This window comes from Erinaceus europaeus, chromosome 11, assembly GCF_950295315.1.
Source record: "Erinaceus europaeus chromosome 11, mEriEur2.1, whole genome shotgun sequence".
Taxonomy (NCBI): domain Eukaryota; kingdom Metazoa; phylum Chordata; class Mammalia; order Eulipotyphla; family Erinaceidae; genus Erinaceus; species Erinaceus europaeus.
Genome location: NC_080172.1, coordinates 85,235,501 through 85,379,679, shown reverse-complemented (window position 1 = coordinate 85,379,679; position 144,179 = coordinate 85,235,501). Strand labels below are relative to the sequence as shown.

Below are 144,179 nucleotides of genomic sequence, written 5' to 3'. Positions count from 1 at the left end.
AGTGCAAATAAAATTTCTTGGTATGCTCATTTCATGGAAAATATGGCTAAGGCAATATGAATTAGAAATATAAAATAATTCACAAAAGTGCAATCTCGGGCTCAGTGGTGGCCTACCTGGTTGAGGGCACATGTTACAATGTCCAAGGACTCGGGTTTGAGCACCTAGTCTCCACCTGCAGGGAGAACTTTGCAACCAGTGAAGCATTGCTGCAGTTGTTTCTCTGTCTCTTTTCCTCTCTGTCTCCCCCTTCCCTCTCAATTTTGGCTGTCTCTACCCAAAAATTAAATAAAGATAAGAAAAATTTTTAAAAAGCAAATATGCAATCCTAATTACCGTATGTTTTTATGGTTTAACGTGGCATTTCAATTAGATGATTTAATTAAATGCTATTAAAATATTTTTTTTATGTGACTATGTCTTTTGGTATACAATATTAATACCTGAAACAAAAAAAATCCAGAAACAGATATAAAGTAAGACTACTATATATGGGAAACAAAATATTGTTTTATGAATTATTTCAGTTTTATTTTAGTGAGAGAACACTGCTTAATTCTGGTTATGATGGTCCAGAAGTTAGAGGTTGGACTTTGAAACCTTAGGCATGAACGTTATTTTGCTTGACCATTATGCTACTATACACACACACACACACACACACACACACACACACACGCTTTATGAATTCTTTAGCTATTTCCTTTTGAATCACTTAGTATGTCCTGGCATTTTCCAGGAACTATATTGATGTCAGTATTATCAAATTTAAAATCTCAAATTACCAGACCTGCCTTGCAAGAATTTTGAAAGGATTGCCACAGAGAAATCAGCAAGGAACATTTAACTCTTTTTTTTTATTGGATAGAGACAGCTAGAAATCTAGAGGGGAGGGGGAGACAAAAAGGGAGAGACAGAGAGACACCTGAGGTCCTGCTTCACTACTTGCAAAGCTCCCCCCCTGCAGGAGGGGACTGATGGCTCGAACACAGGTCCTTGAGCACTGCAATATGTGTGCTAACCAGGTGCACCACCACCTGGCCCCGGAACAGTTAACTTTTAACAAGATGATACACACGAAAATAGACTCTGAAACAAGCCATAGAAATAAAAGACAACTTTAAAGTATGAAAAGGTAGGAATAAATGCAGAGATTCTGTTCAAGGAATGAACAATGAGAATAACAGTTTTAAAATACTATTGTAGAAGTATTTATATATATATTTATAAGTTATCTACATAATACTTTTATGTATACACTGCCGTATATGGTCCTTTATGTTTTTTTTTTAATGATTTAATTTTCTCTAGTACTTTTTAGTCTTTCCTAACATTGTTTGTTTTTCTCACCCTTCTTATCATAATGTAATATCTGAAGCTCTTCAATTTGGTGCATACATTGAAGGTCTCATATTGCTATAGTTTATATCTATTATCAAATAGCCTGCATTTCTCTTAAAGGTAACTATCAGATGGTTGCACTCAAATGCACAATATAAAGAACTGAAACACATTGGGAGTCTGGTGATAGATAGCACAGCGGGTTAAGCACACGTGATGCAAAGCAGGAGGACTTGCGTAAGGATCCCGGTTCCAGCCTGCAGGCTTTCCACTTGCAGGGGAGTTGCTTCACAGTTGGTGAGGCAGTTTTGCAGGTGTCTATCTTTCTCTCACTCTTTCTGTCTTTCCTTCCTCTCTCCATTTCTCTCTGTCCTATCCAACAATGACGACATCAATAACAACAACAACAATACTAATAAAGGGCAACAACAGGGAAAAAAGAAATGAAACACATAATCTTATTAGAAAAGAAAAAAAATACAGACTGTCATTAAGTCTTTGTGGAGACTATGGTGGTTATCTTTAAGGAGAAAAGGAGAGACTCTCAGGGGGAGGGCTGTCGGCTTTCTGGTGGGGTGATCTCCAGCAGGAAGGCAACCAACCGGCTCTCTCTCACTTGCACAAGGAGCAAAATAAAACAAAGACACTGGGGAGACTGAAGTGTGCTCAGATCTCAAATCTTGTTTATTGGCAGGTGGACATGAGTTTAAATAGAAAACCAAACAAAGAACATATTTCAAACATGTCGGAAATTACAGATTTCTTAAAGGTCAGCTTGCCCCTATGGTAGGGGGCTGGTATGACAGGAATTGATGAGATACAAGACAGTTATTCTCCGTGATGCAAGCAACTTAATTATCCAAAGGTATTTGAGAGAAGCATAGGGGTTAAATCAGTAGGATGAGACAGACAGAAGATGGATATCAAAAGGCCATATAGTTTGGAATTCTCTTGTCTGGGGTCTGAGGTGTATGATGGAGTGTGTGATAAGGAGTGTTCTCCTCTGTGATCAGAAGGTGAGGTGAACTTTGAGTATATGAATCTTAAGGTAGGCAGCCATGTGGCCTGCGGTTAATGGAGAGTAGTAGTGAGGTTTCTGTGGGCTTGAGAGTCAAGAAGGAAAGAGCTAAGTATGAGAGACGTGGTTTCTCTCCTTTGCTCACCTCGGTTGAGAGAGACTAACAAGAGGGTATCTTCTCAGACCTCCATCCAAGGATGGGGGGAGTTCTCCCTAAGCTCTATCAAGCTTACCCATAGCCTCACAGAGGGCAAAAAGCTGATGTGGTATTGCAGTGTGAAACTATACCCTTATAATCTAATGGTCTTATAAACCATTATTAAATCACTTAGAAAATATTTTTTAAAAGAATACAAATTATTCCATCAAGGAAATATTATTACAAGAAAAAGCTCAACAAGTAGAAAAATAGTAGGCTTCCTTTAATAGACACAATAATTAGTTATGTTTGTTGTTCCTTGGCATCATTAATTTTGTAGAAGAGGAAAGAATATCCGCAATTTCACATCTGAAGATTGACTTCTATTTGTCAGTATATAAAAATGCATCTTCAGTGATAGTATCAAAGCTAAATACATTTTCTTTTCCAGATACATAAACCCTATATAGTACCTTGCTTGATTTTCTATTAATCTACTAAAAATTATACTATGAAAAATAAAGTCCTAGTCTGGGAAGATAGCATAGTGGTTATGCAAAAAGATTTTCATGAAATGAAATGTAGCCAGTACCACCTCAACATGTTTCACTTCATATTATGTCCAGAGATAGCAGGAGTGGAATGTCAACCCTTCAGCTCCAGTACTCTGCCACCCAGTCACAGATGCTATCATGATGCCAACCTGACTTTCCTGGACAGATGAACTAACTAGTGTACTTTGGAACCACACCTTTCCAGAGCTCTGCCCCACTAGAGAAAGATAGAGACAGGCTGGGAATATGGATCAACCTGCCAACATCCATGTCCAGGGGAGAAGCAATTACAGAAGCCAGACTTTACACCTACTGTACCCCATAATGATCCTAGATCCATGCTTCCAGAGGAATAAATAAGCTTCCAATGGAGGGTGTGGGATACGGAACTCTGGTGGTGGGAACAGTATGGAATTATACCATTCTTATCCTACAGTCTTGTTGATCATTATTAAATCAAAAAAAAAATTTCATGAATGAGGTTCTGAGGTCCCTGGTGCAATGACCAGCAACACCATAAACACTCTGGTATTTCTGTATGTATCTTTCTCTCTGTATCTCTGTAATTAAAATAATGAATAAAAATATTATAACTCGGGAGTTGGCAATAGCACAGTGGGTTAAGTGCACTTGTCATGAAGTGGAAGGACTGGCCTAAGGATCCTGGTCAGAGCACCCCGGTCATTCCCCATTTCTAGGGGGAGTCGCTGTAAGGATCCCAGTTGGAGCCCCCTGGGTCCCCACCTGTAGGGGAGTTGCTTCACAGGTGGTGAAGCAGGTCTGCAGGTGTTTGTCTTTCTCTCCCCCTCTGTCTTCCCCTCCTCTCTCCATTTCTCTCTGTACTATCCAAAGACGACATCAACAACAACAACAATAATAACTACAACAATAAAACAACAAAGGCAGCCAAAGTGAATAAATAAATAAATTAAAATAAAAAAAGAAATAGCTTAAAAATATTAAAATTCAGAAAAGAAATAGAATCATCATTATTTTATACATATCTTTTAACTTTGAAATTAGATAGTAATAATATTATCTATAAAATAATATTTCACACTTTTTTACATTATGTTTTATGTAATATCTTGTTATAGAGCCACTAATAAATATTATTTCAAAAAAAGCATATGGAATGCTCTATTTCCTACAAGTGTTGTTATTTAAATATAAAGATTTGAGTCCCTAATTTTATTTGTTATCAATACAAAGGGGTAAATTATGAAAATGAAAAGAGAAATTGATATATTTACTGTATAAATGTTTATTCTTTATTTTTCATTCAAGATTAGTATCTACAGTAGAACATAGCAGTTGTATACATGAGACTTCAAGTTCCGTCCCTGGTATTGCATATGCCCATGCTGAAGAGTATTTTGGTCTTACTCTCTCTAATCAGAACAGCTAAGTATGCATTTTAAAATTTACTATGCAAATAAGAATGATAACTCTTAGGATAGATAATGAAAAAACATTATTATGTTTTTGTCAATGCTCAGAAAATCACTAAATACTGATAGGTATTGTTTATAAATGCTTTAGGTGATTATGATGAAAAATACTTCATTTGATTGTCATAATGATGGCAATGAAGACAATAACAAATATAAAATCTCTCTCAATGTGCCCTTTTCTTTGGTGAAAAAAAGCATCAATATTCAGTGAAGGCTCATTTTGAAACTATGACATACTTTCTATACAAAATCATTGACCTATAAGGAGTTTAAAAATATCATCTTGCTAGGTATTGAAAATCATGAGCTCAGACAAGATAGATGTTTGTTTCTTTATCTTTAAGTAGCTTTCCTAGAGCCAAGAACTTTATATAAGTGTGTGTGTAAATATATATAAATATATATAGCAAAGTATAAAGCCATTAGATTTGACATTACACTATCCTAAACTCAGATCTCAGCAGCTACTTACGTACTGTTTTTTTTAAAATTTAAAATAGAAATTTTTTAAAAATCTGTGTATTTTTTTATTTCCCCTTAAAACAGTTTCATAAAAATCAAAAGCATTTTACAAGACCTAAACTGTCCCCAACACCCAGTAGATTAACTGAGTTCAGGTCCTGGGACATAATTCAGCTATTACATAAGTCAATTACCAAACCTAAATAACATATAAATGGACTTATTTTCTTGTATTCAATTCAGATACATAAAGAGACTTTCACATTATAAAATGTTTTTGATTTTTTAAATTTTTTTATTGGGAGATTAATGTTTTACAGTCAACAGTACAGTAGTTTGTACATTTATTATGTTATTTAGGTTTGGTAATTGACTTATGTAATAGATGAATTATCATTCCATTGAAAATTGTATTTCAACTTCTTAAGATCTGTAAGGCGATTTATTACTGTTGTTTTTCTCATTTTCCTATAGGAACAAATATTTTATTGTGAATCAAGGTGATTTTCTATGGTCAAACTATTTATTTCTTATATTATTTCATAAGTATACTTAGTAAGGTTCAACTGACATGTAATATATTGGTTCCAGGCACATACATATATATATTCAATATGTGCAAATTTTATGGCATGATTACCACAATAAGACTAAATAGTTCTAGTTAAATCTAGTTCATTAGTAATTTAAAATTTTAATTCTAGGGCAGAATGCATTTCCTTAATCCCCCTTATAGAGACAATGAGTTTTTCAAGGAGAGCCTCTGATTATTTTAATTAAAACACCCTTTCTATAAAAGTTAGAACAACTTTAGCTGACCATAATCATTTCTTCAAACAAATTAACTCATTAGAGTAAAAATGGAATTGTAGCCCTGAGCTTATATTACAAATTACATACTTAATGAGCCTTTAATCATTCACAGTGGATTTCCTGATTAACTAATATTGCTAAATACTTGGCATGGCATACGCATATCATTAACAACATGAAAAAAATCAACTTTAATTCTGTTTTATAGGAACATCAGCTATTGCCAAGTGATTTCTGCCGATCAACCTTGATCTAAAGTTAGAACTCTTATTAGTAGTCATGGGAAAATAAGGAATTCAAGTTTCAGGGAAGCTAATGCAGATCAAGTCTAAATTAAAAAAGCTCTGATGGTTGTACCCTGTTCTCCAAAAGTTAGTCTTTATGCTAAATGAACATTTACAGTTTTCCTTGAATTTGAACACCTGGGTAATCAATACATTAGGATGAAAATTGCATTCTCTACCATGTGATAAAGGTTTTAATTGGTTTTTATTTGTGATAACCAGATGGCATAACCAAATGTCTCTATTCTTGTGGTCAGTGTAATGAGACAAATACTAAGTATAATGTAATTTCTTTTTCTTCTCTGTTTTTGACTTTATTTCTTGGGAATAAAGTTGAAGGCAGTAGCTCCCAAGTATGGGAAATGTGTATAAATATTGTTGACTGTAAACCCCATCGATTTGATGTGATCTGGGACATAGTTTAGGAGCCTATGTGACCTCTGCATCCCTGTAGATCCAACCTCACATTCTGTGGTCATTAGTAGGAAAATTCTAAGCTGCCCCAATATCAGGACCTATCTTCCTCAGGTGTAGCATAGAGTATGTTGTCCTGCCTCCCTTCAGAGGATGGAACATTTTCTACAGTTGTTGATCCAAGTTGAGGGCAAGGTCCTATGGGGGTCCACAAAGGGGTCTTTTTTTGTTGTTCCTGATATTGGTGATCAGTAACAATGGAGAGTGGGATTTATTTGAGGTCTAGGCCCATCATGTCTGTTTGGGAATCTCAGGACTCCCTGACTAGGGCCCCAGCTGATGGGGTGGCCTGATGGTGACTAAAGAGTCATCATTAAGTATGCCAGTCTCTTGCCCTTATTCAGCTTTTTTTTTTTTGCCTTTATTCAACTTTTGCTTTTTTAAAAAAAAATATTTATTTATAAAATAAAAAATAGAAAATGTTAACAAAACCATAGGATAAGGGCTCAAATTTCATACATTCCCACACCAAAGTTCTGCATCCCATCCCTACACTGGCAGCTTTCTTATTCTTTATCTCTCTGGAAGCATAGACCCAGGATCATTATGGAGTATAGAAGGTGGAAGGTCTGGCTTCTTTTATTGCTTCTCCACTGGACATGGGCATTGGCAGGTCATTCCGTACTCCGAGTCTGTTTCTATCTTTTCCTAGTGGGATAGAGCTCTAGAGAGGTGGAGTTATAGGACATTGGTGGTGAGGTCCTCTGCCCGGGGGAGTCAGGTTGGTGTCATGGTAACATCTGCAACTTGGTGTCTGAACAAGCATTAAGATGTAAAAAAGAATAAGTTGTTTAATAATCAGGAACATAAAAGCAAAAATATAGCAGATAAGACTTGGGGTCTTCATTTTGGAAAAAGCTAGTAGGTCTATTTTCGGTATATTCCAAGGGGCCCATGATTTTACTAATTTTTGTCTGAGCCCAATAGCTAATATGAAGGTGGGCCAAAAGGTATTATCTGGGGAGATGGTGTCAGAGTTGGAAATAGGACTAAAAAGCTGGATCAGGGAAGAGAGTAGCTCCCAAATCTGGGACAGTTATATAAATACCACTAACTGTAAACCTCATCAATTTGATCGGGAGTTCATATTCAGTACAGGAGCCTGTGTAACCTCTGTATCCCTGTAGGTCTGAGCTTGAATTCTTTGGTCATAGCTAGGAATATTCTACCTTACACCCATTGCCGGACCCATCTTCCTTGAGTGGTAGAGGATTTTGGCCCAACATCCTGTCTCAGAATGTCCCTACCATTGTTGATCCACTTTGACAATGTTAGCCTTGTTACAAGGAGTGATAGAGGAAACTAAAATAAGCAGTCGGTAAGGACAGTATCTAGGTCTAAGTAGAAACTATTTGATTAAGTACTTTATGTTGTCTTTTTTAGGTCTTTCTAACTTGCTTGCTGCACTTATTGAGTCACTGAAAACTATAATTTTATGTATGTATACACAATTATTGTATTTACTATCAACTGTAAAACATTAATCCCCCAATAAAAAATAAATTTAAAAAATCAGTTTAGAAAAAATATGGAGGGAGTCGGGCAGTAGCATGGCAGGTTAAGTACACATTGTGTGAAGTGCAAGATCCTGCATAAGGATCCCAGTTCAAGCCCCTAGCTCCCCACCATCAGTGGAGTCACTTCACAAGCGGTGAAGTAGATTTACACGTGTCTATCTTTCTCTCTCCCTCTCTGTCTTCCTCTCCTTTCTCCATTTCTCTTTGTCCTAACAACGATGACATTAGTAACAACAACAATAATAACTACAACAACAATAAAAACAAGGACAACAAAAGGAAAGATAAATAAAAAACAAAGAAAAATATGGAAGAGACAACAAAACACATTTAAATTTTTTTTTTTTAAAGAAGCCTACCATGTTCACACCTAATGTATGATGGTGAAGAACACAGTTTGTAGTGGGAGTGGTGTACAGAAACCTATTACGGGTAGACAAGAAAGTATACTTATGTGAGAACAGCTGTCCCATAAATTACAATTTTCCTAATAAAATAATTTGAATGTCCTGGCTCCCCACAATAATGTAGAAGTTTTGGTGTTGTGATGTCTCTCTCCCTCCCGCTTTCTGACAAATCTGAACTGATAAAATCCCAGAGATGACCAATAGGGGAAAAAAAATTGTTAAAAAATGCTCATCATCTCTCTGGAATTTTATACCTAGTAAATAATTGTCATTTAACATAATTTAGGTCAAGACTGTCACTATGTTAAAAAAAAAAAAAGAAAGAAAGAAAAAAAGAAAGAAAAACTGTTGTGCACTTTGTTGTGTTTGTTTTGTTGTGTTTTGCTTAAAAGTATGTATTTTCCCCTAACTTATGGATACACATGTACATGTGCTCTGTCTCTTGAGCCCTGCTTCCTATCTAGGTGTTGGGGCTTTGTGAGGAAGAGCACTACCTGAAATGGAACTAAAGAGTCCTGTGAGCTAGAACGGTCTCACCAGAGTACTGGAACTGAAGGGTTGGCATTGCAGGCCTGTTGCCTGTGGACACAGTCCGTAGTGAAACATGCCAAGGTGGTAGTGGTTGCATTGATTAGGCTGAAATTAGCAGATGCAATATCAGTTGATTAGGTTTGAGAGAAGCCAACTGAAAAATGAACCATGCCCCATAGTTTCCAAGACTAAAGGAGATAATGGGTTTTATAGAGAATGGGGAGGGTTCCTGCTGCCTTAGGGTTTAAAAAGGCAATAGATAGCTATTATTATAACCAAGTTATCTGGAAATTTGTATACTTTTAAAATCCCACTTAGAATTTTCTGTATCATACATGCCCTCAAAATTATGTATGTCTTTTAATACTATTTACATATAGTTCTATCTAATATAGAGACTCAACTGTTTGCTTCTGGGCTCTCTGGCCTAAGATTATAGGTGATTTAATATTTCAAAAAGAAAAGTCATTATTAGAAATGTATTAACAATTTAAGCCCACAATTAAAATTCAATATGGTTACCAATCTGAAGCCTTAAATGCTTAGATTAAAGGAATATATACTCAGAACTGAAGTCTATGCATCAAAAAGATTGAGACATCCTATCTATTTTCCCCTTTTCATATTGATTAGATAGTGATTTATGAGATTATAAGTTAATAGGAATGTATACACCATTCCTGCCACCAAAGGTCTTTGTCCCTACCCCCAACCCCCTCAAGTGAAGCTGAAATCCACTCCACCCCCATCCCCAGAGTTTTTTACTTTGGTGCAATATCCCAAACTCAATCAAATTCTTCTTTGCATTTCCCTTTCAGTTATTCTTCTCAATTTCTGTTCATGAGTGGGATCATCCCATACTCTTCTTTGTTTTTCTGACTTAGTTCACTTAACATAATTCCTTCTAGCTCCATCGAAGATGGATGGGAGAAGGAGGGTTCTTAATAACTAAGTAGTATTCCATGGTGTATATACACCAAAACTTTCTCAGACATTCATCTGTTGTTGGGCACCAGGGTTGCTTCCAAGTTCTAGCTATCAAGAATGGTGCCACTATGAACATAGGTGTACACATATCTTTTTTTGTTGGGTGTGACTGAGTCTTTAGGATATATCTCTAGAAGAGGTATTGCTGGATCATATGGAAGGTCCATTTCTAGCCTTGTGAGGGTTCTCCAAACTGCTCTCCACAGGGGTTGGGACAATTTACATTCTCACTAGCAGTTAGGAGGGTTCCTTTGTCCCCAGAACCTCCCCAGCCTTTGTAGCTGCTGTCCTTATTTGTGTTTCTGTGAGAATCAGTAACCTAGAGCCTTTACGTAATGAATTTTGTGTCAGAGAAAGAGAAAAAAATAAATAAAAATAAGAAAATAAAAAGGGGGCAAGGGGCAAAACCACTACAACACAGATGCCTCTCATAGACAAAATCACACATACACAAAACAAAAACAAACAAACCAACAAACAAAGCCTTCAGCCACTATCCAACAATGACCTAACAAGCTAACAAGCTAGCATAACAACAGAGACAGCCTGTGAGTCAAGTCAGACTGGGCTGGGAGGAAAATACCCTCTCAGCCAAACTGTCCCTTAATTAGCAGCAATGCAGTGGGCCTTCTTCAGATGACTCCCCACTGATTTCTGACAAAAGGCTCCCCTTTTGGTGATTTTTACTCCAGAAGTGGGTAAGCCTCTTATTCTCTGCCCTGTTCTCCCAAACCAGCCACCTCTGCCCAAGGCTGAGTGGTGGGGATTGGGTGATTCATGGTTTTGCTTCCTTTGTCCTTCAAGCTCCTTTTTGTTAGTTTATAGATAGTTTATAGTTTTCCACTATGACTCCTTTTTGATCCCTCCATTATAGTTTATCTCCTATAGGCCTGAAAATACCATTTCCACTTAGAATTCCCAGTGTTTGGATCAGTTTTTTGGTTCAGTCTGTCTTCTTTCAGGTCTCCATCTTGACTCTGCCCTCTCCCTGCTCATTTCTTTGCAGTTTATTAACAGTTGATAGTTGGATCTGACCTCATGGCTCACTTATCTAGCATTTATTAATTCCAAACATTTTTATAGAACTCTCAACATGTTTCCAGAATTGGAGTAAACTCTGGAGACACAAAAGTAAAATTACATTGTTTGTTCCCTGTAGCTCAAATCCCATGGAGAATCCACCCTTTAAATGTGCAAATTACACAGTCTAACATCCAACTTCAATTACATATGACTGAAGCAGACAGAGAGCTTCAACACTGATCAGCCTGAAAATTAAGAAATAACTGTCTCCCATCATAGCAAATCTTAGAAATGCGAGTTTAATACTTTGGCAGAATAAGGTTACTCCAGATTATAAAGGTAGAAAGATTCTATTAGCCTTTAGATTCTTAGACTCCATACATGATGACAAATGACATGGAACTTATTAATACTCATGTGCTATTTCTGAACCAAAAATATCAATTAAGAAATACATTAGGGAGTCGGGCTGTAGTGCAGTGGGCTAAGCGCAGGTGGCGCAAAGCACAAGGACCAGCAAAAGGATCCTGGTTCGAAACCCGGCTCCCCACCTGCAGGGGAGTCGCTTCACAGGCGGTGAAGCAGGTCTGCAGGTGTCTATCTTTCTCTCCTCCTCTCTGTCTTCCCCTCCCTCTCTCCATTTCTCTCTGTCCTATGCAACAACGACAACAACAATAATAACTACAACAATAAAAAAAAACAAGGGCAACAAAAGGGAATAAATAAATAAAATAACTATAAAAAAAAGAAAAAAGAAATACATTAATAGTAGTCAATACTGAGGAAGTCAACAACACTAGAAAGAGTAACTATTAATAATTATTTATAGCAACACAGTGGCTTAAATATTTAAAATAGCTACTTAAGAGAGTCCGCATATCAAAAGCCTAGACCAAGCAGATTAGAAGCATCCAATAGCACAGCTATATACAAGATACTGGATACTGTACAGAAAACCCTAACAAAAGGACTTTTCAAAGTTAACCCAATTACCAAATAATATGATGATAACATTAACTATCGATTGTCTTTTTGAACCCTAAGACAGCAGGAACCTCACATCTCCACTATAGAGCCCCTACTTCCCCCAGTCCTGGAACCCTTAGATAGGGCCCACTTTCCCGTATGCATCTCCCAATCCAAACCAAATAATATTGCATCCGCCGATCACAACCTAACCAACGCAACGATTGCCACCTCAACATGCTTCACCTCAGACTGTGTCCAGAGACTTCACATGTGGAATGACAACCCTTCAGCTTCATTACTCGGGTAAGACCTTTCCTTTTATAGTACACTCTAATTTCATCTCAGGTAGTTCACTTTCTAACAAAGTCCCATAACCTAGATATACACCAGTTTCTGTGAGAGAGAGTTTATGTTCACACGTACCCATAAACTACTGCAAAATATATACCTGAAAGCAGAAGTACACTAGAGTTTGCAGTGAGTACCTCCCTAACACTTCCTCTCCACTATTCCAAGCTTTGGGTCCATGATTGCTCAACAAATTGTATGGCTTCATATGTTAACTCTCTTTTCAATCACCAGGTTCCAGATGCCACCAGGATGCTGGCCAGGCTTCCCTGGATTGAAGACCCAACCAATGTGTCCTGCAGCTCTGCTTCCCCAGAGACACACCTTACTAGGAAAAGATAGAGGCAGACTGGGAGTATGGACCGACCAGTCAATGCCCATGTTCAGCGGGGAAGCAATTACAGAAGCCAGACCTTCTACCTTCTGCAACCCACAATGACCCTGGGTCCATGCTCCCAGAGGGCTAGAGAATGGGAAAGCTATCATGGGAGGGGGTGGGTTATGGAGATTGGGTGGTGGGAATTGTGTGGAGTTGTACCCCTCCTACCTTATGTTTTTGTTCATTAATCCTTTCTTAAATAAAATTTTTTTTAAAAAAAGTAAAATAAAAAAAATAGCTACTTAAACAATAAACAATAAAAGAAACTGTTACTTTATTACTATTTTCTTTCTATTCTATCTAGTTTTGAGAGCTATACAAGGGAGTAAAAATTGGGGGATGTAGGGAATGAGGGAGGAGATGGACTCTAGTTATTACTGTATGCATCAAATAGGAGGCTATTGACCTAAGCAAGTCAGTACATGTTTGGACCAGGAGAGAGATACCTGTTTATAAAGATTTCCTCCCCCTGAGAGGGGGAACAGGGAGATTGGACCAGATCCTCAGTAATGGTACTATGTGTGTTCTACTATGTGGGCCACCAGTTAGTCCAGTCTAAATTTTTAAGGTTTTAGTCTGTAATCTTCCTATAGGCAATGTGAAGACTGAAGTCTACTCCTAAGGAAGTATATAATTTAAACTAATTGAAAATACAAATTCTATTATAATAAGTAACAACTCCGAATCTGATAAATCATTTAAAGGATGGTTAAATTACCCTTATACGGAAGCCAGTCTGTTAGAATACTTTTATTAAAAAAAAAAAAGATTTATTTACTTATGAGAAAGGAAGAGAATGAGAAAAGAGGAAAAGAAAAACGGAGTTTTGCTCAAGTCTTCTATAAGGCAGTGATGGATATTGAATATTAAGACTTTGGGGTCTCAGGTACCAACATTGTTGCTCTAATAGGCTGAATTATCTTCCTGGCAAGAAAGTTGACTCTGAATTAATATAATCTTAATACTAATGTCTTGTACATATTCACATTGTCTGAGATTCACTTGAGAATGTCTTGGTATCAATTTGTCCAAACATTTATTGATTTACTTAGCCCACTATCTGCCTATCTGATGACTATTAGCATAAGTAATCCATTATATAGTTATTCTTTGATATCCATATAATTATTTTTAACTGCTTACTCACTCCACCTCATATACTTATGTTTATTCATCTTCCTCTTTCTGGCCTCTAATAGCTGATGCTACCTGAGGCCACAATACCAACAATCTTAGAATGATTTCACACTCACCACCACTTTCAAATTACACAATTTTTAGGATGCATTGTATAATAAGGTGAGGGCTTACATTTTCCTCTTAAAAATATTGGCCTGCCTAGGGGTATGGAACAACTTGCCAATGCCCATGTCCACTGGAAAAACAATTATAGAAACCAGACCTCCCACCTTCTATACTCCATAATGATTCTGGATCCATACTCCCAGAGGGATAATGAATGGAAGGGATGGCATATATAACTCTGGTAGTAAGAACTGTATAAAATTGTACTCCTCTTATCCTACAATCTTGTCAATTACTATTAAATCAATAAAAAATATATAAATACTAGGCTGAATGATGACATATATGGCAAATATTACTGGGAAAAATTAAACATATCTGAAACATGAGAAAGTAGAAATATTTATAGCCTCTATATATAGGTGCTTAAGCAATATGCAAAATATGGATATATATCACTTGTGCCATATGTATTTTTAAATTAATTTGCATATTCAAATGTATCTTGAGAGTCTTTGATAAATATTCATCAATGTCATGCTGATTTCTCTGAAGTATTTTTTGGAAGTTCATAAAGATGTGAGTAAAATGAAAAAGAGAAACAATATTCTATGTAGTCCATAATATTTGCTCCATGCTATTATCAAGAGCACTATGAAATGCAAATAATGTCTGCAGTGAAGTTATAATGTAGCATCTGTTGTTTTACTCAACAATTAGGATCTAAAGGATAAAATATTACTTAAGGGAGGGGACTTCTTTTTCTTAGAGATCTACATGAAGTGATATATTATCATCCTCTTTGAATATGCTACATGACTTTCAATAGCAATGTTATTTTTTTATAGTCATTGTGAAAAGTGTACTTAATTTCACAAAATATTTACTGTGAAGAGCAGAATTGCTAATCAATTAGTAAATTGAAAAGTCAACCCAAACGCAAGAACACCAAGGAGGCCAGACTCTGAAAGAGTAATAATATTTCTTATTTAACAAATAAACAACGGACAAATATTGAGGATGAAATATACTAACTTTAGTGATATTTGTGCCTATGATATTTCTTATTAATTACATAATATATATTTAGTAAGAAGGAATTTAAACTAAGAATTCTTAATAAATTCTTAATTTTCATACTTTTAACAACCAATATACAATGCATATTTCGACTGTAACACACCATCTCAAATATGGGTAACATAAAATAACCTTTTATTTACTTCAAGATTCTAAGGGCCAGAAATTTCAGTTGAACTTAAATGTATCCTTAGTTAAAGGTGGCATTCACTGATGTGTCATAGTCAGACTTGTTGAGGTTGGCTGTTCTGCAGGCCCTACATTGGGATAAATTCATTTGTGCTTCCTGTGTTCTCACAAATCTAAAACCTTGCTTGAACATTTTCATATATAGCCAAGAGGGTCTCAAGAACAGTGAAATGCTATTGACTAAGACATGTAGTCACTAGAAGAAGAAGAGAGTCATTTTTTTGTGCTTTACTACATTCCATATGATGGTTGCTGGTTTCAAAAGTAAATAAAAATAACAAATAAGCTATAGTTTTCCAGTTTTTTTTCCTTTTTTCTGAGCAATCATTAATGAAAATCTGACAGATGTTGGCTCAGAAGACTATTCATGAGTATATAATCACTTAATGCTATATGTTCTGTAAAACAATTTCCAGCTTATAACACAATGGATTGGCTTAGATGACTTCTATGAGCCCTTTAAGTTTTGATATATTTTGCATGAAATATTACTGAAAAACTTCCTATTTTAATACTTGTGGGTCATCCTGGGAGACCACCGGGGTGGCCCCTGGGAGTTCTAGGGGGGCCTTGGTGATGAGGGTGATGTGCATGGAGAAGAAGGAAACATACACAACCAGCTCCAGGAGAAGCTTCTTAGATGACTCGTTTATTAAGGGATGCAAGAAAGTAGATATACCCAAGGTTTAGAAAGAAGGTTGAAGTAATCACTAATCTACACACAATGCATAGTTACATCTTGATCTACCAAGTATTTGATCACAACTGGAAAGTTACCATATAAGGTCTGGTCATGAGCTCACAATGCCTGGGTAGGCTTTTTTCTCTAAGGGTAAATTACAAGCATTTCAGGGCAGGGGGGAAGGGAGCAGCTTGAGCAAAGCCAGAATATTTGCAGTGGGTTTTCAGGTTGGCCATACACAGTAATTTATGACCTTTGTTCAAAAGGGATGGGGGAGCATGTACAGGAAGGTGCCCCATCTGGAAAAGTCCATCCATCATAAGTTCATAAGGTCAGGAGGGACCTGCCTAACATCTCTCCCCCTTAGGGTGGAGAGAACTCAGGGTCAACCTGCATAGACTCTCATGGAAATAGTGGTTTGGACTTCCCAGACAGTGGGCCCTTCTCCCAAAAATACTAAGTACACAAATTACAGACACTATAAAAATCACAAACACTTAATATGAAAGATTATGTAGTTTGATATAAATCATAATAGTTATCAGCATAGATAGCTGTTTCAATGACACACACTGTCTCAATTCATCATCATTAAAATCTTGCTTATCAATAGTTATTAACATGTTGTAGATGAGAAAAGGGAAACATAAAAGAATATTCTTCTTCAGATAATATAGCTGTTGAGAGTTCTTGGCTAGGATATGATCCTAAGATAGACTTGGACTTTGCATAAAACTGAGAGTAGATTAACTATACAAATTGTAGATATTTATTCTGCTTCTAGATTTTATTGAATGTCATGGGAACCTAAGGATGACAATTTGGATTCGCATATATCTAATGTATTTACCATGATAATAATTAAGTCAGTAGCAAACATAAAAGTAATAAAATATTTTTTAAATTCTTAATATTCAGACCCCAGATAAAATCGATGGAGTTTACAGTCAACAATATTTATACACTTTTCCCATATTTGGGAGCTACTCTCTTCCCTGATCCAGCTTTCTAGCCCTTTCTCCAGCCATGATATCATCTCCCCAGACAATAACCTGAGTCCACCTGCATATCAGATGTCAGGCTCAGGAATAGTGTATGAATGTGTTACTAGTTCAGTTCAACACAGTTCAAACTATGCCCTTGGCACTTCCCACTATCATGATTATAAAAATGTCAAATCTTGCACATTCCTTATTACCTCACCTTTTTATTTATAATACCACCCAAAACTGCTAACCTAGCATACTTTATTTCTCACCTACCAAAATTTAAACATTTATCTCTTCTACTAAGACTTATTAAGTTGTAGTGCAAAAGTGACATATTGAGCAATCACCTTGGAAAAAATTGATATCTAAGATATTTTTAATAATCATACATATTATGCTTTCTTTGTAGATGGGCAACAAGATAGTGGGGAAATTGCATTTTTTCATGAAGAGCATTTTACTGAGTTGATCTATTGAATAAAAAGACAAGATTCCTACCTACCTACCTACTGTTTGATACTAAAACCAAAAAATACTCATTTTATACTTTTTCTCATCCATTTGAGAATCCCTTAGACTCTCAGGCCTGGGTAATAAGGTGAGATAATGGTATTGGAAACTTTGCAAGACAGTTCCAACTTAAAAATCATGTAAAAATAAATAATATATATATGCAACTTTACAGCTGTCACATCAATCTCTCACTCTGTCCCTACCAATACTCTTTATGCTTATAAAATAGCAAATTATTTAAAAGGGGGATTTTTTTTTTTTAACCAGAGTACTGCTCAACTCTGGTTTATGGTGGTGCGAGGATTGAACCTGGGACTTGACTGAGCCTCAGGCATGAGAGTCTGTTTGCATAATCATTATGCTATCTACCCCTTCCCTAAAAGGAGGAATTCTTAAACTCTGAATTTAAGCTAAATGATTATAATCAGAGAATAAGTGATTATATTGTCCTATGACTGGGGATATGGTAATTTTCTCTTCTTTCTTTTTTTTAAAGATTTTATTTATTTATTCATGAAGACAGGAGAGAGAGAGGGGGAGAGAGAGAGAGAGAGAGAGAGAGAGAAAACCAGACATCACTCTGGTATGTGCTGCCAGGGAGTGAGCTCAGGACCTCATGCTTGAGAATCCAATGCTTCAACCACTGTGCCACCCCCCCCCCAGACCACTGATAAGGTAAATTTCTAAACTTGGATCCACCTGCATATCAGATGTCAGGCTCAGAAAAAAAAAAAAAAAGCTAGTATAGTCATGGGCCCTTTGGAATATAACTAAAATAGACATATTAGGTATCTATAAAATGAGACCCCCAAATCTTGATCTGCAATATTCCAGACTTTAGGTTTATGATTAGTCAACAATTTGACTTTATATGTTAACTCTTTTTTCAGCCACCAGGTTCCAAATGCTAACATGATGCCAACCAGACTTCCCTGAACAGAAGACCCTACCAATGTGTCCTGGAGCCCTCTTACCCAGAGCCCTGCCCCACTAGGCAAAGAGAGACAGGCTAGGAGTATGGATCGACTAGTCAACTTCCATGTTTAGCAGGAAGCAATTACAGAAGCCAGACCTTCCACCTTCTGCACCCCATAATGACCCTGGGTCCATACTCCCAAAGGGATAAAGAATAGGGAAGCTATCAGAGGAGGGGATGGGATATGGAGTTCTGGTGGTGGGAATTGTGTGTTGTACCCCTCTTATCCTACACTTTTTGTCAGTGTTTCCTCTTTATAAATAAAAATTAAAAACAAAACACACAAACAAAATACAGAACTGTCTTGACCTGGGAAAGTAATATCTAGAAACTTGTCATGAGTAAATTTAGCAAGAACATCATAGCTTTAGGGCAATAATTCAGTGGATTAGTTTGTATTTATCCAAAAGAGAACATCCTAGGAATTCATGTCTTGAGAGGAGAAATATAACTCAGGTGTTTGTGATAAATTAATCTTATATATTCTCAAACTATAATCTGCTCAGTTTTTACCCCTCTAATTATTGCTTAAAATTATATTTAAAACAAGTTCATGCAATTTGTTATGGTTCTAGCAACATAAAAGCATTGATATCTCCAAGAATGATTCCTCTCCTTTTGCATTAATGACAACAGACAAGTTGTCATAAAAGATTGTCTAGTTGTCTTTTGGTGCATCAAATGTAGGGACATATGCACTAATCATTGTCATAATTTGAACTCCTTTTGGCCTCAGATTGATGTCTGAGGCCTGCGGTAAACCATATAACTCAAAAACAAACCTTTTCTCAATCTAAAGGTTACAATCTATTTTTTGCTATATTTTAAAAACTGTTTTTAGATTGCTGCTTTCAGAAATGATAAATCATTATTCAGAATAAATGTGAGATGTTTAATGAAGAACACAATAAGGTAAAGGATGACAGAGGACCTAGTGAGGGTTGTATTATTAGTTGAAAACTGAGAAATGTTATACATGTACATACTATTGTATTTACTGGAGACTGTAAAACATTAATTCCCCCACTAAAATATTACTATAATGTTATAATATTACTAAAATAATCCCCAAAATAAAGGAAAAAGAAAAAAAAATTATCAGATTAAAAATAGTTTTCTGCAAAAATACTATTAAAAGAACACAAAAAGATAAACCACAGATACATTGAAAATATTTACAGCAAATAAAAAAAAAATAAAGGCAAAATACCTTAATAGTCTAGTATAATGGAAAAAGTCATAGAATCTTATATTTGTGCAGTTGACTTTCAGTATTTCTACACTTAGTGAGGAAGAATCAAAGTTATCAGTGATGAATTCCTAACTCAAAGATGTATCTAAACACATGTATAAAATACTAAGCAGAACCTGGACTGGAGTTGATGTATTGCACCAAAGTAAAAGACTCTGGTGGGGGGGGGGGGAAGGAGAGTACAGGTCCAGGAAAAGGATGACAGAGGATCTAGTGGGGGTTGTATTGTTACGTGGAAAACAGAAATATTATGCATGTACAAAGTATTGTATTTACTGTTGACTGTAAAGCATTAATCCCCCAATAAAGAAATTAAAAAGCATGTAATATAGAATGATTATTTTCAAAAACTAAACCTTAAAAATGTCCAATGTTCTGCACTATATGGAAAGGATGTTGGGAATACACTATGCTGTACTGACTGTAAACAAGATGTTGGGAATACACTATGCTGTACTGACTGTAAACAAGAGGAAGGCTGAACAATGTGTATGTGATTAGCATATGACTGACATCATCAACATATGACACATAGCATAGGATGTAAGTTATCCAGGACTTCCATACATATTTAAGATCTGGCAAGAATGTATTTTTGCAACCTCTCTCTCTCTCTCTTCCTCTCTCTCTCCCCTGCTTGCCCTTGCCTGTGGTTCCTGGTCTGTTGCTGCTGTTTTTTTCTGGCTCATCCCTGCTTTTTCAGGGACCTTCAAATCATATAAATTGAATAGCTGAATGCTGGTGAGGGGATGGTTAAGGACTCATGACTTATGCCACATCGTCATGTAAGCCTTTCCCTTTGCTCATTTCCATACTACGTTTTTAAAGAACCTAATAAGCCTGCCAACTTGATAAATCCCAGAAAAAAGAACTCTTTTTAAAAAATTTTTACAATAAGAGGATACATTGCTTAATGAGTAAGATGAGATAGCACAAGTTTTAGGGAAATATGAAATTTTATATCCAAGACAGATTTATTTATTTATTTATTTATTTATTTATTTATTTTAAGGAAGCAAAGATGTTTATTGACGAATTGCAATCCGGGCCGAGATGGTGACTGGTGTTAGTCTACCAAGCTCGGCCCCGAACAGGGCTCAAACAATACAATTTATAGGAATTCAGACTACACTCAGGGAGGGGGAGCACATCACCTTATCAACCTACATCCAATAACAGGCTATAGCAAACACAAGATCCAATCATTTCAAACTTAGCCAAAAGCGTGATCCATTCAAAGCAAAGCGCGGGCTAGTTTCAAATATAGTAAGATCACACAACCAATAGAATTCCCAAGACAGATTTATAAAATAGTATTGCCTCAATAAAATAAAATTTAAGTTATCAAAACACCAATAAAATCATTAACTAATTTTCCATCAACTTCAGTATAAAATGAGAAATATCTTACTCCTATAAACCTTACTCAACTTTATCTCACTCAGTCCATGCCACATGAAAAATTTAATTAGTTGTATGTAGAACTCACTAATTATCAAGAGAAAATGCTTAGTTATGAATTGGCTAACTATTTAGTTGAGATTCTTTTCATACTATCAAAGACAATATATTTGTACTGTAGAGTCAAAATTTATACCTTGAATTTCATTTGATCTAGAAATTTAGGTCACACCTGTGCCCTAAACCCAAAGTTCCATTATTTCCTTCTGTGCAGTATTATTGTTTTACACTTCCCCCCATGTCTCAAATCAAATATGAAAACAATTGAAACCCTTAGGTAATTCATTGAACGGTTCCTCTTCAGTGTTCTTATAAAGATGAGCATGCACTTCTATTTGAGCACTCATGACACTGTTTTATTATATTTTTGTTGATATATTTGTTGAAAGCCAATGGCTAATGAAGCACCTCTTTGAATTGGTTATACAGAAGACAAATGACCTTGCCACTTAACTATCTACAGTGACTTCAAATTAATTTTTGTTTATTTAAATTAACTATTAAATATCAAGGCCTACTATTTTTATAGTGGTAGCATTGCTAGACATGTAAAATGTGGGTTCCACTCAATAAATGAACATGTATGTGATTGGTTAAAAATTGAAAAGGAAACTAGCTAAAATTACTTTAATATTATGATGGTAGATAGATTTAGATCTGAAAGTATTTGGAACAAAGATACAAGGAACATCAGCAGAGGTCTAATGATCTTAAACATTTAGCACAGGCTCTTCATTTTTAATACATAAAAAAATAAAAAATAAAAATTTCAAGGATAGGCCCAGGCGGTAGTGCAGTGGATTAAGTGCACACGGCACAAAATGTAAGGATTGGCATAAGGATCCCGATTCAAGCCCCCAGCCCTCACCTTCAGGGAGGAGGGGGTTGATTCACAAGCAGTGAAGCAGGACTGCAGGTGTCTCTCTTTCTTTCCCCCTCTGTCTTCCCTTCCTCTGTCGATTTCTCTCTATCCTATCCAACAACAGTTGCAACAATGACAACAATAACAATAATAATAACAACAACAAGGTCAACAAAAATGAAAAAAACGGACTCTAGAAGTAGTGGATTTGTAGTGCAGGCACTGAGCCTCAGCAATAACCCTGGAGGATATATATAGTTAAGGGTAGCCCTAGCTTCACTCAGGAACTTTATGTAATCTTTTGCAACAAAACAATATCCACAAGCCAACCATATGAAATTCTTAAAAATATTTAGTGAAATTGAGATTCTTGAGTGAAGAGCAATTTGACTTGCTAATAAATCCCAAATTAGTAGACTGTGATAGTAAGGAAAGTAGATGGTCAGAATTCATTTACAAATTATCTAAGAGTGGTAAAGTTTCTATGGTAACAAAAAAGTGCTATTTGAATTTTATTTTAATAAGTTTAAGTTACAGTCAGTTTATAGATGAGAGTTAAAGGATACTATTTTATTTTGTTTTGAAATGTGATTAAAAGTACCAATGACTATCCAGTATTAAAGCAATTGATGTAAATGTATTTATTTGCTTCATGCATTTCCATCATGCCTTTAAATCAAAATAAATCATTTATATATACTAAAATTATGTTATATGCCATCTTACCTATTTTGACATTTTAAAATTCAAGCTGAAAAGCTGTGTCAATACCTAGTGTCAATATCTAATAAGCCAAGTCTATTTTTATACATGTAACTTTAGTTAGAAGAGATAAGGAAGGGACTAATGAAAAAGAAATCTGATATCCTGAAAGAAGAGTAGCGTGAAGATAGTTCACTTCATTACCGTTGTCCAGTGAGAGTCCATGTAGGAAATTTTTTTGTTTTTGTCTCCAGGGTTAATGCTGGGGCTTGGTGCCTGCACCACAAATTCACTGCTCCTAGAGGCTACTTTTCCCATTTTTGTTGCTGTTATTGTTGTCATACCAAATAGGACTGAAAGAAGTCAAAAGAGGAGGGAAAGCCAGAGGAGGGAAAGACACCTGTAGACATGCTTCACTGCTCCTGAAGCAGACCTCTGCGGGTGTGGAGCCTGGGTTTTGAACAGGATCCTTAAGCTGGTCCTTGTGCTTTGTGCCATGTGTGCTTAAAAAGCTGTGCTGCTCTATCACCCGGTCCCCTCATGAAATAAATTTTAATACAGGTTGTGTTTAACATCTAAACTGCTGGGCTAGCATTGTGGGTGTTTCTTCCTGGGAATGTGGTCTCTGGGTTGGAAAGAACTCAACTGGAGCCAACCTGGGCTGCTGCTTACTCAGCGACATGGGAGAGAGACCAGGAACTCATGGCGGAGCGGAAACGCAATGTGTCTTTATTGATCAGAGACAACAACTTTATATCTTTTGAAACGGAAGTGGCAAGTCAGAAAAGGAAATGGGTAGGAAAGGGGGTAGAGAAAAGGAAAGAGTGCTAAGGTAGAAAGCTTCCATAGCAACTGTTGCGAAGGTTTTAACCTGTGGGATTAATACTCTGCAGGCAGGCAGGTCTCAGGCAAAACAATTATTATATAAATAGACCATAGTATCAGCAATGGAGCAGGGTGGCTGCCCGACACTAAACAAAGTTAAGAGTATATCCATGTTTTGAGATGAAAATAGACTTAGTAAAATTATTTTTTGTATGTGAAATTTATCACTCAAGAATTTCCCACCCAAATTAAGTGATAATTAAATATAATAATTTGTCACATTAAACATCTTTTATTATAAGGAAAATTTAAATAAATCACTCTATCATTTTTTATCAGTGAAATAAAAAGGTACTCTTTTCATGTTGAAAAGATTTCAAAAGTATAATATGCAACATTGAATCTGAACCATATTTTATGACTATATAATAAAAAAAATCTAGTTTCCATTTAACCCACTTATTACAAGGTAGAAGAGAAATTCACTTTTACTTTGTGATGAAATTAAAGCAAAGAAATATATTAAGGGGGGCTGAGTGGTAGCACAGAGGGTTAAGCACATATGGCAGGAAAGGCAAAGATCCACATAACAATACCGGTTTGAGCCCCCGGCTCCTCACCTACAGGGGGTTCGTTTCACTAGTGGTGAATGAGGTCTGCATATGTCTATATTTCTCTCCCCCTCTCTGTCTTCCCCTCCTGTCTCCATTTCTCTCTATCCTATAAAAATTATATAAAAGAAATACATTAAAATTAATTAAATTAGATAGTTTTGGCATATTCATTCTGAATATTGATGCTTTAACTAGCAAACATGACATACAATAAACATAATAGTTTGAAAGATTTCTTTAGTATGTATGTATGTATGTATGTATGCATGTATGAATGTATGAAGCAAAGAGAAGAGAAATAAAGAGAACCACAGAAGAAAATCACTCTGGCACAAGCAATAACAAAAATTGAATTTGGGATTCCATGCTACGGAGTTAATACTTTATCTGCTGTATCACCTCTCAAGTTAGAAGCTTTAAAGATGTCAATTTATGGAAAAGTAAAGCATTTGATATATGAGTAAAAATGTTTGATATTTGATAATTACATATTACCAATAGTTATAATTACTGGTATGTTAAGTTTAAATTAAAATTATTTAATAGTTGTTCTCACCAAGTATTTTATCACACAGGCACAAGCACTTTAACTTTCTCTTCCCCTCTCTGTCTTCCCTTCCTCTCTCCATTTCTCTCTGTCCTATCTAGCAATTACAAAATCAGTAACAACAACAATAAAAAACTACAAGGGCAACAAAAGGGAAATAAATAATTTTTTTTTAATTTCTAGAGATAAGAACTATTATTTCTTTGTATTTTTCAACAATAGCAATTCATGCAAAGGCTGTTCTCTAACACACTGAACTGTCTTGTTAATCCTGGGGGAAATTTTACTAGTTAAAACTACTACTTGTAACTAGAATTAGATATATCGTAGCCTGATGGTTTTCCATGTAGCACACACATGTTACCATGAGTAAGGACCCTCCTTCAAGCCCTTGGGGGAAAAGCTTCATGAGATGTGAAGCAATAAAAAACCGCACTGTTCACAATAGCCAAGGACTGGAAACAACCTAAATGTGCAAAAACAGATGATTGGATAAAGAAGTTATTGGAGACATATTCAATAGAAAACTAGTATTCAGGGTGGGTGTTGGCACACCTGGTTGAGCACACATGTTACAGTGTTCAAGGATCCGGGTTTCAGTTCCTGGCCCCACCTACAGGGGGAAAGCTTCACAAGTGGTGAAGCACTGCTGCAGGCATCTCTCTGGCTCTCCCCCTCTTCCCCCACCCCTCTTGATTTCTGGCTGTCTCTATCTAATAAAGATAATAAGAATATTTTTTAAAAAGAATACTAGTGTGCAAGTAGAAAATAGTATGTTTAGTCTGTTGGGGTAAAAAGGACAACACTTAAGGTTAGCAAAATAAGTAAGAAGATAAAAGACAACTACAGATGGTTTTGCTCATATATGGAATATAGAAAACTGAAACAAATGAACTAAAAAAAAAAGTAACCAGACTGTCTAAAACTTTGAGAAAACTATGATGATTATCACTGGGAGGGAGGAAACTAGGGAATTTTGGTGGTGGGTTCAGTGCAGCATTATACTCCCCATGATCCCATAAGTCAATATTAAATCTCTAATAAAACAATTATAAAAATCTGTATGTGAAGATGAGACTAATATACAAAATATATCACAAAAATAATTTTATATATATCACAAAATAATTTTTCTTGCTCCTTTCATTCTTGAGTAACTATAAAAATGCCAATTGCTAAATGCCAAGTTTCTTAAAATACTCTTGGCAATGTCTCATGCAATACTATTGTTCCTGGTGGACCCTTTAAACTTTTTTTTTTCTTTTTAAAATTTTCTTTATTGGTGAATTAATGTTTTTTAAATCATTTTTTTATTTTTATTTAAGAAAGGATTAATTAACAAAACCATAGGGTAGGAGGGGTACAACTCCACAAAATTCCCACCACCCAATCTCCATATTCCATCCCCTCCCCTGATAGCTTTCCCATTCTCTATCCCTCTGGGAGCATGGACCCAGGGTCATTGAGGGTTGCAGAAGGTAGAAGGTCTGGCTTCTGTAATTGCTTCCCCGCTGAACATGGGCGTTGACTGGTTAGTCCATACTCCCAGTCTGCCTCTCTCTTTCCCTAGTAGGGTGGGTCTCTGGGGAAGCTGAGCTCCAGGCCACATTGGTGGGGTCTTCAGTCTAGGGAAGCCTGGCTGGCATCCTGATGACATCTGGAACCCGGTAACTGAAAAGAGAGTTAACACATGAAGCCAAACAAATTGTTGAGCAATCATGGCCCCAAAGCTTTGAATAGTGGAGAGGAAGTGTTAGGGGATTACTCACTGCAAACTCTAGTGTACTTCTGTTTTCAGGTATATATTTTGCAGTAGTTTATGGATACGTGTGAACATATGCTCTCTCTCACAGAAACTGGTGTATATCTAGGTTTTGGGACTTTGATAGAAAGTGAACCACCTGAGATGAAATTAGAGTATACTATGAAAGAAAAGGTCTCACCCGAGTAATGAAGCCGAAGGGTTGTCATTCCACACGTGAAGTCTCTGGACACAGTCTGAAGTGAAACATGTTGAGGTGGCCATCGTTGTGTTGGTTAGGTTGTGATCAGCAGATGCAATATTTTTTGATATGGATTGGGAGAGGCATATGGGAAAGTGGCCCCTATCCAAGTTTTCCAGGACTTGGGGAAGTAGGGGCTCTATAGTGGAGATGTGAGGTTCCTGCTGTCTTAGGGTTCAAAAAGACAATCGATAGTTAATGTTATCATCACATTATTTGGTAATTGGGTTAACTTTGAAAAGTCATTTAGTTAGGGTTTGCTGTACAGTACCCAGTATCTTGTATATAGTTGTGCTATTGGATGCTTCTGATCTACTTGGTCTAGGCTTTTGAGAGAGTCCGCATATCAAGTACACAGCCTATATATTAAAAAGATTCAGTTTGTGTTTTGAAAAACTTTGAGACACACAATTGATTTTCCGGACCCTTTAAACTTAATTAAAATATTCAGCTTTCCTACAGTTAGAAAACAAATCTGATACATTATAATTCAAATGTAAGTACTCTCCTGGTGGACATGAATAATTATTGAAATTGAAAGTCTTTTTAAAAAATTTTTATCAAATAGCACTAAAACTTCATGGTTTTTTTTTTTTACTATATTCATCTGTCTAATACTGTTATCCTCAACAAATAATGAAAACTTACATTGTAGTGTTGGAATATAAGATAATATATCAAGTATTGCCTTAGAATGCATATGGTTTAAATCCAATTTCATCAGAACTCTATATAAGTAATCATATCACTGATTAATCATTAAGTTATTTCAAAACCACTCATTACCCCTTATCCTGGACCTCATTTTCTGTAGTTTCTGTTACCATATTGCCAGCTCTATACGAAAATACTATATGTAGTAGCTATTTTGATAAAGAGAATAGGAAGGAGAATGTTAAGGGAAAGTGAGAAAGAATATATTGCATTACAAAAGAGGTGCATGTTTGTTCTATTTTAGTATCAGTTATTTTTATTGCTCTTTAGTGGGATGCATTGGATCGACCTTCTTGTGGTGCATCCCGTGAGTACCCATTCATTGGGGAAACTGACGATCCTTCCTAGCCGACTGAATCCACATGGATCCCAGTCACTTTCAAAGCCAGCAACAAGCAGCTCCTGACAGCTTTCAACCTGACGCTGTTGACTGGCTACGGAAGAAGGGCAAACGGAAGAAGAAGAAGAAGAAGAAGAAGAAGAAGAAGAAGAAGAAGAAGAAGAAGAAGAAGGAGAAGTGTATCTAAGATATATTAATCACATATATGTGGATATATATGTGCATATATATATATTAGACATGTTTCTATCAATAAGATAAACCATACTATATGTTAAGTACTCTGCAATTTCAGACACCCACAGGGCAAGTATTAGAAGGGACAACAGTAACATCACTGACACAATAGCTGGATAAACAAATTAGTTAATGTTGGGCATTAAGCTAGCCCCCCCCGTCTTTGATCTATCTTCTTTCTACCTTGAGACCTGCCCTGCCTGCAGGGTAAAATTAATCCCACCAGTTAAAACCATCGCAACAGTTGCTAAGGAATTTCTACCTTCCTGGGGTGCCTTTTTCCTTTCTCCACCCCCTTTCCTAGCCATTTCCATTTCTGACTTGCCACTTCTGGTTTTATCCTATAAAAGTCACTTTTGTTTCTGTTTTCACCCTTTTTCCGTGTCCCAACCTGGAGGAGGGGAGGTGTGCAGACAGGGAGTCAGACTCTGGCCATTGCAGTTTGGCACCATGTGGCTCAACCCGCTGCACTAACACTTAACTCTGGTGCTCCCACAAGAATAAAGAATTGTATTACCATGCCACCACGAGTTCCTGGTCTCTCTCCCACCAAGCAAGCCTGGCATCTAGTGCACCAATGTGGGGGCTACACCCCCCCCCCCCAGTTCCCAGATAAGTATACAACCACTTGTCTCTCTGCAGCCTTGTGTTTTACAAAGGCACTGTGGTTCTTTTTTCTCCCTCTTCTTATTTTCCTGAGACCCCTCTGTCATGGGCAACCTTCTTCCTTATCAAGAGGATTCCCAAACCCTCTACTCCTTTTTCCCTAGACAGTTTCTCTCTCTCTGGGACATTTTGCTCTGGTGCACACCTTGGTTCCCCTTGACAATGATCCTAGAGCTTGGGAGATGCGCAGGGCTCCCTCCTGTATCTCCCGTGGAGAAGGGGGACTTTAATTTGAGAAACGGCCCCAATCTAAGGGACCTTGAGGCTGTGATCCAAGATTTAAAGGAAGAGGTCATTCTGCTTGCCCAGCACCTTACATGCTTTCTAGAGAAAGTAAAACCTCCTGAGCCTGTCCCCCCACCACACACACACTTCTGCTGTAAGTAGGATGTCCTCTGGGACTCATAATGTGACATATCAAGATCTGAAAAATCTGGTTCACAGAACCCAAAAACAAAAACTACTTACCGTTTCTCTTTTCCCCCTTGCTCTCTCTGAATATCTTAAGCTTGCTGTCTGCCCCCTCTGCTCTAAGTTGTGTTTTGTAGGAGAGTGATTTGAATGACTAAATTTTTTTTTTAATTTTATTTCTTTTTTTCTTTTTTAATATTTATTTTATTTATTTATTCCCTTTTGTTGCCCTTGTTGTTTTATTGTTGTAGTTATTATTGTTATTGTTATTGTTAGATAGGACAGAGAGAAATGGAGAGAGGAGGGGAAGACAGAGAGGAGGAGAGAAAGATAGACACCTGCAGACCTGCTTCACTGCCTGTGAAGCGACTCCCCTGCAGGTGGGGAGCCAGTGTTCGAACCGGGATCCTTATGCCAGTCCTTGTGCTTTGCGCCACCTGCGCTTAACCTGCTGTGCTACAGCCCGACTCCCGACTAAATGTTTTGTATGACCCATTTTGCTCAGAGTACTCTGAAACTTAGTTGACTTTATATAAACATGCTGGATGCAGCCATGATTTCTGGAGACATCCTGAAACAATCCTAAAAAAAAGTATTTTTTTTCTCTTTTGATTTTTTTAAGTCTTGGTATAAATGTGAAACCTTTAGTCTTAAACTGTGTGAGTAAAATAAGACAGTACAGATCTAAATTTTTGTTTGACATGATATGTCTTTGTTAAAATTTTTTTTCTGCTCTTGTGTGTTAAAGACTACATGTTTATGTGTGTATTTCAAGTTTGGTAAACATTAACTTTAATTTTAAAAGTGTAACTTTGAAGCTACATTCTTACCAGGCAAAGTTAAATGAAGGAGTTTTTCAACACAATTCTTATAAAGCTAACTGAGTATTTAAGGTAGAAGTCTAAATATTTAATGTGACAATTCATCATCTCCAAAATTAAAATACGAATTCTCTATATAGGACATTTTGGGAGGGCCCCCCAAAATGCCCTGTAAACTAATCTTGTGGAAATTAATCCATAATAAATCTGGCATCTGGCATTGTAAATGTTCTAAACAACATTGCCACTAACATGTGTTAACTCTCTAAGTAACCTGAGTTTGTTTAAAGTCTAAGGTACAAATTAGTTAATAATCAATATATTTTAACTAAATTTGGTCTGAAGATCCTGCTGTACAGAGACTGCTGCATGAGGTCACATAGGATGACCTTTAAACAAAATTATAAAGGTATTTATACCAATTATAATCATTGAGTTATCAATTATAGTAAACTTCTAATTTGTTACAAGTTTTTTTTTTCACAAATAAATATTTGCAGCTATGTCAAGCCTTCACATGAAGAAGCATATGCTCATATGGTAAGGTATTAAACTATATAGAAGTCCCGCCATATACAACTTACATAAATTAACAACAGCATTCACATATTTTTCTACACTTAACTGGTGTATCTCGTTTAGCCACTATAGGCCTGCCTTTGTCAGCCAACAATTTAAAGACTTTTCCCCTTTATAACATCACCCATACTACAGACATCTCTTACAACTCCCAAAGACAAACAGTTGCTGAGAATGCCCACCAAACACCTAGGCCCAATTTAGTAAAGAAAAAAAAGGGTAATACATCCCCCAATATTCAGTTGGCTAAGGCACTAACTACATTAAATCTCTTTTAGTATCTATAAAAATTCGAACCAGATGCCCTGCTAACCTTGGGAAGCAGATTTGTATGTATTTCTTTCACAGGAATCCCCAGTAATTTGGACCCCTGTCCTCTGACATCACCCACAAGATGGCATGACTACAACGCCCCCCCCCCCCCAAACCCATGATGTCATCTGGCACTATCTGGAGAACCTGATTCTCAGACTCCAAGGACAGAACTTTCTTACTGACTTTCACACATCACTGTCTGCCCTTCCTGCTTCTGCTTCACATGACACCTTTTGGCAGTTTCAACTCACTCTCTATGGAAAAGCAAGATTCCAGTGGCTGTCCTGACCCATCGAGGTGGACATGTGGCATTTCTTCCCTTGGTCGTTGGCATTGGACTGACACTTCTATCGAATTTGCTGGTACACCTCTTGGACACTCCCTTTACGCTGCTGGACTTCTCAAGGACTGACTGTAGCAGTCCATGGACTTTGCAGCCAATTGTCTTGGGACTCACCAGTGCTGAATAGCCCCTTTGTCTGGCAGGCCACAAGCCCCTTCACCTGTAGTCCCTGCCCATCAGAGGCAGGAAACACTCCCTTGCCTGTAGGCCCTGCCCCTCGGAAGCAGGAAACGCCCCTTCGCCTACATGCCCTACCCTCAGAGATAGGAAATGCCCCCTTGCTGCCAGGCCCTGCCCCTCAGAGGCAGGAAGTGCCCCCTCACCGTTAGCCCTGCCCTTTGTTGGAAGGAGATGCCTATTTGCCATTAGGCCCCTATTTGCCATTAGGCCCCACCCTCTCTGCCCATCAGGCAGCCCCTCTCCACCTACCAGGCCTCTCTTCAGTCTAATTCAAGTCTAATCAACTTCTAATTACAAGCAAGTTTTTTTTCTACACTGGTCTATGGATTTTTCATTTCATATTCAGTAATATTTTACTGATTTTCAAGGAATAAGTTCAAGTTATATTCCAGATCTGACATTAATCTGTGAGTAGTCAAACATTCTCCAAAACTGAGTCATTGTTTATTCTTTCTACCTTCCTGTTAATTTCTGCTACTTCTCCTCAAGATGATTAAAACTTGAACACAATGACTTTCTTCTTGGGCCCCTAATTTTCAATAAATCTCTCATGTACTTCTAGATAATAAGTCCTAAGAGGTCAGGACCCTCCCTGATCTAATAATAAATGGATTTTCCACTCTAGCTTCGCAGACAAGACAGATGATCCAGGAACCAAGCTAGTGGCAATAGCAATACAAATCTTTATTCATGCAGGAGCCCCAGAGTCAGGCGTGAGTGCAGCAGGTTAAGCCACATGGAGCCAATACTGCAATGGCTGGTGTCCGCATCCTGGTCTGCACACCTGACCTCCTCTAGGTCAGGACGTAGAAGAGAGAGAAACCAGAAACAGAAGTGGCTTTCGTAGGATAAAACCTGAAGTGGAAGTCAGAAACGGAAATGGCTAGGAAAGGGGGTGGAAAAAGGAAAAATTTATGCTAGGAAGGTAGAACTTCCTTAGCAACTGTTGCCATGGTTTTAACCAGTGAGATTAATGTCACCCTGTAGGCAGGGCGGGTCTCAAGAGAAAAAAAAGAAAGAAGATAGATCAATGGGACGAGTGGGGATCTTTCAGGCAAAACAATGATTATGTAAATAGGCCATACTATCAGCAATGCAGGATGGAGGGGGGGGCTGGAATAATGCCTGACATGGATCTAGAAAAATAAATGTAGGTCCATTCATCAAATTTTTGCCTGTCTTAATTATAGTTTTCAAATATTATTAATCAAAGTCTGAGAGTCAAGTTCTGTAACTGTTCATTAGTGGAAAAATACAGTAAAAATGAAAAAAAAACTTGCTTGTAATTAGAAGTTGATATTATTTTATCATTATCTACTTAATACAAGATAAACAAGTGGCTTAAAATTAATATTTAGCATGATAATTTATATTAATACATCATTTAACTCAGCAATCTGTGAGAAAGAGTTTGCAATAATTAAGAGATTTTATGTTACTACCCCTTTTTAAAAATTACTAAAGTGAGGTAATGTGAAGTTAAGTAATTTGTTTATCCAGCTATTGTATCAGTGATGCTACTGTTGTCCCTTCTTATACTTGTAATACATTCCAAGATGCCCTGTGGGTGTCTGAAACTGCAGAGTACTTAACATACTTAACATATAGTATGCTTTATCTTATTGATAGAAACATGTCTATAATATATATACACATACATATTCACACATATGTGATTAATATATCTTAGATACACTAAAGAGCAACAAAAATAACTGATACTAAAAAAGAATAAATATGCACCACTTTTGTAATGCAATATATTCTTTCTCACTTTCCCTTAAAGCTGCTCCTAGCAGGCTCCCCAGTGAGCTATCTTCTTTACTAAGATTCCTGGCTCACTATGGATGTCATTCCATGCCTCTTCCTTTAACTTCTCTCTCTCTCTTTTCAAGTGGCTGGAGCTCTATTTGAGTGACAAAATACCTGACCAATCAGAGCCTCATCCCTGCACTGGAAAGAAAACTGTTTGTCTATATGTTGTGTAGCATGATGATTACCACTTAAATAATATATCTTTTGAGAATATGTATATTTGAGATATATATACATACATGTATATTCATGGTTCATAAATGTATATATATTTGTAGTAACAATTCCATAATATAGCTCAAAAGTAACCAAAGAATGAAACCTGAGGCCGCTTGCAGGGCAGGGAGTTACATTTATTTTATGTCAATGGGTTTCAGGCTGATTTCTACCAGACTTGCACAAACTTGTACCACAGCACCCAACTTTTATCAGTTTCAAACTGGGCACAGCACAAGCTGATTGGTTCTAAAGAGAGTCCATCAAGGTGTTGACAATAACGGTGAGAACAGATTGGTTCCAATCAGAGCCCGCCACTACCGATACTAAAATGCTGAAGTAGGGGTCCACCAGGCAAGTGGTGAAGCAGTGCTGCAGAAGTCTCTCTGCCTCTCTTTCCCTCTATCCCCCCCTTCCCTCTTGATTTCTTGCTGTCTCTTTGCAATAAATAGATAAAGGTGATAAAAAATTAAAAAAAAAGTTTTTTAATATCTCAAAATGCTAATGTATTCAGATAGATTAATTGGCTATTTAACACTACCACAGATAGTAAGGCAATCAAATATTCAAATATTTACGATTTTATATCAAGAAAAGAATGATAGGAATATTATTGATATTTATCCATAATGTCACAATCAGATAATAATGTCTCTAAGGATAAAGTTAAGCAAGCAAAGATAATGATTTGGTCATATGGAGATGACATTAACTTGCATCATGCTTTAATATATTTAATGTTCCAGGTGAAGACAAGGTGAAAGGGAGGACCTGCGTTTGCCAACTCTCACAGTAACAGAAAACTTATACCAATACATAGAATAATCTGCACTGAAATAGACCAAATTTCCATAGCAAGTGACAAAAATGTGTGCATACAGGTAGTGAAGACACACCATGACATTCTCCCCCAAGAAAGAAACCCAAATGTGTATAACCAGATACTATCTGGGAGCAACGAGGAAGGAACAGAATGTTAATGAAGGAAGGGAGGCTGAGGAGGTGGTGTGTGTGGGTTGTACTAAATTCTTGGCAAGCCAGTTCTATACTTAAAACGCTGCAATAGGAGGCAAGAAGCTATATGCTACAAACTGAGTAAGAGTCGCCGCAACAGTGTTCTTGATGGTCTCTGCAATTTTGTTGAAAGCAGGTTGGTCAGTGCAACAGTGTTCTTGATGGTCTCTGCAATTTTGTTGAAAGCAGGTTGGTCAGTGCTACATTGTAATTAAATTCTCACAGTAACAGTCCCCACAGCAGATTGCAAGAGGGAAACTCTACCCACTAGACTGTAACTACCGAAGACTCAGTCTTTTTGCTTCTTGTCCCCTCTATTCATGAGCTTGCTGTTTTGAATTTTGGCTTGTCTTTTTGCTATTTATTTGTTCTCTGTATTTTTAAGTTTAAATATTATATTTTGTAGCCATTTTGATTTTGAGTGGGGTTTCTCTTGTACTTCCTTTGACTTTGCTGAATATTCTTCCCACTGAACTACCCCTTTCAGTGAATATCCTTAGGACTACTGTTTTGAGGTGTTTAGGGAGTTTATATAGCTCTGTTGAATTGAGGGTTTTCTTCTAGTTGCTGTCTTGATCCATCAGTATAGGTAATTTTCTCTGAGAAGACAAAAGTCTGATACTCCATTAGGATGTGGGCCAGACATTAGTGCTTGAGCAGATTTGGGTAGCGTCCCACTGAAAAAAATTCTTTTACTGTATTTGTGCATTAATGTCAATAATATTTCAAAACCCACTTTAAAATTAAAAAGGCATACTTATCATAAAATATGATGCATATGATTAATAAATAATAAGTTAAAAACTTATCTTTGCCTACCTACTAATACTAAATGTGATAAAATCTTGACTGATTTTCTTGTAGCAAAGGGGTTATTAAGGGAAAATGTCCCATAAGAGAATATTCTTTTCCTTCTAACTGTAGAAAGGTCAATATGTATGTAGCTTCTTGGAATAAAACCAGTTATTTACTTCTGAGTTTCAGTTTGCAATCACCTCTAATGCACTTAGGGGAGGAAAATCTGAATTCTACCTCTCTAAATCTTGTTGCTGACCATAAATATTAAACTGACATAAGCCAGATTAGTAGTAGAAATTCGTACACATTGAATGTGATATTTTTATTTTCATATGGAAGTCCCTGAAACAAATAAAATTAAAGGTTCAGAGAACCATTAGTTTCCAAAGTTTATCTACCTTCTAGGCAAAGAATGGTAAATTGAGTGTCATTGATGAAACGAAGGTTTCTGCACTAAGGGAAATTAAGTAAATTGTGAGAGAATGACTAGAGAGTGTATAAGGGCAACTAATTTCTTTTTTAAAGTATATTTTCTTTCCAATACTTTGTTTTATTTTATTTATTATATTTTTGGATAGACACAGAGAAATTGAGAGGGAAGAGGTACATGGAAAGAGAGAGAGTGGTCCACAAAGTGGGGCAGTGGTTAAAGCTTTGGACTCTGAGGCATGCGGTCCAGAGTTCAATCCCCAGCAGCACATGTACCAGACTGATGTCTGGTTCTTTCTCTCTCTCCAATCATTTCTCATGAATGAATAAATAAAATCTTTAAAAAAAAAGAAAGAGAGAGAGAGAAAGAGACTTGCAACTAACCTTTTAGGGAGGTTAAACTTTATTTTATATAAACTGAATATCATCCAATAGTTTTAATAAAAACAACAGAATGAGAATGAGAAATGATAAAACTAATCCTAATCCAATTGGATTATCTATATGGATAACAAATATTGATCTGGAGAGGGTAGAAGTAAAAAGACAGAAATAAAATTATATATTCATTTCCTTGAGAGATAAAGATAATTTGATATGAGAGTGTACTGTGAGCAAAAGGAAGGAAAATTTTCTCAGATGCTATAGAGAATATGCTGGATGATTAAAAATATGGCTTGAAGCAGAGTATGGAATTTAGTAGAGCATAAAATTTGAGGTTTGGTTTTGCTGGGTACTGCAATGTTAATTTTGGAGTGCCAGTAAAAAATCTAATATAGATACTCTATGAAGAGCTGCATAAGAAGCAGAATTAAGTTCAGAGCAGAAATCCAGATCTAGGGTAACAGAAGATCAATTATTAACATATTATTCTTGCTGTAAATAAAGTCAAGGAATTGCTAATTCTCAATAGTGCAAGTATGAGCAACACAAATTCTAAATATATTTACAAGTAATAATATGTCTTAGGTGTCTTAATTATTTAAACTAGATTAAAAAAACAAAGGACAGCTGTTGGGCAGTAAGCCAGCTCCCCCTGCTCCACCCAGCATTCCTGGTAATATGGCCTATTTACATAACCATTGTTTTGCCTGAAAGTTCCCCACTCATTCCATTCCTTTGATCTATCCTCTTTCTACCTTGAGACCCTCCTCACCTGCAAGGTAACATTAATCCCACCAGTTAAAACCCTCACAACATTTTCTGAGGAACTTTCTACCTTCCCAGCACGCTTTTGCCTTTCTCCACCCTTCTTTCCTAGCCATTTCCATTTCCGACTTGCCACTTCCAGTTCTATCCTATAAAAGCATTGTCTCTCTGATCAGTAAAGACATTGCATTACCACTCCACCACGAGTTCTTAGGTTCCTAGAAGCCATGATAGGGGTTTGAGGTTCTGATCTTAGAGCAAATAAATAAAGCTAAGTTACACTGAGACTAGATGAAAGAGCTTGAGCCTAACAGTAAACTATGTGGCATGAGTTAGTTTCTCTCATAAGACTGTTCACTAGTCATTAGCTTCCAAGGTGAGCAGATCCCAAATAAAAAAGAAAGTATGTATTTCATCAAAATGACAGTTCAAATAACCTTCAGTTCTCCTGTTACTAAAGTGCACATATTAAGTCCTATGCTAGTACTAAAATGACATATACTAATCACATTCACATGTCCTGGCCTGGCCTTAAATTTTTTCATTAACTCTGACAATTAATAGTCATAATAGATATTACCAACATAACTACTCAATCTCACAACTGTAAGCCAAAATTTCAAAAACAATGAAAGTTGTCAATAATTATAAATCAAGTTTGATTTGGTAAGTTATATATTTAACTCACTTTTTTATAACAAAGTATATTTGAATGATGCTTCTGTAATATGGGAGATACTTCAAGATCCTCTATTTTTTTTAATCAGCATATTTATTTGCGTCATTTAATTGCTCCTGGAGTCATGACTTTTTTGAAGGCAGTTGAACATATGAGCAATATTCCATATAGTTTATATAGAATTTTAAAATCTGTAACTCAGAAGAGTCAAACTCAATTTTTTTTAATTTTATGTTTTTTATTAATAGTATGTTACAAGATTGTAAGATTAAAATGTTTAGTTCCACAGCACACACACCACCAGTGTTCCATATCCCCTCTTTCCAGCTTCCCAAAGATAACCACCATAGTTGTAACAAGTCTTACAATTTTCTTGCTTATGTTTTTGTTTCTTTGTTTTTGCAAGTTTATGTAAATCACATCTTTAGATTCCACATATGAGTGAAACCATTTGCTACTTGTCTTTCCTCTCTTTACTTATTTCACTAAGCTTAACCACCTCCAATTCAATCCATTTTGACCTAAAGGACACAATATCATCTTTTATTATTATTATCATTATTTCAGGGTAGTATTCCATAGACTATATAACCCATCACTTCTTTAGCCATACATCTGTTGATGGGCATTTAGAAAACTATCTGTTTAGTTCTTTTTTTCTGGGTTATTTTTGCTTCTTTTGTAAACTGAAGTTGGAGAACATGATACCTACATATTTTTCCTTTTTTCTCAGAAGTGTTTTGGCAAGTCATAATCTTTTGTGGTTCCACACAAATTTTTGGACAACTTGTTCAATTTTCTTAAAAAATGCCATTGGAATTTTCATAAGGATTGCATTAAAATTATAGAACTTAGCTGAATATCTTTTTTTCTTTTTGCCAATGCACTTCTTCTTCTAGCGTTTGCCCTTCTTCCGTAGCCAGTCAACAGCATCAGGTTGAGCCTGATGTCTGCTTGTTGCTGGCTTTGAAAGTGACTGGGATCCATGTGGATTCAGTCAGCTAGGAAGGATCGTCAGTTTCCCCAATAAATGGGTACTCAAGGGATGCACCACGAGAAGGTCGATCCAATGCATCCCAATGCACAGATCAGCTCTGATTTATGGTGGTATAGGGGATTGAACTTTGAAGTCTCTTTGCATAGCCATTATACTATTTACCCTTGCCTCAACTGAATGTATTGATTTTTTTCCAGTAATTTTTCAGTTAAGTCTTTGAGGTTATTTAGGTATAATATCATGTCATCAGCAGATAGTGATAGTTTGATTTCTTCCTTTCCAATCTCTATACCTTTCATATCTCTTTCTTGTCTGATTGCAGTGGTGAAGACCTCAAACACCATATTGAATAACAGTGAAGACAGTGGGCATCCACTTATTCCAGATTTTTTTGGGAAAGCTTTAAGCTTTTCCCCAGTGAGAATGATGTTAGTTGTGGGGCGGAGAAAGGAGCAAGGGGGCTGGGAAAGGTAGGGACTTCCTTAGCAATTGTTGCTAGGGGTTTAACTGCAAGGATTAATAATACCCTGCGGGGAATTAGGGAGGAGACCTTTAGTCATATGTAAATCAAAGCAGAAGATTGCTATGTAGATAATAAAAGGGCGGGACATAGTATCAAGGAATGCAGGGTGAAGCAGGGGGAGCTGGCTTAATGTTTTAAGGAATGTCAAGCTCCTGGAGGCAGAAAAATACAGGGTGCTTTGTGAGGCAGGGAGTCTGATAAAAGGAGGCAAACCTTGGGGGGTCTCGTGTCCCTCCTCGTTCGACCTCTCAATAGAGAGACAGAGACTGACAGGATGGATGCCTACCCCTCAGGTCAAGCCCTGCCAAACTCTACCACATCCTCACAATTTCCCTACACATCCCTGTATCTATTTTTCACTGTTATTGTTGTACTATTGGTTCTATTCTAATACTGATCATCTAATTAAAATTGGAATTCTTTTGCTTCTTTTCATGTGGAATTCCTCTTAGTAATTTTTGCAAAGCAGGTTTGATAGTGGCAAGTTCCTTCAGTCTCTCTCTCTCTTTTTTTTTCCTCTAGGGTTATTGCTGGGTCTTGGTGCCTGCACTATGAATCCACTGCCCCCTGGGGGGCACCCTTTCCCTTCTTGTTGCCCTTGTTGCTTATCAGTGTTGTTGTTGTTGTGGTTGTTATTGTTATTATTGTTGTTGTTATTGCTGTAATTTTTGTTAGATAGGGCAGAGAGAAATCAAGAAGTGGGGAAGACAGAGAGGGGGGCAGACATACAGACACCTCTAGATCTGCTTTACCACTTGTGAAGCGACCCCCTTGCAGATGGGGAACCAGGGCTCGAACCAGGATCCTTATGCCAATCCTTGTGCTTTGCACCATGTGCACTTAACCTGTTGCACTACTGCCTCGTCCCTTCCTTCAATTTCTTAATGTTTGAAAAGATCTTTACTTCTTGAAGGATAATTTAGCAGGATACAGTATTTATGACTGGAAATTCTTATCTTTTAATATTTTGAATATGCCATTCCACTCTCTTTTTGCCTCTAGGATTTCCAATGGGAAATCTGGTATAAGCTTGATGTTTCTTTCTCTATAGGGAACCTTCCTTTCCCTGGCAGCTTGCAATATGTTTTCCTTATTCTGATTTTGGACAGTTTTACAATCATGTGTCTTGGTGTGTGTATATTGAGAATTCAGTTATACGTTCACCTTCTTGGATTTATATATTTTAAACATTGCTTAGGTATGGACATTTTTCTGCTATAATTTCTTTGAATATGTTCCCTACTCTTTCTTTCTTCAGGGATCCCAAAAGCTCTGGTGTTCTTTTTAATGGAGTCTGCTATTTCACTTAGAAGTGCTTTTTTCCCTAAACCTTTTCTCTCAAAGATTTTTAAATTCAGAGTGTGGTGGTTGTATCTTCTAGTGTTGCTATTCTCTCCTTCAGTTGATTATGTCTACTTACGAGGCCTCTTACCTCAACCTGAACTATAAAGTGTTCTTTGGGTCCTATAGCTCTATTTAGTTATTTTCTTTGCTTTCTCCTCTTTTTCTTTTTTGTTCATTGTAATTCTTTGGTAAAATGGTCACTGAGTTTCTGAATCTAAAGTGTAGTTTCTTGAATTGCTTTCATAGTAAGTTTTCTGAACTCTATCTTTGTCTTTTTTTTTTTTTCCTTCAGATTTCTGTCTGGTCTGAGTTTTCTATCATTGTTGTCCCTGTATTTTAAGTGTTCACATTTAATATAGCTTTTGTTGTTGTGCCAGCAGGAGGCTCAGTACCTAGGGTGTTTGATTTTCCTGTTTATATATCTTGGTGTGGCAAGGGAGATTTCTTCCTGTGTCACCAGGCTGGTTTAGTGTCCTTGAAGTCAATGTATGGTCTCCTTGTTACTCAGTCAGTTCTATTCAGTCAGTGAGAGAGAGAGAGAGAGAGAGAGAGAGAGAGAGAGGAAGAGATAGAGAGAGTAGGAGAGAAAAGAAAAGAAGAGGAGAGGAGAGGGGAGGGGAGAGGAGAGGAGAGGAGAGGAGAGGAGAGGAGAGGAGAGGAGAGGAGAGGAGAGGAGAGGAGAGGAGAGGAGAGGAGAAGAGAGGAGAGGAGAGGAGAGGAAGATGCTGAGGCCTCCTGCAGCACAATTTTACCACTCTTGGATGCTTGTTCACTCATATAGAGGAAGTGGGGAGTTGGGGGAGATAAACACCTTAGCATCAGAATTTCTTCCTATGGTGCTGTAACTTGAATAGGGGCTTCATATGTAGCAAGGCATGTATCCTAGCTGATGAGATATCTCTCCAGTACTCCTTAAAGATTCTCAATAACTTTGCAAATGGAGATGCAGTTATTTCTTTATTAATGATCTATTCTCTCCTTCCAGGGAATAAAATTGTTGCTTAGCAACAGTTCCCACTATGTGACTGCATTTCCCATCTGTGTACTTCTAGGTGGAGACTGTGTATGTAGACAGAAGTTACAATTACCTCTTCAGACTTAACAAATGCTTGATTCTGTCATTCACTCACTTTATCTTTCCCATCTACCGACAACATATTGATCCCACGGGAGAACTTGGAAACCAAAGATTAATATGGTGGCGCTTCCATTAACCTGAGTCATGAGTGACTGCATGGCCAGAGCTCTTTATTATCCAAGTTGACATTACCTAGGTGGGAAATACATTTCCATTTTCTTTGACTACTGAAATTTCATTATTGATTTGCTGTAGCAGTTATCTAGTACGACTTTAAGTTAAATAATACAACAGGGAATTCTGAGCCACAGGCTGCATATGGCTTAAGATCTTAAATTGAATCTTTTGTTAAAAGCAATTTCAGAGTCAGTCATGAAGCAATCTTCAGTCCAATTTTTTTTTTTGCAAATAAGCTTTTTTTTTTTTTTTAAATCAGAGTTCACAGATTCCTTTAAAGAAATATGGATTGAAAAGGAATTGATTAGAAGACATTAAGTAGTTCTTAAAAGGCCATCTTATGGAGTGGGAGGTGGTACACACATTTGAGCACACATGTTACTATGTGCAGTGACCTGGGTTTAAGCCCCCTGATCTCTACCTGCAGGGGAATGTTTCATGATCAGTGAAGAAGGTCTATAGGTATCTGTTTCTCTCTCTCTCACTCTACATCCCCTCCTTTCCTTTCAATTTATCTCTGTCCTATGAAAATAGAAAGGGGGGAGAAAAAAAATTGCCACTAGAAGTGGTAGATTTGTAGTATTGGTACCAAGCCTGAGTAATAACCCTGGTGGGGGAAACAACAAACAAACACTTTGTAATGTTCCCATAGGAATAAAACAGAGTAAGAGCCATTTCAAGAATAAAGAAATTGAAGATCAAAGGCACAGAATGATTTGCTATCACAGTACTGGAATTTATATATAGCAAAACTATACAACTTATTTATGCTCCTTCACAACCTCACACTGTTCTTTGACAGATACAACTGAATATCTGGACAACTTTGCTACTTCTTAAAGACACAAATAAAACAAATTTCACAAATTCATTTCTCAACAAATGCAAACTATGACAAACATTTCAGTGTAGAAATGATGACTACTCAGAAAGACTATAACCCATAGCAATGGTATATAGCATGTCATTTATTTGAAAGATGTGTGTTTCAGTAAGATGCAGTCATGCCTGCAATTTTGTTATTATGTATATTCATTGGCTACAACTTCCAAAGGATTAGGAAAGAACAATCCATTTGTAACACTGCACACGCACACATCAATAAAAAGACTCCCTGAAGATAATATTAAAGCAAGTGGAGATTGAAAAACTCTCAGAAATACAGATAGAGTCATACAGGGTCACCTGCATTGTCAGAGAGAATATAAATTTATCTCAATGCACTGAATATGAAAACACTTATGAAATAAATGGTTAGAATAGAAATTCAGGATCTAAGAGCTGCTGTATATTGTAATAGACAGTGTGGGCCTACTTTCTATTGTCTCATTCCCATGATTTTTGTATTTTTGTATTGGTTGAGGATATTTGAATGTGACTTACTTGGTATCATAAAGAGTTGATGAATTACAATTATTCTACATCCCAAAAGATTATACAAAGCCTCAGAAGCTCACACATCTACAACTCAGCTATTCAGTAACCATATTGGTGAGAATCAGAAGATAGAAGAACAGAAAGAAGATGATAATAATAATTTAAAAAGACAAGAAACCTATTTTTTAAAAGAAATCATTTTCCTTTGTCACTGAGGCTTCTCTCTTCTAGGCTGACTATCTCAGAGAGATAGTCGGGGTGGGGGGTGTGCCGAGAGAGAGAGAATGCATAGCACCAAAACTTCTTCCAATGTGGTGGGGACTAGGCTCAAACCTGGGTTATGCACATGACAAAGCAGTTCATTTACAGGGGCAGGGCAGTGGCACACCTGGTTGAACACACATGTTACACATGTACAAAGGCCTAGGTCCAAGCCCCTGCTCCCTTCCTGCAGAGGGGGGACACTTCACAAATGGTGAAGCAGTTTTGCAGGTATTTCCCCTTCGCTGTTGCTCTCTATCTCCCTCTCCCCTCTAAAATTCTCTCTGTTCTATCAAATAAAGTAGAAAAAAAAAAAGAATCTGTCTTTGTCTCACAGTGAAAACAACAACAAAAAAATCAGTGCACTCTCTAGGTGAGCTATTTCACTGGTCCTATCATCAAATTTCAAATACTTCATTTACTCAAATCCTAATTCCATGATAAGATTACTCATAGTTTCATTTTGTATTGGGGTAATTTGAGCCTAGTTCATTCCCCCACATGTTTAAAGGTTTGCACACAAAAAATCAATAAAAAAATTGAGGAGAAAGCCTGAGTTTCAGGAATTTTTAAACTTTATTCAGGAAAACTGAGAACACCCTCACATAGGAGTATACTTGGGTTGAGAGAGAGAAGGAGAGAAAGAAAGAGAAAGAATCTGAGAGCCCTTACTCACATAATGGCAGAACCAGCTAGGCAGAGAGAGAGAGCTATGCCCATAGGACTAGCTTGTATGAACTTCTAAGCCCTGCCTTCACCTCCTTTCTGAGCCATATGCACACCTGTTAGGACTCCTATTTCCTGTGCTACAATTTCCTGGTATAGTTCAGCAGTGTCTGTCTTCCCTCAGACACTTCCTGCCATTATCTCAACAACTTGATGGTTCCAAACTCTAAAACACATGAGATTAGAAGTAAATTAGAGAAATGACTGAAGCTTTATTAGGTAAATTTTATTATACTCATATACATGAGACATGCCAGGTGACAACAAAGGAGGAGGAAAAAAAAAGTCATAGATACACTTACCTGTTCAAAAATGTAGCTATCTGATACCATTAAAGAAAGACATAAGCAAAATTTATATTCCTAAGAGTATGATTTTATGATGAAATAAAATTATTTTTTTCTATGGATGAAATTTGACTTTCAAGATAATCTAAATTGCTTAACTGTTATTTGGGGAAAAAGTAAGCCTCTCTCTGTTGAAAGAAAAAGTGACTTTTTTTTAACCTAACTAATACACATCTAGCATCTCCTATGTCAGACATTGTCCTAAAGATTCTGATATGAATAAGACACATAATCCTTAGTCTCAAACTTATCAGATTTGGATAGTAGGCAGCAGAAAATAATAATTTTGCTTTGTAAGTACTAATACTATACATATACAGTAGAGAAATTAGTATCCTATTGCAACTTAATGCAAATTAGAGAAAACCATTTCCTTTCTCAAGTGCAGTAGAATTACAGATTGCTTTTCAGTTTCTCTGTACCTGGTGACTTTATGATAATATATATGTATTATATTATATATTTTAATGTATGTTGACAAGATACAGAGTATGATGATGATGAGATCAATAATTCCAGTATAGGACATAGAGGATGACTTGAACATTAACAGCAGTTAAAGGAAAGAAGAACAAAAATGATTACAATGTAGAGAGTAAAATATTATTTTCAGAGTGTACACAAGACATATTCTTTAGGAAATGTCTGTCGCACATTAGGTGGGTTCATTTTGCAATCCCCATGAAATATGGAAGGACAATTAACAAATTCAAGTAGTGAAGGAGTAAGCCACATTTTGGACAGATTTTTTTTTATTCTCTTCAAGGTCTTATGCTTTAAAGAACAACATAAGTGGCATTTAAAATATCATATTTTTCCCGTGATCCTTGTAGTTCCTAAGACATTAAAAGTATATCAAAGTATATGAAAACTTGTTCCAATTGCCAGTTGTAATTAATACAGTAATATTTAACTCTGAATGTAGTTGGAAATATAGAAATTTTGTTGTGGGCTTGAGTGACTAATTTGTCTGTTACAGCCTGAAGAAGAATGGCTGAATATGTATGGTATCTTCTTAAATTACTTTTTATTTTAAAATATTCAAGAAACTCTTGTCAAAGTAAAAATTGTACTTGACAAAATTAAACAGGCATGAAAGACTGTATTCAAGATGACTGCAGTTGCAGGAGAGACTAGAAGGCAGGCTGAACTCAAATCCATTAAAATAAAAATGTATGGGGCTGAGGCTGGAGAGATAGTATAATAGTTACGCAAAAAGGTTTTCATGCCTGAGGCTCTGAGGCCCTAGTTATAATCCCCAGCACCACCATAATCCAAAACTGAGCAATGCTCTACTTTCTCTCTGTGTATCATTTTCTTTGCATCTCTCTCATTAAAATAAATACATAACATTAAAAATTGACAGAGGGAGTCGGGCTGTAGCGCAGCGGGTTAAGTGCAGGTGGCGCAAAGCACAAGGACCGGCATAAGGATCCCGGTTCGAACCCCGGCTCCCCACCTGCAGGGGCGTTGCTTCACAGGCGGTGAAGCAGTTCTGCAGGTGTTTATCTTTCTCTCCTCCTCTCTGTCTTCCCCTCCTCTCTCCATTTCTCTCTGTCCTATCCAACAACGACGACAACAACAATAATAACTACAACAAAAACAACAAGGGCAACAAAAGGGAATAAATAAAAAAAATAAAATAAAATATTTAAAAAAAAGATTTAAAAAAAAATTGACAGAAAGTCAAATAAAAACATATGGGTCTGGGTGTGGCTCACCCAATAGAACTCACATGTAACATGTGTTAAGACATGTGTTCAAGCCCTGGGTCCCTCTCCTGCAGTGGGTATGTTCATAAATGGTGAACTGGGTTGGGAGGACAACATAAAGTTTGCAAAAAAACATGTGTCTGAAGCTCCGAGGTCCCAGGTTCAATTCTGGCACCACCATCAGCCAAAGTTGAGCAGCACTCTGGTGCCTCTCCCCTCAACACAAACTTTTTTTTTCTCTGAGTTCAAATTTTTATTTACTCATAAAAACCAAGGCTTAGTCAAATGTATGGACCCCCTGATTTATTTTTTAAAAGTATTATTATTATTATTATTTAGAAAATCTATGAATAAAATAAACTGTTTACCCCCATCAATCTGATCCAAGGCTCATGTATATTCATGTTAACTCAGGAGCCTGTGTAATCTCTGAGCCTCTGTCAGTCTGAGCTCACAGTTCCAGGTCACAGCTGGAAATATTGTAGGATACTCTCATTTCAGGACCAGTCTTCCTCCAGTGGGAGGGTAGTATGACCCAGCCTCCCTTGGGAGAGTGGGGCAGTCTGTTACCATTTTTCTTTAAGGACACTTTTCCTGAAGAGGTGTATAGGCCAGTGGCTAAGGTTCTTGTGGAGTTTGTTTGTTTTAAGACTGAGAGAATAGAGAGGTAGAAAGAGAGAGTGAAAGAGACCACAGCACCAAAGCTACACTTCCTTCAATGTGTTTGGTAGCCAGGCTCAAGCCTGGATCATGCACATGGCAAAGTAACACACTATCCTAGTGAGCTGTTGTGCAGTACTCATCCCCTCATCTTGCAGCCTTTTTTTTTCTTTTTCTTTTTTAATTTATTTAAGAAAGGAAACATTAACAAAACCGTAGGATAGGAGGGGTACAACTCCACACAATTCCCACCACCCGGTCTTCATATCCCATCCCCTCCCCTGATAGCTTTCCCATTCTCTATCCCTCTGGGAGTATGGACCCAGGGTCATTGTGGGTTGCAGAAGGTGGAAGGTCTGGCTTCTGTGCTATGTACCCAGATGTTCTGGGAACCTTGTCAGGAAGGACACAAATAAAAACAATGAAAGCCTTTTGATTTCAAATTTTTGTTCTGAGATAAAACTGTAACAGATCTTAACATGAATTACAGTCCCTAGTGGTGCCAGAGTTCAAATCCATGCTTTATGTGTGGCAAGTCACTTGTCATACAATTTTGGAATCTACACATTTTAAAAGTACACAAACTAGTCATTATTGTGCTCTACCCCCTGACTCTACAATTCTTGGAGGATTTGGACTAATGAGAAATAAAACTCTTCCAATGACCTTGACTTGTATGGGGCACCGAAAAATATTTCAGTCATCCTTGCAGCTCCAAATAGCTGGTGTGGCAATTGACTTATTCAATTTTCAGTAATGCCCTTGAGGCAAACTAACTCAACAAATAGGGAACATAGGAGAGGGACATGTAGCAAACCACTGATTTTTAAAAATATATATATATATGCTGAGTTGTCTTAAAAGCATACAAATAACTCAAAACTTCCAGCCTCTTTCCCCAAGACTGGAATATTAAGATGTGCCAAGTTAATAGCCACAGGGAAGAAACAACAACTTGGCGATTACACAAGAAGTAGCCACCTGAAATTTCAGTGACAAGTGACTGCCAATATGAAACTTTCTCAACTCCAAAGACAACACAGACAGTGAGCAGAACTGTCAGATTCTTAGTTGTCTAATTGGTGTTCATTGGGTTTGTTAACCAGTCACGAGTTTTGTCAGGAAGTTTCTGTAAATTCCTCAGATAAGGTTCTGTTAAACCAGGGAGACTGAGAGGGAGTTGTGATTTAAGACAGAGGAACTTTTGCTGTGCTCTGATTACAGGTTCTTTCTGTCCCACAGTAAATTTATCAGCTTCCTCAGGACCATCTCCCAAATGTCTGAAACAAGTAACATTTTAATTCTCAATTCAAATATTGCTTAAGCAATCATAAGCTATAGCCATTAAGCACTAATAAACAAGCTGAAAAACTTTACACAAAAGGAACTATTTCATTAAACATTTTTAAGTAATAGAGTTCATAATTTCTTAATATTAAAAAAATTAGTGACCTCCTAGTAGCTAAGAAGTATTGACCTAGACACTATCTAAGAGCACTCACACTCTCAGATGATTTATCTAAAGTGCCATTTGTTTCTATGTAGACTCAGACAAGTGAATTGAGAAGTCAAGAAACCTATTTGAGTGATTCAAATTTAAATGTTCATATAACTTAGGTGTAAAAGGTCTTGAAAAATTGCCTCAATTCTTAAATTTTCTATTATAATCTACCTTAATGAATTATTGATGCATAATAAATGTTTCTACCCTAGTGAAATGACTGATTATCTGCAAGATATAGCTCTTTGGGTCATGGATTACCCATTGCCATCTCAGTAATAGGAGATAGTAGACAAATGCTTCTGACTTACTACAAGTGGGGAATAATTTGGCAATTTATGAAAGCAAAGAGATTTGCATTTCCTTCTAGAGGAAGACAGAGACACAATCAAATATTTGCATGTAACATTTACCTTTTATATGTGCATTTTCACTATATAAACTTACCAAAACTGAATATTTAACTATGTATTAGAAGTTAGTACAGATATACACAGTTTATATTAAAGTTTTAATTTCTTGAAATAAATAGGAAAACAAAGTCTACAGATATAACATGACAAATTTAAATTTAAAATGATGATTTAACATTATTTTATTTATATCCAGTGGCCTTTCTTGTCAACACAAAGTCATCTGAAGACAAAATAAAATAATAAACAATAAAAACACCTGATTTGCCTACTAGTTATAATATATATTGGATAATTTAGATCAATGACCCTTTATGTGATTCAGAATCTATGTGTAGGGGTGTGTGTGTGTGTGTGTGTGTGTGTGTGTGTGTGTGTGTGTGTGTGTACTTATTCCCTTAATAAGATTTTGTAGTATTCTTTGGTAATTTCTTTTTTGATTGGGTCAATAATCATTAAGTTGATCTTCATAAAACATTTAAATTATCTGAGACTTAGTTCCACTTTCTATAAATGTTGGATTAGATTACAGAAATCTAATTTGGAATGCATCAAAAAAAATTTGGGGGGTGTCAATACTAGACTTTGCTGTGATCTTTAGTCTTTAAAAAGAATAAATTCTAATGAGTTCTTGGAACAGATTTAAAAGAAGAAAAGTAGGGAGTCGGGCTGTAGCGCAGCAGGTTAAGCGCAGGTGGCACAAAGCACAAGGACCAGCATAGGGATTCCAGTTCGAACCCTGGCTCCCCACCTGCAGGGGAGTCTCTTCACAGGCAGTGAAGCAGGTCTGCAGGTGTCTATCTTTCTCTCCTCCTCTCTGTCTTCCCCTCCTTCTCTCCATTTCTCTCTGTCCTATCCAACAACAACAACAACAATAATAACTACAACAATAAAACAACAAGGGCAACAAAAGGGAATAAATAAATAAAATTAAATTAAAAAAAGAAGAAGAAAAGTTTCAATTCTACCCTTTGATTTGGTGACAAAATGATGATTTTTTCAGCTGTGTTTCATGACATATAAAGTTGAAAATATAAAGCCTTTGATTATATTTCTTACAGTTTAATGATAGAATGCGTGCTGTGTTAACTAAGTTGCTGGATAAACTGGAATTAAATGAGATATAAGTATACTCAATGTGAGATAAATTTTAAAAATATATAACTGATCAAGTATGTAAATAATAACATAGGTGATTAGACATAAGCTATTGTAAGGCATTTAGAATGTATTATAGAGAGAAAAGGCAGGTCAGTGAATGTCATAACATCAAGTACATAATATTTATAATGAATTGATATGAAGTTGATACTTAAAAATTTGTAATAGTTCACTGAGTGCTCTCTCTCTCTCTCTTATTCCTCTTAGGGCTCTTTTTACTCTTTCTTTTATCTTCCTTCTTGTCATTACTGGGCTTCACTACTCTAGGAAAACTAGTTTTTTTTCCCCCCCAGATAGGTGAGGTAGAGTCAAAAAGACAGAGAGACAGAAAGAGAAGAAACAGCACCAAAGTTTCCTCCATTGGGGCCTAGTGTAGATTTTAACCTATGTCACATGCATGCCAAACCAATGTATTATTATGTAAGCTGTTTATATAAACATGGAAACCCTAGGTCAGAGGCTAGTCAAGAAGAGGATCCCAAGGATCCTGACTAAAATTTGGTCTAGTAAAGAGTCTTTTTTCATCAAGTGCTAGGAGAGGTGTAAGTGACTGACTACAAAGGGATATTAACTAGTCTTTTGGTAATGTTTACTAAACTCAGGAGTTTACTAATACCCAAAGAACTATGCATTTTAAATGGGCATATTTTGTTTAATGCCATTTATATGGCTTAAAATCTATCATATGTATAAGACATATGATAATACATAACACACACACACACACACACACACACACACACACTGATGACTTTTGTGACTGAACTGGCAAATGGTTTGTTAGTGACTGCTGCTTCAGTAGCAATTTATTAAATGACCAGAAGAGAAACAAAGAGATTTGAAATCAATTAAAAATTAATGATACAGGGCATCTGGTTGAGAGCACATGTTGCAACCAGGGACCCAGATACGAGGCCCTGGACCCCACCTACCGGGGGAAAGCTTTGCAAGTGGTGAAGCAATACTGCGAGTATCTCTCTGTTTCCCTCTCTGTCTCCCCCTTCCTCTCGACTTCTGGCCATCTCTATCCAATAAATAAGTAAAGAAAATAAAAAATTAATGATACAACTAATGGTTCATAAATGACAACTTGCCAGAATAATGTAGGAAGGAATGGTAAAATGATATTGAGAAATTATTACACTAAGTAGGCTGGCGAAATAGCTTACTTGGGTAGTGTTCTACTTTAGCATGCATGAACTTAGTTTGTGCCCAGTCTCCACAACATTGAAGGAAATTTTGGGGCTGTGGTCTCTTTTACTCTCTCTCTGCTTCTTTGCCTCTATGTGTCTAATGAAAGATGTGGTAGGGGTGAGGGAGAAGGAAGAGAGGGAGTGAGAGAGGGGGAGAGAGAGAAAAATAAAGTACCGAAATAATCTGCTTAATTATCCTTCACATCCAAGTTTCTATGATTTTATTATTTTAAATCTTTCAGTCAAGGCGAGGAAAGAGGTAGTTACTATTGCTTTATCAAGCTCTTTTTGGTAGAATATAGAGAGAAAATCAGAACATAGAGAACACAGAAATAAAATAAGGTGGGAACACTCTAAAATCCTTTCCAATTCTACTGGCTGAAAAGCATCACATAAACTTGGAAGCAAGAAGGGGAATCATGAGTCAAGAGTCTCAGATTACAGTCTTCCATAATAGGGACAAGGAGCATCCAGCCTGGCAGTCATACAAGGCAAATAAAAACATGTGGTCTAGGCCTGCCATTGCAAATGAAGGTAGGACTTGGACTTAAAATTTGATAAATTTACTTAATAACCTTAAATACTATTTTTTTAATTTTTTAATTAAAAAATTAAACACCAACAAGACCATAGGATAAGAGGGGTACAATTCAACACAGTTTCCACCACCAGAACTCCATATCCCATCCCCTTCCCTGATAGCTTTCCTATTTTTTATCCTTCTAGGAGTATGGACCCAGACCATGATGGGGTGCAGAAGGTGGAAGGTCTGGCTTCTGTAATTACTTCCCTGCTAAACATGGGCGTTGGCAGGTCGATTCATACTCCCGTCCTGTCTCTCTCTTTCTCTAGTGGGGCAGGGCTCTGGGGAAGCAGGGCTCCAGGACACATTGGTGGGGTCATCAGCCCTGGGAAGTATGGTTGAAAAATAGTTAAGATATAAAGCAGAACAAACTGTTGCCTAATCATGAACCTAAAGGCTGGAATAGTGCAAATGAAGATTTGGGGTGTCTGTTTTGGAAAAAGCTAGTAGGTCTAATTTAGGTATATTCTAAGGGGCCCAGTGCTAATTTTCAAGTTGACAATTATGTATGGCCTGTGAATGATGTTATAAATATCTGATGATCCTTGGCAGAAGGAGGTCTATTCTAGGAGGCAGGTATAAAAACCAACTGAAGAGAAAAGTACAATAATAACACATTTCTTTTAACCTGGATATTTTGGTTTTAATTTACTGTATTATTTTATTGATTTTATTTTACTTCATTGTTTAGTTTTATGTTTAATGGACAGAAAAATTATGGCTACATGGTAACCTTATTAAAGAGATTTAAATCAGATAAGCTATTGATGAGCAAATGTACTAACAACTTTTATCTCTTTCTAAGAATTTTTTATATTTTACTCATGGAACAGAGGTCAGAATGTTTCTGACTTCTACAGGCTTCTCTTCTGAGATATTAACTATTAAACTTAGGACTATGGGGACTCAAGTGATTAAAAGGACGTGATCTGTTTCTTTTTATCTAAAGGAAACATCATTCCTCATGTTTGTCTTTTAATCTAGAGGGAAGTAGTTTTTATTACCTAAAAAAAAATTAAATTGCTATTTTTGACCCCTTCTTTGCTCTTCAAATCCCTGAAAGCATCGAAATGTTAACGCTTTTTATGGCGTCCAGGCAATAAGAGTGATGGAATACTGTGCCAAGATATCCAGATCTTCTCCGGGAAATATACACCTGCATCCTGTCGCCAGTAACGCAGCAGACTACTTTGATCAGAAAATCCTCCCAGCCCTGCTCCTGAATTCTCAGGTTTACCCACTCTTCTTTCTTCTTTCAAACATCATCTATGTCTATATCTTCCAGCTGAGGAAAAGGAAATTTCCCAATATTTAACAAATCATTCTTACAGAGAAATGCCTCCAGATAAATTAAAAGAGTTTCTTCTGCAAAAACAGTCTCCTTGCTAATTTTTTTTTTTGTGTGTGTGTGTGTGTGATAGACTTGGTTTTTTGGAAATTATATACTTGAAATGACTATTATAACCAAGATAGACCTGTTATTTTTGTGCTCAACAATATAACCTATTAGCAGAGTAAAAAATACTCAATAGTGAATCTGATTTATAAATTATGAGTTTAAAATATTTACCTCAATAGCAAACAGTTTATAATTCAGTAGGCTACTTCAGGCACTTTTCTGTTATGATGCTACCACACAATAATGAATTACTGCTTATTGTCCAAACTTGTGTGTCGTATGCTTTACATTGGTTTGTTCTAGCCCTTCCCCACCAAGAGAATTGGATGAGTCCTGTTAATTTCGTGGGCCTGCTTGGCCCCGCCCCAAAAAACCCCGGGAGAGGGTTCCTGAGTTCGAGAGTGACAGAGTTCCTGAGTTCCTGAGTTCGAGAGTTTCAGGGTTACAGAGTAAGAGAGAGTGCCAGAGAGACAGAGTTCCTGGGTTCCTGAGTTCCAGAGTAAGAGACGGTTCCTGAGTTCGAGAGTAAGGGAGAGTGCTTGTGCCGCCGCAAAGAGACAGCGGAGGTCTGTTTGGTGATTAGTTTGTCTTAGTTTATGAATCGTTGTTCCTGAATAAAGAAATACAGCTTCTCTGCCCAGCCGTTGTCTCCGCGTCTCTGTTACCCGCCGTGAAGCTAAACCGCCCGGCAAGAGCCTACAAATTTTAACAACACTTGTGAACTTATTTTTTGTATATTACCATCCTTCAAAGCAAACAGAGATCAAGAATATCACCCTTTTTAATAACCTCTCATAAGTTTAAGTATGTTACAGTTCCTGACAACTTATCATTCTTATCTGATTTTTAATAATTTGTGTCATAACTGAAAATTTTTCCTGAATATTTGTATTGATTCTGCATCATCCTTTCACTACAATTACTGAATTTATTTATTTTTATTTTTATATGCATATATATGATTTCATCATTCTTGGGATGCTTTTTTACTCACAAAGACAGAGTAGAGGGAAAGGAGAAAGTGAGGGAAAGGTAGAGGGGTGAGAGAGAGAGGGAGAGAGAAAAAGGTAAGAGAATAGCATCAAAACTTCCTCTGATGGGGCAACAAAAGGAAAAAAAATAGCCTCTAGGAGCAGTGGATTCATGTGGTGCAGGCACCGAGTCCCAGCAATAACCCTGGAGGCAAATAAATAAATAAAATAAATAATAAACTTCCTTTGATACCATAACACTTCCTACATAGTGCTGGATCTTTAGCATGGGTCATGTGCGTCACAAATTGTGCACCCAGCTTTTAAGCTATCTTTCCTGTCCACAGTCATTGAACTTTATTCTCTGTATTCCTCCTTTCTTTATCTTCAATAACATATACACACTCTTTAGGAAAAGAACACAATTACAGTCTATGTTCAATCAGAATGTATATACTGAGTATAGGATAAACTATCAAATTAATAGTGATTTTTTTTTTATTTTGAGCAAAAACACATGTATTCTAAAAAAATTGCTCCTGGAAAACTACTATCCTCTATTTTTAATTTTTATTGTATTTATTTATTGAATAAAGATAGACAGAAATCAAGAGGGTAGGGGGAATAGAGAGGGAGAGAGCAAGAGAGAAACCTGCAGGTATGCTGAGTCATTTGTAAAGCTTTCTCTCCACAGGTGGGGACTAGAGGCTTGAACCTAGGTCCTTGAGCACTGTAACATGTGTGCTCAACCAGGTGTACCACGACCCAATCCCTTTCCACCCACTTTTTTTTTTTAAATACTGTTCTCCAGGAGAGCCACAAGGCATATCATTCTCATAAGTTTAGAATTCTTAATTCAATCTATGCTTCTTCTGAATCATGTCATATCTCCCAATAATAGAATTGTTTAAAATGAATGATAATTCTAAAGTGTAAAATGCCTTTCCTTTGGGTATTGAAAACTATTGGAACTGTAGTAAAAGTTTATTTTAAAAATAACTTATTAAAAAAAAAAAACTAGTACAGTCATAGGCCCTTTGGAATATAACTAAAATAGGCCTACTAGCTATCTACAAAATGAGACACCCCCCAACTCTTCATCTGCACTATTGCAGCCTTTAGGTTTATGATTAGTCAATAACCTGTTTGGCTTTATATGTTAACTTTCTTTTCAGCAACCAGGTTCCAGATGCTACCATGATTCCAACCAGACTTTCCTGGACAGATAACCCCAACAATATGTCCTAGAGCCCCGCTTCCCCAGAGACCCACCCCACTAGGGAAAGAAACAGGCTGTTAATGCCCATGTTCAGCGGGGAAGCAATTACAGAAGCCAGACCTTCCACCTTCTACATCCCACAATGACCTTGGGTCCATACTCCCAGAAGGAAAAAGAATAAGAAAGCTATCAGAGGAGGGGATGGGATATGGAGTTCTCGCGGTGGGAACTGTGTGGAGTTGTACCCCTCTTAGCCTATGGTTTTGTCAATGTTTCCTTTTTACAAATAAAAAAAAATAACATTTAGTATAAACTTATACTTAGAGTATTATATTTGTTACTTAATGTGTCCACAGTCTGTTCAGATAATTAGTTGAAAATTGATTTATTGGGTTAAAAACCTATGTCACAATTCTCTTTTAGATTAATGCATCTATATTTTTATTGAAGAAACATAATGTTATATAATTTGCAGGTGTTCATGATTGAAACCAACATATGTATATACTACAAATAGTATACTATATACTACATCAAGATCATGAGGGAAAGTCCTTACTTTAAAAATAGTATGACATAGTTATCAAAACTTCTTAGGAAAAGGCTGTAGAGATAACTCTGCAGGTTACAGCCCCTAAAATTGTAAGTTCAATTTCTGACACCACATTTTTACCAGAACCAAGCAGTGTTCTGGTCCTCTCTCTTTCTTTCCCTTCTTTACCTTTTTTCTTGATATATTTTATCAATTTCATAAATATTTTAAGGTGATTTTATTTATTGATTTATTGTATAAGACAAAGAGAAATTGAGAGGGTAAAGGGAGACAGAGAGCGAGGGCAAAAGAGACCTGAAACACTGCTTCACCAAGTATGAAATTTCCCCCACTGCCAATGAGGACCTGGGCCTTAAACTCAAGTCCATGTGCTCTTTAACCTGTGACCTCAACTGGGTTGATTCCTCAATAAATAAGTCTTTACAAAAAGTCTCCTCAGCTAAAAATCTAAGATAGTTAAAAAATATTTAATACAATTTTAGCTTTGATTGAGAATATTATCAACTAAAAATAATGAAATGCTCAGTCTAGTTCGTTGAAGAGCTAATACTTGATGCAAAATTGTGATTCTTAGTCTCATTTTATTCTAACATTACTTTTAAGTGCCTTCATACATGTATTTTGAGAATATCTAACTACAACAGGAATACTATATTGAGCTGACTTTATAAGTGAAAATATGACACTTAGAACAATTTCATGATCTTATCAGGGCCACACAGAAGGCAATTTTGAGATAATTATTTCTTATAAAACCTACTGAGACATTGCTTTATTCTTAGAATTCATATACTCATTATTTTGTGAGATTTCTTGTATGCTTTCCTCATCTTCATCTCTGTATCAGATTGAATTAGGTCAAGCTTTATATTGTTGAAGAAGAAAAACTTTTCTTCTGTCATATTATATTCAGAAACTTGGTGTGTGTATGTGAGTGTGTGTGTGTGCTAAACTAAGGAAAGAATAAAAGCAGAAAAGGCACATTTTTAAATTAATATTGATGTGATAGGAAGTTCAAAGAAGAAAAGTAATACTTAATGATTAGATTTGGGGAGGTTATATACCATTTTTTTCAAAGACGTAGGAGAAGTTTTGGTGGATTTCTCCCTTCATCTCTTTTGACTGCTTTTGCTGGACCAAAATAATTCAACATGAAGTAGATTAGTAAGAGAAAAGAAAATTTTGATTTTCTACATATAGAGATCCATAAGGCATTAAACCCACAGTGAATACCAAAACGGCTACTCTACATGCAGTTTTAAAGACAAAGAAGCAATAGAGTTTTGAAAAATAGAACAAATAAGTTCTTGAAAGTTTTGGTATACAAAAAATAAAGTTAGAGGGCCAGGTGGTAGCAAACATGGTTGAAAGCACATGTTTCCATGCACAGGCTCTATCCCTTACTTCTCAACAAGAGGGAGAATGCTTCAGGTGAAGCAAATTTGCATCTCTCTCTCTCTCTCTCCCTCTCTCTCTCCCTTCTTTCTCCCACTCTCTTTTCATCTCTCCCTTTTAGCTCAACTTCTCTCTGTCCTATCAAATAGAAAGGAAAAAATGGCCACCTGGTGTGACAGATTGTAGAGGCCTTGTGATAGCCCTGGTGGATGGAGAAATAAAACAGTTTTGGTTTGAGTAGTTGATCTAGTGAGTTAAGCAGAACTTGTTAACACAACTTGTGGTTCCTATCTTTGACCATAAGAGTGTTTCCCATACTCTGTGCAGAGTATACTTTTCACATAGACTTCTTTCTTGTTTTCAGGGAAAACGAGATGTAGAGAAAATGTGTGGTTTTAGAAAGAGCAAGAAACATTTAGCATATCATCACTCACCCCCTCTTTCTTTCTTTCTATCTTTTTTCTTTCTTCTTTCTTTCTTTCTCTCTTTCTTTTTTTTTTTGCTTTCAGTGTTATTGCTGGAGTTCAGTGCTTGCACCATCAATCCATTGATCCTGAAGACCATTTTCCCCATGTTGTTTCCCTTGTTGTTGTTGTTGTCATTGCTGCTATTGCTGTTGTTATTGTTGGATAGGACAGAGAGAAATCTAGAGAGGAGAGGAAGACAGAGAGGGGGAGAGAAAGACAGACACCTGCAGACCTGCTTGACTGCCTGTGACGCCACCCCCCTGCAGGTGGGGAGCTGGGGGCTCAAACCAGGATGCTTATGCTGGTCCCTGAGATTAGCACCACATGCGTTTAACCCATGGTGCTACTGCCTGCCCCTTTTCTTTAATTAAAAATAAAGAATATACTTCTTTCGCAGAGTTTACGGTGACTAGATTTGGAGGCAAAGGAAAAAGGATTCAGACTTCAAAGGAAGCTAGACTGTGGGGATGCTGAAATATATGAAATATATGGGGAAAATACTGGAAGACAAGGACTAATTTCATAACATCTGTATATATATATATATATATATATACATATATATATATATATGTATATATATATATATATCTGTATCAACTCTTTAGGTGGTAAGAGCTGCTATTCTGTGTCTGGCATGGGATATCTTCAAGGGGAATTTGTACCTATCTTGTAGGCAGCTGAAGGAACCCAGGTATACACACAGAAACATTATTACAGCTTTTGATTATCAGTTACCTGCAGATCAAAATAATGCTTGTGCCAAACTAGTGTATCTGGGCTCTTATTTTCTGTGTCCCTTTAATGTAATATACAACACAAATTAACAGTGACCTAAATGCAATTTACTTTAGGGGCTTTGTGGGCTGTGCAGTTGTCAGAAACCAACTTCCCTTCCATGTATCTGTTTTTAGCATAGACCTTGAAAAGCAAGGTCATCTCCTTGTCCAAGGTGACTGTCAGAATCAGTCAGCTGCATTACAGACCTCAGCAAAAGGGAAAAAGATGGGGAAAATGGCTCTTCCCAGCAAGCTGTATTTTTTTAAGGAGCATACATTTAAATTCTATCCAATAATTTTCATTTTTATTTGAAGAAAAGATATGACTGATGTGGTCATTCATCAAGAGATATAAAAAATAGAATAGGTTAAATTCATTTAGCTGGGTGCATAGCTACTCTGAATAAAAAAAATAGGTGTAGTTTCTAAAAAGGGAAAGATGAAAGATAAGTGACACTCTGTATAATTTCTGTTTGCTTGTCGAGTGTACTCTGCATCAGTTTCTACCACTTTCCCCCCAGGAGACTGACTTATACAAGCTACAGCATCAGGACATGCTTGCCCTTTGGCTGTCCGTTTGACTTAGTCAATAGGAGGAACAAGAACATTAAAGGATAAAATAGTGAGTCATCTAGGTATTTGTTTCTCATGCACTTTACCTCATAACCAGCAGTTCTTTGGCATCAGAATTCACCTTATTGACATTATCATAGTTTCTATAAAGATAGTTTCTGCTATAGTTTCAGTTGCTTTTGGTCTTAGAAATATGAATAGCTTTTAGCTTTGTTAGTCACTACACCCTGCCTTCTTTACATCTTCAGGAATAGACTTACAGCAGTTTGCCTGGGGGGCTGCCATTTAAAAGTACAGCAGGTGGGGTCAGAGGAAGCTTCAGGTCCTGGTACATGATGGTGGAAGAGGATCTAAATTGGGGGTGAGAGTGTTAGCAAGTACTTTTAAGATACCTATCACCAGTCACAGGGAGAAATGGTACCTATGTGTCAACAACTATACTTGTAATCCCTTAGCCCTTCAATAAAGAAAGAAAGGAAGATCCACTAACTGATTTTTTAAAAATATTTTATTTATTCCCTTGTGTTGCCCTTGTTGTTTTATTGTTGTAGTTATTATTGTTGTTATTGATGTCGTCATTGTTGGATAGGACAGAGAGAAATGGAGAGAGGAGGGGATGTCAGAGAGGAGGAGAGAAAGATAGACACCTGCAGAACTGCTTCACTGCTTATGAAGTGACACTCCTGCAGGTGGGGAGCCAGTGGCTGGAACTGGGATCCTTACACTGGTCCTTGAACTTTGTGCCAGCCATGTGCTCTTGAACCACTGCGCTACCGACCGACTCCCACTGATTTTTATTTCTTTTTTTTTTTTTTTAAAGTACCACAGACTGAATAGTTTTAACAGCAGAAATTACTTTTCTCATCATTCTGAATTTTCAAAGTCTGAAATCAGGGTGTTAAGTGGTTGGCTTATTCTCTGGTCTGTCTATTCAGTTGATAGAAGGTCACTTTTTCCCTGGTCTTGAATCTTCCTCTTTATTTAAAAATTTTTTATCTTTATTTATTTACAGGATAGAGACAGCCAGAAATGGAGGGAAGGGGGAGATAGAGAGGGAGAGAGAGACAGAGAGTCATCTGCAGCCCTGCTTCACCACTTACACAGCTTTCCCCCTGCATGTGGGAACCCAGGTCTTGAACCCAGCTTGCTGTGCATGGTAATGTGTGCTCAACCAGGTGCATCACCACCTGGCCCCTGTTCTTCTCTCTCTACCCACCATATTTCCTTTCGAATATGTATCACAGTCATATTAGTTTAAGATCCATTCTAATGATCAAATGTTAACTTTTTTTCCAAAGGAACCTATCTCCAAATATAGAGTTATGGAATGCTGGGATTAAGGCTTCAACATAAGAACTTGAGGAGAAGGAACAAAATAACAAGTTATAATAAATCTTGAATAGGATTTATTCAGTCACTCTATGTGAGAGTTCCACCTGTAATTGCTGGACTGCTAACAGTCTCTGTCTTTTTTTTTTTTTTTTCCTCCTCCAGGGTTATTGCTGGGCTTGGTGCCTGCACCATGAATCCACCGCTCCTGGAGGCCATTTTTTCCCCCTTTTGTTGCCCTTGTTGGAGCTTCGTTGTGGCTATTATTATTGCCCTTGTTGACGCAATTCGTTGTTGGATAGGACAGAGAGAAATGGAGAAAGGAGGGGAAGACAGAGAAGGGGAGAGAAAGATAGACACCTGCAGACCTGCTTCACCGCCTGTGAAGCGACTCCCCTGCAGGTGGGGAGCTGGGGGCTCTAACCGGGATCCTTACGCCGGTCCCTGCGCTTTGCGCCACTTGCGCTTAACCCTCTGCGCCACCGCCCGGCCCCCAGTCTCTGTCTTAATAACATATAAATTGCTAGAGGTTCTTGATAAAAATGCATTCTGATTCAGTAGAGAGGAATGTTTATATTCTGCATGCTCCAGTAATGGCTTTATGTACTATATCTAGAGTTTCAAAACTCTATTTTATTATGATTATTATTTTAATTTCCCAGCTACTTCCATGAATAGTACTTCTTACTCAGTTGATGCTGTCTTTTTTAAAAATATTTTATTTATTTTTATTTTTTTAATTTTTTAATATTAATTTATTTATTCCCTTTTGTTGCCCTTGTTTTTTTTTATTGTTGTAATTATTATTGTTATCAATGTTGTTATTGTTGGATAAGATAGAGAGAAATAGAGAGAGGAGGGAAGACAGAGATGAAAAGAGAAATACAGACGCTGTGCAGATGTCCCTTCAGGCTAGTGCCAGTTCCCATGAGAGTTGGGACATTCTCGGAGCGCCTGTTCCACCATGTTGTCCCCTCAGGCTAGTGCCAGTTCCCGCGAGAGTTAATATGATATTATCAAAGTGCCCTTCCCAACCAATCTTGTCCTGGCTCATCACTCCCTGTTTTTGCCCTATAAAGCCCTTCTTCTTCCACCCCTCACTCTCTTGCCCGGTTTTCACCTCAGTGGTTAGACGCAGAAAAGGGTGCTGTGAGAGGTGGCCATTTTGGCTAGCTCCATGTGGCCTGAACCACTGTGCTCTCACCCAACTCTGAGGTGTCCATGCGAATAAAGAATTGTGTTTCCTCTCTGCTCCAGATCTTCTCTCTCTCTCTCTCTCCTCCGTGGCACAGAACGACATACAGACACCTGCAGACCTGCTTCACCGCCTGTGAAACAAATCCCCTTCAGGTGGGGAGCCAAGGGCTCTAACTGGGATCCATATGCCAGTCCTTGTGCTTTGTGCCATGTGCGCTTAACCTGCTGTGCTACTGCCCCAATCCTGATTTTATTTATTTATGAGAAAGATAGGAGAGAGAAATAACCAGACATCACTCTGGCACATGTGCTGCTGGGGATCGAACTCAGGACCTCATGCTTGAGAATCAAAAGCTTTACCATTGTGCCACCTCCCGACCACAGTTGATACTGTCTTATCTTGCACAGACTGAAGTTAGTTGATGTAGTTCCCTTTTTTTTTAGTTATTCTTTTTTTTCAAACTCTCTTGAGTTCCAAATAAAAATCTCAACATGAGGATTCACATATCTTCAGATAATAAATAGAACAGTGGTGCCTAACTTATTGAAATTGTGGGTTTTGCTTATCATTATAACTCAGCATAACATAGATAACATGCAGTTCTTAATGTCTCTGTAGAGTAACTTTTTAATGAGCTTTCACTTCATTCTCCAAAGCTATGTGGACTAAAATACATCGTAAGTGGCAACATTGTAAAATCATTTTTTTAAATACATTGGTACTTTCTAGGTTTTTTTTTTTTATAGATCATTAGATAAAAATGAAATAAGTTTAATTTGTGCTGGGAATGCTGTGGGAACCAGGTTGAGCATGGTGAGGCTTTTCCCACTCAAAAATGGGGAACTGAGGAAACAAATCTCCTGGTCAGACTCTCTCTCTTGCAGAGGTTGAGCTAGGGAAAGGTACGGGCCTCAGTTTATTGCTTCCCTGTCAGCTATTCCCTGTCTCCAGAAACCCTGCATTTTTCTGCCTTGGGGGCTTGGCATTCCTTAAAACATTAAGCAAGTTCTGCATTCCTTGATACAGTAGCCCTGTCTCTTATTATCTACATATCAATGTTCTGCTTTGTCTAACAAATTAAGGTCTCCTCCCTATTTCCCCACCCATTCTGTTGATTTGATATATTCTTTTCCTACCCTCAAGACCCTCCCTGCTTGCAGGGTATTATTAATCCTACCAGTTAGACCCCTCACAACAGTTGCTAAGGAAGTTCTTACCTTTCCCAGTCCCCTTTTACCTTTCTCCACCCCTTTTCTAACCACATATGGTATTGTCAAACCACTTCTGTTTCTGACTTACAACTTCCATTTTCCGGCCTCGAAGAGTATGTGCACTCGAACCAGGATCCTGACTCCAGCCCTTGCACTTTGTGCCATGTGTGCTTAACTCACTGTGCTACCATCTGACTCTGGGGCGTTCAAATGAATAAAGATTTGAACTGCCTCACCACCACTGGCTCGGTTCCTGAGTCATCTCTCTTGCATCACTAGCCTGACAAATTTGGATATGAAAGTGACTATTATTCAGACCTCTGAGAATTTGGTTTTATTGTATACCCCCCCACACACACTCACATAGGAAGTTAACCTTTTTTTTTTATCCTAAGTAATAATGCACAAGACAGATCCTTCCATCAATGTTAGAAACTACTTGATAGTTTCTTTGTACCATGTCAAGATTCTCAGAATCATTCTCTATGAGTTGCTCAATTCTGGCATATAGATTATTTTGAGCTATTTTACCTATGCCTTAGTTCTTTTACCCTGCCTTATAGAAAAAAAATGGGAGTTGGAGCACAGACTCAGAGAGGCAAAGAAAGGGGTATCTCTGAGAGCCAAGGCAGGCTTATTGAAAGAAACCTGGGAAGGTCCAGTGCACAAGGATGTCTATCTAGATTAGGACTGATTAACAGTGGAGCCTAGGCCAGTACCATTTCACACAAATCAGCAGGTTTTATACCCCAGAAGCACAGGTGGCCAGTTTGTGCAATTCTGGGAGGAGCACGACTATGTTGTAACTCAGTTATATCTTGTTTTGATAGAAACTAGAAGGCTATCATGGTCAATTACTCATTGTGAGGCCTGTGACAGAAGTTCCAGGAAAGGGCAAGAGTCATAAAGGTCACTTACCTCATTTTGAGATCTCTCACTTCCTCTAATCAAAGAAGAGAAAATAATTTCACAAGTATTTTCCCTTTTCTCATTGAAGAAGCAATTAATGTCCTCCTTTTTATGACCTGAAAATACACTCAGATATTAACTTACCTGTCCACATATACTCTTTCTGTGGGAATCTCATCTTCTAAATTTAATTATTTTGGTGTTTTTTTTTTTTAAATTTTGGATAAAGATAGAGAAATTGAGAGGGTAGGGGGAGATAGAAAGACAGAGAGACACCTGAAGCTCTACATCACCACTCATGAAGCTTTCTCCCTGCAGGTGGGAACCCAGGCCTTTGCTCACTGTAATGTGTGTGTGCTTAACTAGGTGTGCCACCACTTGACCCCCAAGAATCTCATTTTCATTTAGGAGAAAAGAGAAGGTTATCCACTCCTTTGTCATGTGAAATCCTCAACTCCTGCTCAGAACTTCTGGGCCTTCAACTAGGGATGATTACTCTTCATTTCCCTTGCAGAAATAGTACGTGTAGCTCCTTCTATTGTTGAAAAAAAAAAAATGTTATGGTGAAACATTTCCATTCAGCAGAGATTCAAAAGACTTTGCAGAAATGTCAAGAGAATGCAGTTTATTTAATGCTAATGGGCCACAGAAAGAGTTCATACTCTTAAAGAATTAAAGACCCTGACAAAGGGAAGGTACAGCTTATAGAGGGGGTATGGGTCTGAAAGCAGAAAGCAGATACAGTGAGGTTTGAAGGGTGGCTGTTTTAGTTACTGCTATCTTTTCCTGCATAGATGTTTCTGGGGGAAGCTTTGTCTCAAGATTTACTAGGACATTACTTTAAGGGGGCTGGGGTCCTGCAGCATTCATTGACTGCTTTGGAGATAGGCAGGATAAGATATGCCACACAGGTCAGGGAGACCTTCCTCAAGGCCTTGTTCTGTCTGGCCAGACTGGTCTGGGGCTTATTTTCCTACAGGAATTTAGTCAACCCTTACCATTGTATTTATTTATTTATTTACCAAAGCACTGATCAGCTCTGGTTTATGTTGGTGCAGGAGATTGAACCTGAGACTTAGGAGCCTAAGGCCTGAAAATACCTTTGAATAATCATTATGGAATTTACCTCCACTAGTCAATGCTTTTCATTATAATTATCCTTTTAGATTTACTCTCTGTTGTTATTTACTCTACTGAAGTCATTTTTCCATTGCTAACTCATCTGACGTTGTCCAATAACTTGTGCAATTTAAGAAGAGCCCAGAGGGCTAAGGAGTTTTCCCCTGTGCTCTCATATACTCATTATCGTAGGAGAGTGATCTATTTACATAATGGCAATAAACAAGCCTAACAAGAATTGGTAAAAACACACACACAAACACAAAATCTAATAGGCAGGTTGATCCATATATACCCCCAACCTTTTCCTAACTTCCCCTAGTAGGGTAGGGCTCCGGAGAGGCGAGGTTCTGGGATATACGGGGGTGGTCATCTATCCAAGGAAGTCAGGATGAAATCATAGAAACATCTTCAACTTGGTGGCTGAAAGGTGTTAAGATATAAAGCAGGAAAAATGTTTAATAAATAGGAACAAAAAAGTAGAAATAGAGCAGATGAGAATAGGAATTTTAGGGAGGAAAGAAGCTAGGCAGTCTATTTTAGGTATGTTCCGATGGCCCCATAACTTTAGTAATTTTTGCCTGATCTTATTTGCTAATGTGTAGGTGGACTAACAATATTGTCTTGGAAGATGGTATCAGAATTGAGAATAGGGTTAGGAAGCTGTATTAGGGCAGAAAGTAGCTCCCAGACTTGAAGAAATTATATAAATACAATTAACTATTTACTCCATCTATCTGACTTAGGACCCATATATATTCATATTTATCACAGGACTTAGAAAGAGAAGGCACACCCATAAAAAAAGGATATAGGAAGTCAGGTCATTAGATTTCTATGTTTTAAGTATCTACTTTCTAAATAAAGTAGTGTTATCATCTGTGCTTATTAGTTGAAATGAAATTGATGTTTAGCATCATTACGGAAGTATAGATCACATGGGTTGCCAGTACTTTCCATTATTTGTGCAGTTTAAACCTCATAGCAACTTCTGCAACCCATCACAGCTTGATGCATTCCATATTAACATCATCTCAATTTTTCCCCTGTCATCTTAAATTTTCATTTTGAATTGAAAGAATAGCACTATAATTGGACACCTTAGAGCTGCCGTAGGCTCTGAGTGAATACATAAAATTATGAATGTATGAAAAACAACCATAACTGCAGCAGCAACAATAAAAGAGAAACCTAGGAACAAGATCACTATGCAGATATATATACTTTCACATTCTTCATACTAGCCAGAGGGAGGTCACAAATTATGTCATCAGATATAATGAAACACAATAGGCTGTGTTAATCAAATCATATTCATTCATGAAACTCAATATTTATTCTGTATAATAATATTTTAGATCCAAAAACCCACTGAGAATAGTCTACCCGTATCTGGTCATGTACCAGAATGTAACTAAATGAAAAATTATTCAAGAAAATTATTGTCCTTCCTTCTAGAAGCTACTCAGTGACTATGTATTGATTTACATAATTGATTTGATAGAACATAATTGATTTGATAAATTGATTTGATAGAACTATGTATTGATTTACATAATTGATTTGATAGAACATAATTGATTTGATAAAACATATTTGTAAATATAACAATATATTTTTCTGTAGTTCCTAGTATAAGTTAACTAGATATTAGAAGAGCTTTATTTGTTATTTATTTTTATTTTTTTAACCAGAGCACTGGTCAGCTCTGGTTTATGGTGGTCCAAGGCATTGAACCTGAGTCATGGGAGTCTCAGACAGTAGAGTCTATTTGCATAATCATTAAGCCTATCCCTGGCAAAGCTTTGTAAGACTAGTTTAATAAAGGAATAAAATACCTAGATTTTAAATATTTACACAGGGGACTTAACTGAAGCTTAAGACTTAGATCACAGGAATAAATGCTTTGAAATGGTTTACCATTTCATTACTGTGATTAAGGATTGGTTTCACAGTTGCTTTTATCTTCTCTAGTAAGAGAAACAGTTATTTTGAGTCCCAGATCTTAGATGATATGAATAGGAAAAAAATAATAATCAGGAGAGTTCTTTTGTTGGAGCAGGACAATTAATCCTCCCACTTTTTATTCAGGGTTCATTTGCTGTAAAAGTGAAGCTGAACAGAAACGCACTGTCAAAATAGCATAGCAAAAAAAGGGGCAGATGCTAGTTTATTGCCCTTTGAACTCACAATGAAGACAGGAACTATATGCTAATAATTTTTCCTTCTTTTCAGCTACAGGGAGTATTTATAATGATAGAATTTGTGAGGGGGGGGGCGGTTAGAGAAGGGACTGAAAAATTAGAAGCTCCATTTAAAGGCCAGGAAGGAGGGATTGTATCCTTCAGGTATTCCTGTTCCTTAAGTCATGCCTTTCTAAAACTTTCTCCCAAAGTGGTGGGTGTTTTGTGCATTTCCTTCTAAAACTTAGCTGGTAATAAGTCTTAACAATTCACTTCTTTATTATTTTATAGGCCAAAGTAAGCAGGAGCTGGGTGGGGTGTTTGAGACTAAAGGTGTTCCTTTGTTTTCCAAATTCTGTTTTAGCATATTATCTGATCCTGAGTTTATTTCAATCATATCTATTTCAGGTCATTTCCTTCCCTAGGGTGATGTCAGTCCTGTCCCCCTGGGCCAAGCTTACAAAAGTGGATGTCTTCACTGTTTATGAGGCTATATGTAGGACAGCAAAAATATGCCACTTCCATTTTTTAAATCTTTACTGAATATATATATAGATAGATAGATAGATAGAGAGAGAACTTTTCCCCATTGTTGTTCTTAATTTTTGTTTATAAAAAGGAAACATTGACAAAAAACATAGGATAAGAGGGGTATAACTTCACACAGTTCCTACCACCAGAACTCCATATCGTATCCCCTTCCCTGATAACTTTTCTTTTCTTTTTTTTAAAATCTTTATTTATTTATTGGATAGAGACAGCCAGAAATCAAGAGGGAAGGGGTGATAGAGAAGAAGAGAGACAGAGAGTTACCTGCAGCCCTGTTTCACCACTAGTGAAGCTTTCCCCCCTGCAGGTGGGGACCTGGACTTGATCCGGGGTCCTTGCACATTGTAGTGTGTGTGCTCAACCAGGTGTGCCACCACCTGGCCCCTCCTGATAACTTTTCTATTCTTTATCCCTCTGGGAGCATGGACCCAGGGTCATTATGGGTGCAGAAGGTGGAAGGTCTGGCTTCTGTAATTGCTTCCCTGCTGAATATGGGCTTTGGTAGGTCGATCCACACACCCAGCTTGTCTCTCTCTTTCCCTAGTGGGGTGGGGTTCTGGGGAAGCAGGGCTCCAGGACACATTGGTGGAATCCTCTACCCAGGAAAGTCCAGTTGGCATGATGTTAGCATCTGGAACCTGGTTGCTGAAAGAAGAGTTAACATATAAATAAATAAATAAATAAATAAATAAATAAATAAATAAATAAAACACTGTTGACTAATCATGAACCTAAAGGCTGGAAAAGTTCATATGAAAACTTGGGGGCTCTCTATTTTTTAGTTAGTAGTCCTATTTTAATTATATTCCAAAGAGTCCATGACTACATTAGTTTTTTTTCTCCCTGAGCCTGACATCTAATTTTTTTAATATTTATTTTATTTATTTTTTCCCTTTTGTTGCCCTTTTTTTTTAAATTGCTGTTGTTGTTGTTGGATAGGACAGAGAGAAATGGAGAGAGGAGGGGAAGACAGAGAGGGGGAGAGAAAGACACCTACAGACCTGCTTCACCGCCTGTGAAGCCACTCCCCTGCAGGTGGGGAGCTGGGGCTCGAACTGGGATCCTTGCCCCTTGCCCCGGTTCTTGTGTTTTGCGTCTCGTGCGCTTAACCTGCTGCACTACCGCCTGACTCCCTGAGCCTGACATCTGATATGCAGGTGGATCTAAGTTATTGTCTGGGAAGATGATGTCATGGCTGGAAAAAGGACCAGATAGCTGGATATATAGTGTCACTCTAAATTGGTGTCAAGTTGTTTATTTCTTAGAACTCTGAAGTCTGGATGGAGGTTTGCCCCTGCAAAATACTTTCATATATATAAACTGTGACTGAGCAAGAAAAAATAAGTAAATACTTTAAAAGAATTTTAAGAAATTCTGGTTAGAATCTACTATTGTTAAGATAGAAAATTTGTTTGCATCTATTATTATTAAGAAAGAGAATTTATATGGAACGGAGCTATGCCTATGTTTTCCTCTAAGTATTTGATGGTTTCTAGTCTCTAAATTCTAAATATTTAATCTATTTGGAGTTAACTTTTGTATATGAAATTTGGTAGTTCAGTTTCATTCTTGTTTCAAGCTAATCTTCTCAACATCATGTGCTTTCATTTCATGCTTTGGGTTCCCTTGTCAAAAATTACTTGGTCATACATGTGGGAACCGATTTCTGAGCATTCAGTTCTATTCCACTGATCTATATGTTTGTTTTGTTTCCAGTACGAGGTCATGTAGTATGTTTTGAGGTCAAGAAGCATAATGCTTCCATTCTTGCTCCCCCCCCCCCCTTAGGATTCCCTTGGCTCTCCTGGGTATTTTTGTCTGCATATACTTCTTTTCTTTTGTAGGACAGCAAAAATATGTCACTTCCATTTTTTCCCTCTATCAAATACTATGTATATAGAATCCCCCACTTTTTATCGGAGCACTGCTCTGCTTTGGCTTATCATGGTTTGGAGGGAACTGAATCTGAGACTTTAGAGCCTTAAGCAAAAAGCTGTCTTCTGTATCGTTTGCTCTGCTCTCTTGCTGAAACTTGCTGGGACCTTGATAGCCATATACGTTAAATTTATATATGGCTCTGGATAGAATAGTTGTTCTAACTGTTAATTCTTCCAATTCATGAACGTGGAATGTCTATCCATTTCTTTGTATCTTTTTCTATTTTCTTGAGAAGTGATTCATACTTTTCAGTATAAAAGTCTTTCACTTCCTTTAATAGGTTTATACCTACATTTACTGATATGGTGAATGGAATCAATTTCTAGATTTCTTCTTCTGGTTTGATGTTTTTTTTTTAATACTTGCTTATTTATTTATTATTAGGTAGACAAAGAGAAATTTAGAAGGAGGGGATAAATAAGGAGGGAAAGAGACAAAGAGATGCCTGTAGTCTTACTTCATCACTCATGAAACATTTCCCCTGCAGGTGGGGACGAGGGGCTTAAACCTGGGCCATTGTACACTGTAATGTGTAACCTTAACCAGGTCCACCACTACCTGGCTGCTGGTTTGGTGTCTGTGTAAAGGAACACCACTGATTTTTGTGTGTTGATTTTATAGCTTGCAACCTTTCTACATTATTTGATATTTTCTAGGAGTTTCCTACTGGATTTTCTATGTATACTATCTTATCATTTGCGAATAGTGATAGCTTGATTTCTTTTATTCCGATTTGCATCTCTTTAATCTCTTTCTCTTGTCTGATTGCTATAGCTAGGACAGAATTCTAAGACTATGTTGAGTAGTAATGGAGACAATACGCAGCTCTGATGGTAAAAGAAAAGCTGAAAGCTTTTCTCCATTGAGTATAATGTTGGCTGCTGGATTGTTTTACATATAGATTCTACTAGTTTGAGGAATTTTCTGTCTACCCCCTTTCTTTTTAATAATTTGATCATGAATGGGATGTCAGAATTTGTTGAAGGCTTTCTACGTTTCTTTTTTTTTTAAATATTTATTTATTCCCTTTTGTTGTCCTTGTTTTATTGTTGTAGTTATTATTGTTATTATTAATGTTGTCATTGTTGGATAGGACAGAGAAAAATGGAGAAAGAAGGGGAAGACAGAGAGGGGGAAAGTAAGATAGACACCTGCAGACCTGCTTAACCCCTATGAAGCGACTCTCCTGCAGATGGGGAGCTGGGTGCTCGAGCCCGGATACTTAAGTGGTCCTTGCACTTTGTGCCACCTGCGCTTAACCCGCTGAGCTACTGCCCAACTCCTGGATTTCTGTGTTTCTGTTGAGATTATGTGACTAGAAAAAGCTTTCTATGGGGTCGAATTGTGATACATGTGATTAAGTGTACATAGTACTGTGTAGAAGGATCCATGCAAAGACACAGGTTCAAGTCCCACTTCCTACCTGTAATGGGGACACTTCTTGAGTGGTAAAGCAGGTCTATAGATGTCTATCTTTTTTTCCTTCTCTATCTAGCCTTCTCTCAATTTCTTTCTGCTATTTTGAATAAAAAGAAAAAAGAAAAAATGGCCTCCAGGAGTGGTGGATTTATAGCACTGGCAATAACCCTGAAGACAAAAATAAAAAACAAATAAATAAAAGCCATCTATATTTTACTTTTTCTTAAATAGCCTTTTTAACCTGGTAGATTTGATGTGCCCAGATTCATGAGGCATTTATTATATAGTCAACTAGATTCCTAAATGTAGCTGTAAGTACTTTGTTTTTCACAAAGTGGAAAAACGTCTTTCTATCTCTAGTTTGTTGAATTGTTGAATGTTTATACCAGAGATGAATGTTTGACTTTGGCAAATGCTTTATATTATATGGATTTTTTTTTAACTGATGCTGAAGTGGCCTTGAACTGCTGTGGTGAAACTCCTTTGACTGTGATGTATTATTATTTTTAGATATGACAAAATTGGATTTGTTAGTGTTTTCTTATAACTGTTTTTATCATTAATTGAGTCACCGATCCCTACTTTTGTTATATTATTTTTATTATGGTGTTACAGTAATGTGATCCTTGTAAGGGAGTTAAGAAGTTCCTCTAGACTTCTTTTTTCTAGAAGACAGCATGTGGAAATGCTGTTCTTTTTTCCTTAATTAGACATCTGCCTTAATATCTACTGTAATATTTCTCACAACTTAACATGAACACAAATAATTTGGAAATCTTATTACAATCAGTACTATTTTGTTCTATTTTAAAAAAATATTTTTAGTTTTTTTGTTTTGAATAGAAGCAGAGAGAAATTGAGTGGGGGAAGGGAGGTATGGAGGAGGAAAGAGGGTGAAAGAGAGACCTGCAGCTCTGCTTCACCACTTGTGAAGCTTTCTTCCTGCATGTAAGGAACAGGGGCCTGAGCCCAGGTGCTTGTGAACTATAATATGCGTGATCAACCAAGTACAACACTATCTAGCCCCTAAAATTCATGCTATTTTAGTGGATGGAAATACTAAGATAAATATTATTTAGTGTACATTCTGAGATAAATATTTTTTAGTATTAGAGAAGGGTCAGCCTTTCTTTTTTATGGAACTTTTTGATAGAAGTTGCATTAATTGATTCTACAGAAAGGTCTTGTTTGATTTTTTTTTTTTTTAACCAGATAGCTGCTCAGCTCTGGCTTATGGTGGTATGGGGAACTGAATTTGGGACATTGTAACCAGATTACTGCTCAGCTCTGGTTTATGGTGGTATGGGGGATTGAATTTGGGACATTGGAGCCTCAGTCATGAGAGTCTCTTTGCATAATCACTATGCTGTCTACCCGTTTGTGTCTGAACTTTGTTGTTTGCTTGTATCCTTCCTGATACTGCCTGAGTACTTGGTATGGTGCTTAAGAAAAACACACTGCAGAAGATTTTCAATCTTCCCTTGTCTGTAGATCCCAGATGGCTTTAAACTTTCACAATAACACGACATGCTTTGCAGCATTTCCAGTGCAGTAAAGGTTACAAATGCATCCCTCAGTACCTATTTTGTGTTTCCCACCTACCTCTGAGTTTTTCCTTATCACTTCTCCCCAGAGCAAGCTTGTCACTTACTGTTTTCCCAAGTGTGTTCCACTGTTCATTTTATGAGATACTTGTTAATTTGAAGGTGGAAGAGGCTTGGGGTATTTTGTGATGGTCTGACAAACCCTAGTTTTACACAGACCCTAAAATGTCATGGCAGTAATATGACCTTTATAAACATTATTGTCCTTCCTTCAGATGCAAACCTAGGGCTAGCACATTCCATGCTCCCCCAAGTATTGATATATCCGTGTGGCTTTAAAAATCTTTCTTTTAATTGTGATTCTTTTCTACCAATGCCTGTACTTTCAGTTTTAGACCCTATCTCAGAAAGATTAACAGTTTGGGGCCTTAGTTGAGACATGGTTTTAGCTAAGCATCATGAACTGGCATGCTGTAATGACCAATCTCATTCAAGTATAGTCTTCTAATCCTTCAGCACACGCTGAAGAAAAAGACTACTAGTTCGTGATAGAAGTAGAGAGATGGGTCTGGTTATAATTTATTTTTAAAGATTTATTTTATTTATTTCACAAGATGGAGATAGGCAGGTAGATAAAACTAGAACTGCTATCTGGCATATGTGGTATGGAGAATCAATACTATACTTGCAGTTCCAGATTCCACTTGCTGTGCCCTTTCCTGGGTCACAAAATAGTAGGGGTATGGCAGTGATTTTTGTTTTGTAACCTTAACCAGAAAGATGAAGGTGAATTTTTAAATTTCTTCTTCATATTGCCTGGGTACCGGGTATGGTGCTTAAGAAAAATATGAAATATGCCGTGAAGAAAAATGTTCAACCTTCTTGTGTTTGTAGACCTTGGGAGGCTTTACACTTTGACACTAATGTGGCAAGATTTTTTTTTTTTTTTTTACAATGAGTTAAAAATATCTGGCGTACTCATTTTACTGACTTATATGTCATTTTGTGGCACCTGTCGTGAGTGAACAAATGAATGGGTCCTGACTTCCTGCTGTTACTTCTCTCTCCAAGTATTGGGTTAGTTCTTTTTCTTGCCACTTCAGTTCTTTATAAGGCTCAAGAAAAATCTAATTTGCTGTCTGTCCAGCTAGGTCCTCCTCTTGTAAAAGTGATAACAACAGCCTAACTCTCTATATCTCTAAGCTAAAAACAGAAGTTCACATAATGAGAGTGGTTACTAAATTTATAGATTATGTTGGCTTGAGAAAGATAATTTACCATCCACATCTCTATGGGGAAAAGAAGCCAATTTTTGCTGTCCTAAGAGGCAGAAGTCATAGTGTGTGTAGTGCTTGAAAGTTAGAATAACTAGCAAAGTTCAACATTTATTCAATTTCTTTTATAACTTTTTTCTTCCAAAGCACTGCTCAGCTCTGGCTTATGGTGATATGGGGAATTGAAATTGGGACTTTGAAGCCTCAGACATGACAGTTTCTTTGCAAACCATCATGCTATCTACCCTCATCCAGTTCAATATTTATTAAAGAAATGTATCTTGTGGATAATTCGGTCACTAGGAAAGTGATTTTACTTTTTTCTAATGCCAATTTACCTGAATAGGCAAATACTGGGTTGTCTGAAAAGTCATGACATTTATTTGCATAGAAAAATATATCAAAAATAGAGCTGGGTCACGGTGTATCTGGTTGAATGCACACAGTACAGTGTTCAAGGGCCCTGGTTCAAGTCCCTTTCCCACCTGTAGATTATTTTAAATTTTTTAATGTTTACTTATTTTGTAATTTATGTTAATAAAAGAGATACTGAGGGAAAGATACAGACAGAACAGAACACTGCTCAGCTCTGGCTTATGGTAGTGCTGAGGATTGAACCTGAGACCTCAGAGCCTCAGGCATAACCATTATGCTTTCTTTTTTTTTAAATTTCCTTTTAAAAATTCTTAATTCACAACTTATCTGTAATCGTTTTACTATTAGTAACCGGACAATAATGGATATTTGCATAGCTTACAATCCTTAATGAACACTTCTGCATATTATGCTCAGTCATACATAGTACTGTATTCAATTAGAAAAGATGTAAAAATGCTTTAAGAAGCATTTTTAGAATTCTGTATTATATATGACTTTGTATACCCATTAATGCTCTACTTTAAATAAAACAAAGTACATAAAATAAAGTCTAAAAATGCAATTGAAAGACACCACAATGAATTAATATGAATAATGCCATTTTGCAACAAGTACCAAACACAATGCAATATGTAATATATATCTTAAATCTGTAAATGAAAATATATGGTATATATCTATATGGCTCAAAAATTAGAAACAGAATATTCAATACACCATAAATTCTCATTATAACCACATACATAAACAGATATGGGAAAATAGGCCTGAAATGAGTGATGTATGAAAAACAAAGATAACAGAGCTAGCTATACAATTTATTCCTCTTCTGTATCTTATTCCCTGGTATCTTTTAAGAGTAGAATATTAATGAAACCTAGAGGCAATTTATCAATATAATTTGGCCATAAAGAGTGCTTATTTATATTAGCAGCTCAGTTTTCCAATGCATGTTAGGCTTACATAAGCATAAGCTGCAATTCAGCATAAGGAAGAATTCCACAGATTGAAATATGTCTTTATGTGAACTGTAAACGTGATGGACACAGTTCTCTTGGGAGGAAATGGCCCTTACATTCATTTTATTACAAATAACTGTGTCAGAATGTTGAGAGAGAAGTTACTGCCCAGATATGGGAGTGGTTACAGGTGTTGCTGGAATGCTGAGGGAGGAAGGACCACAGAGATGGGAGTGGTTACAACAGGTGTGGCCTAGAAGGTGTAGGCAGGATTTTGAGTTTAGAAATGGGAGCCTGAGTGCCTTAAGCTTCTTTGGCTCTGATCACAACTATGTATGTAAGTTTTTTTTTCTCTTTCTCTCTCCTCTCCTTTCTCTCCTCTCTCTCTCCCCTCCCCTCTCTCTTTCCCTCCCCTGTCTCTTTCCCCTCCCCATCTCTCTTTCCCCTCCCCTCTCTTTTCCCTTCCCCTGTATTTTTCCCCTCCCCATCTCTCTTTCCCCTCCCCCCTCTCTTTCCCCTCCCCGTCTCTTTCCCTTCCCCATCTCTCTTCCCCTCTCCCTCTCTTTCTCCTCCCCCCTCTCCCCACCCCCTCTCCCCACCCCCTCTCTGTCCCCTCCCCTTTCTCTCTAATAAAATTAATGAAATGTGTCCTCTATTAATTTTCCTCTACTTAACCTGGTCCAGTCTTAATGAATTTCAAATATTCTAACCCAGAAGTATTTAATACAAGTGTAAGGAAATCTATATGCAAAAGCTCAATTGTTTAGTAGTCACAGTAAAATGTGTAAAAGAAACAAGCTAAATTACTTTTTATAATATAGGTCATTTGACATGTAAGACCAAACATAATTTTAATATGTAAACAATATAGAAGCACTAATGACAAATTTCACATTTTTATACAATGACTAAAAAAACCAGGGTGCGTTTTAGACAGGTAGTACATCACTAATCATACAAGAAATAATTCCTCAATAACAACATATGGCTTATAAGGTACATAGTGTTCAGTGTTACCTTAAAATATTTGGTAGCCCATAGTGTAAACTGAACGGAAAACATTATGAAAATGAACTAACAAATGTATTACTTCTATAGTTGTAATTTCATCTTGTTTTCTTCATATGATCAAAATTATTTTGTACATGAATCCCTTTCCAAGTATATAGGTAGCTCATGCAATTGTGGTTTAATAAAAATAAAGATAGGTAAATACATAGATAAGTATAGCGTCATTGAACCAAGAGATGGCACAAAATATAAATTTTCCAATAGCATATGTTTACTTTTAACTTAAATAATATAATATCCTAAACATGAAATGATAATGGTGGTGATTATAAGTATGGTGGCAGTGATTATGTTGACAATAATAATAATTAATATATCCTCTAATATGAGGTGCGGAATGCTTACAGAATGCAGAGAGGTTCCTTTTCTCTGCCCCCCACCACTCTTCTATTGATCTAGAAGAAGCTCCTGTTAACCTAGAGAAATCACAGAGTAGGTACACTAAAATCATTGTCACATCTTTTCTTAGAAAGGTATTACCAAAATGGCAATATTGGAAATTATTTGCTTTGCTCCCAAAAGGAACAGCTATAATTAGGCAAAAAAGAAAGATACTGAAAAAGTCATATAACTTGGGCTGAGATGGAAACACCCTTTGCATCTTAAGAGACCAACAAGGTTTGCACTAAAGGGAATACAGAGGAAATTTACACTTCATTAAGGGAGGCAGCAATGCCTGGAGGCTGTGGTTAATAATGAAGGACTCAGACAATAGGGCTGTAGGTTCATCCAGAAGACCTGGATAGAGCAAAGCAGAAAGGGTTTTGGAGTATACATACTTGACACAGATGCACTCAGAGAGAAGGTTAGGGTTACTCTTGAGAGACCAGGAACCCATCAAAGAAGAAAACGATAAGTTTTTCTACACTGCATTTCTGATCTCCAACTGTTGTGTGACACTAATCTCATGAAGAACACTGATAACAGACTGTCTAGTATCAGATTCTTGGAATGAAATCTATGTGCAGAATTTTAAATTGTCTAGTAGTCTCATTGAAATATGTAACAGGAAACAAGTTAAATTACTTTTAATAGTATGGCTTATTTGACATTTAAGACAAAAGTAGCCTTAATATGTCATCAATGTAAAATAATTAAAGACAAATTTTATGCTTCCTGTGCAAGTTTGCTGAACTCATATCCTGGCTTTGGCATCTGTGTGGGGAAGGATGAAGCACTGTTAAGACATGTCTTTCTCTAACCTTTCATACTTTGAAAATGAACCATTTTCCTTCATATACTAATAAAAAGTTATTAAAAATAATGCACAAATACAAAGGTGACATTAAAATCTGTCACATTTATATGCAAATGCCTAATTATTACAAAGAGAAATCAGCAAAATAATTTCATTTCCAACTGAATTAAGAATAATTAACTGTATTGAAATAATTTTTATTGACAAAAATACCTACACACCAGAAAGTATAAGAAAAATTGAAAGAAATATAAGACACAAAGCCAGCAACATACCTTCTTTGCAATGCACATGACCCAGGGGCCAAAGTTTGAACCTGAGAGACTAGGATAAAATATAACATCCATGTCTTTCTCTCATTGTTCTTCTGCCTCTCACTTTCTCCCTAGAAAAATAAGTTGACCTAGAGCAGTGAAACTTAGTCAACAACAGCAAAATAGAAGTCACAAAGTTATGGAAAGATTTTCTATGTTCATAGGCCTCTAGACTAGAAGAATCAGTGTTGTAAAAATGTCTGAAGTAAATAATGATCTAAATTCAGTGAAATACCTATCAATATCCCAAAAGTATTTTCACAGAAACCGCAATAAAAAATCATGAAATTTATTTGTAAAATAAATAGTAAATAATCCAGAGGGGGGAAAAAAAGAATAAAAATGGATACATTGTGCCTATAAAGTCAAAACTATAGTACAAAGTTATAGCAAATAAAACAGCAGAGCAAAATAAAAACAGATAAACACTATAGAGAGACCAAAATTAAAATTACACATACAAGGAAAACTAATTTACCACATAGGAGCCAATAACCTATAATGGAGCAAAGAAATTCACTATTCAAGAAACACTGTTGGACAAAATGGATAGGAATATGCAAGAGTATAAAATGAGACCACAGAGAAGCAGTAATTCAAAATGGATTTAAGATTTAGATATAAATTCAGATAATTACAAAGACTTTAACGTAAATATATATTTATACTTTCATGTTTATTGCAGTAATGTGTACACGAGTCAAAAACTGGAAAAAACTTAAGTGCTCATATACTGACAAATGGATAAAAAATGGTTTATATCACAATGAAATACTGTTCTGCTATAAAAATAAAATTCCACCATTTGCAGCAAAATTTATTGAACTTGAGGGTATTATGTTCTATAAAATAAGTGAGACAAAGACAAATACACAATTTCATTCATGTGCTACATAGATAAAACACACAAACAGATATACTACAGAGAACACTGCTGACTATAAAACCAGTTATTTGTTACCGGAAGAGAAGTAGGGTGAAAGATAGGTAAAACAGAACAAACACTGGCTCCTATTTAGTGTCTGATTTTTAGTGATGTGAACTTTATATGATGTGATAATGCAATGCTACTTCAATACAAACAATTTCTAGCTAAATAATAGCAATTTTCAGGGGATTACTAAATCCTGTGTTCTACCTTAGGTGCTAAATACTGGATGCTAGATAGGAGCCAATGTTAAACTTCCAAGAAAGTGGGCAGGAGTTTAGTAAGAGCTGATATTTGAAATCATTTTGAAATAAAGAACCAGATTCTATACTTAATTTTTTGTTAAAATTACTTTCTCCAAATCACCCTAAGTTGAAGTCTGTAAATCAACAATAATATTCATAAATACATTCCAGTTTATGTATTTGTTTTTATTACTACACTCCAAAGCATGTATTGACAAGAAGATTCCCAATTAGATGGGAAAACCTTCCATAACAAAGAAAGAATAAAGAAGTAGGAAAAACCAACAAACAATAGGGGAAATAAAAATCAGAGGGAGTACAGGTATAGAAGGAACAGATGAAAATGGAAGACCTTTTCACCTCCCTGCATGTGAAAAGGTATAGTAACTATGAAAAGAACAAAGTGCCATTAAAATCACAAAAAGTGCACACTAAGGAAATAAGAAGGTATTTATACATGCATGACATTTTTTGTTTTAATATTTTTGAAGCATTCATGATTACATAAAATATTTCTATACTTTTCAAATACTGACACAAATCCAATAAAGAGATAAACTAGCATGTGCTTTTATTGCCTCGAGGTCAAGAAGGGAGAAAAATCTGTAGGGTGACTTTTCAGCATGACAAGATTTTACATAAGGCAACATGATCCTGAGAGTGGTGTCCCATTACCTTCATCATATCTATTGGTTGGACATAAGGAACAAGTGCTATTCTACTCAAGGCCATAGGCTGTAGTCTGCTAGCTTCTGGAAAAGTTTAATTTTTTATCTTCTATTAAAATGTTTTATCTTAAGTGAAATTTTAAATTGGAAGTTTAGCACTAAAAGTCCATTTCTATCACTTACTATACAGTTGTCCTCTGTGCCACTAATAGATCTTTCTCTCTTTTCTTTTTTTTTTTTTTTGAAGAATATTTATTTATTCATGAGAAAGATAGGAAGAGAGAAAGAACCAGACATCACTCTGGTACATGTGCTGCCAGGGATTGAACTTGGGACCTCATGGTTAAGAATGCATTGCTTGATCCACTCTGCCACCTTCCGGACCACTACCCTTCTCTCTTTTCCTTTTAAATTCTGGTTATAAATACTTGGTTTTCTTATCTTTTAAAAACATTTTTATTTTCATCTATTTTCTCTATATGTCAGACATGATTGAAGCATATGATGTTTGTCTTGATTTATTTATTTGATCAAATATAATGTTCTTTAGACCCATTCCTGCTGTTCAACTGGCAGGAAGTGTGTGTGTGTGTGTGTGTGTGTGTTTATGATACTTAATTCATACCATAGCTTATTTATTTATTTCTCAGTGGTCATATAAGTTTAAGCAGGTATTTTAAGATGGAAGAATACACGAGTTTCATTTCCCGTGTAATACTTATGTATCTCCTGGAGATTATGTTTCCAAAACAGAAATAAATAAATATGTGACTTTATGCAGCATCGACATCCACCCACATGACGGGAAGAGAGAAGATAGACTTCAGATCTGAAGAATAACACTAGAAAATATACTGTGTAGAGGGGCCAGGTGGCACAGCTTTGGCTAAGTGCACATATTACAATGCCTAAACTCCCAGAGTTTCTGCAAGGCGGACACTTCATTAGTGGAGAGGTAGGTCTGCAGGTGTCTTTTGTTCTTTCTCTCTGTTTCTCCTTTCCCTGTCATTTTTTTTCTCTGACCTATCAAATAAAGTAAAAAGAAACAAAAAAAGAAGAAGAAGAAGGAGAAGAAAGAAAAAAGTTGCTTCTGGAAATGGCATATTTGTAGTGTTAGCACTTGAAAAAGTTGTTTTATTATATAACTAAAAATAGCGATGTTAAGATTTTAAGATGAGGGAGAAAAATTATTTAAGTGAACTAATTTTAATTTATGTTAAATAGATCAATAGAGAAAATAAATATTAGAATATCATATTATTTATAGGAAAATAAATATTAGAAATGTAGAGATAGTGTTTTAAAAAGGTTAAAGAGCTGGTCCAGGAGGTGAGGTCCTGAGTTCAATCCCTGGCAGCACATGTACCAGGATGATGCCTGGTTCTTTCTCTCTCCTCCTATGTTTCTCATTAACAAATAAATAAAATCTTTAAAAAAATTGAAGAGTTAAATTTTAGATTCCTGTGAGATATCTCCCCTAGTATGGGATCTGCCTTCCCATGAACTAGGCAAAGTTTAAGCCCTAGCGCCATATCACAGTAGTACAGCACACTGAAGGAAGTTTAATTGCTTAGTTGGTTTGGTATTTCTTCCTCTCCCTCTTAGTATGTCTTTCTCTGAAAAAGTGAGTGGGAGGAATAGATAGCATAATTGTCATGCAAAAAGATTCTCGTGCCTGAAGCTTCAAATCCCCTGGATTCCCCTCAACCACTATAAGCCTGAGCCAATCAATGCTCTGGTTAAAATTAATTAATTAATTAATTAATTAATTAATAATTAATAAAGTGAACCTGGAGTGGTAATATTGTACTGTGCAAGTATCTAGAGAGCTCCCCAAAAGTTAAAGCTTTAAAATTATGTGTTATAAAGATACCCATATATGTATCCAAAATTATGTATATATAGGCATCGTATTTTGGTATTTGTTGTAACTTTATCCTCCTCCTTCCCGTCCTCTCTATCCCCCTATTTGCCTTCCTCCTTCCCTTTTTCTTCTCCGCTTCTTCTCCTTCTCCTCCCTTTCTTCTTCTCCCTCCCCCTCTTCTTTGTCCTTCTTCTCCCCTTCACCTCCCCCTTCCAGTCTTTATCCTTCTCCTTCTCTTCCTCTTTGTCCTCCTTCTTCACCTCGTCTTCTCTTCTTCCTTTTCTTCTTTCAATAACAAAACCTATAACAGAGATTTAATGTGGAGTTTTCTTTTTTTTTATGTGATCCTAGGGAAAAAAATTGAAGAATAAAGTTTAGTGAAGTAAAATATGACTAGAATAACAACCAACATAAGGATACCCCATTGTTGATCACAGTACCTGGTAATTAGGTGCTCAAAACATCAAAGATGGAAAAAAATTGCAAAGATGAATGACAGTTAATATTTTATTAGAACTGAAATGAAAATCCAATGTTTATGATTTTGAATATCTAAAAATCTAAATTTTCATACCATATCTGATAGACCCTTTATATAGTTTTGTAAAATAATATAATCTTTCAGAGTGTCACTTCCTTATTTGCAAAATAAATCAGGAGACATCCATATTCCTACCAAGTCTAGCTGTATCAAAGTAAAAGCAAAGAAATGTGTAAAACACTTTCAGAAGGGCTCACTGCTGTTAAAGCACATGAATTTCATGCATATTGCTTATCTGAGGAATATTCTTCGGATGTGTTTTCGCAATAACTGATGATATCATATCAGAAAGCTGCACTGGAAGCAATGCCAAATATCACTTGCATCACTTCTTCATTTTCACATCTACTGTCTCCAAATAAGGCCCAAACTGACAACCAATAGTCTGCATTATTTTTCTTCCCACAGCACACTACATCCGTGACATTAATTAACTAAAAGTGATACAAAATGGCATGCAAAATTCTGACTTAATTTATGACTTGGATGATATCCCCATTAATACTAGTCCACTTTAGTAGAACATTTAACCTTGATTCCTCATAGTTTTGTTTGTACTTGTAATTTATTTTTTGTCACTATGGTTATCACTGGGACTCAGTGCCTGAATTACCCCACTGCTACCAGCAACATCTTTTTTTTCCTTTTCTTTCCTCTACATTGGGGTAGAGAACCTATTCTGTTAAGCACCATTTGAATAGTTATAATACTTCTGTCTACACAAAATTACCAACATAAAATTTTGCACTTAACGTTGCTATGAAAAAAGCTCTACTTGCTTCGGGCAATGTCAGACTAAATGATTTCATAGTCAGTACATGGCCCTCACTTCTCCACCTCTGCCCTAGATAGTGGGTGAAAAACAGAAGGAGAGAGACAGAGAAAAGGAGAGACATTGTTACACAACTACATAATTCCCTACCCTGCTGCCTTTTTCCCTGCCCCACACTTCTGTACTTCCATATGGTGGCCTGATTCTTGGGAATGTGTATATTTCACTGAGTGAGCCACATGCCAGCTCCCTGTTTGTATTTTTAATAAGTTTATCAGTATAATATTTTTGTTTCTGCTGCTATTGCTTCATTGATATGTATAATTTAATGTAGATATGTGAAGAAAAAAAATTCAAAAAATGTATAGTGAATATGTCTATATCTATTCAGATGAGATCGGGAATGTTCGGGGTAGTATGGCCATAGACAAGTCTCTATCTATTCAAATAACGTGTTATGGAAGCATAGAATAGTACCATCAGAAGGCAAGGAAAAGGTACTATATTCTTTTTTTTATGTTAAATGGAAAATCTAGTGGAATAAAAATTAAAATCTAATTGGATTTATTTAAGGATTCATAAATCAAGCAGAATATTATCTAGCTGGTAGAAGGGTATTATCAATGATCATATCAAATGGAAGAGTTCTATAATCATAAAGAGGGTTGGACAAGCCTATTAGCAAAAGAATGTTTAGATAAAACCACTTTGCCATAGGGGTGGATAAAGGACTGTTATCATGTAGACTACTTCAGGAGTGAGTGATGGTCAGGGAATTTTAAGTTAACTGGCTCAAAATTCCATTTTGGGGAGAGACTGAAATTGCAGTGAATTTAGATTTTAAGTTTTGATGAAAGTTGGCATACATAAATTAATTTTAGGACATATTTCATTTTTAAAACTCATTCTGTACAAAAAAGTTTTTTTTTGCAGTCAATTTAGATTTTAAATTTTGGTGAAAGTTGGCATGCATAAATTAATTTTAGGAACTACTGTTTCATTTTTCAGACTGTAGTCTGTTGAAAACTGTCTTCACATGACTAGGTAACATCTTTTGGGAAAGATAGAATAAAAATGCTTCTCAGAAATCTTAAATATTCATGAAATTATACATATGATAATGTAAAAATTTAGAGTCTTTTTGTAAGTAATGATCTTTCTCCAAATAGTGAATTTATTTAACAAATTCAAGACCTATTATTGTCTATATATGTTAAATAAATTTGCCAGCTATTCCCAAAGGAAAAGGTTACATAGATTCATTTAAATTATATAGAAGGTATGGAAGACTTGGCTTGCAAATTTTGCGGTTAGAAAGAAGCCATTATTTATTCCTCTGGCTAGAATAATCAAAGCAAACATGAAGAAGATTGATAGGAGAAAAATAGTTTATTAATAGCATGCATACTATGCACTCGAGAGACCTAGAAATTCTGAGTATTTTACCACATGACTCACCACTTGATTTTTAAATATCTTAAGAAATTTAGAGCATTCTGGGAAGAAGAAAAATAGGGGGGATGGCAGATCGTCTGGAAGGAAGATGTTCTCAAAAATCACAGAAATGGGGTAAAGGAGATAGCATAATGACTATGAAAAAGACTTTCATGCCTGAGGCTCTGAGGTCCCAGGTTAAATAGACAGGCTGTTTGATATGGTCCTGGGGTAAGGAAGGGGTGACTTGAACTATTTATTGGAATTATTTTGCAAAGGGACAATCAATATGTAAAAGAAATAGAAAAAAAGAAATATAAACAAAAGAATAGCATCCAGCTCTCAAATTCCCATCCTTTTCTTGCTGGTTTTGCCCTTTTCAAATAATAAAGTAAGTTAAAACCAATGATACATTTTGTTTTAGGAAGAAGTTTCAGGAGGCATAGTCCTGAAGGCAGGAATATCCACGGGTCTTCCAATCCTCTCTGAATTACTCAAAAAAAAATACAACCTTCTAACACTTGACTTTCTTTTCTTTCCTTTTCTTTTTCTTTCTCTCTTTCTTCATTCCTTCCTTCCTTTCTGTCTTTCTTTCTTTTTTTTTTTTTGCCTCCAGGGTTATTGCTGGGGCTCGGTGTCTTTAATACAAATCCACTGCTCCTGGTGGCCATGTTTTTCCTTTTTGTGTGTGTATGTGTGTGTTGTTTGTTGTTTTGTTGGCTAGGATAGAAAGAAATTGAGAGTGGAGGGGGAGATAGAGGAGTGAAATATAGGCACCAGCAGAGCTGTTTCATTACTTGTGAATCAACCCTCCCTACAGGTAGGGAGCTGGGAGCTTGAACCAGGATCCTTGTGCTGGTCCTTTCCCTTAGTACTATGTGCACTTAACCTGGTATGCCACTGCCTGTCCCCAACCCTTGACTTTCTAACCCTTACTGACTTCCACCAGTCTTAAAAACACTGACACTGTTTAAAAGGGGTAGGTTAACATGTGTAAAATACTCTGGCCTCTGGCTGGGGAGACACCATAATGTTTATGCAAAATAACGTTCAAGGCTTTGAGTTCCCAGGTTTAATTCTAACATCACTAAAATCCAGAGCTGAGCAGTGGTCTGATAAAGAACAGAACAACACAACACAACACAACACACACACCTTTACCTCTGCCCTCCACTTGCAATTATTTACTTTGAGTAAAAGCTAATGTGATAGTTTGATTTTTTTTTATTAGGTGCTGGGGCTCACATGGAGTGGCTCCAACGGTGGGGGGGAGCCTCCGACCCTCCCTCCAACCCTCCCTCACCAGCTCTGAGCACAATGGGTCATACAAAAATTTTGGTCACTCAACTCACTCAATTTTTTTTTTCATTCACTCACTCACAAAACACAACTGGCCAGTCATAGCATAAGACATTCATTCGGGGGGGGGGGGGAGTTCTGTGAATCATATATTTTTTTTTTGATTCTGCCATGCTGTATTATGGATCCTGGGGTGCATCCTGTAGCCAGTCCTCTTGCAGCCAGTCTTCTTGCAGTGTTTCTTGTTCTTCAGGGATATCAGCGCCATCATGTGGGTATTGCCGGACATGGCGGGCAGGAACCCAAACAGGCTTGGAGTAATTTTGTGGAAAAATACATGCGAAACCCCTCCCCATAGTCAACAGGAGGTCAGGTCCTTTCCAAATTTTATCAAGTGGGTCTTTCCATTTGTCTTTAATAGCTGGGAGGGTGGGTGGTGTTTTCCAATGAAGAATTATAGGAGGTTGGTCGGAGTTTTTGTAAATATTAAAGAGATTTAATGTAGTTAAGGCTTTTGCCAGCTGGATATTAGGGGGGTACATTTCCCCTTTTTCTTTATTTAATTGAGCCTTAAGAGTTTGATGGGCCCTCTCAACAATGCCTTGTCCCTGTGGATTATACGGAATGCCTGTAGTATGAGTAATGTTCCAGAGGGAACAAAAATCTTTAAATTGTTTGCTGGTAAAAGCAGGTCCATTATCCGTTTTAAGTTGAAGAGGTAAGCCCATTACAACAAAACAGGAGAGCATATGGCTTATAAGCTTTTTTGAGTTTTCTCCAGTCTGAGCTGTAGCCCACATAAACTTAGAGAAGGTATCAATTGAGACGAACACATATTTTTGTTTGCCAAAGTTAGGTATGTGGGTAACATCAATTTGCCAAAGAGCGTTGGCTTTTAAACCTCGAGGATTAACCCCTAGAGTCTGAATAGCAGGTGTTTTGATTAGACCTGCACAGGAGGAACATGTAGCAAGAATACGTTTTAACTGTGGCAGAGGAATATCAGGAAATCGAGCTCGAAGACCTTTAAGATTAACATGGGTTAGGGAATGAAAGTCAGCAGGATTAGAGACAGAGGCTAGGAGAATTCCTGTGGAGGCAAGGTGGTCAGCTGCAGCATTCCCTTCAGACAGGGGACCAGGAAGAGGGCTGTGGGAACGTAGGTGCTGAACATACAGTGGATGGGTTCGAGAACAGAGCATAGAGGCAATTTGAATTAAAAGAGGAGAAAGTGGGTTGTCATCAATTCTTACATAAGATCGAGCAAGCCATGGAAGTAAGTTAACAGTATACACACTGTCAGAAAAAAGGTTGAAGGATTCTGGTACAGCTTTTAATGCAAGGAAAACAGCATAAAGTTCTTTGTACTGAGGGGAATTATCAGGAAGTTCAGTAAAGAGAGCTTTGGGGTATTGCTGGTCTGGATAATATATAAGGGCAGCAGCTCCCTTTTTTCCACCATCAGTGAACACTGTAGGAGCAGAGGGGATGGGATCTCGAGAGAAAAGTTTAGGTACTAGTAGAGGCAACAGAGGTAAAGAAGCTATCAAATTATTAGAGGGAAAATGATTATCTAATTGTCCTGGAAAACCCATTAAACTTATGGCAAAACGAGAATGGTGGCGTATGAGCCATTCTGTATCAGTGAGAGAAAAGGGAAGAATGATTGAATCTGGTTCCCTTCCTAAGACCTGAACCGATCTGTTTCTTCCTTGGCGAACCATAAATGCTAAGGCATCAATCTCGGTAAGGAGTCTTGGAGCTCCACCTACTGGCGTATGAAGCCATTCGAGAACGCCATGTTTCTGCCACAATGCCCCCACTACCGTGGGGGTGGAGTTAAAGATTAGAAGATTTACTGGAGAGGAGGGGGAGAATCGAACGAGGTGCATGTCCTGGAGAGCCTGGTTAACTTTTTCCAGAGCCAAGGATGCTTCGGGGGTTAACATACGCTTTGAGGAGGGCTGTTTGTTTCCTTTTAACAGATCGAACAGTGGTTGCAGGCAGCTCGTAGGCAGATAAAGATACTGCCTAAGCCAATTCAAATTTCCAAGAAAACTTTGTAAAGAAGCAAGAGTGAGATTAGAAGGAAAAGTAACACAAGGTTTTAAAGGACGAATCTGCGTTAGGGAAATCTCTGAGCCTAAGAAAGATATTGGAGGAATTAGCTGTATCTTCTCAGGAGCTACATTAAGTCCACTTCTCTTTAAGGCAGGGATTAGAAAATCACGTAGGGCGGAGAGATCTGTATCTAATTCTCCCCATATTAACACGTCATCCATATAATGAAAAACCTTAAGGCCCTTATGAATATATGGGAAAAGGGCAGATTTAACAACCTCTTGACAAATAGTAGGACTATTAGCCATGCCCTGGGGCAGTACCACCCATTCAAATCTATCGGCAGGGCTGGCATTATTAATAGAAGGAACAGAGAAAGCAAAACGCTTACAATCTTGTGGGTGTAAGGGAATAGAGAAAAAACAATCCTGTATATCAATAGCTATGATTGGAATTCCTGTGGGAATTGCGGAAGCAAGAGGCAAACCCCTTTGGGGGGAGCCCCAAACCTGCATGGTTTTATTAACTGCACGAAGATCTTGGAGGAGGCGCCATTTTCCTGAGCGCTTTTTAATTACAAAGACTGGAGTATTCCATGGGCTCCGAGAATGACGAATGTGACCCAAAGATAACTGCTCTTGGACGAGTTTTTAAAAAATTTCTAGCTTCTCCCTAGGCAAAGGCCACTGTTCCACCCAGACAGGCTCATTAGAAAGCCAATCTAAGCGGGGAGTTCTGTTACGAACAGTGGCAGTTAGTATTGGGGGTGCTGGTTGGGTCTAGCAGTCTCACAGGAGTGAGTGTGGTGTCCTGCAGAGGTGTCTGAGGATATCACTACATCTAAAGATTCCAGCAAGTCTCTTCCCAATAAATTGGTGCTTATATCAGCTATTAAAGGCTGAAAGCGTCCGGCAGTCCCTTCTGGATCTTCCCACACAAGGGAATCTCATGTGCGGAATGCCTGAGTCAATCCTCCAACACCATGTAAGCGTGGTCCTGGGAGGAGTTCCCAACTCTGGGGGACCTCTGCTTGTCTTAATATTGTCTTATCTGCTCCCGTGTCAATCAAACACTTAAAAGGAATATTACCAATCTTTACTGTCATAGTTGGGTGACCCCTTTCTAAAATAGGGGTGGTCCATAAAATCTCAGGCTCCGAATTCGAGCTATTCTCTTGCTCCAGCCGGTTATTTCTATGCTGGAAGTTCCCACATACCGTGGTTTCCTCCCTTCTGCTCACCCTCTGTTATTGTTACTTGGCGTGGTGGGTATAGCGACGGATTGGGTCCCAAGCTGGGCTTCTGTTTGTGGAAGAAGGGCACAGCACCAAGCGGGCGACCTGCTTCCTTCCCTCTTGGGGGTGGGGCTAAGGGAAGCCCCATACCTAGTTTAAATCCCTGTTTACATTTGGCAGAGGCGTGCCGTTCCTATGGAACCTTGACCAACAATCTCTCCTCCAGTGAAATCCTTTCTGGCATCTGGGACAAGGCATTTGTGGTCTCTGATTCCCTGTCTGGAGGCGGGGTTGCCCTGATTGGAGGTGGGGTCGCCCTGACTGGAGGTGGGGTCGCCCTGACTGGAGGCAGGGTCGCGGTCTATTTTCTGGACATTGGTTACGCCAATGCCCTTGGCGACCGCACTGAAAGCAAGCTCCTTTTTGCTTATGTAAGGTAGCTGCATAGGCCTGTAACATAGGTCCTTGAAAAGAGCTTGATCTGAGATCCTGTGTAGCTAGAATCCAAGTATCGGGGTGTTCGTTTTTAAGAGTGATACAGGCCTGTTGAAAATGCGGAAGCATTCCATCCCAGACTATGGATCGCAGAAGGAGAAAACGAGCGTCAGGATTATAAATCTTCCTTTCCAAACTCGACTGGACCCTGGCAATGAATTTAGCGAGGGATTCATCAGGTTCTTGTTGCAGGGAGAGAATGGGGGCTGAGGCTGCTCCCATGGGTGGTGTTAATCGCTCCCATGCTTTTAATGCACACAGGCGTACTTGATCAAAATACCCCACTGGAAACTTGGCTTCCGCCTGTTGAATCCCTGTTTCTAATTGGCCTGTTCCAAACAATGCATCAAAATTACCCTCTGGCTGATTTTGAATATTTTTCCGCGATTGTTGTAAACATTCGTCGCGAAAGAATGCCTCCCATTGCAGGAAGAGGGGGCCTGGGAGCGTAGCACGAGTCACATCTCTCCAATCTTGAGGGGTATTAAGGTTCTGAAGCAGGCCTTGTAAAATGGACCTGGTCCATGGGGCATGAACACCGTCATCTTTGATAGCCTGGCGTAGTTCCTTCAGGTCTGTGGCGGAATATGGATACCAGGCCTGAGGTTTTTGTCTATTGGGGGCAACATTGACCGGAAATGTGTGGACTTGCTCTGATAAGTGTGTAGCGGTAGGAGGAGTCATCAAAGTGGAAGCTTCTGGACAAGTGGCCGAAGAAGTGGTTTTGGAGGCTATAGGAGAATTCGGACATGTGTCTATCAAAACAGGGGTGGGTGAAGAAGCAGCCGTGGAGGCAGCAGGAGGTTCCGGACACGTTTCTGCCAAAATGGGGGTGGCCGAAGAAGTGGCTGTGGAGTCCAAAGGAGAATTCGGACACGTGTCTGCCAAAATAGGGGCCTCAGGGCAAGATGCCAAAATAGGGGCCTCAGGGCAAGATGCAGAGGAATTAGGGTGGGTCAAGATCACGACAGGCCTTTGCTTCTTCTTGTTTTTAAGGTGCTGGTTAAGTTCTATAATTACTTCCTTTATCTCTTTGACCTCAGCCTCTAGGTCCTTAAGCCTTTTGAGAGGTTGACCTATATATCCCTTAAAAGCTGCTATGATGATCAACAGGATATAAGGTGAAGCCCCGAGAAAAATGTCCCAGATATATAAAAATTGTATACTGGAAAAAGAATGCAGGCTTTGGAAAAGATTTTCCATGGTGGAAAGATCTCCGGAAAACAATAAGAAAGAAAAAAAATCACAGTGCCTTAACACAATATTGCAGATACCCAAAAGGTGTGTACTTATCTAAGATGTCTTCTTGTAAATCTGCTGCTTACGGGTCCCTGTTCCGGGCGCCAGATGCCGGGATAGCCTGAGGGTACTTCTTCCCGAGCTAGTGCTCTCTGGGTTGGAGAGAACTCAACTGGAGCTGATCTAGGCTGCTGTGTGGGAGAGGGATCAGGAACTCGTGCTGCACCAACTTCCGCAGGAGATACACTCTGGAACTCTCGGAGCCGGAAAGCAATTTCCAAATGTCTTTAATCAGAAGAGCAGCTGTTTTTATACTCTCCAAGTAGGGTGGAAACAGGATGTGATATAGAGAGGGTGGAGAGAAAAGTGACTGGTGAAAATCAGAGTGTGACAAAGGAGGGATCAGTGTGTGACAAGGAGGGGGTGGAGCAGGAGAGAATCCTATCATAGAACCACCAGTGCCCTGGAGTGCTTTATGTAAAAGTGATTTATGTAAATAGACCAAAGCTTTGGATCAGTAAAATCCCTATATAGGCATATGGTTAAGCAGAAGCCAGGGGGAGATGGCAACTACCCAACACAAAGGGGTCTATTGCGTTGTTCCTGATAGAAATGACTAGTAACAATGGTGAGAGGCATTTATTTGATGTCTAGGCCCGTCATGTCTGTTTGGGAATCTCAGGACTCCCCAAATAGGCCCCTGGCTGATGGGGTGGCCTGATAGTGACTAAAGAGTCATCATTAAAATATGCTAGTCTCTTGCCCTTATTCAGTGTTTGCAGTCCTTACTTTGATAAGGTTAGCTTTGGAGTAACTGAGGGAAGTATAATAGGAAGTAGGTGAGGAGGGTATCTAAGTCTAAGTAGACACTATTTCACTATGCACTTCATGGTGTCTTTTTAGGTCTTTATACTTGCTTGCTACATATATTCACTCACTGTAGACTATTGTGCACTTTTGCTTTCATGTATATATTTTGCCCTAATTTATGGATACATGTGTGCATATGCCCTATCTCATGGGACCTGGTCTATATCTAGGTTTTGGGACTTTGTTAGGAAATGAACCACCTGAAATGGAATTAGAGAATCCTATGAGAAAAGAAAGGTCTCACCTAAGTAATGAGGCTGAAGGGTTGACGTTCCAAGCCTGACATCTCTGGACACAGTCCGAAGTGAAGCATGCTGAGGTGGTATGGATTGCACTGATTAGGTTGGGATCAGCAGATGTAATATCATTTGGTATGACTTGAGAGAAGCATGCAGGAAAGTGAGCCCCACCATAGTAGTTCTAGGACTGGGGGAAATATAGGTTCTATAGAGGAAGCAGGAGGTTTCTGCTGTCTTAGGTTTTTAATAATGCAATAGATAGCTATTGCTATAATCAAATTATTTGTCAATTGGATTAACTTTGAAAAATCCCATTGTTAGGATTTGCTGTATTATACACAATGCAAAAATTATTGTAAAGCTCTAAATTGATCTGGCAAAAGCCATAATAAAATAACAATGACTACTCTGAGGGAGTGGTTGTGATGCTATGCAATTTTATTGTCTTTTTTAAATTTTATTTTTTTATTGCCACCATGATTATGCTGGCACTTAGTGACTGCACTATGAGTCTATTGCTCCCAGTGACCCTTTCTTTCTTTTTTCTTTTATTATCTTTCCTTTTTTATTCAGTAGGACAGAGAGACATTGTGAGGGGAAGGATAAGTAGAGAGAGAAAGAGAAAGATAGACATCCACAGGCCTGCTTCAACACTTGTGAAGCTTGCCTGCAACAGGCGGGGAGCAGGGGCTCGAACTGGGTCCTTGTGCATAGCACTATATGTGCTTAACCTGGTGTGACTTTGCCTACTCCCAGTTACTGGCTTCTTTAACTCTAAACAGACTTTCTCACTTTTGATAAAGAGAATAGACATCAAAGTTATAGAATGTTTTGTGTAATTGACTACAAAGAACATGGAAAATAGGACATGGGGTACAACAAGAGGTATGTAGATTTAAGTCCCCCTGAAAACTGAAGTTGCTTTCTCCACTGATTACATACAAGGAGATCTAACCTCTAGAGCTGTGGGGAAGACAAATATAAAAATAGATATTTTCCTCTTTTTATGTGAATGCCTTTTGTTCAATGCCATCCTCTAGTCAGACTTCAGAATTCCTTCCATGAAATTAATGTTTTGCCAAAGTTGTATTTTGCGAGATATCAAAGTTCTGGAATATATAAATTATGTTTTATTCTTTTTATTTCATGATTTCAGGTCTAATATTCAATATTTTAATTGATGTGCATCTAATTTTTATATGTGACATTAAACAATGGCCTTATTTCAATTATTTTTATCTGTGGCTGTCCAACTTTCCCAAAACCATTTGTTGAAGAGGCTTTTTTCCCCCTTCTCATTACATACTTTGGACTCCTCTGTTATATATTATGCATCCATGTATATGTTGGTTTATTTCTGGACTCTATGCTATCCCATTGGCCTAAGTACCTGCTTCAGTTCCAATACTGTATCATTTTAATGGCCACTGTTTTGTAGTGAAGTATGGTTTGAGGTCAGGAAGCACACTAACTCAATGTTTCTTCTTTTCTCACAATTGCTTTTACTATTCATGGCATATTGCTATTTATTACAAATTTTAGATTTCCCTTTTCAATTTCTTTGAAGAATGCCTTTGGGGTTTTGACAGGTTTTGCATTGAATCCACAAATACTTGAGTTAAGTTGACTATTTTAGCAATGTTTATTTTTTTTTCCAAACCGTGAGCAGAGAATAAGTTTCATTTTTGTGTATGTTCTTACATTTCTTATAAGACTGTCTTTTAGTTTTCATATTAAAGGCCTCTGACCTTTAATAGGAATTGAAAGGATTAAAACATTTACTTAAGGGTAGGAAGGTAGATCCATGGATAGATTTTCAGGTGTGGAGCCCTGAGTTCAATTCTTATTTTATTTTTATTATTTACTTATTTATTTTTTTAGCAAAATTCAACACAAGGAGGCGGTGAGTAGAGAAGTCCCACAGAGGAGATTTGGGGGCTTCTGGAGGCTCTCAATAGCTCAAGAGCACCCAGGGTAGGGAGCATCACCCTCAGTTCCTTAGTTCAATTCTTGACACCACATATGTCAAAGCAATTTTCCGGTTCTTGTATGTTTTCTCATTCTCTCTCAAAAGAAGTAAATATTTAAGAAACTTAAAAAAAAAAAAGAAGAGATAAGGTCTTCTAGTACAATGAGGGTGAAAATGTAAGCATTTAATTACTTTATTTATTTATACAGTTTTTAGATTATTATAGGGGAGCAAGTCAGGAGAGAAATTTTAAACCAGCATTCTGAGACAACCTCATAGGAGAATGTTGTGAATCAGCTTTTAGAGGCAGCCCTCCACAGCACATGCTATCAGAGACAAATCCTCTGCATTTGCCACATAACCTCTGTGGTGATGTGCTACTGAAACAGCTTTCTGAGGAAAATCTCAGTGTACTATGTGACGTAGAGGCTACCACTAGGTGTTCTTGACCTTCTCCCAGACTAGATTAGGGGAATAAACTGACTCAGACCAATAAGACAAATAATTACATAATTGGGTGAAGGATCCAAATTCCTGGGGGTGGGTTTTACCAAAAACTGCTATATAAATAGCCTCAGTAAAGGTTCTGTTCTGTTCTGTTCCGTTCCGTTCCCTGAGTGGTTCCAGGTTTCCTTGCCTAAGAGTCTCACTTCCCTCCCCCTCATCAGACCCTTGTGGAGCTGGACTGCTGCAGATTATACTTACTTTTTGATAGAGGCAGAGATAGAAAGTGAAATAGCACTAAATTTCCTGTAATGTGATAAGCAGTGGGTTTGAACTGGGGTCATCTTCATGGCAAACAGAACACTGCCCAAGTAAGCTGAAAGAGGCATAGCAAGGCATATACAGAAAGTGACTGAGATCACAGGAGATGAAACTAGGGGTCTTCCGGTGGGAAGAAACTAATAAATCTATTTGAGGTGCGTTCCAAGAGGCCCATGACTTTAGTAATTTTTACCTAAGCCTGATAGCTAACATGCAGGTGGAATAAAATAATAAATGTCTGGGAAGACAGTGTAAGAGTTGAGAATAGGGTTAGAAAGCTGGATTAGGGGGGTCAGGTTGTAGGGAATTAGGGGGGTCAGGTTGTGGGGAAGCACAAGGACCAGCATAAGGGTCTCAGTTGAAGCTCCCAGCTCCCTAACTGCAGGGGGCTCACTTCACAAGTGTTGAAGCAAGTCCGCAGGTGTCTATCTTTCTTTTCCCCCTCTGTCTTCCCTTCCTCTCTCCATTTCTCTCTGTCCTATCCAATAATAAAAATAATAACAACAAGGGCAACTAAAATGTAAAAAGTAAAAAAGAAAAATGATCTCTAGGAGCACTGGATTTGTAGTGCAGGCACTAAGCCCCAGCATTAACCCTTGAGGAAAAAAAAAGAAAGAAAGAAAGAAAGAAAGAAAGAAAGAAAGAAAGAAAGAAAAGAAAGAAAAGAAAGCTGGATTATGGCAGAGAGTAGCTCCCAAACATGAGGAAAGTGAATAAATACCATTTTCTGTTTATATCATTGATCTGACCTAGGGCCCATATATAGTCATATTTAGCATAGGAGCCTTTGTAAATCTATTCTGCTTTATATTTTACCATGCCTTTCAGCCACCAAGTATCAGATGCTACTATGATGCCATCCTGACTTCCTTGGGCAGAAGATCTCACTAAATGAGTCTCGCAGTCTCACCTCTCCAGAGCCCTACCTACTAGGGAAAGACAGAAACAGGCTGGGAGTATGGATCAACCTGCCAACATCCATGTCTAATGGAGAAGCAATTACAGACTCAGCTCTGGCATACAAGACACCAGGAATTTAAGAAGGGACCTCATACATGCAAACCCTCTGAGGAATCTCTCTTCCATAATGGGAGGTTTTCCTTTACACATATATCTCTTACAAAAAGGCGACTCCCATCTAGCCTTCCGAAACTTCCTTCCTCCTTCCCTTCCTTCCCTTACTTATTTATTATTTTTATATTTACCACTAGGGTTATTGTTGGGGCTCAGTGCCAGCCAGCACTGTGAACCCACCATTCCTGGTGACCATTTCCCCCTTTATTTTCCTCTTTTTATTTTATTGTTTAGTAGGAGAGATAAATTGAGAGGGAAGGGTGTTGGTATGCTTCTAATTCTGCTTCTAAAAACCCCTTCTGTTTCATTGGTTTAATCCCCCCCTACCTTAACACTGTATTCTGTTTACATAACCACTGTTAACTAAGCACTGCAGGCATTGGTTTAATCCCCACTGGTTCAAGATGTCTTTTTGCTCCGCCCCCTCTCCTTGTCACACCCTGATTTTCACCAATCTCTTTTCGCTCCACCCTCTCTACGTCACATCCTGTTTACACCCTACTTGGCGAGTATATATATAAGGACAGTATTGTGATTATAGTTAGTTTAGATGGCTTAGATTGTGCTGCATTCCACACAAAGAGATACTACTGCCAAACTCAGCCATGAGTCCCTGGTTGTCTGTCTCCTGCCCACGAAGCTAGCCCAGCAGGAGGGGGATGGTAAAGAGGGAGAGAGAATATAAACACCTGCGGACTATCTTCACTGCTGATGAAATGTTCCCCCCTGCCTATGGGGAGTGGGGGCTGGAATCCAGGTCCTTTTGCATGGTAATATGTGTGCTCAACCTGGTGCACCACTGTCAGGTCCCCAAGTGTCTTTTTGATGAATTAATCTCTATGCCACAGAGACACATTTTGGACTAGCAGATTTTACTCTTGTTGGATAATCACAAAGTTTGATAACTGGAAAGAGAATGACAATCATCAAATCACATAAACTTCAAGTTTTTCATCATCCACAGGATCTTGTAACTGGCTCTGCCTACACTTAATTCCCACTAGTACTAGCACAAATGAACTTAACTTCCCTGTTCAACAAGTGATTAATCCTCAACAGTTACTGACTTGTTAATCTCCGTTGAGAGAATTTAAAAATAGACTCTCAGTTACAGATCAATGCTTCAATAGAGAGCAGAAAAGAGCAATGACAGACTTCAGATTTCCTGGTGAGGTGGGGATTTGTTTCCTATTAAAACTCAAATGTTAAGAGGCACTTTTTCCAAAGAGAAAAGAGGCCTAGATGCAAAGCACCTCAATGCACCAGCACCATAGGCCAATGATAAAATGTTATTTAAAATACTCTTATATCCTCAAAAACAACTGCTCTTGAAGACAACTATTTCATTACAATACAGGAGAGTTTTGTTTATTTTGCTTTATTACAAAAGCATAGTTTGTTTGTAAAATTAATATATTTACTACCATATTGCTATAATTTAAGCACTCAGTAAATATTTGTTGAATGGATATTACTTTATAAATATTTTAAAAATGGTAATCATGTTGTCAACATTTACTACTTGTAAGATATTGTTAAATACATAACTCAAGTAATTCCTATCACATTTTGAAGGTAGGTTCGACTACTATCATTTTGTTCGGTTTTATATCTTAATGTTTTTCAGTCACCAAGTTGCAGATGCTACCATGACGCCAACCTGACTTCCCTGGGCAGATGACCTCACCAATGTGTCCTGGAAGTGTACTTCTCCAGAGCCTAGTCCCACTAGGGAAAAATAGACACTGGCTGCAAGTATGGATAAACCTGCCAGTGGCCATGTATAGCAGAGAAGCAACAACAGAAGCAAGACCTTCTACCTTCTGCACCCCATAAGGATCTTGGGTCCATACTCCCAGAGGGATAAAGAATAGAAAAGCTTTCAAGGGAGGGGATAGAATATGGAGTTTAGATGTTGGGAATTGTGTGGAATAGTACCCCTTTTAATATATATATATATATATATATATATATATATATATATATATATGAAAATATACCTGGGGACCACCTGGTGGTGCACCTGGTTGAGCGCACATATAACATTGCTTAAGGACCCAGGTTAGAGCCCTCAATCCCCACCTGCAGGAGGAAAACTTTGCAAGTGGTGAAGCAGTGCTGCAGGTGTCTTTCTGTCTCTCTCTATCACCCTCTTATTTTCTGGCTATCTCTAGCCAAGAAATTAAGATAATATTAAAAAAGAAACTATATCTATGATCTACTTTAAAAAAATCTGTGATAGTATTACAACAGAACCAAATTAATGTTTCCAAAACTTAAGTAGGCTCAGAAATTTTAGCCATTTTGTTTTCTAGTAATATCTTAAAACCTAAATGTAGTGTTATAACATACAAGTTGATGTATCAGTTCATAATCTTATATCAGTTTTCAAGTACCTCAAATATTGTTCATTATTAATAGTAATACTTTGTTACTACCACTTTTATTATTACTTTTATAGTTTACTCCACTTTCATATAAAAGCCTATGCCATAGCCATCATTTGGAGTTAAGTTTTTCATGGAAAATTCTATGAACTGTATATGCTCTGTGCTGTATTTTTACAACAGAGTATATAGTATATTCTTTACTTTCAAAAGTAAAGAATCTATGCAAATTAATAGTAAGACATGTGCATTTAGTAGTTACTATACCACATATTAACAATTCTTCCTTTACACAAACAGCACCTAATGATATATATTTTATAATATATTATATGCTTTATGTAATATATATTATATATACACATATATAATATATATTTTTTCACATGCTTTCTCTTGAGTGCTACACAGAGTGAGGCCCATAACAACCAATGTCACAGGTTAAATCACTCCCTTAATCCCAGTGTCAGTCATTCCTCATAGTAGAATAGAGAAGCACACATATCCAAAACAAAGAACAACTCAGATAGAATCACTTTAATGAAAGTCTCAGTCATATACATTTGTCATAAAACACCAATTATTGAAATTTCTAATTTTAATCAGTCACATCTATGACAGAGTTTTGATAAGATCAGGCAGATGTAGCACAAAGTAACACAAAAGACACAGCTGCAAGTGCCTATATGCAAGCAGGTAGCAACAAGACTCATTCTGGGTATTCCACCTAGTAAACAGCAGTCCAGAGTGCATGCTTTAGAGAAGACAATAGAAGCCATTAACCAAAACTACAGGAAAAACCTCCCTATGAATATTGGATAAATGCTGGTCGTCATCCAACATCCTGCTCATAGGGAAATTGTTAGGGACTAGTCTGTATCTTCAGGATAACTATACACCAACATTTTTCTCTTATAGTCATTACTGTCCTTTTCATCTTCCTATCAAAATCCAAGTTTCAACTAGCTTTTGCTAGGCTAAATGTGTAAGAAATTTTCTCTCTGCTGAAGTATCATAGTCCCTCACATAGAACATGAGTATGACATTATGTGAGATGTATTAGAGATGTATTAATAGTTATTAATCTGACCATTCTACTAGTCCTCTTTTTTTTCCTTGCTTCAGAGCCCAGGCCTCATGTATGCATAATTTTGTTGCTCTGGGATACTCTTTCACACACATAAAGAGGAAAAGTGACAGAGAAAGCAAATGAGGCTAGGCAAGAGAACTTTCTTGGGGCCACAGCACCTCCCATATGGTGCTAGGGCTCAAACCAGGGCTGATCTCATGGCAAAGCAGGCTCCTTGCTACTAAGTTACTGATGTGCACCTAGTAGGTATTTTCAAGTAGAACAAGGAAAAGCTAGTTTTCAAAATGCTGTTATCGGGAGTCAGGCTGTAGAGCAGTGGTTAAACGCACATGGGGCAAAGCTCAAGGACCAGCATAAGGATTCGTGTTTGAGCCCCCGGCTCCACACCTGCAGGGGAGTTGTTTCACAGGCGGTGAAGTAGTTCTTCAGGTGTCTTGTCTTTCTCTTCTCTTCTATGTCTCTCTCCATTTCTCTCTGTCCTATCTAAAAATGATGACATCAATAACAATAATAACTATAGCAATACAAAAAAGGGGGGGCAAGAAAAAGGGAAAATAAACAAAAATGCTGTTATCATTACTGATGTTTACCCCATTTCTACTAAAAAGGTCTCAAGAATATTTGGTAAATTAAATGATAATTTACAAACTAGCAAATTTTGATAATGTCCATTATAATACCAGGTACACTCTATAGAAAATACTGATGATATATTAACAACAAAAAAGAAACATCAAGCTCCATGATTTTCCAAAACTTTATTGTAGCTTCTGAATACATTTTTTAAAAAGAAAAGAAAAAAATTCTGTTTTGTGAACCATGCAAAGGCTAACCTTTCTAAAGGTGGCAAGATTTTGACACAGTCAATTTCTTATTTTTACCTCTCTGCCTCTGGTAATGACAAAATGCACACCCTTCTTCTAGTAAAGCAAGATTTTGAAACTAACTCCTTAGAAAAAGTCAGTAGGTTCAGCTCTATTCTCAGCTTTCCATTAAGAGGCTGACTGACCAGAGGCAATGCAACTAATCTGATGGTGACATAGTTGTGATGCCTTGGAGAAAATTTTGATGGTGGTAGGTGATCTCTTAAAATTTCACTGAAGATGTAGGATTTTTTTTTTTAATGAATAAGGTCCTTGAAGGATATTTAGTCACTTTTGATAATGACTGCTTGTAAATATAAGCTGCTATATATTGTAATAAGACTTCAAACTGGCAATGGTCAACTTTATAAAAACTGAATTCCATGCTGACAATGAATTAGTATAGCACCTTGGAGTGGATAAACTTTTACATTTGTATTTTAATAATAAAGGCTTTTGATACTTAAATTGATGATTCATAGTTAACATTTATACAATTTTATGAACAAATGTTAAGTTCTAACACTATGTGTTTATATAGTCAGATTTCTCTAGAAGAATCAGTGTTGGTATGCATGAGAACCCTTCTGTTTCATTTGGTCTAAATCCCCCCTGCTTAACACTATTCTATTTACATAACCGTTGTTAACAAGTACCTCCCTCCAGGGCATTGGTTCAATCCCCAGTTTCATGATATGTTTTTGCTCCACACCCCTCCTTGTCATACCCTGATCCCATCTTTATCACACCCTGATTTTCACCAGTCACTTTTCTCTCTACCCTCTCTATGTCACATCCTGTTTCCACCCTACTTGGGAAGTATATATAAAGACAGCATTGTGAGTTTTAGAGTACTGTACTTTGAGTTTTACTTAGCTCGTCTTAGATTGTGCTGTGTCCTGCATGAATAAAGAGATACTGCCTACAGCTCAACCATGAGTCTCTGGTCGTCTGTTACCCGCCCATGAAGCCAGCCCGGAGAAAACAACATAGCCCATCGAAAACGACAAATCAGGATACTTAAAATACAATTAGATAGTTTTGCTGTATCTTTCTTTTAAAAAATTATCTTTATTTATTTGATAGAGACAGCAAGAAATCAAGAGGTAAGGGGATGATAGGGAAGGAGAGAGACAGAGACATACCTGCAACACTGCTTCACCACTAGCAAAGCTTTCTCCCTGCAGGTGGGGACTGGGGGCTCAAGTCCAAGTCCTTAAGGATTTTAACATGTGTGCTCAACCAGGTGCACCACCACCTAGCCCTCTCTTTAAAAAAATAATTAGTAACCATAGTCCTGCTCAGCCCTGGCTTATGGTGGGGCAGGGAATTGAACCTGAGACTTCAGAGCCTCAGACATGAGAGTCCTTTTGCATACCATTATGCTGTCTACCCCAGCCCTATTTCCCCTTTCTTTTTTTTTTTTTCTTTGCCTCCAGGGTTATCACTGGGATACACCATGAATCCACTGTTCCTGGAGGCCATTTTCCCCATTTTTGTTGCCCTTGCTGTTATTGTGGCTATTGCCATTGTTGTTACAGGGCAGAGAGAAATCGAGAGAGGAGGGGAAGACAGAGACGGGGAAGGGAAGACAGAGAGGGGCAGAGAAAGACATCTGCAGACTTGCTTCACTGCCCATGAAACGACCACCCTGCAAGGGGCTTGAACCAGGATCATTAGGTGGGTCCCTGTGCTTCACCGCACGTGTAGTGCGTTTAACCCGCTGCACTGGACCCCCTGCTGTATCTAAGACAAAATAAGTGGGCACTAATGAGTCTTGATTATTTTTCCACTTGATCGTGGACATCACGTGCACGACTTGAAAGCACTAACAGCATCATGTTTCAACAACAAGAACTCCACTATGTCTCTAACATGCTCAACAATGACAAAAAATAGCTTCTGAAATGAGCAAACCAGATTTCACCTCAGCACCCTCATTATTTCTGCTCAAATTCACTTTATCAGAGAAACATTTAATAGTGCTATAAATAATATAACAGCTCAATTCATCTCTATCTTACCTCAATTACATTTTTTCAAAGTTCTAATTAAGCCCGCTATTATGTGTATGAGTATGTCTTGTAATTGTTTCCTGCACCAAAATGAAAGATACTTCTTCCCCCCAATGCCTACAGAGTATGATAATAAATATTTGATGATTGTACAACTATGTTATCTTTTACAGCTCCATACTGACCAAAACGCATTTTAAGTATAATTGAAATAGAAAATGCATTATCTTTTTGTTTGTTTGTTTACATCAACACTGTTTCCATCACCAAAGGACTGTGTCCTGTCCCCGCTCCTAACCTCCAGTGAAACTGACCATCTACTCTCACCCTTCACCCAGAGATTTTTACTTTGGTGCCATACTCCAAACGCAGTCAGATCCTGCTTTGAGTTTCAATTTTTCATTGAGAAAATGCATATCTTGTAAGTGACTATTACAAGTAAATTAAGATATTTCTATTTTTACATTTGCATATTCTGAACTAGACAGTCAATATAAAATACACTAAAATGAATATTATATAAAATATAATTTAAACTCACAAATAGGAGATCTGGAGTTACCTTGCCGAGGAGAGTACACACTGCACCATGCTCAAGGATCTAAGGTTGAGCCTATAGCTACTGCACGGGAACATTGTACAAAGGGAAAGGTTAATAAACAGTAGCTTAGAACGGTGGTCTCTTTCTCTCCCTCTCTATTTCCCACCTTCTATCTAAATTTTTTCTTCAGTATAATGGCCAAATGATCAAAACATCTTGAAGAAGAAAAACAAATGCTATGGCTCATTTTAAGTTTGTATTAGATAGATATACCACATATAGATATGTGCTAATAATCTTTAAAATAAACTAGTAAGTAAGACTGCAGGTGGATTCTGTACTGAAAGAAATATAAACATGATGTGCTTGAACAGCATTTTGAAAATATACAGGTCTAAATTTTGTATTCCTGAATTAAAATTTAATAAATTGTAAACATTTTGATGGGTATAAATTACATAACACAGATTAATCTGGATATTTCTTTCTCAGATTTACTTAAGGTTCTCTTTTTAATTTTTAATATTTTATCTACTTACTGTATAGAAGCATAGGGATAGATAGAGGAGGGGCAGAAGGTAAGGGATATTGACACAGAGACACCTACTGCACTGCTTCCTTGTGAAGTGTGCCCCCTGCAGGTAGTGACTGAATGCTTAAACCCAGGTCCTTGTGCATTGATTGTAACATGTGCACCATAATGGATGGGCCACAGCCCAGTCCCTAGATTTCCTTGACACTTTTCTAAAGTCTTCTTCTTTGCTTTCTGGGCCACTGAATTTCTAGTCAAAGTGTTCTACATTTGCCATACATTTTCTAGACCATTCCTCAGTTCACATGAGTCTGTTTAAACTTATGGGATTTTCAATGAACATAATCAGTCTCTAGAACACTAAAGCCTTTGGATAATTTTGGACTTCATAGCTAAGTTTTTCTTATAACTAAATTCAAACTCAATTCTGTTTTCTTTTTCTTTTCTTCAGTCTCCCTTGTTAAGGGAATGGCGATTTACAAGATTGTCACAAGCACACATTTTTCCCCAAGACAGACATAAGTACTATTCACTCTCCACCATATATGATATAATTAATCCTGGCTATTTTAATTTTTGTTACTCATTATAAACGATAAATTAAAAATCCATCTAATTGTTTGTTTATGTTGCAAGATAAATGAGCATGCAGTCTAGAAATGCTTTTCAACTTAAGTTGTCTCCAAGCTAATAGATAATTTCTTTTCCATTCAGCTGTTTCTGCAATTTTTGACAGCAGTGTTAACTATCTTTCCAGAAATGCTTAGTCAATTTGCACATATTTTTGATAATCTTTATTTTTTAAATGCATGCAAAATGGATAACTTTGTTTGGCAGGGGGAGTATTATCTCAATCTGTTACTTAGTGTGTGGTTAAGTAGAGCTTAGTAATGGATAGTTTCTCTCATGAATCCATATGTGTGTGTGTGTGTGTGTGTGTGTGTGTTTTGCTACTAGAGATACTGTTGAGGCTTAGTGCTTGCTCAAAGAATCCTCAGTTGCTGAAAAACTTTTTTAAAATTTTTTATCTGATAATACAGAGAGAAATTAAGATACTAGGGTGAGATAAAGAATCAAAGAGAAAGATAAACACCTGTAGATCTGTTTCACTGCTTATGAAGCTTCTCCTCTGCAGACAGGGAGTAGGCTTGGAACACAGGTGCTTGTGCATTGTAAGTGTAAGCTCAACCAGGTGCACTACCACTCAGCCTGAATCTATACTCTTAAAAACTATGTTTTGTTGTAATAAGTGTAACTAGGACTCCATTCTTTACTTGTCGGCAAATATTTCCCATGCTTTTATTTTGTGGACATATAGTTATGATTCTCCTTCCTTCCTTCCTTTCTTCTTTTTTTCCCTTTTTTAAACTTATTTTATTTTATTTATAAAAAGGAAATACTGACAAACCATAGGATAGTCTTCTTTTTTCAAGGTGAAACAGCACAGGAAATTTTATAATTTTATGAAAATTAGAACATACATTAATTGTAAACATTTTAAATAATTGAAAATCTACTTAAAAGTCTATTTCAATCTTTACAAGTCCAGAGTTTCACTGTCTCACTCCTGTAAACAGGAATTTTGACTCTAGAGCTTTTTAAAAAATATATGTTTAATTCTACCCTAACCTCTAATATATCTACAGTTATATATTTTAAAAGTCAGTCTGGAGCATAGCAAGGAACATACCAATGACCATACTTCACCTGAAGGATTTAGTTAAAGTAACAATAAGTATTAAAAATTACAACTGTGATGAATTAAGTAATTCACTTACCCACAAATGGATTCAGACAAGTATGAACAGTAGATTGAAAAGCAGAGAAGGAGGGATTCCCCCCAAGACTTAGGAAGCTGTGCTTAGCTTAAGAAGGAGTCATTTTGCTTCTCCAGTTGCCTATTTCTCTTCTCATTTTGAACATAAGACATCTTCACATCTTATCATTATAACAATAGCTCCATCTACACCAAAGAAAACTGGCTTAGGGGGTTCAGGAACTAAAAGACCAGAGGCCACATCACACCATACCTGAACAGTAACACTCAGGACACTAATTTCAAAAGACAACAAATAGAATGGTCAAACCAAAAAGAAAAATTGAAGAATAGATCCAGGAAATATAGAAAAATTCCAGCAAACTAGAAGTAAATAAGAATGGAGAAAAGATCCAAACACTAGTTTACTTGGTAATCAAAGGAGTAAGGAAAGCTTTTGATGGTTATATTATCAGAAAGGGAAAAACAATGAATGCAAATCTGAAAGCAAACATAAAATATCTTGAACTACTTGGTATTAAAATATGAAATAGCTGAATTAAAACCCAGCTAGTTGAACAAGTAACTAAACAGAGTAACAAAATGTTTAAATTAGAGGAAAATAGCTGAGTGAAGTTAGAGCAGAATAACTGAAGCAAAAACAGAATTTGCAAGATCAAAGATGAATTAGAGAAAACTAAGAAAGAAAAGAACTAAAAAAGAGATTAAGAGACACTGACAACAACAATAAAGACATATGGGATGACCTCAAAAGAAGTAATATATGCATTACTGTCTTCTAGAGGAAGAGAGGAAGGGGAATAAAACATACTACAGGACATAATAGAAGAAAAGTATGCTAATATAAACAACAGAAAGGACATAAAGATTCAAGAAGACCAGACACAAACAGAACTGATCCAGACCTAAAGACATTAAGACACATCATAGTTAGAATTGAAAGTAGTAAGGATAAAGAATTATGAAGACTGCAAGAGAAAATCAAAGAATCACATACAGAGGAAAACCCATAATATTATTAGCAGTTTTTACCACACAAACTCTAATAGCCAGAAAAGAATGACAAACTATATAAATATCAAGGGCTGGGGAGACAGCATAATAGTTATGCAAATGACTTTAATACCTGAAGCTAGGTTCAATCCTCAGCAGCATTATAAATCACAGCTGAGCAATGTTCTGGTCTTCCTCTCTTTATCGCTCTTTGTGTGTCTTACTCTCTCAATAAAATAAAATATTTAAAAATAGAGAGCACTGTGGATTCGACTTCCGGAGGCGGAGCTACGAGCAGCAGATCGCTTTCTCTCCTCTCCTCTCCTCTCCTCTCCTCTCCTGGATCAACTAGGAATACCAAAGGAGACCACCGTACCGAAGCAAGACAGGACTAGAATGACCACAGGAACCCAGTAAATCACCCGTGAGTACAAACACGCGTGGCTGGTGACAGAGAGGAGAGAGGGGCCTAAGGAGAGATTAAGTGACTGCTAACAGTTCGACAGTTTGTCAGTGGAGACACCACCTCCAGTCTGCTCCACCAACAAGGGGACAGCTGAAGGGAGGAAAGGACTCCCCAGAGACTCACCAAGTGCAACTCTGAGTCTCCATTGCTACTACCCTCAGAATCTGGAGCAGCAACAGGGAGGGACACCAGGGTACAGAGATCTAACCGGGAAACTCAGGAGAAGACCTATACCTCGGTGGCATAGCTGAGGGGCTGTGAAAGTCTCTTTGCATAACCACTGGATTATCTCTGCCACACCCTGCTTTATCTCTTGGTCAGGAGTCAGTGATTAAGCTAAGAAGCCTATTGACAGTTTAAAAGCCCTCAGGCACCCATAACCTACAGGGGGGAAAAAAAAAGGCTTTTACACCACTGAACTCCAACTCAGGGATTGAAAAAACTGTTAACTTATATAAAATGGTTAAAACAACAAGAAAAAATATTGGAGACTCGAACCAGGAGAAGAGTCTAGCTAAAAGTCCTCCGGAGGGTGAAGCACAAAACAACGAGTTCAACATCCAAACATTAGCTAAGGAAATAATAACAGGAGTGAGTAAAGAATTTGAAAAAATTGTAATCAGAAATGCAGGAACAACAAATGAGAATATGGAAGAAAATTCTAATTATCTCATGGTTATTAGAGAGCTGAAAGCTGAAATCGCTGAGCTAAGAAGGCAACTAGCTGAACAAGCTAAAACAGTATCAGAGCAGGGCAACAAAATAGATGAACTCCAGAAAGCAGTAGAGGGCAGAGAGAATAGAATCAATGAGGCTGAAGACAGAATTAGCAAGATTGAGGATGAATTAGAGACAACTAAAAAAGAAGTAAGAGATCTCAAAAAGAGATTAAGAGATGCTGAAAACAACAACAGAGTCCTATAGGATGACTTCAAAAGAAACAATATACGTATTATTGGCTTACCAGAGGAAGAAAGAGAAGGGGAGGAAGAAAGCGTTCTCCAGGCCATAATAGCTGAAAATTTCTCTAGTCTAGACAACACCAAAGACATAAAGATTCAAGAAGCCCAGAGGGTCCCAAACAGAATTAACCCAGACCTAAAGACACCAAGACATGTCATACTTAGATTGGAAAGGAATAAGGATAAAGAAAGGATCCTCAAGGCTGCAAGAGAAAAACAAAGAGTCACCTACAAAGGAAAACCCATAAGATTAGCAGCAGACTTCTCCATACAAACACTACAGGCCAGAAGAGAATGGCAAGATATCTATCGAGTGCTCAATGAGAAAGGCTTTCAGCCAAGAATACTATATCATGCTAGATTGTCATTCAGACTAGATGGAAGCATCAAAACCTTCTCAGACAAGCAACAGTTGAAGGAAGCAACCATCACCAAGCCTGCCCTGAAAGAAGTTCTGAAAGGTCTCCTATAAATAACCAGACCACCACAAATAGGACATATATCAAAACACTCTAAAACTCTACAAGAATGGCATTAAAATATCTTCAATCTTTGATATCAATAAATGTCAATGGCCTGAATTCACCTATTAAAAGACACAGAGTAGGAAGATGGATCAGAAAACACAACCCAACAATATGTTGTCTACAGGAAACTCACCTAACTCAACAAGACAAACACAGACTTAAAGTGAAAGGATGGAAAACTATCATTCAAGCCAATGGCCCACAAAAAAGTGCAGGAACAGCTATTCTCATATCTGACATGATAGACTTTAAAATAGATAAGATTAAAAAAGATAGGAATGGACACTACTTACTGCTCAGAGGATCAGTCAATCAAGAGGACTTAACAATTATTAATATCTATGCACCCAATGAGAAGCCATCTAAATACATCAAACTTCTACTGAAAGAGCTACAGCAATATATTAACAGTAACACAATCATAGTAGGGGACTTCAACACCCCACTATCTCAACTAGACAGATCATCCAGGCAGAAAATCAGTAAAGACATAAGGGAGCTAAATGAAGAGATAGATAAACTAGATCTATTGGACATTTTCAGAGTCATTCATCCCAAGAAACCGGAATACACATTTTACTCAAATCCACATGGATCATTCTCAAGGATAGACCATATGTTAGGCCACAAAGACAGCATCAGCCTATTCAAGAGAACTGAAATCATCCCAAGCATCTTCTCAGACCACAGTGGAATTAAACTAACACTTAACAATCAACAAAAGATTAGTAACAGTGCCAAAATGTGGAAGCTCAACAGTACACTTCTTAACAACTTCTGGGTCAAAGAGAAGAAATCAAAATGTTTCAAGAGTTCAATGAAAATGAAGACACAAGCTATCAAAATATTTGAGACACAGCTAAAGCAGTCCTAAGAGGGAAGTTCATAGCTATACAAGCCACACATTAGGAAACAAGAAAAGGCACAAATAAACAGCCTGATTGCACATCTTAAAGACCTAGAAGAAGAACAACAAAGGAATCCTAAAGCAACCAGAAGGACAGAAATTACTAAAGTTAGGGCAGAAATAAATAACATTGAGAATAGGAAAACCATACAAAAGATCAATGAAAGCAAATGTTGGTTCTTCGAAAGAGTAAACAAAATCGACAAACCTTTAGCCAGACTCACAAAACAAAAAAGGGAGAAGATCCAAATAAATCGGATAGTAAATGAAAGAGGAGAAATCACAACAGACACTGCAGAAATTCAACATATCATGCGAGGCTTCTATGAACAACTATATGCCACCAAGCTAGAGAACCTGGAAGAAATTAATGATTTCCTAGATACCTACCAACTTCCAAAACTAAGTAAAGAGGAAGTGGATAACATGAACAGGCCCATCACAGCTAATGAAATTGAAACAGTTATCAAAAATCTTCCCAAAAATAAAAGTCCTGGACCAGATGGTATTACAAATGAATTCTACAAAACTTTCAAAGAAGAACTAATACCTCTACTTTTAAAAGTCTTCCAGAAGATTGAAGACACTGGAATACTCCCTGCCAGCTTCTATGAAGCCAACATCACCCTGATACCAAAAGCAGACAGGGACACAACCAAAAAAGAAAACTACAGACCAATATCTCTGATGAACATAGATGCGAAAATATTGAACAAAATTCTAGCCAACCGGATACAGCAGTATATAAAAAAAATTGTTCATCATGACCAAGTGGGGTTTATCCCAGGCATGCAAGGTTGGTTCAATATACGTAAATCAATCAATGTGATCTACCACATCAACAAAAGCAAGACCAAAAACCACATGGTCATATCAATAGATGCAGAGAAAGCCTTTGACAAAATACAACATCCCTTTATGATCAAAACACTACAAAAAATAGGAATAGATGGAAAATTCCTGAAGATAGTGGAGTCTATATATAGCAAACCTACAGCCAACATCATACTCAATGGTGAAAAACTGGAAGCATTTCCCCTCAGATCAGGTACTAGATAGGGATGTCCACTATCACCATTACTATTCAACATAGTGTTGGAAGTTGTTGCCATAGCAATCAGGCAGGAGCAAGGAATTAAAGGCATACAGATTGGAAGAGAAGAAGTCAAACTCTCCTTATTTGCAGATGACATGATAGTATACATGGAAAAAACTAAGGAATCCAGCAAGAAGCTTTTGGAAATCATCAGGCAATACAGTTATGTGTCAGGCTATAAAATTAACATTCAAAAGTCAGTGGTATTCCTCTATGCAAACACTAAGTTAGAAGAAATTGAAATCCTGAAATCAGTTCCTTTTTCTATAGCAACAAAAACAATAAAATATCTAGGAATAAACCTAACCAAAGAAGTGAAAGACTTGTATACTGAAAATTATGAGTCACTACTCAAAGAAATTGAAAAAGACACAAAGAAGTGGAAAGATATTCCATGTTCATGGGTTGGAAGAATTAACATCATCAAAATGAATATATTACCCAGAGCCATCTACAAATTTAATGCTATCCCCATCAAGATCCCAAGCACATTTTTTAGGAGAATAGAAAAAATGCTACAAATATTTATCTGGAACCAGAAAAGACCTAGAATTGCCAAAACAATCTTGAGAAAAAAGAACAGAACCGGAGGCATCACACTGCCAGATCTCAAACTGTATTATAGGGCCATTGTCATCAAAACTGCTTGGTACTGGAACATGAACAGACACACTGACCAGTGGAATAGAATTGAGAGCCCAGAAATGAGGCCCCACATGTATGGACATCTAATCTTTGACAAAGGGGCCCAGACTATTATATGGGGGAAGCAGAGTCTCTTCAACAAATGGTGTTGGAAACAATGGGTTGAAACATGCAGAAGAATGAAAGTGAATCACTGTATTTCACCAAATACAAAAGTAAATTCCAAGTGGATCAAGGACTTGGATGTTAGACCAGAAACTATCAGATATTTAGAGGAAAATATTGGAAGAACTTTTTTCCGCATAAATTTTAAAGACATTTTCAATGAAACGAATCCAATTACAAGGAAGACTAAGGCAAGTATAAACCTATGGGACTACATCAAATTAAAAAGCTTCTTCACAGCAAAAGAAACCACTACCCAAACCAAGAGACCCCTCACAGAATGGGAGAAGATTTTTACATGCCACACATCAGATAAGAGTTTATTAACCAACATATATAAAGAGCTTGCCAGACTCAACAACAAGACAACAAATAACCCCATCCAAAAATGGGGGGAGGACTTGGACAGAATATTCACCACAGAAGAGATCCAAAAGGCCGAGAAACACATGAAAAAATGCTCCAAGTCTCTGATTGTCAGAGAAATGCAAATCAAGACAACAATGAGATATTACTTCACTCCTGTGAGAATGTCACACATCAGAAAAGGTAACAGCAGCAAATGCTGGAGAGGGTGTGGGATCAAAGGAACCCTCCTGCACTGCTGGTGGGAATGTAAATTGGTCCAACCTCTGTGGAGAACAGTCTGGAGAACTCTCAGAAGGCTAGAAATGGACCTACCCTATGACCCTGCAATTCCCCTCCTGGGGATATATCCTAAGGAACCCAACACATCCATCCAAAAAGATCTGTGTACACATATGTTCTTGGCAGCACAATTTGTAATAGCCAAAACCTGGAAGCAACCCAGGTGTCCAACAACAGATGAGTGGCTGAGCAAGTTGTGGTATATATACACAATGGAATACTACTCAGCTGTAAAAAATGGTGACTTCACCATTTTCAGCTGATCTTGGATGGACCTTGAAAAAATCATGTTGAGTGAAATAAGTCAGAAACAGAAGGATGAATACGGGATGATCTCACTCTCAGGCCGAAGTTGAAAAACAAGATTAGAAAAGAAAACACAAGTCAAACCTGAAGTGGAATTGGAGTATTACACCAAAGTAAAAGACTCTGGGGTGGGTGGTTGGGTGGGGAGAATACAGGTCCATGAAAAATGATGAATGGAATAGTGGGGGTTGTATTGTTAAATGGGAATCTGGGGAATGTTATGCATGTAAAAAAAAAAAAAAGTAGAAACGCAAAGCAGAAATTGACTGAGTTTGGAGTATGGCACCAAAGTAAGAAAGCAGAAGTACACTAGAGTTTGCAGTGAGTACCTCCCTAATACTTCCTCTCCACTTTTCCAAGCTTTGGGTCCATGATTGCTCAACAATTTGTTTGGCTTTGTATGTTAACTCTCTTTTCAGTCACCACGTTCCAGGTGTCATCAGGATGCCGGCCAGACTTCCCTGGATTGAAGACCCCACCAATATGTCCTGGAGCTCAGCTTCCCCAGAGACCCACCCTACTAGGGAAAGAGAGAGGCAGACTGGGAGTATGGACCAACCAGTCAACACCCATGTTCAGCGGGGAAGCAATTACAGAAGCCAGACCTTCCACCTTCTGCAACCCACAATGACCCTGGGTCCATGCTCCCAGAGTGATAGATTATGGGAAAGCTATCGAGGGAGGGGTGGATATGGAGATTGGGCGGTGTGAATTGTGTGGAGTTGTACCCCTCCTACCCTATGGTTTTGTTAATTAATCCTTTCTTAAATAAAAAAAAAAATAAAAAAATAGAGAGCACTTAAAAAGAAAGGTTTTCAACCAAGAATATTGTATTCTGCTAGACTCTCATTAAGACTATATGGAGGGATCAAAGTCTTCTCAGACAAACAACAGTTGAAGAAATCAATTATCACACCCCCTCTACAAGAAATTCTAAAAGTTTTCTATAAACAATAAAAACACCACCAAAAACAAGCCATATGGCAGAACACTCAGAAAAGTTTAGAGTAATGGCGTTATGTTGAAGATTTCCAATCCCAGATTTCTTGACATTTGCTAGTAGAAATTCTATTGATTTTTACCTAAAGCCTCATGTCTATGAAACATGTCTGGTTGATTGTTAACAGGTTCCAGGAAGTCTTCAAGCACTCCTTTTCGTCACAATTCCTTCTCCCTTAAGGCAGACATGAATAGTGTCAGAGACTTATAATAGTAACCTTGAGATTAGTTACAATACATATTTGCTACTCAGATTTCTGGCTACTTTCTTGAAGGGTTTGGAATTTATGCATAATAGAGTGACCTGTATATTTCTTTAGGGCTCCCAGAATAGCACCTAATAACATTCAGACAGACAGTATTACAATCAAGGTCTAACACATTTTTTATGTCTCCCATAACTTGAAAAAAATTGTACTTTGACAATTGTTCCTATTGTATTTACCTAAGACAATATTTGATCTTCCTATTCCTTTTGATTTGTTCATCAATAAATACTCTGCCTGGAGTTCTGATCACACATACATCTGACATTCTCTAATCTTGAGGTGTTGAGATGCTAATCCTGCAGACTCTTGAAATAAACTATCAAATAACTGAGGTTATTTTCTTTCAACCCTGAGAGCATTGGATCTCAGGGTCCTGACATATAGTTATGGCTGTCCTACATGCATATAAGCCATAGCATTGAAATATCACTAAATGCCAGTTGTCTGAATTTGCCCATTAAAGGCGCAGAGTAGGAAGATGGATAGAAAACACATCCTGACTACATATTGTTTACAGGAATCCCACCTAACTCAAAAGAATAAACACAGACTCAATGTGAAATGATGGATAACTATCTACCATACTAGCTAATGGATACAAAAAAAGGGGAATTAGGAACAGCTATTCTTTTCTCAGACACAATAGATTTTAAACTAAAAGTAAAATTGTACCTGTTAGTTGGTAATTTTACAAATAACTAATAAAAATAAGTAAAACATAAAGAAAGTAATAAAAGATAGGCATGGACATTAATTAGTTCTCAGAGAATCAGTCAATAAAGAGGACTTAACAATTACTAACATCCATGCACCCAGTGAAGGGCCATCTAAATGCATCAAACATCTGCTGAAAAAGCTAAAACATTAAATCAACAGTAACACAGTAATGTTATTGGACTTCAACATCCCACTCTCTCAAATTGACAAATTATCTAGGTAAAGGACAATTAAAGAAACAAGATAATTAAATAAATAGATAGACAGATTAGACCTATTGCGTGTTCTCAGAGTCCTTCACCCCAAGAAACTAGAATACACAATGGAGTACTACTCAGCTATTAAAAATGGTGAATTTATACCTTCTTCACCTCATCTTAGTTGGAGCTTGAAGGAATCATAGATATTAAATGAGATAAGTCAGAAAAAGATTAATGAATATGGGATGATTTCACTCTTAAGTTAAGAAGTAAGAATAGAAAGAGAAACACAAAGCAGAACTTGGACTGGGTTTGGAGTATTGCACCAAAATAAAGAATCTAGAAAAAGATGTTATTTTCAGGTATATTGTAAGGAGGTGGGGGTAGAGACACAGATCTTTGATTGTGCAAGCAGTGCAGAAAAAAACAAAACAAAACAAACAACAACAACAACAACAAAAACAGATGAGTTTGGCATGGTAGACACCACGCCTTTTGGCCAGCTTCTCCAGAGGCTGTGACCACTCAGCTCTTGTGTGTCCTGTGCATCGAATCAGTCACTGCACAGCCTTGGAGAGCTGCTGCCACCACTGGCAAAGAGTCAGTTAAGTGCGAGGACCTTAAAGTGGGACAATATATTTGTAAAGATCCGGAAATAAAGGATGCTACCAAAAGAACTAGTTAATTGTACAAACTACACAGCTCATGTTCCATGTCTTCCAGCACCCAACATAACTTGTAAGGATTATGGAGGCAATAAAACATACTTTACTGGAAATGAAGTTGGTTTTTATAAGCCCATACCTTGCCAAAATGTAAATGGCCATTCATATAAAGTAGCAGTTGCACTGTCTCTTTTTCTTGCATGGTTGGGAGCAGATAGATTTTACCTTGGATATCCTGCCTTCCTTGGGTTTATTAAAGTTTTTCACTGTAGGATTTTGTGGAATTGGAAGCCTTATTGATTTCATCCTTATTTCAATGCAAATTGTTGGACCTTCAGATGAAAGTAGTTACATTATCAATTATTATGAAACCAGACTTATAAGACTAAATATTACTAATGAGACATTTTGAAAAAAAAATGCAGCTATACCTATAAATAGTTTTAAAAACAGATTTGGACTTCCTTGCTCTTAATAAAGAACTCTCTTTAAATGGAATTCCAGATTTTCCTTTTTTCCTTCCTTACATGCTACTTCATGGATTTTTATGTAATTTTAATTGGTATTTTTTGCTTTGTTCTTTTTCATTAAAAGTATATTTATTTTATTTAAAAAGATAGAAAAATATGATAAAATCAGTCAGAAATAAGAGAGATGAAATTACAACCGATATACAAAAATACAAAAGATCATTCAAAAATATTATGAGCATATTTATGCAAATAAGTTTACAACCTAGATAAAGTGGACATTTTTAGAATCATACCACCTCTCAAGATTGACTCAAGAGTAATTAGATAGATTGAACCAGTAAATCACTAGTGAAAAAATTAAATCAGTAGTCAAAAGTTTTTCCAAGAATAAAAGCTCAAATCCAGATGACTATACTAATGAATTCAGCAAGATTTTCAAAGTAGAACTAATACTTATCCTCCTCAAACTCTTAAAAGAATCAGTTTTAATAGCACTGAATTTTTAAAAATTCAATCTGATAAGTCCAAGTTCAATCATCAAGTGTTCTCTGGGCGCTCTAGCCCAGAACTTATAGTTACACATGGCTGCACATTATAATTGGAGAATGGAAACACTTGCTACAGCTAGTCAAATCAATGCTTAATCATTCCTTCACATACTCTAATTGGTATAAAATTAAAAAATAAATAAATTAAAACACCACAGTGAAAGTGCATTCCCAACAGTTCAAGATCCAAATAATAATATAAATGTAATGACATTACAAACTATACAGATTGACAGCTTCTCAGAGACTTCCATTCAAATAGAGATTGATAGTTGACACCAATGTGGTAGAAGAAGTGCATAAAATAGCTATATCTGGGAAGTAAATCAGCACTACTGTAAAGAAGAATTGAGATAAGAGGAATGGATATAAGAATACAGAGATATAAAGACATTTAAAATTATTTTGGAGTCTGGGAAGACAGCATAACAATATTCAAAAAAGATTTTCATGCCTGAGGAACCAAAGTGTACAGGTTCTATCCACAGCACTACCATAAGACCAAACTGAGAAATGCTCTGATTAAAAATTATAAACTAAAATAAATTATTTGGGGGATCTGTGCACCATCATTTCTAGACTACCAATTCATGTTAGAAGTTTGTGATAGGATGTTTTCAAAATAAGAAATGATTGTGAATTTTTTTAAAAAATATTTGATTTACTAAATTGAAACAAAGAAATAGAGAGGGAAGGGGAGATAAAGAGGGAGAAATAGGGCAGGGGTAGATAGCATAATGGTTATGCAAACAGACTCTCATGCCTGAGGCTCCAAAGTCCCAGGTTCAATCCCCTACACCACCATAAGCCAGAGCTGAGCAGTGCTCTGGTAAAAAAAAGAAAAAAAAAAAAATGAAGGAGAAAGAAAGGGAGGCACCTGGGTAGTTGAGCATACATGTTATAATGCACAAGAAAGAGAAGCACCTGCAACAAAGGGCAAAGACATAGCAAAGATCCTGGTTCAAGCCCCCAGCTCCCCACTTGCAGGAGTGTCTCTTCACAAGTAGTGAAGCAGGTCTTCATGTGTCTGTCTCTCTCCCTCTTATCTCTACTTTATCTCTTCAACTTCTCTCTGTCCTATCCAATAAGTAGGAGAAAAAATAAAGATCACAGGAACAGTAGAATCATAGTGCTGGCACAGAGCTCCAGTGATAAGCCTGGAAGCAAGAAAAAAAAAAAGTTATGGGTCATATCCTCAACAGAGTATTATGCAGCAATAAAAAGGAATGACATTGTATCCTTTGGGATAAAATGGATGGAACTGGAGAAGATTATGTTTACTGAAGGAAGTAATAAGTGAAGGACAATTACAGAATGGTTTCACTCATATGAAGAACATAAACAACTGAACATAAAAATATACAGAAAATGTCAACCAATTTTTAAGACTGTGGTAGAACTATAGTGGTTATCTATGGGTGTGGGGATGGGGACTTTGGTAACTAGAGTGGTGAGATAAAAATAAAAAAACTACTGTTACACACACAAAAATCAGCCTAGAGTAGTGAAAAAATAATTATCTTTATTTATTTGATAGAGACAGCTAGAAATCAAGAGGAAGGGATCTATATCTATTCATCCATCTATCTATCTATCTATCTATCTATCTATCTATCTATCTATCTATCTATGTAGAGAGAGAGAGATTGAGAGAGAGACCTGCAGCAGTGCTTTACCACATGTGAAGCTTTCCTTCTGCAGGTGGGGACCGGGGCTTGAACCTGGGTCTTTGCATATTGTAACAAGTGCCGTCCAACTACCCAGCCCCATGAAAAGATTTTAAAAAATTAAGCAGAGCTTACAGTCAATACAAAAAGGAAATGAAGATAGAACTGGACACAGACATAAAAATCCACATATCTTCTTAACTGTCTATATATATATATATATATATATATATATATATATATATTCAAAATAATCTATGTTATCAGAATGTGAATTTGACAACTTTGCAGGATACATCTATATTAAAAAATGAAATTTCCTATGTCTTAGTAATAAGCATATTCAAAGTATTTAAGAACAACTTATATAGCATCAGAAATGGATAAATTGATCAAAAGATATGCAACCACACAAAAAAGTTGAAATATTTTGAGAAAATAAAACTAACAAATGCAAGGATCAATTAGACTCTTGAGCTGGAAGTGCCAATACACTAAAGACGTAGATTCAGTTCACATTACTCTATAGATCCAAGGGGATGTTCTCTTTTTCTTTCAATTTATGTTATTTTATTTTACTTATTCATCTTTGGAGGGCTAGAGATAGAAAATGACAGGGGAGGGGAGCTAGAGAAGGAAAGAAAAATATCTTGCTTATCTTTGGGGCAGGGGGGAAGCATTGAGATAGAGATTGAAATAGAGAACAAGCACATTTGATTTAACCTTTGCTTGGAGTAAGGATTGTGGGAGAAATTTACCTTCGTGTCTCTCTGGATTTTCTGATTATAAAAGGAATATTTGTTGCAGCTAGACATTTGACTCTGCAGATAGAGCAAAGAACTTGTATCATGTGACTTAGCACCACTACTTTGGTGGAAGCTCAACTGCTGTGGTATTTTTCTTTCTCTTCAATAGTCTCTATCTGAAAAAAAAAAGAGAAAGTTAGTTTGCAGCAGCAAATTCCTAGTGATAGCAAATAAAGAGAGAAAAAGAAACATTTAAAACAGTCAAACCTGTGTGTAGGTGCTTCATAGACTTGATGAAGATTGGACAGTAGTGGAGGAGGTTAAGAGCTGTTCAATAACTGTATTAAACCAGGAAAAACTTAGCATGTCCTATTTATTAAGCTCTTTCTTCATTTCCCTTTGTCTTAAAGATAAGTTTCCTTCAGGTATAGGAAGACATCACTCACATGAAGATATATATTACCTGTTTCAAAGAAGAAGAGGGAGAGCAGAAAGGTGGTCAAACTAACCTTCCTGTTTCTAACATTTTTTAAAATTCCATCAGTTTAAAATGTTCAGGGAAGCATATCTGGGGTAATATGCCCTGAATTGCATCATTCTTAAATATTCATAATCACAAAGGTTAATTCCAACAATAATGATCATGACAGAACTAAAGTTGTTATAAATGTTTTCTGTAGTAAAACCTATTTTCAAAATGGGAGGATAGTTGTTCAATTATGTCTATCATAGTAGAAAACAAAAATACTGTTTCTCAGATGATAGTAACTAAAAGTTGGGACATTGGTATGCAAAAAAAAATGAATGACATAAATCATATGATTTGAATTGCATAAAAGCTAACAGGACATTTTGAATATATATGTTCATATATATACACATATATGAAATACAGGACTGAGTGTTTTAAAGTAAAATTTTTGGAGGATACATTTTGAATGTATATATATATATATATATATATACTTATATGTTCATATAAATATGCTCATATAAATATGTTCATATATATATATATATATATATATATATATGAACAGTACTCTGGTTAAATAAAAACACTGATTTCATTAAATACTGTCTTAAGTATGTGTCAGAGAAATTGCTACGAAAAAGAGAAAGCCCTACCAAGGTTTTAGAAAATGAGTATAATTTTCTGTACATTTTATTAAGATTTTTTAAAGACTAAGAGAAAAACATGAAATAATCAGAACCACCTATTAAATATATTAATAAAAAACATACTTGAAAATTATTTATTGGTTTAATGCCTTTCATTGTATTCACTGGTAATCTGGAAATTTATTTTTCATATTTTCACTAGTAATCTGGAAAGAAATTTATAAAATAAGAACAAAATAATGTTTAACATAAATAAAATTGCTACCAGTAATAAAGCCACCCTTAAGTATGTTTAAAAATATATATGTTATATGCATAGGTATAAACTATATATGAATCAGCTCCAAAAGTTATACTTCACAGAATACTGAGCTTTGCATAGTCTAGATACTATATTGTATTTGCACTGTGTTGAACATGGTGTACAAAGTAAATTGCTGCAGTAAAATGTTTAACTGTGAAAAATACAGTACTTGCATGTAATTTAAACTTTTTCCTTTGTTTCCAAGAGCTTATTTAAATTACAATAGAGCAATTATAGCAGATCATTCAAACCAGAAAAAAAAACATCAATTTTATTTCACAATATTATCTCTCTTTAGTGAAAGTAACCTGGGAGTGGTTTGAATAGTTTTTTCCTTTCATTATTCATTCTCTGTTAAAGAAAAATTAAGATCTGCAGTCACAAAGCATTTCTTATTCAGTTTCTCCAAAATATTTATAATAAATGTATATGCAATGATAACATTTTAACAAAAGTAGCACAATCTCTAGAAGAGATATATTTTCAGTTATTATTTGAACAAAATTGGCCAGGAAAATAGCATCAGTAGTAGTATACTAGACTTTCATGTCTGATGCATCTGACATTTCAGGTTTAATCATGGGTCCTAGTATAAATCACAGCTAAGTAGTGCCCTACACATATATAGACAGATATAGAGATAGAGATTTATATCATAATAGCTCACTGGGTAGGGCACCCCATTGAAAGCACACAGTATGCTTTACTGACAGTAGACACAAGGAAGGTTGTGCCATGTGTACATGATTAGCATAGGGATGACATCATTGGCATACAACAAACATATAGCATAGCATTTGAACTTGTGAGGAACTGTGGAAATTAGAAGTTATTTAAGAGGCTACTCAGTGGCACACCTTGTTAAGCACACACACCACAATGTTCAAGGACCTGGGTTCAAGCCCCTGGTTCCCACCTGCAGAGGGAAAACTTCACAAGCGGTGAAGCAGGGCTGCAAGTCTCTCTCTCTCTGTCTCTTCTCCTCTCTATCTCTCCTTTACTTCTCAATTTCTGTCTCTATTCAATCATAAATAAATAAATAAGTAAATAATTTAAAAATAAGTTATTTAAGGAATGGTCTAGTAGAAATAGACCTTTTTTGACTATTGCTCTTCGTCTGGTCTTCTCATCTTCTTCAGAGACCTGCAAGTCACAGAAGTTGAATGCTGGTGGATGTTTAGGGACTCATAGCTCATGGCACATGGCTGGCTAATCTTTTTCTTCTTTACTTATTTTGCTACTACAGTTGTTAAGAACCTAATAACTCCACCACCCATGTAGACCTGCAAAAATGGTTTCCCTGTTTATTTTTATCTTATTTTTATAACTCATAACACCACATGAAGAGTCTTATGGTAACACAGGGAGAAACCCTGGTACTATGGCACCTTTACCTTAGTATCTGTCTTTATCTTAATGAAAATGGTGGCCTGGGGCAGTGAAATCACACAGGTGTAAGGCCCTAGGAAAAGAAAAACAATAAAGAAGAAAATAAATTGAATAAAATTAGATTTATATTTTCTCTGAGAGGTTAGGGTTATGGAAAAAATATAAAGTCCATATAAGTATACAAACACATACAAACAGATGTCAGACTTTAGTACTGACTCATCTATACTGGAGTTATTTCAGCTCTGGAAAAAAGTACTTGCAGATTCTCACAGATTTCTAAAAGTATTTCAAAGGTATCTTTGCAATCATATCAGGAAACTGCTCGGCACCAGTTACTGGAGGCAATTTACATTTGTCCATTCGTATGTTGAACATACATTTTTCATATATATTGTTATGTGGGTCTACAAATCAAGCACTATTCTCAGAACTAAAAATACTTCAGTGGAAAAAAACAATGGTGCCTGAGGCTCTCATTCAATCCTGTCTTAAACAGCAGGAAGGAGAGAACAGTAGATAAATTAAATAATGGTGTATTAGAAGAAGTGGCCGTTATGGAGAAAAATGCTATAGAGGTGACATACAAGGAGAATAAGAAACCAAAGAGTGTAGAAAGGACTTTTGCAATAGTTAAAACTGGAAGTAGCAAATCTTAGAGAAATAATGTGATGTCAAGTCTCACAGAAATAAAGTAGCTGCCTGTATAGAAATCTCAGGACAGTACATTCAGACCAAAGGACCTCAGGCAGACCATAGAGGTGCTGCATAGTGCGAAAATATGATTTGAACAGTCAGAGTTGCAAGAAATGAGAGAGGTGGAAAATAACTGAAGATAAGTGCAAGGGAATGAATCCAATGTTTGTGATTTCCTGTAGAATTCACTTTAATTTGAAGGGAATTAATAAGGAGGCTGAGGGAGTTGTAGGGTTAACTGTTTGGAAATTCTTGTGGGATTGGAATAGTGTCAACATCTTGTACCAGAGGGGTTACATTACGAAGGAAGGTGCAGTGATGGTCAAATATAGAAAGGGTTGGGGGTGGCAATGAGTGGCTGCCAGAAGTAGGGTTGAAGATTTTTTTTAAGATTTTCTTTTTTAAATTATTTCATTTTATTATTATTTATTCATTTTCCCTTTTGTTGCCCTTGTTGTTTTTTATTGTTGTAGTTATTGTTATTGATGTCATCGCTATTGGATAGGACAGAGAGAAATGGAGAGAGAAGGGGAAGACAGAGGGGGGAGAGAAAGATAGACACAGCTTCACCACCTGTGAAGCGACCCCCCCCCCCCTTCAGGTGGGGAGCTAGGGGCTGGAACCAGGATCCTTACACCAATCCTTGCGCTTTACGCCACCTGCGCTTAATCTGCTCCACTACCGCCCAACTCCCAGCGTTGAAGATTTTACAGAAAAGGCAAAAAGGTTTAAAGGGAACAAGTTCAAGATAATATAATGTGAGGATGTTAGTGGGTCCTACCTATGGATACAAAAATCATTAGAAGATAAGTCGTAGCCTTAAATAATGTGATAATAACACAGGACTTAAAGCCCTGAATAAAGAGAGAGATGACCTAGGCATGCTAATGATGTTTGCAGAAAGCAGATATATGTTTTTTTCCTAAGACATTTATTTATTTTTATTTATAAAATGGCTTCTGTAATTGCTTCCCCACTGAAGATGAGCACTGACAGGTTGATCTATACTCCCAGCCTGTCTCTCTCTTTCCCTAGTGGGGCAGGGATCTGGAGAGATGGGTCTCCAGGACACACCAGGTGAGGTCTTCTGCCAAGCAAAGTCAGATTGGCATCATGATAACATTTGGAACCTGATGGAAGAGTAATAAAGCTGCCAGCAAATCCCAACAATGGAATATTCAAAATTAACTCAATTGCCAAATAATTTGGTTATAGTTATAACTATCTATTGCCTTCTTAAACCTTAAGGCATGAGGAACCTTCTCCTTTCTCCATAAAGCCCTTATTTCTTTCAATCCTGAAACCTCTAGGGTGGGGGTCACTTTTCTGCATGCTTCTCCCAAAGCGTACCAACTGATGTTGCACCTGCTGATCCTAGCCCAGTCAATGCAACCAGTACCACCTTGGCATGCTTCACTTTGGACTGTGTCCAGAGACATCAGGAGTGGACTATCAACTCTTCAGCTTCATTACTAACAGAGATAGTAAAGTCTGAGTTGGTTTGGGAAAGAACAAAAAGTATCAAAAAGGATAACTTCATAAGTCTCTGCTATTGCCTGACTGTTGAAAAGTCAAGAGGGCTTCTAATAAATGTAATGGAAGATAAGGACAGAATGAAGGACAAAAAGAGCCAGTAGAAATTAGAATACATGAAATGATTAATATCCTTGTAAAGTGACAATATATGTATATTGTCAACCCTAGGGCTTCACTACTCTGATTCAACTTTTTCAGAAAGAGAGAGATAAAGAAAATGAAACAAGGAGGGAAAGACACCATAGAACTCAATCTTTCTACAGTCTGGTTGGAAATGACCTTAAGCTTGGGTTGTACAGCTTGGGTTGTGGTTATTGCCAGACTATTAAGGAAAGCTACTGATTAATTAATTAAATGGACAAAACATTTTAATTAATGTTGCCATAAAAACTCTTATGAAGAGCCAATAGATATGTGAGAGTGGGTGAACATAACATCATCAGGAAAATAAAAATATTAAAAATTGCGAGTCAGGCGGTAGCACTACAGGTTAAGCACAGGCGGTGCAAAGTGCAAGGACCAGCTTAAGGATCCCAGTTTGAGGCCCCAGCTACCCACCTACAGGGGAATCATTTCACAGGCGGTGAAGCAGGTCTGTAGGTGTCTGTCTTTCTCTCTCCCTCTCTGTCTTCCCCTCTGCTGGGCTAGCTTCGCCAGAGAGAGAGAAAGACGAGGAACTCGTGGAGGTGTGGTAATACAATTCTTTATTGATGTGGACACCCCAGTGTCGTGTGTGTGCACAGCGGATTTAGGCCACATGGAGCTAGCAAAATGGCCGCTTCCCGCTATGCATGCCAGCCCTTGTCCAGGTCTTCTCCAGGTCAGGACGTGGAAGAGAAAGAGGGCAAAACTGGAATAGCAGCATCCTTAGTAACTGGTTGCAATGGTTTTAATTGAATTAGCAATACCCTGAGGGGATAATGTGGTGGGGATCTTTCAGGAAAAACAATGATTATGTAAATATACCATAGTGTCAGCAATGGAACAGAGCAGGGGGGGCTGGCTTTAAGGCCCGACACCCTCCTCTTTCCATTTCTGTCTGTCCTATCCAACAACAAAGACATCAATAACAACAATAACTACAGCAATAAAACAACAAGGGCAACAAAAGGGAATAAATAAATAAAATAAATATTTAAAAATATTAAAAATTAAGTCATTATTACATATCTATTGTAATGAATATATAAAAATCTAAATATTAATGTATGGGCCCTCATACATTGCTGATTAGTGTGTAATATAGTCCAGCAACGTTGGAAATTTGATTTTTTCTTAGGAAGCTAATGGGAGGGGCTAGTTCATCTGGTAGAGTGCACATTTTACAATGCACAAAGACCCAGGATCAAGCCCCCCGTACCCACCTATAGGAGGAAAGCTTCATGAGTGGTAAAGTAGGATTGCAGGTCTCTCTCTCTCTCTCTCACCCCTTCTCCAGCTCCAATTTCCCTCTTGATTCTGACTCTCTCTATCCAATAAACAAATAAAGATAATAAGAAAAACGAAAGGAAAATGGGATCCCAGTGTCACATCTGGCCAAGCACACACATAACCATGCACATGAATCTGTGTTCAAATTTCTGCTCCCATGTGCTATCTCCTTTCTCCCTGCCAGTCTCCCTCTTCCCTCTCAAGTACTATTTGTCCTATCCAATAAAATAGAAAAAAAAGAAAAGAAAAAATGATTTCTGGGAGTGGTGGATTTGTAGTGCTGGCATGGAGTCCCATCGATAACCCTTTTGGCAAAAAAAAAAAAAAAAAGAAAGTTAAATTATACTTACTATACTGCACAAGAACTGCATTCCTGGATATTTACTTGAAATAAATGGAAAAGCAGGCACATTAATGTTTATATATGAAAGTCCATAGAAACTATATTGTAAAATGCCCATTGATATGTGAATGAAAATAATAATTTTTTTGCTTATTCATATATTGGAATATGACTTGAAAAAAAAGAGATGAAAATAAATCCATGAGATTAAACAAAAATCTAAAAACTGTTGACCAAAAAGTATGATTATTATGATTCCCTTTGTATAATATTCTAGAGCAGTTAAAACTAACTTATAGTGACAGAAAAAAATGACTGCCCATAGTAAGATGTTGGTATATTTTCTGGAAATGGAGAAAAGGAACTCCTTAAAGTGATTTAAATGTTGTAATCTTGCTTATTGCTGTTATTAAGCATTTTACAAAGATTTGTTCAGCTATATACTTAAAATAAATTAATTTTATTAATGGTAATTATATTTAATAGAGTAATTTAAATTTAAAAGTTTGAGATATTTAATTTAAAAACCCTAAAACTTCATAATAGTAAAGGAATGAAAGAAAAATAAATACTAATTGAAAATATATTTATGAGTCATTATCATAAAAGGACAATATATAAAGTACCACCAGAGACTAAATAAGTAGCATAGAGGGGGAAAGGTGCAAAAAAAATAAACAGATAACTCACATATTCAAAAACATATACATGGTTGGGAGTGTGATGGTATTACAGTTGACTTTAAAATGTGTGAAAATTTTGTATTTAATGAGTATAAATGAATAAAACTATCTTTGGTGTGTTTATCATTATAATTAGAAAAATTCATGTTCAAACTATCTAAAAGTGATATTATTTATTGTCACAAATTCAAGTTAGAAACTGTTTGAGGGGCTGGACAATAACACACCTGGTAAAGTGCACATGAACTCTTGGGTTCAAACCTCAGTCCACCTGGAAGAAGGAAGCTTCATGAGCAGTGGAGAAGTGCTACAAGTGTCTCTCATTCTTTCCTTTTTCTCCTTTCTTTTCCTTCTTTATTTAACCCTGTATATATCATTAAAAATAAAAAAAATGAAAGGCAGAAAGAAAGAAAACAAGCAAGAAAGAAAGAAAGAAAATTTAAAATGGCCACAGGGAACAATGGCATCATTTTGAAGGCACTGAGCCCCAGTGATAACCCTAGTGGCAAACAAAGAGACTTTTTGAGGGAGACTGGAGAGAGTAGGAAATCTTATATACTGTTAATGGGAATTATTTTACACATAGAATTTGCAGAAATTTAAACTAATTTATAAAATATGCTTCACTATTAAAAAGTTATTATTGGGGAGTCAGGCTGTAGCGCAGCGGGTTAAGCGCAGGTGGCGCAAAGCACAAGGACCGGCATAAGGATCCCGGTTCGAGCCCCGACTCCCCACCTGCAGGAGAGTCACTTCACAGGCGCTGAAGCAGGTCTGCAGGTGTCTATCTTTCTCTCTCCTACTCTCTGTCATCCCCTCCTCTCTCCATTTCTCTCTGTCCTATCCAACAACAACAACAACAACAATAACTACAACAATAAAAACAAGGGCAACAAAAGGGAATAAATAAATAAAAATAAATATTAAAAAAATAAAAAAATAAAAAAATAAAAATTTATTATTGTATAAACTCCTAAATAATGATAATGATAACAAAATATATACTTTTTGAGCCAGAAATTCCTCTGTGAGGATTTTTTTTCTTATAATTGAACACATATGAACAAAAATAATATGTAAAGATCAATATTCTTAAGATTAATTATAGTAGTACAGTATAGAGAATCAAAATTCATCACTAGAGCACTAGCTATGTAAGTATTGGCACACCCATAAAGTATTTAATAAAAATTAGCAGTCGTCACATTGAATTGAAAACATTTCTAGAATATACAGTACATGAATAAAATAGTATGATATTGTAATGAGTAGTGTATTTTTAGCCACTGGAAGGAAAACACTGGGAAAGTAGGAAACAAAGAAATCTGTTTCACAGATTTGGTATACTGCACCAAAGTAAGAGTCTGGGGTCGGGGGGAGGATTGACGTCCTGGAACATGAAGGCAGAGGAGGATCTAGTGGGGGTTGAGTTGTTATATGGAAAACTGGGAAATGTTACACATGTACAATCTATATTGTATTTCACTGTCAGCTGTAAACCAATAAAGAAATGAAAAAAAATGTGTTTCACGGTATACTTTTTTTATGCTATTTGTATTTTGACTGATAGTGGTAAACAATTAAAACAATTAAATACGTTAATTAAAATCTTCAGTTTATTGTCAAAATTACTTATTTCGATCTTCATTGCTAACTTTCACAGGGAGTTAAATCTTTTGTACTTCATATCATCTTGTTTCAGTAACACATTCACATCATGCACTTGAAAATCATGGGAGAATTTCTCATCTCCCTCATTCAAATAGATGACATTTTAGTCCAATTTTATGTTTGTAATGGATTTTAGGAATATTTTGGTATAAATTTCAGATAATGGGTATATAGCCAAATTCACCAAAAATATTGTACCAGTTATCAATAGTTCACGAAAAAGATACAGGGCTAACAAAATAACTTGCTTGCATAGTGCAGAGCTTCACCATGGGCATAACCCAACTTCAAGGCTAGTCCCCACTCCATTGAAGGGAACTTTTATGCTGGAGTCTCTCTTTCTCTGTTGTATGTATAAATAAAGAGATATGATTTTATTTATTATAGAACAAGTGAAAACATAGCAACAAATGTTTTTTACACTATGCCATTTGAAACCAATAAAATTATATATATATAAAATTTATCAGTGCATGAAGATATTTCTCCTTGCATAACTACTGTTCTTTTCTCTTGTTAACAGATGGTCTTATTATTCAGAAATACTGTGAAAACCACAACCCAAAGCATTAGCAATCAACTGATAATACACACAGGTTTCTTTGTTCTTCTCAGCCCTATACGCATTTGAGGGCCAGTACTGTTTGTTGTCTTTCAGTCCAGTATTTTAATATTTGGTCTTTAAAATTAATCTTATGTGTCATGGGATGGGCAGGCCATTTGTAAGAAAAGACTGGGCAGAACTGTCAAGAAGCAGGAATATATTTCTGCAATTAAAAAAATTTCCTATCTCTTTAAAACATACTAGCAGAGTTAATGTTCATCAGTCATCTTTGCTAGAGACTAATGTTTGTTTCACACAAGCAAAGTCATTAAAACTTATAAATTAATTGCCCATAACCTAAATTCATATTGTGTCCCAGCTGGCACGATAAACACAGCATTCTCAAACAATTTGTTTCAAGCTCTGTAGTAGTCATACCAACCAAGCATTGTTGATTTAAAACAGGACCATGTTGCCAGATACTGTAAGCTATCTATCACAGTGGGAAAGAATGATCTGCCACATAATAGTCTCTAGTAATCAGCACAGACACTTACAAATTTGCATCATTGACTTCTAAAACACAATTAATTTGTGCACGTTTTTCCTGGCAGCAATTAGAGACAAGAGTTTTAATGAAATAAAGTTGTGATTCCCACAGGGACTATTTATAAAGAACATTACAAAACAACAAGAGCTTCAAACTGTTTACATTAAGAATTGATTAATAACAAAGCTATTAAGCTACATATTAGGTTACATATTGTGCCAATTTAAGAGATACTGCTAATTAAGTAATCATAATTGTTTGCATGTGACACATCTAATTAACTTTTTATATCTCCTTAAGTTTTTCCTACGGACCAACAACAGTCAAGTGGTATTAGCAAAAGGAACATTTAGGCCATTTCTTGGAATATTGTTTTCCAATAAAGTAGATTTCTATGAAAACACTTAAGAGTTTAATCAGAGTAAGTGGTTTTCATGACAATTACCTTGGGTTGCACCATATTTACTCTTGAGGGAATGAATTAACATTAGGTTAGGGTTAAGTTGAAATTTAAAATGTTTTTATGTAAATTAATTTGGAAAATAATTTAAAAACTTTTGAAAAAGTTTAACGCTGGAGGTTTAAAGTCTAAAAGGATTATACTGATCTATTTCCATGTTGTGGTTTACAGAATGCTATGTATGCACCAAGGAAGATTCCTAATGATTTTTATCTTGGTAATAAGTGAAGGTTTATATGTGATTTCCTCCCCACTGTCTCATAGAAAATGATGCTATCAAGATAGTTCTAATTTTGCAAATAAGTTATAATCTTAACATTATTTAAACTATTTTAAAACTATTATCCATCACTAAACAGTACCTTCCATAATTGGTTTAATTTTTTAATATAGGTGATTTATTTGCTCAGTTTTTAAAATTTATTTATAAAATGGAAATATTGACCAGACCATAGGATAAGAGGGATAATTGGGGGATTTGGGTGGTAAAGTAGCAGGTTAAGCACACATGGCACAAAGTGCAAGGACCAGCATCAGGATCCCGGTTTGAGCCCTGGACTTCCCACCTGCGGGGGTCAGGGGGTTGCTTCACAAGCGGTGAAGCAGGTCTGCAGGTGTCTGTCTTTATCTCCCCCTTTCTGTCTTCCCCTCCTCTCTTGATTTCTCTCTGTCCTATCCAACAAAGACAACATCAATAACAACAACAATAATAACTACAATAATACAAGGGCAACAAAAGGGAAAATAAATAAATAAATAAATATTAAAAAGAAATAAAAAAGAGGGGTATTGGTTAAATTTTGACACTCTCAACATTTCCCTTTTTTTCTTTTATAGAAAATATCGACAAAACCATAAAATAAGAGGAGTGAAATTCCATACATTTTCCACCACCAGCGTTCCATATCCCATTCCCTCCATTGGAAGCTTTCATATTCTTTATCTCTCTGGGAGCATGGACCCAGGATCATTACGGGGTGCAGAAGGTGGGAGGCTTGGCTTCTATAATTGCTTCTCCGATGGACATGGGCATTGACAGGTTAATCCATACTCCCAGCCTGTTCCTATCTTTCCCTACTGGGTCAGGGCTCTGGAGAGGTGGGGTTCCAGGTTAAGTCGTCTGTCCAGGTGAGTCAGGTTAACATCCTGGTAGCATCTGCAAGTTGGTGTTTGGAACGTGTATTCCTTTGCTTCCTCTTTGTGGGAATCATTTCAGTAGTTGTTGTAAGGTGGGGTTTATTGTGGCAAATTCTTTTAGTTCTTGAATATTTGAGAAAACCTTTATTTCACTCTCATATTTGAAGGATAATTTTGCAGGATATAATATTCATGACTGGAATTCCCTCTCCTTTAGAACTTTGAATATATCATTCCACTGTCTCCTTGATGCCAGAGTTTGTAAAGAGAAATCTAATGAAAGCTCTGCCTTTGTATGTAACTTCTTTCCTTTCCCTAGCAGCCAGAAAAATTTTTTCCTTGTCATTGACTTTTGATAGTTTTACAATAATGTGTCTTGGTGTTGGTCTCTCTCTCTCTATACACACACACACACACACACACACACACACACACACACACACACACACACACACACACACAGAAATCTAGGTGATCAGTCTGCCTCTTGGATGAGAATATTCTGATGATTTCCTAAGTGAGAGAAGTTCTCAGCTAAAATTACTCTGAAAACGGACTCTGGGTCTTTGGCCTTGTCCTCCTCCAGATATACCTATCACTTATATTCGATCTTTTGATGGACTCTGCAATTTCACAGAGTTGCTACAATCTTTCTGAACCATTCCTCTCCCTCATCTCTGAATTGAAAGAGTTGGCCTGGCTCTATCTTCTGGACTGGAGATAATTTCTTCTGAATATGTGGATCTATTTGCTAAGCCTTATATCTGGGCATGGGTTACAGTTAGGGTGTCTTTTACTCCCTGGACTTATGACTGAAGTTCTTTCAAGAACTTACTGCTCTCTGCTATAAGTTTCTCTTACATGTTTTAATTCCATAGTAACATGCTCTTTTAATTCTTGCTTAAATTCTTGGAGAGCCCTTATAATGAGCTCTGTGTAGTCTGTTTCTAAGAGTCTCTCTAAATTTGCAATTCCTTCTTTCCTATTTCCCCTGTTTCATTCTGTCTGGGTGATATAGCATAGTTGACTGTTGTTTCTCTGCTTGTGCATTTTTTGTGCTGGTTATTGATGGCCAGCAGGTGGTGCCATCTCTAGGTTCCTCTTGCTTGTAAGATCTGTGATGTGTGGGTGTGGGATAGGGTGGGGGGTAGTTGCTTGGGCTGTCTTGTGTCACAAATGCCCTGTTTTATGTTGTGTTCTTGCCTTGAATTCAGAAGGCTAAAGCCCCCCCCCCCCCCGAGTCGAAGACTGAGAGGTTTTTAAGGCCCTTTCTCTTTTCTTCCAACAGCAGGAACAATGTTACTTGCTTGCTGCACTTAAAATGAAATCTCCAAAATGGAGCAGCTCAGCGCCCATAATGCCCAGAGCTCTGATTTGACTTTGCTGTTCTTCATCCCACGCCTGCACCCCTTTTCACTCCAACCGCACACAAGCACCACTTGAGGATGCAGAATTTTCAGGTGTAGATTATGACTTCAGTTGGGTCTCTTGTATTTATTTGTTGTTTTGGGAGGAAAGGTGATTTGGTCCCAGTTATTTCATGGCCATGTTTCGTGGAAGTTCCCGTCAACATTTTATAAAATATTACTAGTTCTTAAACTTATTGATTCAAATAGTATTATACACAGAGTAACCCAGCATACTGTAGGCTAAAATGATGGATTTAATTATTGACATTTTTAAATCAATTAATTTTGGGGTCCTTTATAGTGTTCCTTATCATTGCACTGGTGTGTAGAGTTGCCTGAAACTTTATTGCCAAATTACTAACAGTTCAATTATAATAACTGTGAAAGACATTAAATGTTTACTATGCTCAGAGTACTGTGCTGTCTTAGCCCAGATAATGAAGGCAGTGTTTAATCTTAATTAATTAGCTCTATATTACATTTTACAGTTGAAAAAACTGAAAATGATCTCTAACTTTTCTAGCTCAGAAGATCATCAAGTGTCAAAGCTTGCTTAGCAGATCGTAGCTCTAAAGGACACCTTATTAGGCACCTCTCTAGTTAATCTACTGCTTCAATTTTTTAAAGACATGAAGCCACTGTTTTTCTATTTTTGACAGTATTGAAAATTCTTTCAAATATATTACACTGGGTGGGTGGTGGCATACTTTGTAAACTATAGTTCACAAGGGCCTGAGTTTAAGCCCCTAACACACATGAACAGTGAACTGTATCTCTATGTATCTCTCTCTCTTTACCTCCCCCTTTTCTCTCAGTTTTTTTTCTATCAAAAATAAAGGATAAAAATACAAAAAGATATGTATATTCATATCTTCATAGCAGCACAATCCTTAATAGCCAAAAGCTTAGAAACAACCCAGGGGGTCCAACAATAGATGAGTAGCTGAGAAAACTGTGGTATATATATGAAATGGAATACTACTCAGCTATTAAGAATAATGGATCCACCTTCTTCTTGGATGGAGCTTGAAGAGATTACTTTACGTGAGATAAGCCAGAAAGGGAAAGAGGAATATTGGATGATACCACTCATAGACAGAAGTTGAGAAAGATGAACAGAAAGGGAAGCACAAAGCAACACTTGAACAGGTTTTGGAGTATTGCATGAAAGTAAAGACTCTGATGAGGAGTGCAGGAGATAGATTTTTAAGCTCATTTGTAGGGAGAGGTAGGCATAGGGATAACAGATCTATGGTGGTGGGAACTTTGTTAATTTATACTCCTATTAACCTAATATATATATGTATATATATTATTTTAACATACATATTTTTCCAGTAAAACTGAAAAAAGGAAAACAAAGGCCAAAGCACTGCTCTGGTATGTGTAAGGCAGGGGATCTAATCTAGTGTCTCCTGCATGCAAAGCCTATGCCCTCCCCACCTACTATATGATATCTTTTCAGGCATCAGTTGTGGTTAAACAGCTTGAATAGAGAAGGAGAGCTGTTTGCTGAAAGGATAATTTATAAGGTTTATTAAAAGTTCTTGATTTCTTTTCATTATTCCTAATAGTAATGATAGCAACCATTTCCATAGGATAAAATCACCGAGTAGTCTGGGAGGTGGCACAGTGGATAAAGCACTGGACTCTCAAATATGAAGTCCAGAGATCAATCCCTGGCATCACATGTACCAGCGAGATGTCTGGTTCTTTTCCTCTCTCTCCCATCTCTCTCACTAATAATGAAATAAAATAGATTTTTAAAAATGATCAGAAAAAACCCACTATGAAAGTTTTTTATTTTTCAATTTTTTTGGTTTAAATTTATTGACTGGAATTTTTTGTAATGGGTTCAAATATATATAAGTGAGTTAGAAATTTGCTCTGAGAATTCTTTTTTTTAATACTTTATTTATTATTGGATAGAGTCAGAAAGAAATTGAGAGAGGAGGGGGAGATAGAAAGGGGAAAAAAGAAACATTTGCAGCACACTTTACCACTTGCAAAGTTTTTTTTTGCCAAACATTGGGGCTTTATTGTATGGCTGAATTTTCAAGAAATACTTCATTATAATTTACTAGGAGAGAGCTAGCACGAGAGAAGCCTAAGTTCTGTCACTATAGAAAAAGGATGGGTGCTAAAATAGCTCAGTTAGGAGAGTTAGTCTGAAGAATATATATAACACTACAGAATTTGAGATAGGGAGACAATTTTGAATTATCAGATAGCTCTCTAAATTCCATCTCAAGTGTCCTTAGAAGAGGAAGGCAGAGTGAGTTGAGACAGAAAAAGAAGGTCATGTGAAGACTGAAACAAAACATAATACTTCTACCTCTGATGATTGATTAAGGGGCCCTAAGTCAAGGAATATAAGAAACACAGTTCTAGAAGCTTAAAAAGGTCAAATAGTGAATCCTTTCCAAAACCACTGGGGAAAGCCAACATTTACATTTTGTATCATGTGCACTCAACCAGGTGTGCCACCACCCGGCCCCCAACATTTACATTTTGATCCAATGCTGCTTTTAGATTTCTGACATCCATAATTATAAGAGAATAAATGTGTGTATGTGATTAGCTTATAAATTATATTAATTAAATAAAATTTAAATTTAATTAAAATAAATTAAATTTATTTATTGTCATCATCTTATTGGGGATTAATGGTCTAAAATGCAACTGTTGACACATGGGTACACTTTCTTGTTTCCCTTTAATGGGTGTCTAGAAAACACTCTCACCCCCAACCTTGATCTTTTTCCACAATCATGAACCACACCCAATACTCCTTCTACTCTCTCCCTTCCCTTCCTTCCGAGAGTCCTTTGCTTTACTGCAATATAATTGGACAGAAAGGAAAAACAAAGTGAAACTTGGACTGTAAATGTGTTGTTTAAAGTAAATATGAAAAGTGACTGGAAAGTCACATTGTTATTACTTTCTTTTGCAGAATTTATAGTAATATGAGGATTATATACTTTAAGTACATTATTTCTTAAATATAAGTGTGCTATATTTATGTTGTACATACTTTTAAAATTTTCATATAAACAATTGATAAATTTTGTTATTGTTACACAAAAATTCTATTTAGTTTAATATTTATAAAATTATTAGGATTGTAAGTGAGACATTTTCACTGTGAATTATGTTTCTACATTTTTATTGGAAATCTTTGTGTCCAACAGAGATACAGATTTAGGAATTAATAAATATTTTGGGAAAGGAACTTTCAGAAACCACTTTGCACATCTAGTGTTGTTTCTTCCTATCCATGTTCATGTTCATAAAATGTATTTTTAAAGTTTTTTATATCTTTTAAAATATTATTTTATTAGTGATTTAATAATGATTGACAAAACTGTGGGATAAGAGGCATACAATTCCATACAATTCTCACCACTAGAGTTCCACATCCTACCCCTTCCTTTGGAAAGTTACCTATTCTTTATCTCTCTTGGAGTATGGTCTAAAAATCATTATGGGGTGCAGAAGATGGACGATCTAGCTAGCTTCTGTAATTGTTTCTCCACTGGATCTATACACCCAACCGGTTTCTATCTTTCCCTAGAGGGGAAGGGCTCTGGGGAAGTGAGGTTCACACTGATGAGGTGGTCTGCCCAGGAAAGTCAGATTGGCATCATGGTAGCACCTGTAACTTGGTGGCTGAAAACATTAAGATATAAAGCAGAACAAATTGTTTAATTATCAGGAACCCAGAGTTAAGAATAGAGCATATGAGATTGGGGGTTCCCCATTTTGGAAAAAGCTATGAAGTCTATCTTAGGTATATTCAGGGGCCATGACTTTACTAATTTTTGCCAGAGCCTGACAGCTAACATGCAGGTGGACTAAAAGTATTGCTGGGAGGCTTGTGTCAGAGTTGGGATTAGAACTAGAAAGCTGCATCAGGGCAAAGAATAGCTCCTAAATATGGGGGAAGTATATAAACACTGTTAACTGTAAACCCTGTTGATCTTACCTAGGTCCCATGCCTATTCATATTTAGTACAGGAGACTGTGTAACCTCTGCATCCCTGTCAGTCTGAGCTCACATTCCATGGTCACATCTAGGAACGTTCCAAACTGCATTCATTTCAGTACCAGTCTTCCTTGAGTGGCAGAGTATGTTGACCCAGCCTCCCTTTGGAGAGTAAGGCAATTTCTACCACTGTTATTCTACATTGAGGGAAAAGTCCTTTAGAGGCCCACCAAGGGTTTATACTGACATTCCTGATGGAAGTGACCAGTGATGGTGGAGAAAGGGATCTATTAGATGTCTAAGCCCATCATATCTATATGGGAATGCCAGGATTTCCTGACTCATGCCAGCATGATGTGACTGGTAGTGGTTGAAAGGGCCATCATTAAAATGTGCCAATCTCTTGTCCTTATCCAGCTTTTTTTATCCTTACTTTACCTGATAGGGCTAGGCTTAGAGTCATTGAGTGTTGGTATACTTCGTGAAGCCAGCCCAACAATTGAGGGAAGTTAAATAGGCAGAAGGTAAGAAGGGTATCTAGGTCTAAGTAGAAAATATTTTATTAAATATTTTATGGTGTCTTTTTTGAATCTTTCTACTTGCTTGCTGCACTGTAGACTGAATCACTGTAGACTGTCGCAGACTTTTACTTTAAGGTATGCATTTTCCCCGAATTCATTCTCACCACACTTAGTCTATTACCTAGTAATTTGTTACAATCTGACTGATCACAACAGCTCATCCTCTCACTACCCTGGTCCATCTCTTATTATAAGCAGTGCTATGTCATATATACTGTACCCCTGAACCATAGTGAAATATTTTTTCTACTCTAAGCAAGCTTTTCTACTCTTAAGAATAAATCTGAATTGCCCCAATTTCTCATTCCTTCCAGGAAATAACTAATTATTCTTCAAGATTCGTCTGGTTTTATATATATCAGCATAACACTCCTGAAAAAAGGGAGAAAACTAATTACCTGTTTCATGGTATTTTTACTGGAGATATATTTATTGATATGATGCTTTTGACATTGAAGTAGTTTCAAAAGCAAAGCTTATTTTTAATATAAGACTTAAAATATATACTTCAATATCAATTAAATCTAGTTTTAAATCATAGGTTCTATCTGAAGCTGTATTTAAAGTGTTAAATATATTTAACACTTTACATTTTATTTTGAATGTTTCCATTCTGTTCTGGCTTATAAAGTCTCTCTGCTTAGAAGAATGATGAAAGTATAATGGAGTTCCTCTAAGTGTTATCTTTTTTCTCCTGACTTCTGAGTGTTTTAGTGTAGTTCTCTTTGCATTAGGGTAACCAGGTATTCTGCTAGCCTCATTAGATTGGTAAATTCAGTTTCTCCATGGGTTTGAGAAATTTTCTGCTATGATTACTTAAAAAATTGAAACATTTATTTACTTACTAATGAGAGGGAGATATACACACAAAGAGAATCAGAGTATCACTCTGGCATATACGACATTAATAGATAGAACTCTTGTTCATGCTGTGCCACCTCCAGGGCCACTATATTTATTTCTATAAGTTTTATTTTTCTGAACTTCATAATTTGTGTTTCTGATTTTGCTATATCAAGGATTAGCTTCCTTGAGTTCTGTCTCATCACATTGACCTTCATTTCAAAGTTCTGTCTCTGAATTTCTTTATTATAGCACTCTGAGTTCTATTTGATCTGGAGATGTAATCTTGATGTCTTTGATATTGGATTACGGATAGTTCTTTCCTTGGGACAGCATTTTCACATATGTTCACAAGTTGCAGATGCTTTATTTTTGTGTGCTTATCTTGCTGTGTGTTGTTTGTTTAGCACATCAACGCTCGACTCTGACTTATGGTGGTGTTGGGGATTAAATTGGTGCCTCAGGTATGAAAAATCTGTTGCATAAACCTCTGTGTATCCCCTTTACACACTACTATTTTAATGACTTGTTTGCTTTTATGGAGAAAGAAACTGAAGAGAGAGAAACCAGAATATAGCCCTGGCATGTGGAGATTCAGGGATCAAACCTTTGGCCTCTAGAACTTCAAGCACCCAAGCATTATCCCCTTAAATGCAGAATTATCTCCCTAGCCATATTTTGCTACTTCAAGTCTGCCCTCACCCTTTTTATAAATGGACCAGTAACTTAAGAGTGTTAAGCTATTTTACATTTCTAGCATGTGCACTGTGACCTGATATGTATGATTACCTCTTGTAGGGTCTGTACACACTTTTTCCTGTATTTTCAATATTTTTTTTGGCCTGTGGTGGGGGGTAGAAATATCCAAACATTGTCATAAATTTGGCTGACTTGTGTTTTGTATCACTGCTGATATCCTCTCTTTCTCTCTCTGGGGTCTCAAATCTGAGATTCAGGAGTCTCTGCTGTTAGCACATTTCTTGACATCCTACTAGTCTGAGAAGTGGTGGTGTGTGTGTGTGGGGGGGGTATAGTTAAAAGCATCTTCTCTGATATCCTCCTGATTTTGTGAAACAGCCCACATCCTCTCTATGGTTTTCACTTGGGTAAATAGCAGGTGTCCCCACTCCATTTCTCCTCTTTCCTCCCCAAACTTCTAGCTAGGTGCCAAGCATTCCCACCCAGAACTTCCTCCTCCAGCCCTTTCCACCTTTTCATCTTCTGTCCAGTGGAAGTAAACCTCCTATGGAGTACTACTTTAGGTGCCCTCAAATTGTGAGTGTTCTGAGCATCGTGTTTTTCTCCTTGGGTATAGTTTCTCTTTGGAGCTAAGCAGAGGCCTCCTCTATCATTATCTGGTGACTTTTTTAATACTTTGAACTAAGTAACTGAAAGTACTTGCATCACAAGAGCACAGTTGAAGACTATGTTAAATGTGCTTACCTCTAGAAATGGTTATCTGCTTTCTTGAGGTTTCTGAGTCCCCAAAATACACTTTACATGCTTGTAAATTAGAATCTTCCTCTCTGCTAAATGAGGGATTCAGACAGCTTAGATAGCATCTGAGCGCATATCTCATTTAGCTACTAAGATCTAGTCACTAGTCAGCCAGAATCTTTGTGTATAGCAGGATTCACTCTCATGTATAGTCCAGGTGGTCCCAATAGCACATTATTTTCTTATGACTGCATCCCAGAAGTGATTGCTACAATGCTGGTTAATTAGCTACTAGTGTACCAAATTAAGGAAAAAGAAATCTCCACATTTTTAACCTCCAAATTAATTTTATCTGCTAAATTTAATGATATGTGTATCTTATTCAATCCCCCAGAGAACAAACCTGTTCCTTATCTGAATCATATCTGTGGCGAATGTCATTTCAAAGAACATAGATGTTCTGGCTTGATAGTTCCAATATTTCAAACGACTCCCAGTTTTTGAGCCCTATGGTGACATATACCTATATCAACTCATTAAATTCTTTTCTCAGTGAAATCATTTAGCACTTGTCAACCTATTCTGTAAAAAATTTGTGGAAATCTCTAGTCAACTAATGAACCTTAACTCGTTCTCTTTGAACTTACCACTTTTTTTGCTTCTTTTTTTAAATGTATTTATTTAAAAAAAGGAGACATTAACAAAACTATAGGATAAGAGGGGTACAACTCCACACAATTCTCACCACCAGATCTCCTTATCCCATCCCCTCCCCTGATAGCTTTCCTATTCTTTAACCCTCTGGGAGTATGGACCCAAGGTCATTGTGGGATGCAGAAGGTGGAAGGTCTGGCTTCTGTAATTGCTTCCCTGCTGAACATGGGCACTGACTGGTTGATCCATACTCCCAGTCTGTCTCTCTCTTTCCCTAGTGAGTTGGGGCTCTGGGGAAGCAGAACTCCAGGAAACATTAGTGGGGTCATCTGTCCAGGGAAGTCTGGTCAGCATCATGCTAGCATCTGGAACCTGGTGGCTGAAAAGAGAGTTAACATACAAAGCCAAGCAAATTGTTAAACATTCATGGACCTAAAGGCTGGAATAGTGCAGATGAAGTGTTGGGAGGTCCTCCATTTTGTAGATAGCTAGTAGGCATATTTTAGTTATATTCCAAAGGGCCTGTGGCTATAGTAGTTTTTTTTGCCTGAGACTGAAATCTGATATGCATGTGGATCCAAGTTATTGTCTGGGGAGATGATGTTATGGCTGGAAAAGGGACAGTAAGCTGGATCAGGGATGAGAGTAGCTCCCTAATATGGGAAAGGGGTATAAATATTGTTGACTGTAAACCCCATTTGTTTGATTTGGTCTGTGGCCCATATTCAGCTTAGGAACCTATGTGACCTCTGCATCCCTATAGATCTGAGCTCACATTCTGTGGTCATGAGTAGGAACATTCCAAGCTGCCCTACTATCGACCCATCTTTCTCAGGTGTGGCATAGAGTATGTTGTCCATCCTCCCTTCCAAGGATGGAACATTCTCTACTGTTGTTGATCCAAGTTGAGGGCAAGCTCCTATCAGGGGCCCACAAAGGGGTCTATTTTGTTGTTCCTGATAAAGATGACCTGTAACAATGGAGAGAGGGATTTATTTGAGTTCTAGGCCCATCATTTCTGTTTGGGAATCTCAGGACTGCCTGAATAGGGCCCCAGCTGATAGGGTGGCCTGATGGTGACTAAAGAGTCATCATTAAAGCATGCCAGTCTCTTGCCCTTGTTCAGCTTTTACAGTCCTTGCTTTGCTAAGGTTAGCTTTGGAGTGAGTGAGAAAACTGTAATAGGAAGTAGGTGAGAAGGCTATCTGAGTCTAATTAGATACTATTTCATTAGGAACTTTATAATGACACACTGCAGACTATTGTGTACTGTTGCTTTCAGTTATATATTTTGCCCTAGTTTATGGATACATGTGAACATATGCTCTATCTCACAGGACTGATGCTGAGGAATTATTCTGATGCAGTCTCTGCCCCCAGGTTTTACCATGCCCCGCGAAATCCTAGCAGTGCCCCCTTCAACCAATCCTGCCCCCACACGTCATCCCTGGTTGTTGCCCAATAAAAGCTCTCTCACTCCCCCCCCCACCCTCTCTCAGTTCTCTCTCTCTCTCTCTCTTGCCCTGTGGTGAGGTAGTGGGGATGACCATTGTCGACTGACTCCACGTGGCCTGAGCCACCCCCCCCCATCCAATAATAAAGATCTGTGTACCCTACTTGCTCCGGACCTCCTCTCTCTCTCTTCTCCGTGGTGCAGCCCGACACCTGGCCCCAACCGACACAGGACCTGGTCTATATCTAGGTTTTGGGACTTTGTTAGGAAGTGAACCGCCTGGAATGGAATTAGAGTATACTATGAAAGGAAAGGTCTCACCCAAGTAATGAAGCTGAAGGGCTGACATTCCATACCTGAAGTCTCTGGACACAGTCTGATGTGAAGCATGCTGAGGTGGTACTCGTTGCATTTCTTAGGTTGGGATTGGCAGATGCAGTACTACTTGGTATGAATTGAGAGAAGCATGCAGGAAAGTGTGCCCCATACTAGAGGTTCTTTATCGGGCAAATGTGGGGTTCCTGCTCTCTTAGGATTCAAGACGACATAGATAGTTATTGCTATAATCACATTATTTGGTAATTGGGTTAACTTTGAAAAATCCCTTTGTTAGGATTTGCTGTATCATACACAACATCACCATAATTTATGTCCTTTGACATTATTTGTATATAGCTATGCCACCAGTTGCTTCTGTTCTCCCTGGTCTAGACTTTTGAGAGAGTCAACATATCAAAGACTCAGCCTATGTATTAAAAAGACTCAGTCTGTGTTTTAAAAATAGTTTGCGACATACAATCAATTTTCCCCTCTCATATTAATGAAATAGTGATTTATATGATTACAAATTAATAGGAGTGTACATAAACACCATTCCCACCACCAAAAGACTGTGTCCCATGCCACCCCTCAACTCCCGCTTCCCCAGGAAGCCAAATATCCACCCTCACTGTCACCCCAGGGTTTTCACTTTGGTGCCCTACTCCAGATTTAGTCAAATCCTGCTTTTAGTTACCACTTTAGGACTTAGCACTTTCTAACATTTTTTGCTTCTTATAACAGTTTTACTTGGGACTTGAATATGAGAGAAAATAAAGTCAAGATGTCATTTACAGTAAATTTTTTTTTAATATTTATTTTCATGAGAAAGTGAGAGGAACCAGTTTGCCCAGTAGATAGTACTGGGAATTGAACTTGGAACCTCTCCAGTGTGAAGCCTGTGCACTCTTGCTGCACTATGTCCCCAGTCTTCAGAAATTTCTTTCTCCTTTAGTGAATATTTAACATGAATAATGGCTGTTCAATACTTAGGCTTGAGTTGTGATTATTACAAGTCTGCACTAGTACTATTGATAAATTGGACCTGTTTTAAAGGTATAGCCACTGAAGTGGAGGGTGAGTAGGAAGATGTGGAATTGCACCCCTGAAATAACAACCAAATAAATGAACATTTCATAAAAAAACTGATTTACATGACACAAAATGCAAGGACTGGCGAAAGGATCCTGGTTCAAGCCCAGGCCCCTACCTATAGGGGAGTCGCTTCACAGGCAGTGAATTAGCTCTGCAGGCATTTATCTTTCTCTCCCCCTCTTTGTCTTCCCCTCCTCTCTCCATTTTTCTTAGTCCTATCCAACAACGAACAACATCAACAACAACAACAATAATCACAACAAGGCAACAACAACAAGGGCAGCAAAGGGGGAAAAATGGCCTCTAGCAGTGGATTCATGGTGCAGGTGCTGAGCCCAGCAATAACCCTGGAGGCAAAAAAAAGTTATTTAATATTTTTAAACATTTATTTATTTATCTATTGGGTAGTGGGTGATAAATCAAGTGGGAGGAAGAGATAAAGAAGGAGAGAAAAAGAGAAACCTACAACACTGCTTCACTGCTTTCCCCCTGCTGGTGGGGAGCTGAGGCTTAAATCTGGGTCTTTCTGCATGGTAAAAAAAAAATACACTCAGTTGTGTGCACAACCACCAGGTCCTCCAAGATTAGCATTTTTAAGAAGAGTATGAACCAAAGATCTTTTTAGAAGAAAGTGGAAGGTTTGGCTTCTGTTACTGTTTCTCTGCTGGATATGGGCATTGGCATGTCGATCCATATTCCAGCTGGCTCTGTCTGGGCAGATGGGGTTCCAGGACAGACTGGTGAATTTGTCTGCCCAGGGAAGTCAGGTTGGTGTCATGGTAGCATCTGCAACTTGGTGAATGAAAAGAATTAAGACATAAAGCAGAATACTTTGTTTAATAATCAGGAACCTAAAAGTTAAATTATAGCAGATAAAATTTGGGGTCTTCATGTTGGAAGGGGAAAGGAAGTCTGTTTTTGGTATATTCTAAGGGGCCCCAGACTTTGCTAATTTTTGCCTGAGCCAGACAGCTAACATGCAGGTAAGCTAGGAGTATTGTCTAAGAAGATGATATCAGAGTTGAGGATAGGACTAGAAATCTGGATTAGGCCAGAGATAAGCTCCCAAATATGAGAAAAGTATATAAATACCATTAATTGTATACCCCATCGATCTGACCTAGGGCCCATGTCTATTCATATTCAGCACAGGAACCTGTGTAATCTCTGCATCCCCTTCAGTCTGAGCTCGCATTCTATGGTCATAGCTAGGAACATTCTAGGCTGCACTCATTTCAGGACCCATCTTCCTGAGTGACAGAGTATGTTGACCCAGCCTCCCTTTGGAAAGTGGGGCAATTTCTACCACTGTTGTTCTACACTGAGGGAAATGTCCTATTGAGGCCCACAAGAGTGATTATGATGTTGTTCCTGGGGATGACTAGTGATAGTGGAGAGAGGGATCTGTTACAAGCCTAGGCCCATCATATCTATATGGAAATCCCAGGATTCCCTGACTAGTGCCAGGTTGATGGGGTAGCCTGGTAGTGACAAAAAGGGCCATCACTGAATTGTGCCAGTCTCTTGACCTTATCCAGTTTTTGTAGTCCTTACTTTATCTGACACAGTTGGACATAGAGTGATTAAATGAAGTAAAACAGGAAGTAGGTGAGGAGGGTAATCTAGGTCTAAGTGGAAAGTATTTGAGGAAGTACCTTATGGTGTCTTTTTTTAGGTCTTTCTACTTGCTCGGTCCTCTTATTGAGTCACTGTAGACTATTACACACTTTTATTTTAAGGTATATATGTTCCCTCAACTTATGGATGTATTTAAACACTCATATATTTGATAGAGGCAGCCAGAAATTGAGAGGGAAGGGGGTGATAAAGAGGGAGAGAGACAGATATATACCTGCAGCACTGCTTTATCATTTGAAAAGCTTTCCACCTGTAGGCAAGGAATAGGGGCTTGAACCAGGGTCTTTGTGCATTGTAACATGTGCACTAAACCTGGTATACCACCACCTCAGCCCTATGAAAAATTGTCTTTTCTAACCCATTTCTGTTCTCTGTAATTTTTCTCTACTTCATTTCCAATAATTTGACCTATATGGAGTACACACCCATTTTGTTTAGATTTCAGCAATAAGAACTAATACATCAGAATATAATATGAAGGAATTTTTAAATCATCACTAGAATTTCACTACTTCAAGCTGAGTGTTTTATTTTTTAATTTTTTAAATTTATTATTGGATATAGACAGAAAGAGATTGAGATGGGATGGAAAGATAGGGATGGGAAGAGACAGAGAGACACCTGTAGCCCTGTTTCACCAGTCTTTCCCCGTGCAAGTGGGGACTAGGGACTTGAATCTGGGTCCTGGGTCCTTGTGCATTATAATGTGTACACTTAACCAAGTGCACCACTGCCTGGCCCCCAAGCTGACTGTTTCAAATGAAACAGAGAGACAGAAGGAAAGAGCAAGAGATGTCACAGCACTGAAATGTCCTCTAGTGCAACAGGAGGGGAACTTGAACTTAAGTCCTGTGGATTTCAAAGTAGGTCCACCTAGTTATCTTTCTCCTTCCAGCTCTTGAACTTGAACATTCACAGTTCCAGTACTTCTAGCTCAACATCCCCTCTATTTTTCATATAGAGATACAGGGAGATAGGCAAATGAGGAGAAACACTATAGCATTACTCCATTGTCTGTGGAGCAGCAATGGTCCACCAGCTGTAGACCTTTCCCTGGTTCAGTTCATGATGTTCCCATCTTCTTCTTCTAGCGTTTGCCCTTCTTCCGTAGCCAGTCAACAGCGTCAGGTGGAGCCTGATGTAAAGGTTCGAGACCTCCTTTGAATCTGGAGAGGTGGCAGTCGTTGACTATGTGGGTCACAGTCTGTCTGGAGCCGCAGGGGCAGTTCGGGTCGTCTCTGGCTCCCCAGCGATGGAACATAGCGGCGCACCGGCCATGGCCTGTTCCATAGCAATTGAGGAGGGCCCAATCATAACGTGCTAGGTCAAAGCCGGGTTGACATTTGCAGGGGTCTGTGATGAGGTGTTTGTTCTTTACCTCAGCTGACTGCCAACTCTGTTTCCAAGAGTCTGGAACAGAGAAGTTCAGTGTAGGCATAGGGGACCAGATTGGGTGACAAGACGTCAAGCGTTGGACAGGGTGGGCGAAGATATCCACGTATATTGGCAGGTCCGGTCGAGCGTAGACATGGGAAATGAACTTAGATGATGCCGCATCCTGACGAATATCTGGCAGGGCGATGTTGCTAAGAACTGGCAGCCATGGAACCAGGGTGGAACGGATGGTTCCAGAAATTATACTCATGGAGGA

The 144,179-nt window shown here is 37.2% G+C and overlaps 1 pseudogene; it reads left to right on the top strand.

Annotated features, from left to right (window-relative positions):
• Nucleotides 1-51,235: 51,235 nt before the first annotated feature.
• On the top strand, nt 51,236-114,227 carry LOC103122086 (TM2 domain-containing protein 1-like; annotated as a pseudogene).
• The last annotated feature ends 29,952 nt before the right edge of the window (nt 114,228-144,179 follow it).